Here is a 144179-nt window from a genome sequence, read left to right as displayed (position 1 = left end):
GTCTGTCTGAATCTCCTCCTCTTTCATAAGGTCTATTATTTTGAGGCCCAGTGGTGATTTGATTGTCTTGCTAACTCTGTTGTCTTTCTACCACCCTCGGGTTCCTCTTTTGAGTGTTGTAAAAGCATGTATTAGTGGTCTGGTTATTCTTATTGCAATGGGGCTCTAGTAGGTCAAGAAGGTAGTCTCAAAAGGCAAACATATGAGAATTTGGATCCTCCTCACTTTTACCCTTGAACTTTGGGTATTGCAAAGACATCCTTCCCAAGGCTACTTATTCTTCCCCTTCTTGGTTCACTCAAAGTTGCTTCTCCTTCCTTCTTCCACTCTCTTCCCGTCTGTCTCCCATAGATCATCTCAATATTCTCTTTTTCCCACCATCGTTGCCTCGCTGCGTTGTTGGAACAATTGCGCTTCTCCTTCCATCGCCCATATGCTTTCTATTTTTGTTTTTTTGCACCTGCTCTTATCTTCCCCAGTGCCACGCTATCTCTGCGACCTTGGACTCCCTACACACCATCGTTTATGTATTATATATTTCCACACTCCATTTTTGTTTTGAGCTTCGGGCACCTCTCACATATTGCCCCAACCCTGCAATAAAACACTTTCAAGTGTTTCACACTTTGCTCTTTGGTTTCACATAGCCCTAATATGATATGGCCTCATTCTTAGTAGGCCATTCACCCTAGCAGTATGCATTTGCCATTCCAAGTCCTGCAAATTGGTAAGATCCATTGGAAAAAACTTCATGTATAATAAATGGTCCTTCCCATTTGACTTTAAATTTAGTCTAAAATGTAGCATCTAAAGCATTATTATAATATCGAAGGACCAACATTCCCTTCTTCAAGTCTTTGCCTCCTAGCTTATCATTGAAAGCTTCAATCCTCTTCTGGCAGATCATTTTTCATACCAGTGAATAGCCTCCTCTCTGTCTGAACAGTAAAGAATATAAATTGGTTAACCTCTTCTCCTCTTGCTCTTCTTGGGTCATGTTATGTTGTTATATTTAGCTTCATTTTGCTGAGATCCTCCCACGTCATATTCTTCTTTACGGTTGTTGCTCCTTACTTCCTAACTTGGCATAATTTGGCTTCTGTCTCCCATATGGAAGGACCAACATTCCCTTCTTCAAGTCTTTGCCTCCTAGCTTATCATTGAAAGCTTCAATCCTCTTCTGGCAGATCATTTTTCATACCATTGACTACCCTCCTCTCTGTCTAAACAGTAAAGAATATTAATTGGTTAACCTCTTCTTCTCTTTCTCTTCTTGGGTCATGTTATGTTGTTATATTTAGCTTTATGTTGCTGAGATCCTCCCACAAGTCATATTCTTCTTTACGGTTGTTGCTCCTTACTTCCTAACTTGGCATAATTTGGCTTCTGTTCATCTTTTCTTCTTCCTTATTGGCTTCTTCTTTTCTTTCTTAACCTTCCTCTGTCAATTCTTTTGACCAGACTTGCTTCAGATTCTTTTTTGATTCCTTTTGTTGCAAGATGATTTTTGTGCTCTGGGTTGTTGTAAGATGATTTTGTGCTCTGGGTTGTTGTAGGCTCCAATTGGCACTCTCGCACCCTTTTTTGAGTCATCTTCACACTACATAGTGCCTTTTTGCCTAATATAATGTCTTATGTCTTACTAACAAGGCTTGTACTATATACATTAGTGTCAGCCTGATCATTTAGGAGCGACATTTCCTACATCATCCGTACCACTCCTTGTGCACTGTGCACAAGCTTAGTTATTTATTCTTGGACCCTCCTGTGCTACCCTACCCACTATTATGGCTTCTGCTTTTCTTCCAAATCAACATGCTTGCCTATCACTGTCTTGATAGGTCCTTGTGACCTTGTCACTACCATTACTATCGGTGACTTTTCTTTATGCTTCCCTATCCATTCATCCACTTTCACCATGTTCACTGCTTCATCAGCTCTTGTTGGGTTTCCTTCCCTTTGTGGTCTTACTTCTTGCAATTCTTGCTGATGACGTTGTCAAACAAAATAGATAGTTTGGCTATGCCTAGGGACGTTGGAGTAATAGCCTATCAACTCAAATCCTGTCTGTCTGAATCTCCTCCTCTTTCATAAGGTCTATTATTTTGAGGCCCAGTGGTGATTTGATTGTCTTGCTAACTCTGTTGTCTTTCTACCACCCTCGGGTTCCTCTTTTGAGTGTTGTAAAAGCATGTATTAGTGGTCTGGTTATTCTTATTGCAATGGGGCTCTAGTAGGTCAAGAAGGTAGTCTCAAAAGGCAAACATATGAGAATTTGGATCCTCCTCACTTTTACCCTTGAACTTTGGGTATTGCAAAGACATCCTTCCCAAGGCTACTTATTCTTCCCCTTCTTGGTTCACTCAAAGTTGCTTCTCCTTCCTTCTTCCACTCTCTTCCCGTCTGTCTCCCATAGATCATCTCAATATTCTCTTTTTCCCACCATCGTTGCCTCGCTGCTTTGTTGGAACAATTGCGCTTCTCCTTCCATCGCCCATATGCTTTCTATTTTTGTTTTTTTGCACCTGCTCTTATCTTCCCCAGTGCCACGCTATCTCTGCGACCTTGGACTCCCTACACACCATCGTTTATGTATTATATATTTCCACACTCCATTTTTGTTTTGAGCTTCGGGCACCTCTCACATATTGCCCCAACCCTGCAATAAAACACTTTCAAGTGTTTCACACTTTGCTCTTTGGTTTCACATAGCCCTAATATGATATGGCCTCATTCTTAGTAGGCCATTCACCCTAGCAGTATGCATTTGCCATTCCAAGTCCTGCAAATTGGTAAGATCCATTGGAAAAAACTTCATGTATAATAAATGGTCCTTCCCATTTGACTTTAAATTTAGTCTAAAATGTAGCATCTAAAGCATTATTATAATATCGAAGGACCAACATTCCCTTCTTCAAGTCTTTGCCTCCTAGCTTATCATTGAAAGCTTCAATCCTCTTCTGGCAGATCATTTTTCATACCAGTGAATAGCCTCCTCTCTGTCTGAACAGTAAAGAATATAAATTGGTTAACCTCTTCTCCTCTTGCTCTTCTTGGGTCATGTTATGTTGTTATATTTAGCTTCATTTTGCTGAGATCCTCCCACGTCATATTCTTCTTTACGGTTGTTGCTCCTTACTTCCTAACTTGGCATAATTTGGCTTCTGTCTCCCATATGGAAGGACCAACATTCCCCTCTTCAAGTCTTTGCCTCCTAGCTTATCATTGAAAGCTTCAATCCTCTTCTGGCAGATCATTTTTCATACCGTTGACTACCCTCCTCTCTGTCTAAACAGTAAAGAATATTAATTGGTTAACCTCTTCTTCTCTTTCTCTTCTTGGGTCATGTTATGTTGTTATATTTAGCTTTATGTTGCTGAGATCCTCCCACAAGTCATATTCTTCTTTACGGTTGTTGCTCCTTACTTCCTAACTTGGCATAATTTGGCTTCTGTTCATCTTTTCTTCTTCCTTATTGGCTTCTTCTTTTCTTTCTTAACCTTCCTCTGTCAATTCTTTTGACCAGACTTGCTTCAGATTCTTTTTTGATTCCTTTTGTTGCAAGATGATTTTTGTGCTCTGGGTTGTTGTAAGATGATTTTGTGCTCTGGGTTGTTGTAGGCTCCAATTGGCACTCTCGCACCCTTTTTTGAGTCATCTTCACACTACATAGTGCCTTTTTGCCTAATATAATGTCTTATGTCTTACTAACAAGGCTTGTACTATATACATTAGTGTCAGCCTGATCATTTAGGAGCGAGATTTCCTACATCATCCGTACCACTCCTTGTGCACTGTGCACAAGCTTAGTTATTTATTCTTGGACCCTCCTGTGCTACCCTACCCACTATTATGGCTTCTGCTTTTCTTCCAAATCAACATGCTTGCCTATCACTGTCTTGATAGGTCCTTGTGACCTTGTCACTACCATTACTATCGGTGACTTTTCTTTATGCTTCCCTATCCATTCATCCACTTTCACCATGTTCACTGCTTCATCAGCTCTTGTTGGGTTTCCTTCCCTTTGTGGTCTTACTTCTTGCAATTCTTGCTGATGACGTTGTCAAACAAAATAGATAGTTTGGCTATGCCTAGGGACGTTGGAGTAATAGCCTATCAACTCAAATCCTGTCTGTCTGAATCTCCTCCTCTTTCATAAGGTCTATTATTTTGAGGCCCAGTGGTGATTTGATTGTCTTGCTAACTCTGTTGTCTTTCTACCACCCTCGGGTTCCTCTTTTGAGTGTTGTAAAAGCATGTATTAGTGGTCTGGTTATTCTTATTGCAATGGGGCTCTAGTAGGTCAAGAAGGTAGTCTCAAAAGGCAAACATATGAGAATTTGGATCCTCCTCACTTTTACCCTTGAACTTTGGGTATTGCAAAGACATCCTTCCCAAGGCTACTTATTCTTCCCCTTCTTGGTTCACTCAAAGTTGCTTCTCCTTCCTTCTTCCACTCTCTTCCCGTCTGTCTCCCATAGATCATCTCAATATTCTCTTTTTCCCACCATCGTTGCCTCGCTGCTTTGTTGGAACAATTGCGCTTCTCCTTCCATCGCCCATATGCTTTCTATTTTTGTTTTTTTGCACCTGCTCTTATCTTCCCCAGTGCCACGCTATCTCTGCGACCTTGGACTCCCTACACACCATCGTTTATGTATTATATATTTCCACACTCCATTTTTGTTTTGAGCTTCGGGCACCTCTCACATATTGCCCCAACCCTGCAATAAAACACTTTCAAGTGTTTCACACTTTGCTCTTTGGTTTCACATAGCCCTAATATGATATGGCCTCATTCTTAGTAGGCCATTCACCCTAGCAGTATGCATTTGCCATTCCAAGTCCTGCAAATTGGTAAGATCCATTGGAAAAAACTTCATGTATAATAAATGGTCCTTCCCATTTGACTTTAAATTTAGTCTAAAATGTAGCATCTAAAGCATTATTATAATATCGAAGGACCAACATTCCCTTCTTCAAGTCTTTGCCTCCTAGCTTATCATTGAAAGCTTCAATCCTCTTCTGGCAGATCATTTTTCATACCAGTGAATAGCCTCCTCTCTGTCTGAACAGTAAAGAATATAAATTGGTTAACCTCTTCTCCTCTTGCTCTTCTTGGGTCATGTTATGTTGTTATATTTAGCTTCATTTTGCTGAGATCCTCCCACGTCATATTCTTCTTTACGGTTGTTGCTCCTTACTTCCTAACTTGGCATAATTTGGCTTCTGTCTCCCATATGGAAGGACCAACATTCCCCTCTTCAAGTCTTTGCCTCCTAGCTTATCATTGAAGGCTTCAATCCTCTTCTGGCAGATCATTTTTCATACCGTTGACTACCCTCCTCTCTGTCTAAACAGTAAAGAATATTAATTGGTTAACCTCTTCTTCTCTTTCTCTTCTTGGGTCATGTTATGTTGTTATATTTAGCTTTATGTTGCTGAGATCCTCCCACAAGTCATATTCTTCTTTACGGTTGTTGCTCCTTACTTCCTAACTTGGCATAATTTGGCTTCTGTTCATCTTTTCTTCTTCCTTATTGGCTTCTTCTTTTCTTTCTTAACCTTCCTCTGTCAATTCTTTTGACCAGACTTGCTTCAGATTCTTTTTTGATTCCTTTTGTTGCAAGATGATTTTTGTGCTCTGGGTTGTTGTAAGATGATTTTGTGCTCTGGGTTGTTGTAGGCTCCAATTGGCACTCTCGCACCCTTTTTTGAGTCATCTTCACACTACATAGTGCCTTTTTGCCTAATATAATGTCTTATGTCTTACTAACAAGGCTTGTACTATATACATTAGTGTCAGCCTGATCATTTAGGAGCGAGATTTCCTACATCATCCGTACCACTCCTTGTGCACTGTGCACAAGCTTAGTTATTTATTCTTGGACCCTCCTGTGCTACCCTACCCACTATTATGGCTTCTGCTTTTCTTCCAAATCAACATGCTTGCCTATCACTGTCTTGATAGGTCCTTGTGACCTTGTCACTACCATTACTATCGGTGACTTTTCTTTATGCTTCCCTATCCATTCATCCACTTTCACCATGTTCACTGCTTCATCAGCTCTTGTTGGGTTTCCTTCCCTTTGTGGTCTTACTTCTTGCAATTCTTGCTGATGACGTTGTCAAACAAAATAGATAGTTTGGCTATGCCTAGGGACGTTGGAGTAATAGCCTATCAACTCAAATCCTGTCTGTCTGAATCTCCTCCTCTTTCATAAGGTCTATTATTTTGAGGCCCAGTGGTGATTTGATTGTCTTGCTAACTCTGTTGTCTTTCTACCACCCTCGGGTTCCTCTTTTGAGTGTTGTAAAAGCATGTATTAGTGGTCTGGTTATTCTTATTGCAATGGGGCTCTAGTAGGTCAAGAAGGTAGTCTCAAAAGGCAAACATATGAGAATTTGGATCCTCCTCACTTTTACCCTTGAACTTTGGGTATTGCAAAGACATCCTTCCCAAGGCTACTTATTCTTCCCCTTCTTGGTTCACTCAAAGTTGCTTCTCCTTCCTTCTTCCACTCTCTTCCCGTCTGTCTCCCATAGATCATCTCAATATTCTCTTTTTCCCACCATCGTTGCCTCGCTGCTTTGTTGGAACAATTGCGCTTCTCCTTCCATCGCCCATATGCTTTCTATTTTTGTTTTTTTGCACCTGCTCTTATCTTCCCCAGTGCCACGCTATCTCTGCGACCTTGGACTCCCTACACACCATCGTTTATGTATTATATATTTCCACACTCCATTTTTGTTTTGAGCTTCGGGCACCTCTCACATATTGCCCCAACCCTGCAATAAAACACTTTCAAGTGTTTCACACTTTGCTCTTTGGTTTCACATAGCCCTAATATGATATGGCCTCATTCTTAGTAGGCCATTCACCCTAGCAGTATGCATTTGCCATTCCAAGTCCTGCAAATTGGTAAGATCCATTGGAAAAAACTTCATGTATAATAAATGGTCCTTCCCATTTGACTTTAAATTTAGTCTAAAATGTAGCATCTAAAGCATTATTATAATATCGAAGGACCAACATTCCCTTCTTCAAGTCTTTGCCTCCTAGCTTATCATTGAAAGCTTCAATCCTCTTCTGGCAGATCATTTTTCATACCAGTGAATAGCCTCCTCTCTGTCTGAACAGTAAAGAATATAAATTGGTTAACCTCTTCTCCTCTTGCTCTTCTTGGGTCATGTTATGTTGTTATATTTAGCTTCATTTTGCTGAGATCCTCCCACGTCATATTCTTCTTTACGGTTGTTGCTCCTTACTTCCTAACTTGGCATAATTTGGCTTCTGTCTCCCATATGGAAGGACCAACATTCCCCTCTTCAAGTCTTTGCCTCCTAGCTTATCATTGAAAGCTTCAATCCTCTTCTGGCAGATCATTTTTCATACCGTTGACTACCCTCCTCTCTGTCTAAACAGTAAAGAATATTAATTGGTTAACCTCTTCTTCTCTTTCTCTTCTTGGGTCATGTTATGTTGTTATATTTAGCTTTATGTTGCTGAGATCCTCCCACAAGTCATATTCTTCTTTACGGTTGTTGCTCCTTACTTCCTAACTTGGCATAATTTGGCTTCTGTTCATCTTTTCTTCTTCCTTATTGGCTTCTTCTTTTCTTTCTTAACCTTCCTCTGTCAATTCTTTTGACCAGACTTGCTTCAGATTCTTTTTTGATTCCTTTTGTTGCAAGATGATTTTTGTGCTCTGGGTTGTTGTAAGATGATTTTGTGCTCTGGGTTGTTGTAGGCTCCAATTGGCACTCTCGCACCCTTTTTTGAGTCATCTTCACACTACATAGTGCCTTTTTGCCTAATATAATGTCTTATGTCTTACTAACAAGGCTTGTACTATATACATTAGTGTCAGCCTGATCATTTAGGAGCGAGATTTCCTACATCATCCGTACCACTCCTTGTGCACTGTGCACAAGCTTAGTTATTTATTCTTGGACCCTCCTGTGCTACCCTACCCACTATTATGGCTTCTGCTTTTCTTCCAAATCAACATGCTTGCCTATCACTGTCTTGATAGGTCCTTGTGACCTTGTCACTACCATTACTATCGGTGACTTTTCTTTATGCTTCCCTATCCATTCATCCACTTTCACCATGTTCACTGCTTCATCAGCTCTTGTTGGGTTTCCTTCCCTTTGTGGTCTTACTTCTTGCAATTCTTGCTGATGACGTTGTCAAACAAAATAGATAGTTTGGCTATGCCTAGGGACGTTGGAGTAATAGCCTATCAACTCAAATCCTGTCTGTCTGAATCTCCTCCTCTTTCATAAGGTCTATTATTTTGAGGCCCAGTGGTGATTTGATTGTCTTGCTAACTCTGTTGTCTTTCTACCACCCTCGGGTTCCTCTTTTGAGTGTTGTAAAAGCATGTATTAGTGGTCTGGTTATTCTTATTGCAATGGGGCTCTAGTAGGTCAAGAAGGTAGTCTCAAAAGGCAAACATATGAGAATTTGGATCCTCCTCACTTTTACCCTTGAACTTTGGGTATTGCAAAGACATCCTTCCCAAGGCTACTTATTCTTCCCCTTCTTGGTTCACTCAAAGTTGCTTCTCCTTCCTTCTTCCACTCTCTTCCCGTCTGTCTCCCATAGATCATCTCAATATTCTCTTTTTCCCACCATCGTTGCCTCGCTGCTTTGTTGGAACAATTGCGCTTCTCCTTCCATCGCCCATATGCTTTCTATTTTTGTTTTTTTGCACCTGCTCTTATCTTCCCCAGTGCCACGCTATCTCTGCGACCTTGGACTCCCTACACACCATCGTTTATGTATTATATATTTCCACACTCCATTTTTGTTTTGAGCTTCGGGCACCTCTCACATATTGCCCCAACCCTGCAATAAAACACTTTCAAGTGTTTCACACTTTGCTCTTTGGTTTCACATAGCCCTAATATGATATGGCCTCATTCTTAGTAGGCCATTCACCCTAGCAGTATGCATTTGCCATTCCAAGTCCTGCAAATTGGTAAGATCCATTGGAAAAAACTTCATGTATAATAAATGGTCCTTCCCATTTGACTTTAAATTTAGTCTAAAATGTAGCATCTAAAGCATTATTATAATATCGAAGGACCAACATTCCCTTCTTCAAGTCTTTGCCTCCTAGCTTATCATTGAAAGCTTCAATCCTCTTCTGGCAGATCATTTTTCATACCAGTGAATAGCCTCCTCTCTGTCTGAACAGTAAAGAATATAAATTGGTTAACCTCTTCTCCTCTTGCTCTTCTTGGGTCATGTTATGTTGTTATATTTAGCTTCATTTTGCTGAGATCCTCCCACGTCATATTCTTCTTTACGGTTGTTGCTCCTTACTTCCTAACTTGGCATAATTTGGCTTCTGTCTCCCATATGGAAGGACCAACATTCCCCTCTTCAAGTCTTTGCCTCCTAGCTTATCATTGAAAGCTTCAATCCTCTTCTGGCAGATCATTTTTCATACCGTTGACTACCCTCCTCTCTGTCTAAACAGTAAAGAATATTAATTGGTTAACCTCTTCTTCTCTTTCTCTTCTTGGGTCATGTTATGTTGTTATATTTAGCTTTATGTTGCTGAGATCCTCCCACAAGTCATATTCTTCTTTACGGTTGTTGCTCCTTACTTCCTAACTTGGCATAATTTGGCTTCTGTTCATCTTTTCTTCTTCCTTATTGGCTTCTTCTTTTCTTTCTTAACCTTCCTCTGTCAATTCTTTTGACCAGACTTGCTTCAGATTCTTTTTTGATTCCTTTTGTTGCAAGATGATTTTTGTGCTCTGGGTTGTTGTAAGATGATTTTGTGCTCTGGGTTGTTGTAGGCTCCAATTGGCACTCTCGCACCCTTTTTTGAGTCATCTTCACACTACATAGTGCCTTTTTGCCTAATATAATGTCTTATGTCTTACTAACAAGGCTTGTACTATATACATTAGTGTCAGCCTGATCATTTAGGAGCGAGATTTCCTACATCATCCGTACCACTCCTTGTGCACTGTGCACAAGCTTAGTTATTTATTCTTGGACCCTCCTGTGCTACCCTACCCACTATTATGGCTTCTGCTTTTCTTCCAAATCAACATGCTTGCCTATCACTGTCTTGATAGGTCCTTGTGACCTTGTCACTACCATTACTATCGGTGACTTTTCTTTATGCTTCCCTATCCATTCATCCACTTTCACCATGTTCACTGCTTCATCAGCTCTTGTTGGGTTTCCTTCCCTTTGTGGTCTTACTTCTTGCAATTCTTGCTGATGACGTTGTCAAACAAAATAGATAGTTTGGCTATGCCTAGGGACGTTGGAGTAATAGCCTATCAACTCAAATCCTGTCTGTCTGAATCTCCTCCTCTTTCATAAGGTCTATTATTTTGAGGCCCAGTGGTGATTTGATTGTCTTGCTAACTCTGTTGTCTTTCTACCACCCTCGGGTTCCTCTTTTGAGTGTTGTAAAAGCATGTATTAGTGGTCTGGTTATTCTTATTGCAATGGGGCTCTAGTAGGTCAAGAAGGTAGTCTCAAAAGGCAAACATATGAGAATTTGGATCCTCCTCACTTTTACCCTTGAACTTTGGGTATTGCAAAGACATCCTTCCCAAGGCTACTTATTCTTCCCCTTCTTGGTTCACTCAAAGTTGCTTCTCCTTCCTTCTTCCACTCTCTTCCCGTCTGTCTCCCATAGATCATCTCAATATTCTCTTTTTCCCACCATCGTTGCCTCGCTGCTTTGTTGGAACAATTGCGCTTCTCCTTCCATCGCCCATATGCTTTCTATTTTTGTTTTTTTGCACCTGCTCTTATCTTCCCCAGTGCCACGCTATCTCTGCGACCTTGGACTCCCTACACACCATCGTTTATGTATTATATATTTCCACACTCCATTTTTGTTTTGAGCTTCGGGCACCTCTCACATATTGCCCCAACCCTGCAATAAAACACTTTCAAGTGTTTCACACTTTGCTCTTTGGTTTCACATAGCCCTAATATGATATGGCCTCATTCTTAGTAGGCCATTCACCCTAGCAGTATGCATTTGCCATTCCAAGTCCTGCAAATTGGTAAGATCCATTGGAAAAAACTTCATGTATAATAAATGGTCCTTCCCATTTGACTTTAAATTTAGTCTAAAATGTAGCATCTAAAGCATTATTATAATATCGAAGGACCAACATTCCCTTCTTCAAGTCTTTGCCTCCTAGCTTATCATTGAAAGCTTCAATCCTCTTCTGGCAGATCATTTTTCATACCAGTGAATAGCCTCCTCTCTGTCTGAACAGTAAAGAATATAAATTGGTTAACCTCTTCTCCTCTTGCTCTTCTTGGGTCATGTTATGTTGTTATATTTAGCTTCATTTTGCTGAGATCCTCCCACGTCATATTCTTCTTTACGGTTGTTGCTCCTTACTTCCTAACTTGGCATAATTTGGCTTCTGTCTCCCATATGGAAGGACCAACATTCCCCTCTTCAAGTCTTTGCCTCCTAGCTTATCATTGAAAGCTTCAATCCTCTTCTGGCAGATCATTTTTCATACCGTTGACTACCCTCCTCTCTGTCTAAACAGTAAAGAATATTAATTGGTTAACCTCTTCTTCTCTTTCTCTTCTTGGGTCATGTTATGTTGTTATATTTAGCTTTATGTTGCTGAGATCCTCCCACAAGTCATATTCTTCTTTACGGTTGTTGCTCCTTACTTCCTAACTTGGCATAATTTGGCTTCTGTTCATCTTTTCTTCTTCCTTATTGGCTTCTTCTTTTCTTTCTTAACCTTCCTCTGTCAATTCTTTTGACCAGACTTGCTTCAGATTCTTTTTTGATTCCTTTTGTTGCAAGATGATTTTTGTGCTCTGGGTTGTTGTAAGATGATTTTGTGCTCTGGGTTGTTGTAGGCTCCAATTGGCACTCTCGCACCCTTTTTTGAGTCATCTTCACACTACATAGTGCCTTTTTGCCTAATATAATGTCTTATGTCTTACTAACAAGGCTTGTACTATATACATTAGTGTCAGCCTGATCATTTAGGAGCGAGATTTCCTACATCATCCGTACCACTCCTTGTGCACTGTGCACAAGCTTAGTTATTTATTCTTGGACCCTCCTGTGCTACCCTACCCACTATTATGGCTTCTGCTTTTCTTCCAAATCAACATGCTTGCCTATCACTGTCTTGATAGGTCCTTGTGACCTTGTCACTACCATTACTATCGGTGACTTTTCTTTATGCTTCCCTATCCATTCATCCACTTTCACCATGTTCACTGCTTCATCAGCTCTTGTTGGGTTTCCTTCCCTTTGTGGTCTTACTTCTTGCAATTCTTGCTGATGACGTTGTCAAACAAAATAGATAGTTTGGCTATGCCTAGGGACGTTGGAGTAATAGCCTATCAACTCAAATCCTGTCTGTCTGAATCTCCTCCTCTTTCATAAGGTCTATTATTTTGAGGCCCAGTGGTGATTTGATTGTCTTGCTAACTCTGTTGTCTTTCTACCACCCTCGGGTTCCTCTTTTGAGTGTTGTAAAAGCATGTATTAGTGGTCTGGTTATTCTTATTGCAATGGGGCTCTAGTAGGTCAAGAAGGTAGTCTCAAAAGGCAAACATATGAGAATTTGGATCCTCCTCACTTTTACCCTTGAACTTTGGGTATTGCAAAGACATCCTTCCCAAGGCTACTTATTCTTCCCCTTCTTGGTTCACTCAAAGTTGCTTCTCCTTCCTTCTTCCACTCTCTTCCCGTCTGTCTCCCATAGATCATCTCAATATTCTCTTTTTCCCACCATCGTTGCCTCGCTGCTTTGTTGGAACAATTGCGCTTCTCCTTCCATCGCCCATATGCTTTCTATTTTTGTTTTTTTGCACCTGCTCTTATCTTCCCCAGTGCCACGCTATCTCTGCGACCTTGGACTCCCTACACACCATCGTTTATGTATTATATATTTCCACACTCCATTTTTGTTTTGAGCTTCGGGCACCTCTCACATATTGCCCCAACCCTGCAATAAAACACTTTCAAGTGTTTCACACTTTGCTCTTTGGTTTCACATAGCCCTAATATGATATGGCCTCATTCTTAGTAGGCCATTCACCCTAGCAGTATGCATTTGCCATTCCAAGTCCTGCAAATTGGTAAGATCCATTGGAAAAAACTTCATGTATAATAAATGGTCCTTCCCATTTGACTTTAAATTTAGTCTAAAATGTAGCATCTAAAGCATTATTATAATATCGAAGGACCAACATTCCCTTCTTCAAGTCTTTGCCTCCTAGCTTATCATTGAAAGCTTCAATCCTCTTCTGGCAGATCATTTTTCATACCAGTGAATAGCCTCCTCTCTGTCTGAACAGTAAAGAATATAAATTGGTTAACCTCTTCTCCTCTTGCTCTTCTTGGGTCATGTTATGTTGTTATATTTAGCTTCATTTTGCTGAGATCCTCCCACGTCATATTCTTCTTTACGGTTGTTGCTCCTTACTTCCTAACTTGGCATAATTTGGCTTCTGTCTCCCATATGGAAGGACCAACATTCCCCTCTTCAAGTCTTTGCCTCCTAGCTTATCATTGAAAGCTTCAATCCTCTTCTGGCAGATCATTTTTCATACCGTTGACTACCCTCCTCTCTGTCTAAACAGTAAAGAATATTAATTGGTTAACCTCTTCTTCTCTTTCTCTTCTTGGGTCATGTTATGTTGTTATATTTAGCTTTATGTTGCTGAGATCCTCCCACAAGTCATATTCTTCTTTACGGTTGTTGCTCCTTACTTCCTAACTTGGCATAATTTGGCTTCTGTTCATCTTTTCTTCTTCCTTATTGGCTTCTTCTTTTCTTTCTTAACCTTCCTCTGTCAATTCTTTTGACCAGACTTGCTTCAGATTCTTTTTTGATTCCTTTTGTTGCAAGCTGATTTTTGTGCTCTGGGTTGTTGTAAGATGATTTTGTGCTCTGGGTTGTTGTAGGCTCCAATTGGCACTCTCGCACCCTTTTTTGAGTCATCTTCACACTACATAGTGCCTTTTTGCCTAATATAATGTCTTATGTCTTACTAACAAGGCTTGTACTATATACATTAGTGTCAGCCTGATCATTTAGGAGCGAGATTTCCTACATCATCCGTACCACTCCTTGTGCACTGTGCACAAGCTTAGTTATTTATTCTTGGACCCTCCTGTGCTACCCTACCCACTATTATGGCTTCTGCTTTTCTTCCAAATCAACATGCTTGCCTATCACTGTCTTGATAGGTCCTTGTGACCTTGTCACTACCATTACTATCGGTGACTTTTCTTTATGCTTCCCTATCCATTCATCCACTTTCACCATGTTCACTGCTTCATCAGCTCTTGTTGGGTTTCCTTCCCTTTGTGGTCTTACTTCTTGCAATTCTTGCTGATGACGTTGTCAAACAAAATAGATAGTTTGGCTATGCCTAGGGACGTTGGAGTAATAGCCTATCAACTCAAATCCTGTCTGTCTGAATCTCCTCCTCTTTCATAAGGTCTATTATTTTGAGGCCCAGTGGTGATTTGATTGTCTTGCTAACTCTGTTGTCTTTCTACCACCCTCGGGTTCCTCTTTTGAGTGTTGTAAAAGCATGTATTAGTGGTCTGGTTATTCTTATTGCAATGGGGCTCTAGTAGGTCAAGAAGGTAGTCTCAAAAGGCAAACATATGAGAATTTGGATCCTCCTCACTTTTACCCTTGAACTTTGGGTATTGCAAAGACATCCTTCCCAAGGCTACTTATTCTTCCCCTTCTTGGTTCACTCAAAGTTGCTTCTCCTTCCTTCTTCCACTCTCTTCCCGTCTGTCTCCCATAGATCATCTCAATATTCTCTTTTTCCCACCATCGTTGCCTCGCTGCTTTGTTGGAACAATTGCGCTTCTCCTTCCATCGCCCATATGCTTTCTATTTTTGTTTTTTTGCACCTGCTCTTATCTTCCCCAGTGCCACGCTATCTCTGCGACCTTGGACTCCCTACACACCATCGTTTATGTATTATATATTTCCACACTCCATTTTTGTTTTGAGCTTCGGGCACCTCTCACATATTGCCCCAACCCTGCAATAAAACACTTTCAAGTGTTTCACACTTTGCTCTTTGGTTTCACATAGCCCTAATATGATATGGCCTCATTCTTAGTAGGCCATTCACCCTAGCAGTATGCATTTGCCATTCCAAGTCCTGCAAATTGGTAAGATCCATTGGAAAAAACTTCATGTATAATAAATGGTCCTTCCCATTTGACTTTAAATTTAGTCTAAAATGTAGCATCTAAAGCATTATTATAATATCGAAGGACCAACATTCCCTTCTTCAAGTCTTTGCCTCCTAGCTTATCATTGAAAGCTTCAATCCTCTTCTGGCAGATCATTTTTCATACCAGTGAATAGCCTCCTCTCTGTCTGAACAGTAAAGAATATAAATTGGTTAACCTCTTCTCCTCTTGCTCTTCTTGGGTCATGTTATGTTGTTATATTTAGCTTCATTTTGCTGAGATCCTCCCACGTCATATTCTTCTTTACGGTTGTTGCTCCTTACTTCCTAACTTGGCATAATTTGGCTTCTGTCTCCCATATGGAAGGACCAACATTCCCCTCTTCAAGTCTTTGCCTCCTAGCTTATCATTGAAAGCTTCAATCCTCTTCTGGCAGATCATTTTTCATACCGTTGACTACCCTCCTCTCTGTCTAAACAGTAAAGAATATTAATTGGTTAACCTCTTCTTCTCTTTCTCTTCTTGGGTCATGTTATGTTGTTATATTTAGCTTTATGTTGCTGAGATCCTCCCACAAGTCATATTCTTCTTTACGGTTGTTGCTCCTTACTTCCTAACTTGGCATAATTTGGCTTCTGTTCATCTTTTCTTCTTCCTTATTGGCTTCTTCTTTTCTTTCTTAACCTTCCTCTGTCAATTCTTTTGACCAGACTTGCTTCAGATTCTTTTTTGATTCCTTTTGTTGCAAGCTGATTTTTGTGCTCTGGGTTGTTGTAAGATGATTTTGTGCTCTGGGTTGTTGTAGGCTCCAATTGGCACTCTCGCACCCTTTTTTGAGTCATCTTCACACTACATAGTGCCTTTTTGCCTAATATAATGTCTTATGTCTTACTAACAAGGCTTGTACTATATACATTAGTGTCAGCCTGATCATTTAGGAGCGAGATTTCCTACATCATCCGTACCACTCCTTGTGCACTGTGCACAAGCTTAGTTATTTATTCTTGGACCCTCCTGTGCTACCCTACCCACTATTATGGCTTCTGCTTTTCTTCCAAATCAACATGCTTGCCTATCACTGTCTTGATAGGTCCTTGTGACCTTGTCACTACCATTACTATCGGTGACTTTTCTTTATGCTTCCCTATCCATTCATCCACTTTCACCATGTTCACTGCTTCATCAGCTCTTGTTGGGTTTCCTTCCCTTTGTGGTCTTACTTCTTGCAATTCTTGCTGATGACGTTGTCAAACAAAATAGATAGTTTGGCTATGCCTAGGGACGTTGGAGTAATAGCCTATCAACTCAAATCCTGTCTGTCTGAATCTCCTCCTCTTTCATAAGGTCTATTATTTTGAGGCCCAGTGGTGATTTGATTGTCTTGCTAACTCTGTTGTCTTTCTACCACCCTCGGGTTCCTCTTTTGAGTGTTGTAAAAGCATGTATTAGTGGTCTGGTTATTCTTATTGCAATGGGGCTCTAGTAGGTCAAGAAGGTAGTCTCAAAAGGCAAACATATGAGAATTTGGATCCTCCTCACTTTTACCCTTGAACTTTGGGTATTGCAAAGACATCCTTCCCAAGGCTACTTATTCTTCCCCTTCTTGGTTCACTCAAAGTTGCTTCTCCTTCCTTCTTCCACTCTCTTCCCGTCTGTCTCCCATAGATCATCTCAATATTCTCTTTTTCCCACCATCGTTGCCTCGCTGCTTTGTTGGAACAATTGCGCTTCTCCTTCCATCGCCCATATGCTTTCTATTTTTGTTTTTTTGCACCTGCTCTTATCTTCCCCAGTGCCACGCTATCTCTGCGACCTTGGACTCCCTACACACCATCGTTTATGTATTATATATTTCCACACTCCATTTTTGTTTTGAGCTTCGGGCACCTCTCACATATTGCCCCAACCCTGCAATAAAACACTTTCAAGTGTTTCACACTTTGCTCTTTGGTTTCACATAGCCCTAATATGATATGGCCTCATTCTTAGTAGGCCATTCACCCTAGCAGTATGCATTTGCCATTCCAAGTCCTGCAAATTGGTAAGATCCATTGGAAAAAACTTCATGTATAATAAATGGTCCTTCCCATTTGACTTTAAATTTAGTCTAAAATGTAGCATCTAAAGCATTATTATAATATCGAAGGACCAACATTCCCTTCTTCAAGTCTTTGCCTCCTAGCTTATCATTGAAAGCTTCAATCCTCTTCTGGCAGATCATTTTTCATACCAGTGAATAGCCTCCTCTCTGTCTGAACAGTAAAGAATATAAATTGGTTAACCTCTTCTCCTCTTGCTCTTCTTGGGTCATGTTATGTTGTTATATTTAGCTTCATTTTGCTGAGATCCTCCCACGTCATATTCTTCTTTACGGTTGTTGCTCCTTACTTCCTAACTTGGCATAATTTGGCTTCTGTCTCCCATATGGAAGGACCAACATTCCCCTCTTCAAGTCTTTGCCTCCTAGCTTATCATTGAAAGCTTCAATCCTCTTCTGGCAGATCATTTTTCATACCGTTGACTACCCTCCTCTCTGTCTAAACAGTAAAGAATATTAATTGGTTAACCTCTTCTTCTCTTTCTCTTCTTGGGTCATGTTATGTTGTTATATTTAGCTTTATGTTGCTGAGATCCTCCCACAAGTCATATTCTTCTTTACGGTTGTTGCTCCTTACTTCCTAACTTGGCATAATTTGGCTTCTGTTCATCTTTTCTTCTTCCTTATTGGCTTCTTCTTTTCTTTCTTAACCTTCCTCTGTCAATTCTTTTGACCAGACTTGCTTCAGATTCTTTTTTGATTCCTTTTGTTGCAAGATGATTTTTGTGCTCTGGGTTGTTGTAAGATGATTTTGTGCTCTGGGTTGTTGTAGGCTCCAATTGGCACTCTCGCACCCTTTTTTGAGTCATCTTCACACTACATAGTGCCTTTTTGCCTAATATAATGTCTTATGTCTTACTAACAAGGCTTGTACTATATACATTAGTGTCAGCCTGATCATTTAGGAGCGAGATTTCCTACATCATCCGTACCACTCCTTGTGCACTGTGCACAAGCTTAGTTATTTATTCTTGGACCCTCCTGTGCTACCCTACCCACTATTATGGCTTCTGCTTTTCTTCCAAATCAACATGCTTGCCTATCACTGTCTTGATAGGTCCTTGTGACCTTGTCACTACCATTACTATCGGTGACTTTTCTTTATGCTTCCCTATCCATTCATCCACTTTCACCATGTTCACTGCTTCATCAGCTCTTGTTGGGTTTCCTTCCCTTTGTGGTCTTACTTCTTGCAATTCTTGCTGATGACGTTGTCAAACAAAATAGATAGTTTGGCTATGCCTAGGGACGTTGGAGTAATAGCCTATCAACTCAAATCCTGTCTGTCTGAATCTCCTCCTCTTTCATAAGGTCTATTATTTTGAGGCCCAGTGGTGATTTGATTGTCTTGCTAACTCTGTTGTCTTTCTACCACCCTCGGGTTCCTCTTTTGAGTGTTGTAAAAGCATGTATTAGTGGTCTGGTTATTCTTATTGCAATGGGGCTCTAGTAGGTCAAGAAGGTAGTCTCAAAAGGCAAACATATGAGAATTTGGATCCTCCTCACTTTTACCCTTGAACTTTGGGTATTGCAAAGACATCCTTCCCAAGGCTACTTATTCTTCCCCTTCTTGGTTCACTCAAAGTTGCTTCTCCTTCCTTCTTCCACTCTCTTCCCGTCTGTCTCCCATAGATCATCTCAATATTCTCTTTTTCCCACCATCGTTGCCTCGCTGCTTTGTTGGAACAATTGCGCTTCTCCTTCCATCGCCCATATGCTTTCTATTTTTGTTTTTTTGCACCTGCTCTTATCTTCCCCAGTGCCACGCTATCTCTGCGACCTTGGACTCCCTACACACCATCGTTTATGTATTATATATTTCCACACTCCATTTTTGTTTTGAGCTTCGGGCACCTCTCACATATTGCCCCAACCCTGCAATAAAACACTTTCAAGTGTTTCACACTTTGCTCTTTGGTTTCACATAGCCCTAATATGATATGGCCTCATTCTTAGTAGGCCATTCACCCTAGCAGTATGCATTTGCCATTCCAAGTCCTGCAAATTGGTAAGATCCATTGGAAAAAACTTCATGTATAATAAATGGTCCTTCCCATTTGACTTTAAATTTAGTCTAAAATGTAGCATCTAAAGCATTATTATAATATCGAAGGACCAACATTCCCTTCTTCAAGTCTTTGCCTCCTAGCTTATCATTGAAAGCTTCAATCCTCTTCTGGCAGATCATTTTTCATACCAGTGAATAGCCTCCTCTCTGTCTGAACAGTAAAGAATATAAATTGGTTAACCTCTTCTCCTCTTGCTCTTCTTGGGTCATGTTATGTTGTTATATTTAGCTTCATTTTGCTGAGATCCTCCCACGTCATATTCTTCTTTACGGTTGTTGCTCCTTACTTCCTAACTTGGCATAATTTGGCTTCTGTCTCCCATATGGAAGGACCAACATTCCCCTCTTCAAGTCTTTGCCTCCTAGCTTATCATTGAAAGCTTCAATCCTCTTCTGGCAGATCATTTTTCATACCGTTGACTACCCTCCTCTCTGTCTAAACAGTAAAGAATATTAATTGGTTAACCTCTTCTTCTCTTTCTCTTCTTGGGTCATGTTATGTTGTTATATTTAGCTTTATGTTGCTGAGATCCTCCCACAAGTCATATTCTTCTTTACGGTTGTTGCTCCTTACTTCCTAACTTGGCATAATTTGGCTTCTGTTCATCTTTTCTTCTTCCTTATTGGCTTCTTCTTTTCTTTCTTAACCTTCCTCTGTCAATTCTTTTGACCAGACTTGCTTCAGATTCTTTTTTGATTCCTTTTGTTGCAAGATGATTTTTGTGCTCTGGGTTGTTGTAAGATGATTTTGTGCTCTGGGTTGTTGTAGGCTCCAATTGGCACTCTCGCACCCTTTTTTGAGTCATCTTCACACTACATAGTGCCTTTTTGCCTAATATAATGTCTTATGTCTTACTAACAAGGCTTGTACTATATACATTAGTGTCAGCCTGATCATTTAGGAGCGAGATTTCCTACATCATCCGTACCACTCCTTGTGCACTGTGCACAAGCTTAGTTATTTATTCTTGGACCCTCCTGTGCTACCCTACCCACTATTATGGCTTCTGCTTTTCTTCCAAATCAACATGCTTGCCTATCACTGTCTTGATAGGTCCTTGTGACCTTGTCACTACCATTACTATCGGTGACTTTTCTTTATGCTTCCCTATCCATTCATCCACTTTCACCATGTTCACTGCTTCATCAGCTCTTGTTGGGTTTCCTTCCCTTTGTGGTCTTACTTCTTGCAATTCTTGCTGATGACGTTGTCAAACAAAATAGATAGTTTGGCTATGCCTAGGGACGTTGGAGTAATAGCCTATCAACTCAAATCCTGTCTGTCTGAATCTCCTCCTCTTTCATAAGGTCTATTATTTTGAGGCCCAGTGGTGATTTGATTGTCTTGCTAACTCTGTTGTCTTTCTACCACCCTCGGGTTCCTCTTTTGAGTGTTGTAAAAGCATGTATTAGTGGTCTGGTTATTCTTATTGCAATGGGGCTCTAGTAGGTCAAGAAGGTAGTCTCAAAAGGCAAACATATGAGAATTTGGATCCTCCTCACTTTTACCCTTGAACTTTGGGTATTGCAAAGACATCCTTCCCAAGGCTACTTATTCTTCCCCTTCTTGGTTCACTCAAAGTTGCTTCTCCTTCCTTCTTCCACTCTCTTCCCGTCTGTCTCCCATAGATCATCTCAATATTCTCTTTTTCCCACCATCGTTGCCTCGCTGCTTTGTTGGAACAATTGCGCTTCTCCTTCCATCGCCCATATGCTTTCTATTTTTGTTTTTTTGCACCTGCTCTTATCTTCCCCAGTGCCACGCTATCTCTGCGACCTTGGACTCCCTACACACCATCGTTTATGTATTATATATTTCCACACTCCATTTTTGTTTTGAGCTTCGGGCACCTCTCACATATTGCCCCAACCCTGCAATAAAACACTTTCAAGTGTTTCACACTTTGCTCTTTGGTTTCACATAGCCCTAATATGATATGGCCTCATTCTTAGTAGGCCATTCACCCTAGCAGTATGCATTTGCCATTCCAAGTCCTGCAAATTGGTAAGATCCATTGGAAAAAACTTCATGTATAATAAATGGTCCTTCCCATTTGACTTTAAATTTAGTCTAAAATGTAGCATCTAAAGCATTATTATAATATCGAAGGACCAACATTCCCTTCTTCAAGTCTTTGCCTCCTAGCTTATCATTGAAAGCTTCAATCCTCTTCTGGCAGATCATTTTTCATACCAGTGAATAGCCTCCTCTCTGTCTGAACAGTAAAGAATATAAATTGGTTAACCTCTTCTCCTCTTGCTCTTCTTGGGTCATGTTATGTTGTTATATTTAGCTTCATTTTGCTGAGATCCTCCCACGTCATATTCTTCTTTACGGTTGTTGCTCCTTACTTCCTAACTTGGCATAATTTGGCTTCTGTCTCCCATATGGAAGGACCAACATTCCCCTCTTCAAGTCTTTGCCTCCTAGCTTATCATTGAAAGCTTCAATCCTCTTCTGGCAGATCATTTTTCATACCGTTGACTACCCTCCTCTCTGTCTAAACAGTAAAGAATATTAATTGGTTAACCTCTTCTTCTCTTTCTCTTCTTGGGTCATGTTATGTTGTTATATTTAGCTTTATGTTGCTGAGATCCTCCCACAAGTCATATTCTTCTTTACGGTTGTTGCTCCTTACTTCCTAACTTGGCATAATTTGGCTTCTGTTCATCTTTTCTTCTTCCTTATTGGCTTCTTCTTTTCTTTCTTAACCTTCCTCTGTCAATTCTTTTGACCAGACTTGCTTCAGATACTTTTTTGATTCCTTTTGTTGCAAGATGATTTTTGTGCTCTGGGTTGTTGTAAGATGATTTTGTGCTCTGGGTTGTTGTAGGCTCCAATTGGCACTCTCGCACCCTTTTTTGAGTCATCTTCACACTACATAGTGCCTTTTTGCCTAATATAATGTCTTATGTCTTACTAACAAGGCTTGTACTATATACATTAGTGTCAGCCTGATCATTTAGGAGCGAGATTTCCTACATCATCCGTACCACTCCTTGTGCACTGTGCACAAGCTTAGTTATTTATTCTTGGACCCTCCTGTGCTACCCTACCCACTATTATGGCTTCTGCTTTTCTTCCAAATCAACATGCTTGCCTATCACTGTCTTGATAGGTCCTTGTGACCTTGTCACTACCATTACTATCGGTGACTTTTCTTTATGCTTCCCTATCCATTCATCCACTTTCACCATGTTCACTGCTTCATCAGCTCTTGTTGGGTTTCCTTCCCTTTGTGGTCTTACTTCTTGCAATTCTTGCTGATGACGTTGTCAAACAAAATAGATAGTTTGGCTATGCCTAGGGACGTTGGAGTAATAGCCTATCAACTCAAATCCTGTCTGTCTGAATCTCCTCCTCTTTCATAAGGTCTATTATTTTGAGGCCCAGTGGTGATTTGATTGTCTTGCTAACTCTGTTGTCTTTCTACCACCCTCGGGTTCCTCTTTTGAGTGTTGTAAAAGCATGTATTAGTGGTCTGGTTATTCTTATTGCAATGGGGCTCTAGTAGGTCAAGAAGGTAGTCTCAAAAGGCAAACATATGAGAATTTGGATCCTCCTCACTTTTACCCTTGAACTTTGGGTATTGCAAAGACATCCTTCCCAAGGCTACTTATTCTTCCCCTTCTTGGTTCACTCAAAGTTGCTTCTCCTTCCTTCTTCCACTCTCTTCCCGTCTGTCTCCCATAGATCATCTCAATATTCTCTTTTTCCCACCATCGTTGCCTCGCTGCTTTGTTGGAACAATTGCGCTTCTCCTTCCATCGCCCATATGCTTTCTATTTTTGTTTTTTTGCACCTGCTCTTATCTTCCCCAGTGCCACGCTATCTCTGCGACCTTGGACTCCCTACACACCATCGTTTATGTATTATATATTTCCACACTCCATTTTTGTTTTGAGCTTCGGGCACCTCTCACATATTGCCCCAACCCTGCAATAAAACACTTTCAAGTGTTTCACACTTTGCTCTTTGGTTTCACATAGCCCTAATATGATATGGCCTCATTCTTAGTAGGCCATTCACCCTAGCAGTATGCATTTGCCATTCCAAGTCCTGCAAATTGGTAAGATCCATTGGAAAAAACTTCATGTATAATAAATGGTCCTTCCCATTTGACTTTAAATTTAGTCTAAAATGTAGCATCTAAAGCATTATTATAATATCGAAGGACCAACATTCCCTTCTTCAAGTCTTTGCCTCCTAGCTTATCATTGAAAGCTTCAATCCTCTTCTGGCAGATCATTTTTCATACCAGTGAATAGCCTCCTCTCTGTCTGAACAGTAAAGAATATAAATTGGTTAACCTCTTCTCCTCTTGCTCTTCTTGGGTCATGTTATGTTGTTATATTTAGCTTCATTTTGCTGAGATCCTCCCACGTCATATTCTTCTTTACGGTTGTTGCTCCTTACTTCCTAACTTGGCATAATTTGGCTTCTGTCTCCCATATGGAAGGACCAACATTCCCCTCTTCAAGTCTTTGCCTCCTAGCTTATCATTGAAAGCTTCAATCCTCTTCTGGCAGATCATTTTTCATACCGTTGACTACCCTCCTCTCTGTCTAAACAGTAAAGAATATTAATTGGTTAACCTCTTCTTCTCTTTCTCTTCTTGGGTCATGTTATGTTGTTATATTTAGCTTTATGTTGCTGAGATCCTCCCACAAGTCATATTCTTCTTTACGGTTGTTGCTCCTTACTTCCTAACTTGGCATAATTTGGCTTCTGTTCATCTTTTCTTCTTCCTTATTGGCTTCTTCTTTTCTTTCTTAACCTTCCTCTGTCAATTCTTTTGACCAGACTTGCTTCAGATACTTTTTTGATTCCTTTTGTTGCAAGATGATTTTTGTGCTCTGGGTTGTTGTAAGATGATTTTGTGCTCTGGGTTGTTGTAGGCTCCAATTGGCACTCTCGCACCCTTTTTTGAGTCATCTTCACACTACATAGTGCCTTTTTGCCTAATATAATGTCTTATGTCTTACTAACAAGGCTTGTACTATATACATTAGTGTCAGCCTGATCATTTAGGAGCGAGATTTCCTACATCATCCGTACCACTCCTTGTGCACTGTGCACAAGCTTAGTTATTTATTCTTGGACCCTCCTGTGCTACCCTACCCACTATTATGGCTTCTGCTTTTCTTCCAAATCAACATGCTTGCCTATCACTGTCTTGATAGGTCCTTGTGACCTTGTCACTACCATTACTATCGGTGACTTTTCTTTATGCTTCCCTATCCATTCATCCACTTTCACCATGTTCACTGCTTCATCAGCTCTTGTTGGGTTTCCTTCCCTTTGTGGTCTTACTTCTTGCAATTCTTGCTGATGACGTTGTCAAACAAAATAGATAGTTTGGCTATGCCTAGGGACGTTGGAGTAATAGCCTATCAACTCAAATCCTGTCTGTCTGAATCTCCTCCTCTTTCATAAGGTCTATTATTTTGAGGCCCAGTGGTGATTTGATTGTCTTGCTAACTCTGTTGTCTTTCTACCACCCTCGGGTTCCTCTTTTGAGTGTTGTAAAAGCATGTATTAGTGGTCTGGTTATTCTTATTGCAATGGGGCTCTAGTAGGTCAAGAAGGTAGTCTCAAAAGGCAAACATATGAGAATTTGGATCCTCCTCACTTTTACCCTTGAACTTTGGGTATTGCAAAGACATCCTTCCCAAGGCTACTTATTCTTCCCCTTCTTGGTTCACTCAAAGTTGCTTCTCCTTCCTTCTTCCACTCTCTTCCCGTCTGTCTCCCATAGATCATCTCAATATTCTCTTTTTCCCACCATCGTTGCCTCGCTGCTTTGTTGGAACAATTGCGCTTCTCCTTCCATCGCCCATATGCTTTCTATTTTTGTTTTTTTGCACCTGCTCTTATCTTCCCCAGTGCCACGCTATCTCTGCGACCTTGGACTCCCTACACACCATCGTTTATGTATTATATATTTCCACACTCCATTTTTGTTTTGAGCTTCGGGCACCTCTCACATATTGCCCCAACCCTGCAATAAAACACTTTCAAGTGTTTCACACTTTGCTCTTTGGTTTCACATAGCCCTAATATGATATGGCCTCATTCTTAGTAGGCCATTCACCCTAGCAGTATGCATTTGCCATTCCAAGTCCTGCAAATTGGTAAGATCCATTGGAAAAAACTTCATGTATAATAAATGGTCCTTCCCATTTGACTTTAAATTTAGTCTAAAATGTAGCATCTAAAGCATTATTATAATATCGAAGGACCAACATTCCCTTCTTCAAGTCTTTGCCTCCTAGCTTATCATTGAAAGCTTCAATCCTCTTCTGGCAGATCATTTTTCATACCAGTGAATAGCCTCCTCTCTGTCTGAACAGTAAAGAATATAAATTGGTTAACCTCTTCTCCTCTTGCTCTTCTTGGGTCATGTTATGTTGTTATATTTAGCTTCATTTTGCTGAGATCCTCCCACGTCATATTCTTCTTTACGGTTGTTGCTCCTTACTTCCTAACTTGGCATAATTTGGCTTCTGTCTCCCATATGGAAGGACCAACATTCCCCTCTTCAAGTCTTTGCCTCCTAGCTTATCATTGAAAGCTTCAATCCTCTTCTGGCAGATCATTTTTCATACCGTTGACTACCCTCCTCTCTGTCTAAACAGTAAAGAATATTAATTGGTTAACCTCTTCTTCTCTTTCTCTTCTTGGGTCATGTTATGTTGTTATATTTAGCTTTATGTTGCTGAGATCCTCCCACAAGTCATATTCTTCTTTACGGTTGTTGCTCCTTACTTCCTAACTTGGCATAATTTGGCTTCTGTTCATCTTTTCTTCTTCCTTATTGGCTTCTTCTTTTCTTTCTTAACCTTCCTCTGTCAATTCTTTTGACCAGACTTGCTTCAGATTCTTTTTTGATTCCTTTTGTTGCAAGATGATTTTTGTGCTCTGGGTTGTTGTAAGATGATTTTGTGCTCTGGGTTGTTGTAGGCTCCAATTGGCACTCTCGCACCCTTTTTTGAGTCATCTTCACACTACATAGTGCCTTTTTGCCTAATATAATGTCTTATGTCTTACTAACAAGGCTTGTACTATATACATTAGTGTCAGCCTGATCATTTAGGAGCGAGATTTCCTACATCATCCGTACCACTCCTTGTGCACTGTGCACAAGCTTAGTTATTTATTCTTGGACCCTCCTGTGCTACCCTACCCACTATTATGGCTTCTGCTTTTCTTCCAAATCAACATGCTTGCCTATCACTGTCTTGATAGGTCCTTGTGACCTTGTCACTACCATTACTATCGGTGACTTTTCTTTATGCTTCCCTATCCATTCATCCACTTTCACCATGTTCACTGCTTCATCAGCTCTTGTTGGGTTTCCTTCCCTTTGTGGTCTTACTTCTTGCAATTCTTGCTGATGACGTTGTCAAACAAAATAGATAGTTTGGCTATGCCTAGGGACGTTGGAGTAATAGCCTATCAACTCAAATCCTGTCTGTCTGAATCTCCTCCTCTTTCATAAGGTCTATTATTTTGAGGCCCAGTGGTGATTTGATTGTCTTGCTAACTCTGTTGTCTTTCTACCACCCTCGGGTTCCTCTTTTGAGTGTTGTAAAAGCATGTATTAGTGGTCTGGTTATTCTTATTGCAATGGGGCTCTAGTAGGTCAAGAAGGTAGTCTCAAAAGGCAAACATATGAGAATTTGGATCCTCCTCACTTTTACCCTTGAACTTTGGGTATTGCAAAGACATCCTTCCCAAGGCTACTTATTCTTCCCCTTCTTGGTTCACTCAAAGTTGCTTCTCCTTCCTTCTTCCACTCTCTTCCCGTCTGTCTCCCATAGATCATCTCAATATTCTCTTTTTCCCACCATCGTTGCCTCGCTGCTTTGTTGGAACAATTGCGCTTCTCCTTCCATCGCCCATATGCTTTCTATTTTTGTTTTTTTGCACCTGCTCTTATCTTCCCCAGTGCCACGCTATCTCTGCGACCTTGGACTCCCTACACACCATCGTTTATGTATTATATATTTCCACACTCCATTTTTGTTTTGAGCTTCGGGCACCTCTCACATATTGCCCCAACCCTGCAATAAAACACTTTCAAGTGTTTCACACTTTGCTCTTTGGTTTCACATAGCCCTAATATGATATGGCCTCATTCTTAGTAGGCCATTCACCCTAGCAGTATGCATTTGCCATTCCAAGTCCTGCAAATTGGTAAGATCCATTGGAAAAAACTTCATGTATAATAAATGGTCCTTCCCATTTGACTTTAAATTTAGTCTAAAATGTAGCATCTAAAGCATTATTATAATATCGAAGGACCAACATTCCCTTCTTCAAGTCTTTGCCTCCTAGCTTATCATTGAAAGCTTCAATCCTCTTCTGGCAGATCATTTTTCATACCAGTGAATAGCCTCCTCTCTGTCTGAACAGTAAAGAATATAAATTGGTTAACCTCTTCTCCTCTTGCTCTTCTTGGGTCATGTTATGTTGTTATATTTAGCTTCATTTTGCTGAGATCCTCCCACGTCATATTCTTCTTTACGGTTGTTGCTCCTTACTTCCTAACTTGGCATAATTTGGCTTCTGTCTCCCATATGGAAGGACCAACATTCCCCTCTTCAAGTCTTTGCCTCCTAGCTTATCATTGAAAGCTTCAATCCTCTTCTGGCAGATCATTTTTCATACCATTGACTACCCTCCTCTCTGTCTAAACAGTAAAGAATATTAATTGGTTAACCTCTTCTTCTCTTTCTCTTCTTGGGTCATGTTATGTTGTTATATTTAGCTTTATGTTGCTGAGATCCTCCCACAAGTCATATTCTTCTTTACGGTTGTTGCTCCTTACTTCCTAACTTGGCATAATTTGGCTTCTGTTCATCTTTTCTTCTTCCTTATTGGCTTCTTCTTTTCTTTCTTAACCTTCCTCTGTCAATTCTTTTGACCAGACTTGCTTCAGATTCTTTTTTGATTCCTTTTGTTGCAAGATGATTTTTGTGCTCTGGGTTGTTGTAAGATGATTTTGTGCTCTGGGTTGTTGTAGGCTCCAATTGGCACTCTCGCACCCTTTTTTGAGTCATCTTCACACTACATAGTGCCTTTTTGCCTAATATAATGTCTTATGTCTTACTAACAAGGCTTGTACTATATACATTAGTGTCAGCCTGATCATTTAGGAGCGAGATTTCCTACATCATCCGTACCACTCCTTGTGCACTGTGCACAAGCTTAGTTATTTATTCTTGGACCCTCCTGTGCTACCCTACCCACTATTATGGCTTCTGCTTTTCTTCCAAATCAACATGCTTGCCTATCACTGTCTTGATAGGTCCTTGTGACCTTGTCACTACCATTACTATCGGTGACTTTTCTTTATGCTTCCCTATCCATTCATCCACTTTCACCATGTTCACTGCTTCATCAGCTCTTGTTGGGTTTCCTTCCCTTTGTGGTCTTACTTCTTGCAATTCTTGCTGATGACGTTGTCAAACAAAATAGATAGTTTGGCTATGCCTAGGGACGTTGGAGTAATAGCCTATCAACTCAAATCCTGTCTGTCTGAATCTCCTCCTCTTTCATAAGGTCTATTATTTTGAGGCCCAGTGGTGATTTGATTGTCTTGCTAACTCTGTTGTCTTTCTACCACCCTCGGGTTCCTCTTTTGAGTGTTGTAAAAGCATGTATTAGTGGTCTGGTTATTCTTATTGCAATGGGGCTCTAGTAGGTCAAGAAGGTAGTCTCAAAAGGCAAACATATGAGAATTTGGATCCTCCTCACTTTTACCCTTGAACTTTGGGTATTGCAAAGACATCCTTCCCAAGGCTACTTATTCTTCCCCTTCTTGGTTCACTCAAAGTTGCTTCTCCTTCCTTCTTCCACTCTCTTCCCGTCTGTCTCCCATAGATCATCTCAATATTCTCTTTTTCCCACCATCGTTGCCTCGCTGCTTTGTTGGAACAATTGCGCTTCTCCTTCCATCGCCCATATGCTTTCTATTTTTGTTTTTTTGCACCTGCTCTTATCTTCCCCAGTGCCACGCTATCTCTGCGACCTTGGACTCCCTACACACCATCGTTTATGTATTATATATTTCCACACTCCATTTTTGTTTTGAGCTTCGGGCACCTCTCACATATTGCCCCAACCCTGCAATAAAACACTTTCAAGTGTTTCACACTTTGCTCTTTGGTTTCACATAGCCCTAATATGATATGGCCTCATTCTTAGTAGGCCATTCACCCTAGCAGTATGCATTTGCCATTCCAAGTCCTGCAAATTGGTAAGATCCATTGGAAAAAACTTCATGTATAATAAATGGTCCTTCCCATTTGACTTTAAATTTAGTCTAAAATGTAGCATCTAAAGCATTATTATAATATCGAAGGACCAACATTCCCTTCTTCAAGTCTTTGCCTCCTAGCTTATCATTGAAAGCTTCAATCCTCTTCTGGCAGATCATTTTTCATACCAGTGAATAGCCTCCTCTCTGTCTGAACAGTAAAGAATATAAATTGGTTAACCTCTTCTCCTCTTGCTCTTCTTGGGTCATGTTATGTTGTTATATTTAGCTTCATTTTGCTGAGATCCTCCCACGTCATATTCTTCTTTACGGTTGTTGCTCCTTACTTCCTAACTTGGCATAATTTGGCTTCTGTCTCCCATATGGAAGGACCAACATTCCCCTCTTCAAGTCTTTGCCTCCTAGCTTATCATTGAAAGCTTCAATCCTCTTCTGGCAGATCATTTTTCATACCGTTGACTACCCTCCTCTCTGTCTAAACAGTAAAGAATATTAATTGGTTAACCTCTTCTTCTCTTTCTCTTCTTGGGTCATGTTATGTTGTTATATTTAGCTTTATGTTGCTGAGATCCTCCCACAAGTCATATTCTTCTTTACGGTTGTTGCTCCTTACTTCCTAACTTGGCATAATTTGGCTTCTGTTCATCTTTTCTTCTTCCTTATTGGCTTCTTCTTTTCTTTCTTAACCTTCCTCTGTCAATTCTTTTGACCAGACTTGCTTCAGATTCTTTTTTGATTCCTTTTGTTGCAAGATGATTTTTGTGCTCTGGGTTGTTGTAAGATGATTTTGTGCTCTGGGTTGTTGTAGGCTCCAATTGGCACTCTCGCACCCTTTTTTGAGTCATCTTCACACTACATAGTGCCTTTTTGCCTAATATAATGTCTTATGTCTTACTAACAAGGCTTGTACTATATACATTAGTGTCAGCCTGATCATTTAGGAGCGAGATTTCCTACATCATCCGTACCACTCCTTGTGCACTGTGCACAAGCTTAGTTATTTATTCTTGGACCCTCCTGTGCTACCCTACCCACTATTATGGCTTCTGCTTTTCTTCCAAATCAACATGCTTGCCTATCACTGTCTTGATAGGTCCTTGTGACCTTGTCACTACCATTACTATCGGTGACTTTTCTTTATGCTTCCCTATCCATTCATCCACTTTCACCATGTTCACTGCTTCATCAGCTCTTGTTGGGTTTCCTTCCCTTTGTGGTCTTACTTCTTGCAATTCTTGCTGATGACGTTGTCAAACAAAATAGATAGTTTGGCTATGCCTAGGGACGTTGGAGTAATAGCCTATCAACTCAAATCCTGTCTGTCTGAATCTCCTCCTCTTTCATAAGGTCTATTATTTTGAGGCCCAGTGGTGATTTGATTGTCTTGCTAACTCTGTTGTCTTTCTACCACCCTCGGGTTCCTCTTTTGAGTGTTGTAAAAGCATGTATTAGTGGTCTGGTTATTCTTATTGCAATGGGGCTCTAGTAGGTCAAGAAGGTAGTCTCAAAAGGCAAACATATGAGAATTTGGATCCTCCTCACTTTTACCCTTGAACTTTGGGTATTGCAAAGACATCCTTCCCAAGGCTACTTATTCTTCCCCTTCTTGGTTCACTCAAAGTTGCTTCTCCTTCCTTCTTCCACTCTCTTCCCGTCTGTCTCCCATAGATCATCTCAATATTCTCTTTTTCCCACCATCGTTGCCTCGCTGCTTTGTTGGAACAATTGCGCTTCTCCTTCCATCGCCCATATGCTTTCTATTTTTGTTTTTTTGCACCTGCTCTTATCTTCCCCAGTGCCACGCTATCTCTGCGACCTTGGACTCCCTACACACCATCGTTTATGTATTATATATTTCCACACTCCATTTTTGTTTTGAGCTTCGGGCACCTCTCACATATTGCCCCAACCCTGCAATAAAACACTTTCAAGTGTTTCACACTTTGCTCTTTGGTTTCACATAGCCCTAATATGATATGGCCTCATTCTTAGTAGGCCATTCACCCTAGCAGTATGCATTTGCCATTCCAAGTCCTGCAAATTGGTAAGATCCATTGGAAAAAACTTCATGTATAATAAATGGTCCTTCCCATTTGACTTTAAATTTAGTCTAAAATGTAGCATCTAAAGCATTATTATAATATCGAAGGACCAACATTCCCTTCTTCAAGTCTTTGCCTCCTAGCTTATCATTGAAAGCTTCAATCCTCTTCTGGCAGATCATTTTTCATACCAGTGAATAGCCTCCTCTCTGTCTGAACAGTAAAGAATATAAATTGGTTAACCTCTTCTCCTCTTGCTCTTCTTGGGTCATGTTATGTTGTTATATTTAGCTTCATTTTGCTGAGATCCTCCCACGTCATATTCTTCTTTACGGTTGTTGCTCCTTACTTCCTAACTTGGCATAATTTGGCTTCTGTCTCCCATATGGAAGGACCAACATTCCCCTCTTCAAGTCTTTGCCTCCTAGCTTATCATTGAAAGCTTCAATCCTCTTCTGGCAGATCATTTTTCATACCATTGACTACCCTCCTCTCTGTCTAAACAGTAAAGAATATTAATTGGTTAACCTCTTCTTCTCTTTCTCTTCTTGGGTCATGTTATGTTGTTATATTTAGCTTTATGTTGCTGAGATCCTCCCACAAGTCATATTCTTCTTTACGGTTGTTGCTCCTTACTTCCTAACTTGGCATAATTTGGCTTCTGTTCATCTTTTCTTCTTCCTTATTGGCTTCTTCTTTTCTTTCTTAACCTTCCTCTGTCAATTCTTTTGACCAGACTTGCTTCAGATTCTTTTTTGATTCCTTTTGTTGCAAGATGATTTTTGTGCTCTGGGTTGTTGTAAGATGATTTTGTGCTCTGGGTTGTTGTAGGCTCCAATTGGCACTCTCGCACCCTTTTTTGAGTCATCTTCACACTACATAGTGCCTTTTTGCCTAATATAATGTCTTATGTCTTACTAACAAGGCTTGTACTATATACATTAGTGTCAGCCTGATCATTTAGGAGCGAGATTTCCTACATCATCCGTACCACTCCTTGTGCACTGTGCACAAGCTTAGTTATTTATTCTTGGACCCTCCTGTGCTACCCTACCCACTATTATGGCTTCTGCTTTTCTTCCAAATCAACATGCTTGCCTATCACTGTCTTGATAGGTCCTTGTGACCTTGTCACTACCATTACTATCGGTGACTTTTCTTTATGCTTCCCTATCCATTCATCCACTTTCACCATGTTCACTGCTTCATCAGCTCTTGTTGGGTTTCCTTCCCTTTGTGGTCTTACTTCTTGCAATTCTTGCTGATGACGTTGTCAAACAAAATAGATAGTTTGGCTATGCCTAGGGACGTTGGAGTAATAGCCTATCAACTCAAATCCTGTCTGTCTGAATCTCCTCCTCTTTCATAAGGTCTATTATTTTGAGGCCCAGTGGTGATTTGATTGTCTTGCTAACTCTGTTGTCTTTCTACCACCCTCGGGTTCCTCTTTTGAGTGTTGTAAAAGCATGTATTAGTGGTCTGGTTATTCTTATTGCAATGGGGCTCTAGTAGGTCAAGAAGGTAGTCTCAAAAGGCAAACATATGAGAATTTGGATCCTCCTCACTTTTACCCTTGAACTTTGGGTATTGCAAAGACATCCTTCCCAAGGCTACTTATTCTTCCCCTTCTTGGTTCACTCAAAGTTGCTTCTCCTTCCTTCTTCCACTCTCTTCCCGTCTGTCTCCCATAGATCATCTCAATATTCTCTTTTTCCCACCATCGTTGCCTCGCTGCTTTGTTGGAACAATTGCGCTTCTCCTTCCATCGCCCATATGCTTTCTATTTTTGTTTTTTTGCACCTGCTCTTATCTTCCCCAGTGCCACGCTATCTCTGCGACCTTGGACTCCCTACACACCATCGTTTATGTATTATATATTTCCACACTCCATTTTTGTTTTGAGCTTCGGGCACCTCTCACATATTGCCCCAACCCTGCAATAAAACACTTTCAAGTGTTTCACACTTTGCTCTTTGGTTTCACATAGCCCTAATATGATATGGCCTCATTCTTAGTAGGCCATTCACCCTAGCAGTATGCATTTGCCATTCCAAGTCCTGCAAATTGGTAAGATCCATTGGAAAAAACTTCATGTATAATAAATGGTCCTTCCCATTTGACTTTAAATTTAGTCTAAAATGTAGCATCTAAAGCATTATTATAATATCGAAGGACCAACATTCCCTTCTTCAAGTCTTTGCCTCCTAGCTTATCATTGAAAGCTTCAATCCTCTTCTGGCAGATCATTTTTCATACCAGTGAATAGCCTCCTCTCTGTCTGAACAGTAAAGAATATAAATTGGTTAACCTCTTCTCCTCTTGCTCTTCTTGGGTCATGTTATGTTGTTATATTTAGCTTCATTTTGCTGAGATCCTCCCACGTCATATTCTTCTTTACGGTTGTTGCTCCTTACTTCCTAACTTGGCATAATTTGGCTTCTGTCTCCCATATGGAAGGACCAACATTCCCCTCTTCAAGTCTTTGCCTCCTAGCTTATCATTGAAAGCTTCAATCCTCTTCTGGCAGATCATTTTTCATACCATTGACTACCCTCCTCTCTGTCTAAACAGTAAAGAATATTAATTGGTTAACCTCTTCTTCTCTTTCTCTTCTTGGGTCATGTTATGTTGTTATATTTAGCTTTATGTTGCTGAGATCCTCCCACAAGTCATATTCTTCTTTACGGTTGTTGCTCCTTACTTCCTAACTTGGCATAATTTGGCTTCTGTTCATCTTTTCTTCTTCCTTATTGGCTTCTTCTTTTCTTTCTTAACCTTCCTCTGTCAATTCTTTTGACCAGACTTGCTTCAGATTCTTTTTTGATTCCTTTTGTTGCAAGATGATTTTTGTGCTCTGGGTTGTTGTAAGATGATTTTGTGCTCTGGGTTGTTGTAGGCTCCAATTGGCACTCTCGCACCCTTTTTTGAGTCATCTTCACACTACATAGTGCCTTTTTGCCTAATATAATGTCTTATGTCTTACTAACAAGGCTTGTACTATATACATTAGTGTCAGCCTGATCATTTAGGAGCGAGATTTCCTACATCATCCGTACCACTCCTTGTGCACTGTGCACAAGCTTAGTTATTTATTCTTGGACCCTCCTGTGCTACCCTACCCACTATTATGGCTTCTGCTTTTCTTCCAAATCAACATGCTTGCCTATCACTGTCTTGATAGGTCCTTGTGACCTTGTCACTACCATTACTATCGGTGACTTTTCTTTATGCTTCCCTATCCATTCATCCACTTTCACCATGTTCACTGCTTCATCAGCTCTTGTTGGGTTTCCTTCCCTTTGTGGTCTTACTTCTTGCAATTCTTGCTGATGACGTTGTCAAACAAAATAGATAGTTTGGCTATGCCTAGGGACGTTGGAGTAATAGCCTATCAACTCAAATCCTGTCTGTCTGAATCTCCTCCTCTTTCATAAGGTCTATTATTTTGAGGCCCAGTGGTGATTTGATTGTCTTGCTAACTCTGTTGTCTTTCTACCACCCTCGGGTTCCTCTTTTGAGTGTTGTAAAAGCATGTATTAGTGGTCTGGTTATTCTTATTGCAATGGGGCTCTAGTAGGTCAAGAAGGTAGTCTCAAAAGGCAAACATATGAGAATTTGGATCCTCCTCACTTTTACCCTTGAACTTTGGGTATTGCAAAGACATCCTTCCCAAGGCTACTTATTCTTCCCCTTCTTGGTTCACTCAAAGTTGCTTCTCCTTCCTTCTTCCACTCTCTTCCCGTCTGTCTCCCATAGATCATCTCAATATTCTCTTTTTCCCACCATCGTTGCCTCGCTGCTTTGTTGGAACAATTGCGCTTCTCCTTCCATCGCCCATATGCTTTCTATTTTTGTTTTTTTGCACCTGCTCTTATCTTCCCCAGTGCCACGCTATCTCTGCGACCTTGGACTCCCTACACACCATCGTTTATGTATTATATATTTCCACACTCCATTTTTGTTTTGAGCTTCGGGCACCTCTCACATATTGCCCCAACCCTGCAATAAAACACTTTCAAGTGTTTCACACTTTGCTCTTTGGTTTCACATAGCCCTAATATGATATGGCCTCATTCTTAGTAGGCCATTCACCCTAGCAGTATGCATTTGCCATTCCAAGTCCTGCAAATTGGTAAGATCCATTGGAAAAAACTTCATGTATAATAAATGGTCCTTCCCATTTGACTTTAAATTTAGTCTAAAATGTAGCATCTAAAGCATTATTATAATATCGAAGGACCAACATTCCCTTCTTCAAGTCTTTGCCTCCTAGCTTATCATTGAAAGCTTCAATCCTCTTCTGGCAGATCATTTTTCATACCAGTGAATAGCCTCCTCTCTGTCTGAACAGTAAAGAATATAAATTGGTTAACCTCTTCTCCTCTTGCTCTTCTTGGGTCATGTTATGTTGTTATATTTAGCTTCATTTTGCTGAGATCCTCCCACGTCATATTCTTCTTTACGGTTGTTGCTCCTTACTTCCTAACTTGGCATAATTTGGCTTCTGTCTCCCATATGGAAGGACCAACATTCCCCTCTTCAAGTCTTTGCCTCCTAGCTTATCATTGAAAGCTTCAATCCTCTTCTGGCAGATCATTTTTCATACCATTGACTACCCTCCTCTCTGTCTAAACAGTAAAGAATATTAATTGGTTAACCTCTTCTTCTCTTTCTCTTCTTGGGTCATGTTATGTTGTTATATTTAGCTTTATGTTGCTGAGATCCTCCCACAAGTCATATTCTTCTTTACGGTTGTTGCTCCTTACTTCCTAACTTGGCATAATTTGGCTTCTGTTCATCTTTTCTTCTTCCTTATTGGCTTCTTCTTTTCTTTCTTAACCTTCCTCTGTCAATTCTTTTGACCAGACTTGCTTCAGATTCTTTTTTGATTCCTTTTGTTGCAAGATGATTTTTGTGCTCTGGGTTGTTGTAAGATGATTTTGTGCTCTGGGTTGTTGTAGGCTCCAATTGGCACTCTCGCACCCTTTTTTGAGTCATCTTCACACTACATAGTGCCTTTTTGCCTAATATAATGTCTTATGTCTTACTAACAAGGCTTGTACTATATACATTAGTGTCAGCCTGATCATTTAGGAGCGAGATTTCCTACATCATCCGTACCACTCCTTGTGCACTGTGCACAAGCTTAGTTATTTATTCTTGGACCCTCCTGTGCTACCCTACCCACTATTATGGCTTCTGCTTTTCTTCCAAATCAACATGCTTGCCTATCACTGTCTTGATAGGTCCTTGTGACCTTGTCACTACCATTACTATCGGTGACTTTTCTTTATGCTTCCCTATCCATTCATCCACTTTCACCATGTTCACTGCTTCATCAGCTCTTGTTGGGTTTCCTTCCCTTTGTGGTCTTACTTCTTGCAATTCTTGCTGATGACGTTGTCAAACAAAATAGATAGTTTGGCTATGCCTAGGGACGTTGGAGTAATAGCCTATCAACTCAAATCCTGTCTGTCTGAATCTCCTCCTCTTTCATAAGGTCTATTATTTTGAGGCCCAGTGGTGATTTGATTGTCTTGCTAACTCTGTTGTCTTTCTACCACCCTCGGGTTCCTCTTTTGAGTGTTGTAAAAGCATGTATTAGTGGTCTGGTTATTCTTATTGCAATGGGGCTCTAGTAGGTCAAGAAGGTAGTCTCAAAAGGCAAACATATGAGAATTTGGATCCTCCTCACTTTTACCCTTGAACTTTGGGTATTGCAAAGACATCCTTCCCAAGGCTACTTATTCTTCCCCTTCTTGGTTCACTCAAAGTTGCTTCTCCTTCCTTCTTCCACTCTCTTCCCGTCTGTCTCCCATAGATCATCTCAATATTCTCTTTTTCCCACCATCGTTGCCTCGCTGCTTTGTTGGAACAATTGCGCTTCTCCTTCCATCGCCCATATGCTTTCTATTTTTGTTTTTTTGCACCTGCTCTTATCTTCCCCAGTGCCACGCTATCTCTGCGACCTTGGACTCCCTACACACCATCGTTTATGTATTATATATTTCCACACTCCATTTTTGTTTTGAGCTTCGGGCACCTCTCACATATTGCCCCAACCCTGCAATAAAACACTTTCAAGTGTTTCACACTTTGCTCTTTGGTTTCACATAGCCCTAATATGATATGGCCTCATTCTTAGTAGGCCATTCACCCTAGCAGTATGCATTTGCCATTCCAAGTCCTGCAAATTGGTAAGATCCATTGGAAAAAACTTCATGTATAATAAATGGTCCTTCCCATTTGACTTTAAATTTAGTCTAAAATGTAGCATCTAAAGCATTATTATAATATCGAAGGACCAACATTCCCTTCTTCAAGTCTTTGCCTCCTAGCTTATCATCATTGAAAGCTTCAATCCTCTTCTGGCAGATCATTTTTCATACCAGTGAATAGCCTCCTCTCTGTCTGAACAGTAAAGAATATAAATTGGTTAACCTCTTCTCCTCTTGCTCTTCTTGGGTCATGTTATGTTGTTATATTTAGCTTCATTTTGCTGAGATCCTCCCACGTCATATTCTTCTTTACGGTTGTTGCTCCTTACTTCCTAACTTGGCATAATTTGGCTTCTGTCTCCCATATGGAAGGACCAACATTCCCCTCTTCAAGTCTTTGCCTCCTAGCTTATCATTGAAAGCTTCAATCCTCTTCTGGCAGATCATTTTTCATACCATTGACTACCCTCCTCTCTGTCTAAACAGTAAAGAATATTAATTGGTTAACCTCTTCTTCTCTTTCTCTTCTTGGGTCATGTTATGTTGTTATATTTAGCTTTATGTTGCTGAGATCCTCCCACAAGTCATATTCTTCTTTACGGTTGTTGCTCCTTACTTCCTAACTTGGCATAATTTGGCTTCTGTTCATCTTTTCTTCTTCCTTATTGGCTTCTTCTTTTCTTTCTTAACCTTCCTCTGTCAATTCTTTTGACCAGACTTGCTTCAGATTCTTTTTTGATTCCTTTTGTTGCAAGATGATTTTTGTGCTCTGGGTTGTTGTAAGATGATTTTGTGCTCTGGGTTGTTGTAGGCTCCAATTGGCACTCTCGCACCCTTTTTTGAGTCATCTTCACACTACATAGTGCCTTTTTGCCTAATATAATGTCTTATGTCTTACTAACAAGGCTTGTACTATATACATTAGTGTCAGCCTGATCATTTAGGAGCGAGATTTCCTACATCATCCGTACCACTCCTTGTGCACTGTGCACAAGCTTAGTTATTTATTCTTGGACCCTCCTGTGCTACCCTACCCACTATTATGGCTTCTGCTTTTCTTCCAAATCAACATGCTTGCCTATCACTGTCTTGATAGGTCCTTGTGACCTTGTCACTACCATTACTATCGGTGACTTTTCTTTATGCTTCCCTATCCATTCATCCACTTTCACCATGTTCACTGCTTCATCAGCTCTTGTTGGGTTTCCTTCCCTTTGTGGTCTTACTTCTTGCAATTCTTGCTGATGACGTTGTCAAACAAAATAGATAGTTTGGCTATGCCTAGGGACGTTGGAGTAATAGCCTATCAACTCAAATCCTGTCTGTCTGAATCTCCTCCTCTTTCATAAGGTCTATTATTTTGAGGCCCAGTGGTGATTTGATTGTCTTGCTAACTCTGTTGTCTTTCTACCACCCTCGGGTTCCTCTTTTGAGTGTTGTAAAAGCATGTATTAGTGGTCTGGTTATTCTTATTGCAATGGGGCTCTAGTAGGTCAAGAAGGTAGTCTCAAAAGGCAAACATATGAGAATTTGGATCCTCCTCACTTTTACCCTTGAACTTTGGGTATTGCAAAGACATCCTTCCCAAGGCTACTTATTCTTCCCCTTCTTGGTTCACTCAAAGTTGCTTCTCCTTCCTTCTTCCACTCTCTTCCCGTCTGTCTCCCATAGATCATCTCAATATTCTCTTTTTCCCACCATCGTTGCCTCGCTGCTTTGTTGGAACAATTGCGCTTCTCCTTCCATCGCCCATATGCTTTCTATTTTTGTTTTTTTGCACCTGCTCTTATCTTCCCCAGTGCCACGCTATCTCTGCGACCTTGGACTCCCTACACACCATCGTTTATGTATTATATATTTCCACACTCCATTTTTGTTTTGAGCTTCGGGCACCTCTCACATATTGCCCCAACCCTGCAATAAAACACTTTCAAGTGTTTCACACTTTGCTCTTTGGTTTCACATAGCCCTAATATGATATGGCCTCATTCTTAGTAGGCCATTCACCCTAGCAGTATGCATTTGCCATTCCAAGTCCTGCAAATTGGTAAGATCCATTGGAAAAAACTTCATGTATAATAAATGGTCCTTCCCATTTGACTTTAAATTTAGTCTAAAATGTAGCATCTAAAGCATTATTATAATATCGAAGGACCAACATTCCCTTCTTCAAGTCTTTGCCTCCTAGCTTATCATTGAAAGCTTCAATCCTCTTCTGGCAGATCATTTTTCATACCAGTGAATAGCCTCCTCTCTGTCTGAACAGTAAAGAATATAAATTGGTTAACCTCTTCTCCTCTTGCTCTTCTTGGGTCATGTTATGTTGTTATATTTAGCTTCATTTTGCTGAGATCCTCCCACGTCATATTCTTCTTTACGGTTGTTGCTCCTTACTTCCTAACTTGGCATAATTTGGCTTCTGTCTCCCATATGGAAGGACCAACATTCCCCTCTTCAAGTCTTTGCCTCCTAGCTTATCATTGAAAGCTTCAATCCTCTTCTGGCAGATCATTTTTCATACCATTGACTACCCTCCTCTCTGTCTAAACAGTAAAGAATATTAATTGGTTAACCTCTTCTTCTCTTTCTCTTCTTGGGTCATGTTATGTTGTTATATTTAGCTTTATGTTGCTGAGATCCTCCCACAAGTCATATTCTTCTTTACGGTTGTTGCTCCTTACTTCCTAACTTGGCATAATTTGGCTTCTGTTCATCTTTTCTTCTTCCTTATTGGCTTCTTCTTTTCTTTCTTAACCTTCCTCTGTCAATTCTTTTGACCAGACTTGCTTCAGATTCTTTTTTGATTCCTTTTGTTGCAAGATGATTTTTGTGCTCTGGGTTGTTGTAAGATGATTTTGTGCTCTGGGTTGTTGTAGGCTCCAATTGGCACTCTCGCACCCTTTTTTGAGTCATCTTCACACTACATAGTGCCTTTTTGCCTAATATAATGTCTTATGTCTTACTAACAAGGCTTGTACTATATACATTAGTGTCAGCTTGATCATTTAGGAGCGAGATTTCCTACATCATCCGTACCACTCCTTGTGCACTGTGCACAAGCTTAGTTATTTATTCTTGGACCCTCCTGTGCTACCCTACCCACTATTATGGCTTCTGCTTTTCTTCCAAATCAACATGCTTGCCTATCACTGTCTTGATAGGTCCTTGTGACCTTGTCACTACCATTACTATCGGTGACTTTTCTTTATGCTTCCCTATCCATTCATCCACTTTCACCATGTTCACTGCTTCATCAGCTCTTGTTGGGTTTCCTTCCCTTTGTGGTCTTACTTCTTGCAATTCTTGCTGATGACGTTGTCAAACAAAATAGATAGTTTGGCTATGCCTAGGGACGTTGGAGTAATAGCCTATCAACTCAAATCCTGTCTGTCTGAATCTCCTCCTCTTTCATAAGGTCTATTATTTTGAGGCCCAGTGGTGATTTGATTGTCTTGCTAACTCTGTTGTCTTTCTACCACCCTCGGGTTCCTCTTTTGAGTGTTGTAAAAGCATGTATTAGTGGTCTGGTTATTCTTATTGCAATGGGGCTCTAGTAGGTCAAGAAGGTAGTCTCAAAAGGCAAACATATGAGAATTTGGATCCTCCTCACTTTTACCCTTGAACTTTGGGTATTGCAAAGACATCCTTCCCAAGGCTACTTATTCTTCCCCTTCTTGGTTCACTCAAAGTTGCTTCTCCTTCCTTCTTCCACTCTCTTCCCGTCTGTCTCCCATAGATCATCTCAATATTCTCTTTTTCCCACCATCGTTGCCTCGCTGCTTTGTTGGAACAATTGCGCTTCTCCTTCCATCGCCCATATGCTTTCTATTTTTGTTTTTTTGCACCTGCTCTTATCTTCCCCAGTGCCACGCTATCTCTGCGACCTTGGACTCCCTACACACCATCGTTTATGTATTATATATTTCCACACTCCATTTTTGTTTTGAGCTTCGGGCACCTCTCACATATTGCCCCAACCCTGCAATAAAACACTTTCAAGTGTTTCACACTTTGCTCTTTGGTTTCACATAGCCCTAATATGATATGGCCTCATTCTTAGTAGGCCATTCACCCTAGCAGTATGCATTTGCCATTCCAAGTCCTGCAAATTGGTAAGATCCATTGGAAAAAACTTCATGTATAATAAATGGTCCTTCCCATTTGACTTTAAATTTAGTCTAAAATGTAGCATCTAAAGCATTATTATAATATCGAAGGACCAACATTCCCTTCTTCAAGTCTTTGCCTCCTAGCTTATCATCATTGAAAGCTTCAATCCTCTTCTGGCAGATCATTTTTCATACCAGTGAATAGCCTCCTCTCTGTCTGAACAGTAAAGAATATAAATTGGTTAACCTCTTCTCCTCTTGCTCTTCTTGGGTCATGTTATGTTGTTATATTTAGCTTCATTTTGCTGAGATCCTCCCACGTCATATTCTTCTTTACGGTTGTTGCTCCTTACTTCCTAACTTGGCATAATTTGGCTTCTGTCTCCCATATGGAAGGACCAACATTCCCCTCTTCAAGTCTTTGCCTCCTAGCTTATCATTGAAAGCTTCAATCCTCTTCTGGCAGATCATTTTTCATACCATTGACTACCCTCCTCTCTGTCTAAACAGTAAAGAATATTAATTGGTTAACCTCTTCTTCTCTTTCTCTTCTTGGGTCATGTTATGTTGTTATATTTAGCTTTATGTTGCTGAGATCCTCCCACAAGTCATATTCTTCTTTACGGTTGTTGCTCCTTACTTCCTAACTTGGCATAATTTGGCTTCTGTTCATCTTTTCTTCTTCCTTATTGGCTTCTTCTTTTCTTTCTTAACCTTCCTCTGTCAATTCTTTTGACCAGACTTGCTTCAGATTCTTTTTTGATTCCTTTTGTTGCAAGATGATTTTTGTGCTCTGGGTTGTTGTAAGATGATTTTGTGCTCTGGGTTGTTGTAGGCTCCAATTGGCACTCTCGCACCCTTTTTTGAGTCATCTTCACACTACATAGTGCCTTTTTGCCTAATATAATGTCTTATGTCTTACTAACAAGGCTTGTACTATATACATTAGTGTCAGCCTGATCATTTAGGAGCGAGATTTCCTACATCATCCGTACCACTCCTTGTGCACTGTGCACAAGCTTAGTTATTTATTCTTGGACCCTCCTGTGCTACCCTACCCACTATTATGGCTTCTGCTTTTCTTCCAAATCAACATGCTTGCCTATCACTGTCTTGATAGGTCCTTGTGACCTTGTCACTACCATTACTATCGGTGACTTTTCTTTATGCTTCCCTATCCATTCATCCACTTTCACCATGTTCACTGCTTCATCAGCTCTTGTTGGGTTTCCTTCCCTTTGTGGTCTTACTTCTTGCAATTCTTGCTGATGACGTTGTCAAACAAAATAGATAGTTTGGCTATGCCTAGGGACGTTGGAGTAATAGCCTATCAACTCAAATCCTGTCTGTCTGAATCTCCTCCTCTTTCATAAGGTCTATTATTTTGAGGCCCAGTGGTGATTTGATTGTCTTGCTAACTCTGTTGTCTTTCTACCACCCTCGGGTTCCTCTTTTGAGTGTTGTAAAAGCATGTATTAGTGGTCTGGTTATTCTTATTGCAATGGGGCTCTAGTAGGTCAAGAAGGTAGTCTCAAAAGGCAAACATATGAGAATTTGGATCCTCCTCACTTTTACCCTTGAACTTTGGGTATTGCAAAGACATCCTTCCCAAGGCTACTTATTCTTCCCCTTCTTGGTTCACTCAAAGTTGCTTCTCCTTCCTTCTTCCACTCTCTTCCCGTCTGTCTCCCATAGATCATCTCAATATTCTCTTTTTCCCACCATCGTTGCCTCGCTGCTTTGTTGGAACAATTGCGCTTCTCCTTCCATCGCCCATATGCTTTCTATTTTTGTTTTTTTGCACCTGCTCTTATCTTCCCCAGTGCCACGCTATCTCTGCGACCTTGGACTCCCTACACACCATCGTTTATGTATTATATATTTCCACACTCCATTTTTGTTTTGAGCTTCGGGCACCTCTCACATATTGCCCCAACCCTGCAATAAAACACTTTCAAGTGTTTCACACTTTGCTCTTTGGTTTCACATAGCCCTAATATGATATGGCCTCATTCTTAGTAGGCCATTCACCCTAGCAGTATGCATTTGCCATTCCAAGTCCTGCAAATTGGTAAGATCCATTGGAAAAAACTTCATGTATAATAAATGGTCCTTCCCATTTGACTTTAAATTTAGTCTAAAATGTAGCATCTAAAGCATTATTATAATATCGAAGGACCAACATTCCCTTCTTCAAGTCTTTGCCTCCTAGCTTATCATTGAAAGCTTCAATCCTCTTCTGGCAGATCATTTTTCATACCAGTGAATAGCCTCCTCTCTGTCTGAACAGTAAAGAATATAAATTGGTTAACCTCTTCTCCTCTTGCTCTTCTTGGGTCATGTTATGTTGTTATATTTAGCTTCATTTTGCTGAGATCCTCCCACGTCATATTCTTCTTTACGGTTGTTGCTCCTTACTTCCTAACTTGGCATAATTTGGCTTCTGTCTCCCATATGGAAGGACCAACATTCCCCTCTTCAAGTCTTTGCCTCCTAGCTTATCATTGAAAGCTTCAATCCTCTTCTGGCAGATCATTTTTCATACCATTGACTACCCTCCTCTCTGTCTAAACAGTAAAGAATATTAATTGGTTAACCTCTTCTTCTCTTTCTCTTCTTGGGTCATGTTATGTTGTTATATTTAGCTTTATGTTGCTGAGATCCTCCCACAAGTCATATTCTTCTTTACGGTTGTTGCTCCTTACTTCCTAACTTGGCATAATTTGGCTTCTGTTCATCTTTTCTTCTTCCTTATTGGCTTCTTCTTTTCTTTCTTAACCTTCCTCTGTCAATTCTTTTGACCAGACTTGCTTCAGATTCTTTTTTGATTCCTTTTGTTGCAAGATGATTTTTGTGCTCTGGGTTGTTGTAAGATGATTTTGTGCTCTGGGTTGTTGTAGGCTCCAATTGGCACTCTCGCACCCTTTTTTGAGTCATCTTCACACTACATAGTGCCTTTTTGCCTAATATAATGTCTTATGTCTTACTAACAAGGCTTGTACTATATACATTAGTGTCAGCCTGATCATTTAGGAGCGAGATTTCCTACATCATCCGTACCACTCCTTGTGCACTGTGCACAAGCTTAGTTATTTATTCTTGGACCCTCCTGTGCTACCCTACCCACTATTATGGCTTCTGCTTTTCTTCCAAATCAACATGCTTGCCTATCACTGTCTTGATAGGTCCTTGTGACCTTGTCACTACCATTACTATCGGTGACTTTTCTTTATGCTTCCCTATCCATTCATCCACTTTCACCATGTTCACTGCTTCATCAGCTCTTGTTGGGTTTCCTTCCCTTTGTGGTCTTACTTCTTGCAATTCTTGCTGATGACGTTGTCAAACAAAATAGATAGTTTGGCTATGCCTAGGGACGTTGGAGTAATAGCCTATCAACTCAAATCCTGTCTGTCTGAATCTCCTCCTCTTTCATAAGGTCTATTATTTTGAGGCCCAGTGGTGATTTGATTGTCTTGCTAACTCTGTTGTCTTTCTACCACCCTCGGGTTCCTCTTTTGAGTGTTGTAAAAGCATGTATTAGTGGTCTGGTTATTCTTATTGCAATGGGGCTCTAGTAGGTCAAGAAGGTAGTCTCAAAAGGCAAACATATGAGAATTTGGATCCTCCTCACTTTTACCCTTGAACTTTGGGTATTGCAAAGACATCCTTCCCAAGGCTACTTATTCTTCCCCTTCTTGGTTCACTCAAAGTTGCTTCTCCTTCCTTCTTCCACTCTCTTCCCGTCTGTCTCCCATAGATCATCTCAATATTCTCTTTTTCCCACCATCGTTGCCTCGCTGCTTTGTTGGAACAATTGCGCTTCTCCTTCCATCGCCCATATGCTTTCTATTTTTGTTTTTTTGCACCTGCTCTTATCTTCCCCAGTGCCACGCTATCTCTGCGACCTTGGACTCCCTACACACCATCGTTTATGTATTATATATTTCCACACTCCATTTTTGTTTTGAGCTTCGGGCACCTCTCACATATTGCCCCAACCCTGCAATAAAACACTTTCAAGTGTTTCACACTTTGCTCTTTGGTTTCACATAGCCCTAATATGATATGGCCTCATTCTTAGTAGGCCATTCACCCTAGCAGTATGCATTTGCCATTCCAAGTCCTGCAAATTGGTAAGATCCATTGGAAAAAACTTCATGTATAATAAATGGTCCTTCCCATTTGACTTTAAATTTAGTCTAAAATGTAGCATCTAAAGCATTATTATAATATCGAAGGACCAACATTCCCTTCTTCAAGTCTTTGCCTCCTAGCTTATCATTGAAAGCTTCAATCCTCTTCTGGCAGATCATTTTTCATACCAGTGAATAGCCTCCTCTCTGTCTGAACAGTAAAGAATATAAATTGGTTAACCTCTTCTCCTCTTGCTCTTCTTGGGTCATGTTATGTTGTTATATTTAGCTTCATTTTGCTGAGATCCTCCCACGTCATATTCTTCTTTACGGTTGTTGCTCCTTACTTCCTAACTTGGCATAATTTGGCTTCTGTCTCCCATATGGAAGGACCAACATTCCCCTCTTCAAGTCTTTGCCTCCTAGCTTATCATTGAAAGCTTCAATCCTCTTCTGGCAGATCATTTTTCATACCATTGACTACCCTCCTCTCTGTCTAAACAGTAAAGAATATTAATTGGTTAACCTCTTCTTCTCTTTCTCTTCTTGGGTCATGTTATGTTGTTATATTTAGCTTTATGTTGCTGAGATCCTCCCACAAGTCATATTCTTCTTTACGGTTGTTGCTCCTTACTTCCTAACTTGGCATAATTTGGCTTCTGTTCATCTTTTCTTCTTCCTTATTGGCTTCTTCTTTTCTTTCTTAACCTTCCTCTGTCAATTCTTTTGACCAGACTTGCTTCAGATTCTTTTTTGATTCCTTTTGTTGCAAGATGATTTTTGTGCTCTGGGTTGTTGTAAGATGATTTTGTGCTCTGGGTTGTTGTAGGCTCCAATTGGCACTCTCGCACCCTTTTTTGAGTCATCTTCACACTACATAGTGCCTTTTTGCCTAATATAATGTCTTATGTCTTACTAACAAGGCTTGTACTATATACATTAGTGTCAGCCTGATCATTTAGGAGCGAGATTTCCTACATCATCCGTACCACTCCTTGTGCACTGTGCACAAGCTTAGTTATTTATTCTTGGACCCTCCTGTGCTACCCTACCCACTATTATGGCTTCTGCTTTTCTTCCAAATCAACATGCTTGCCTATCACTGTCTTGATAGGTCCTTGTGACCTTGTCACTACCATTACTATCGGTGACTTTTCTTTATGCTTCCCTATCCATTCATCCACTTTCACCATGTTCACTGCTTCATCAGCTCTTGTTGGGTTTCCTTCCCTTTGTGGTCTTACTTCTTGCAATTCTTGCTGATGACGTTGTCAAACAAAATAGATAGTTTGGCTATGCCTAGGGACGTTGGAGTAATAGCCTATCAACTCAAATCCTGTCTGTCTGAATCTCCTCCTCTTTCATAAGGTCTATTATTTTGAGGCCCAGTGGTGATTTGATTGTCTTGCTAACTCTGTTGTCTTTCTACCACCCTCGGGTTCCTCTTTTGAGTGTTGTAAAAGCATGTATTAGTGGTCTGGTTATTCTTATTGCAATGGGGCTCTAGTAGGTCAAGAAGGTAGTCTCAAAAGGCAAACATATGAGAATTTGGATCCTCCTCACTTTTACCCTTGAACTTTGGGTATTGCAAAGACATCCTTCCCAAGGCTACTTATTCTTCCCCTTCTTGGTTCACTCAAAGTTGCTTCTCCTTCCTTCTTCCACTCTCTTCCCGTCTGTCTCCCATAGATCATCTCAATATTCTCTTTTTCCCACCATCGTTGCCTCGCTGCTTTGTTGGAACAATTGCGCTTCTCCTTCCATCGCCCATATGCTTTCTATTTTTGTTTTTTTGCACCTGCTCTTATCTTCCCCAGTGCCACGCTATCTCTGCGACCTTGGACTCCCTACACACCATCGTTTATGTATTATATATTTCCACACTCCATTTTTGTTTTGAGCTTCGGGCACCTCTCACATATTGCCCCAACCCTGCAATAAAACACTTTCAAGTGTTTCACACTTTGCTCTTTGGTTTCACATAGCCCTAATATGATATGGCCTCATTCTTAGTAGGCCATTCACCCTAGCAGTATGCATTTGCCATTCCAAGTCCTGCAAATTGGTAAGATCCATTGGAAAAAACTTCATGTATAATAAATGGTCCTTCCCATTTGACTTTAAATTTAGTCTAAAATGTAGCATCTAAAGCATTATTATAATATCGAAGGACCAACATTCCCTTCTTCAAGTCTTTGCCTCCTAGCTTATCATCATTGAAAGCTTCAATCCTCTTCTGGCAGATCATTTTTCATACCAGTGAATAGCCTCCTCTCTGTCTGAACAGTAAAGAATATAAATTGGTTAACCTCTTCTCCTCTTGCTCTTCTTGGGTCATGTTATGTTGTTATATTTAGCTTCATTTTGCTGAGATCCTCCCACGTCATATTCTTCTTTACGGTTGTTGCTCCTTACTTCCTAACTTGGCATAATTTGGCTTCTGTCTCCCATATGGAAGGACCAACATTCCCCTCTTCAAGTCTTTGCCTCCTAGCTTATCATTGAAAGCTTCAATCCTCTTCTGGCAGATCATTTTTCATACCATTGACTACCCTCCTCTCTGTCTAAACAGTAAAGAATATTAATTGGTTAACCTCTTCTTCTCTTTCTCTTCTTGGGTCATGTTATGTTGTTATATTTAGCTTTATGTTGCTGAGATCCTCCCACAAGTCATATTCTTCTTTACGGTTGTTGCTCCTTACTTCCTAACTTGGCATAATTTGGCTTCTGTTCATCTTTTCTTCTTCCTTATTGGCTTCTTCTTTTCTTTCTTAACCTTCCTCTGTCAATTCTTTTGACCAGACTTGCTTCAGATTCTTTTTTGATTCCTTTTGTTGCAAGATGATTTTTGTGCTCTGGGTTGTTGTAAGATGATTTTGTGCTCTGGGTTGTTGTAGGCTCCAATTGGCACTCTCGCACCCTTTTTTGAGTCATCTTCACACTACATAGTGCCTTTTTGCCTAATATAATGTCTTATGTCTTACTAACAAGGCTTGTACTATATACATTAGTGTCAGCCTGATCATTTAGGAGCGAGATTTCCTACATCATCCGTACCACTCCTTGTGCACTGTGCACAAGCTTAGTTATTTATTCTTGGACCCTCCTGTGCTACCCTACCCACTATTATGGCTTCTGCTTTTCTTCCAAATCAACATGCTTGCCTATCACTGTCTTGATAGGTCCTTGTGACCTTGTCACTACCATTACTATCGGTGACTTTTCTTTATGCTTCCCTATCCATTCATCCACTTTCACCATGTTCACTGCTTCATCAGCTCTTGTTGGGTTTCCTTCCCTTTGTGGTCTTACTTCTTGCAATTCTTGCTGATGACGTTGTCAAACAAAATAGATAGTTTGGCTATGCCTAGGGACGTTGGAGTAATAGCCTATCAACTCAAATCCTGTCTGTCTGAATCTCCTCCTCTTTCATAAGGTCTATTATTTTGAGGCCCAGTGGTGATTTGATTGTCTTGCTAACTCTGTTGTCTTTCTACCACCCTCGGGTTCCTCTTTTGAGTGTTGTAAAAGCATGTATTAGTGGTCTGGTTATTCTTATTGCAATGGGGCTCTAGTAGGTCAAGAAGGTAGTCTCAAAAGGCAAACATATGAGAATTTGGATCCTCCTCACTTTTACCCTTGAACTTTGGGTATTGCAAAGACATCCTTCCCAAGGCTACTTATTCTTCCCCTTCTTGGTTCACTCAAAGTTGCTTCTCCTTCCTTCTTCCACTCTCTTCCCGTCTGTCTCCCATAGATCATCTCAATATTCTCTTTTTCCCACCATCGTTGCCTCGCTGCTTTGTTGGAACAATTGCGCTTCTCCTTCCATCGCCCATATGCTTTCTATTTTTGTTTTTTTGCACCTGCTCTTATCTTCCCCAGTGCCACGCTATCTCTGCGACCTTGGACTCCCTACACACCATCGTTTATGTATTATATATTTCCACACTCCATTTTTGTTTTGAGCTTCGGGCACCTCTCACATATTGCCCCAACCCTGCAATAAAACACTTTCAAGTGTTTCACACTTTGCTCTTTGGTTTCACATAGCCCTAATATGATATGGCCTCATTCTTAGTAGGCCATTCACCCTAGCAGTATGCATTTGCCATTCCAAGTCCTGCAAATTGGTAAGATCCATTGGAAAAAACTTCATGTATAATAAATGGTCCTTCCCATTTGACTTTAAATTTAGTCTAAAATGTAGCATCTAAAGCATTATTATAATATCGAAGGACCAACATTCCCTTCTTCAAGTCTTTGCCTCCTAGCTTATCATCATTGAAAGCTTCAATCCTCTTCTGGCAGATCATTTTTCATACCAGTGAATAGCCTCCTCTCTGTCTGAACAGTAAAGAATATAAATTGGTTAACCTCTTCTCCTCTTGCTCTTCTTGGGTCATGTTATGTTGTTATATTTAGCTTCATTTTGCTGAGATCCTCCCACGTCATATTCTTCTTTACGGTTGTTGCTCCTTACTTCCTAACTTGGCATAATTTGGCTTCTGTCTCCCATATGGAAGGACCAACATTCCCCTCTTCAAGTCTTTGCCTCCTAGCTTATCATTGAAAGCTTCAATCCTCTTCTGGCAGATCATTTTTCATACCATTGACTACCCTCCTCTCTGTCTAAACAGTAAAGAATATTAATTGGTTAACCTCTTCTTCTCTTTCTCTTCTTGGGTCATGTTATGTTGTTATATTTAGCTTTATGTTGCTGAGATCCTCCCACAAGTCATATTCTTCTTTACGGTTGTTGCTCCTTACTTCCTAACTTGGCATAATTTGGCTTCTGTTCATCTTTTCTTCTTCCTTATTGGCTTCTTCTTTTCTTTCTTAACCTTCCTCTGTCAATTCTTTTGACCAGACTTGCTTCAGATTCTTTTTTGATTCCTTTTGTTGCAAGATGATTTTTGTGCTCTGGGTTGTTGTAAGATGATTTTGTGCTCTGGGTTGTTGTAGGCTCCAATTGGCACTCTCGCACCCTTTTTTGAGTCATCTTCACACTACATAGTGCCTTTTTGCCTAATATAATGTCTTATGTCTTACTAACAAGGCTTGTACTATATACATTAGTGTCAGCCTGATCATTTAGGAGCGAGATTTCCTACATCATCCGTACCACTCCTTGTGCACTGTGCACAAGCTTAGTTATTTATTCTTGGACCCTCCTGTGCTACCCTACCCACTATTATGGCTTCTGCTTTTCTTCCAAATCAACATGCTTGCCTATCACTGTCTTGATAGGTCCTTGTGACCTTGTCACTACCATTACTATCGGTGACTTTTCTTTATGCTTCCCTATCCATTCATCCACTTTCACCATGTTCACTGCTTCATCAGCTCTTGTTGGGTTTCCTTCCCTTTGTGGTCTTACTTCTTGCAATTCTTGCTGATGACGTTGTCAAACAAAATAGATAGTTTGGCTATGCCTAGGGACGTTGGAGTAATAGCCTATCAACTCAAATCCTGTCTGTCTGAATCTCCTCCTCTTTCATAAGGTCTATTATTTTGAGGCCCAGTGGTGATTTGATTGTCTTGCTAACTCTGTTGTCTTTCTACCACCCTCGGGTTCCTCTTTTGAGTGTTGTAAAAGCATGTATTAGTGGTCTGGTTATTCTTATTGCAATGGGGCTCTAGTAGGTCAAGAAGGTAGTCTCAAAAGGCAAACATATGAGAATTTGGATCCTCCTCACTTTTACCCTTGAACTTTGGGTATTGCAAAGACATCCTTCCCAAGGCTACTTATTCTTCCCCTTCTTGGTTCACTCAAAGTTGCTTCTCCTTCCTTCTTCCACTCTCTTCCCGTCTGTCTCCCATAGATCATCTCAATATTCTCTTTTTCCCACCATCGTTGCCTCGCTGCTTTGTTGGAACAATTGCGCTTCTCCTTCCATCGCCCATATGCTTTCTATTTTTGTTTTTTTGCACCTGCTCTTATCTTCCCCAGTGCCACGCTATCTCTGCGACCTTGGACTCCCTACACACCATCGTTTATGTATTATATATTTCCACACTCCATTTTTGTTTTGAGCTTCGGGCACCTCTCACATATTGCCCCAACCCTGCAATAAAACACTTTCAAGTGTTTCACACTTTGCTCTTTGGTTTCACATAGCCCTAATATGATATGGCCTCATTCTTAGTAGGCCATTCACCCTAGCAGTATGCATTTGCCATTCCAAGTCCTGCAAATTGGTAAGATCCATTGGAAAAAACTTCATGTATAATAAATGGTCCTTCCCATTTGACTTTAAATTTAGTCTAAAATGTAGCATCTAAAGCATTATTATAATATCGAAGGACCAACATTCCCTTCTTCAAGTCTTTGCCTCCTAGCTTATCATTGAAAGCTTCAATCCTCTTCTGGCAGATCATTTTTCATACCAGTGAATAGCCTCCTCTCTGTCTGAACAGTAAAGAATATAAATTGGTTAACCTCTTCTCCTCTTGCTCTTCTTGGGTCATGTTATGTTGTTATATTTAGCTTCATTTTGCTGAGATCCTCCCACGTCATATTCTTCTTTACGGTTGTTGCTCCTTACTTCCTAACTTGGCATAATTTGGCTTCTGTCTCCCATATGGAAGGACCAACATTCCCCTCTTCAAGTCTTTGCCTCCTAGCTTATCATTGAAAGCTTCAATCCTCTTCTGGCAGATCATTTTTCATACCATTGACTACCCTCCTCTCTGTCTAAACAGTAAAGAATATTAATTGGTTAACCTCTTCTTCTCTTTCTCTTCTTGGGTCATGTTATGTTGTTATATTTAGCTTTATGTTGCTGAGATCCTCCCACAAGTCATATTCTTCTTTACGGTTGTTGCTCCTTACTTCCTAACTTGGCATAATTTGGCTTCTGTTCATCTTTTCTTCTTCCTTATTGGCTTCTTCTTTTCTTTCTTAACCTTCCTCTGTCAATTCTTTTGACCAGACTTGCTTCAGATTCTTTTTTGATTCCTTTTGTTGCAAGATGATTTTTGTGCTCTGGGTTGTTGTAAGATGATTTTGTGCTCTGGGTTGTTGTAGGCTCCAATTGGCACTCTCGCACCCTTTTTTGAGTCATCTTCACACTACATAGTGCCTTTTTGCCTAATATAATGTCTTATGTCTTACTAACAAGGCTTGTACTATATACATTAGTGTCAGCCTGATCATTTAGGAGCGAGATTTCCTACATCATCCGTACCACTCCTTGTGCACTGTGCACAAGCTTAGTTATTTATTCTTGGACCCTCCTGTGCTACCCTACCCACTATTATGGCTTCTGCTTTTCTTCCAAATCAACATGCTTGCCTATCACTGTCTTGATAGGTCCTTGTGACCTTGTCACTACCATTACTATCGGTGACTTTTCTTTATGCTTCCCTATCCATTCATCCACTTTCACCATGTTCACTGCTTCATCAGCTCTTGTTGGGTTTCCTTCCCTTTGTGGTCTTACTTCTTGCAATTCTTGCTGATGACGTTGTCAAACAAAATAGATAGTTTGGCTATGCCTAGGGACGTTGGAGTAATAGCCTATCAACTCAAATCCTGTCTGTCTGAATCTCCTCCTCTTTCATAAGGTCTATTATTTTGAGGCCCAGTGGTGATTTGATTGTCTTGCTAACTCTGTTGTCTTTCTACCACCCTCGGGTTCCTCTTTTGAGTGTTGTAAAAGCATGTATTAGTGGTCTGGTTATTCTTATTGCAATGGGGCTCTAGTAGGTCAAGAAGGTAGTCTCAAAAGGCAAACATATGAGAATTTGGATCCTCCTCACTTTTACCCTTGAACTTTGGGTATTGCAAAGACATCCTTCCCAAGGCTACTTATTCTTCCCCTTCTTGGTTCACTCAAAGTTGCTTCTCCTTCCTTCTTCCACTCTCTTCCCGTCTGTCTCCCATAGATCATCTCAATATTCTCTTTTTCCCACCATCGTTGCCTCGCTGCTTTGTTGGAACAATTGCGCTTCTCCTTCCATCGCCCATATGCTTTCTATTTTTGTTTTTTTGCACCTGCTCTTATCTTCCCCAGTGCCACGCTATCTCTGCGACCTTGGACTCCCTACACACCATCGTTTATGTATTATATATTTCCACACTCCATTTTTGTTTTGAGCTTCGGGCACCTCTCACATATTGCCCCAACCCTGCAATAAAACACTTTCAAGTGTTTCACACTTTGCTCTTTGGTTTCACATAGCCCTAATATGATATGGCCTCATTCTTAGTAGGCCATTCACCCTAGCAGTATGCATTTGCCATTCCAAGTCCTGCAAATTGGTAAGATCCATTGGAAAAAACTTCATGTATAATAAATGGTCCTTCCCATTTGACTTTAAATTTAGTCTAAAATGTAGCATCTAAAGCATTATTATAATATCGAAGGACCAACATTCCCTTCTTCAAGTCTTTGCCTCCTAGCTTATCATCATTGAAAGCTTCAATCCTCTTCTGGCAGATCATTTTTCATACCAGTGAATAGCCTCCTCTCTGTCTGAACAGTAAAGAATATAAATTGGTTAACCTCTTCTCCTCTTGCTCTTCTTGGGTCATGTTATGTTGTTATATTTAGCTTCATTTTGCTGAGATCCTCCCACGTCATATTCTTCTTTACGGTTGTTGCTCCTTACTTCCTAACTTGGCATAATTTGGCTTCTGTCTCCCATATGGAAGGACCAACATTCCCCTCTTCAAGTCTTTGCCTCCTAGCTTATCATTGAAAGCTTCAATCCTCTTCTGGCAGATCATTTTTCATACCATTGACTACCCTCCTCTCTGTCTAAACAGTAAAGAATATTAATTGGTTAACCTCTTCTTCTCTTTCTCTTCTTGGGTCATGTTATGTTGTTATATTTAGCTTTATGTTGCTGAGATCCTCCCACAAGTCATATTCTTCTTTACGGTTGTTGCTCCTTACTTCCTAACTTGGCATAATTTGGCTTCTGTTCATCTTTTCTTCTTCCTTATTGGCTTCTTCTTTTCTTTCTTAACCTTCCTCTGTCAATTCTTTTGACCAGACTTGCTTCAGATTCTTTTTTGATTCCTTTTGTTGCAAGATGATTTTTGTGCTCTGGGTTGTTGTAAGATGATTTTGTGCTCTGGGTTGTTGTAGGCTCCAATTGGCACTCTCGCACCCTTTTTTGAGTCATCTTCACACTACATAGTGCCTTTTTGCCTAATATAATGTCTTATGTCTTACTAACAAGGCTTGTACTATATACATTAGTGTCAGCCTGATCATTTAGGAGCGAGATTTCCTACATCATCCGTACCACTCCTTGTGCACTGTGCACAAGCTTAGTTATTTATTCTTGGACCCTCCTGTGCTACCCTACCCACTATTATGGCTTCTGCTTTTCTTCCAAATCAACATGCTTGCCTATCACTGTCTTGATAGGTCCTTGTGACCTTGTCACTACCATTACTATCGGTGACTTTTCTTTATGCTTCCCTATCCATTCATCCACTTTCACCATGTTCACTGCTTCATCAGCTCTTGTTGGGTTTCCTTCCCTTTGTGGTCTTACTTCTTGCAATTCTTGCTGATGACGTTGTCAAACAAAATAGATAGTTTGGCTATGCCTAGGGACGTTGGAGTAATAGCCTATCAACTCAAATCCTGTCTGTCTGAATCTCCTCCTCTTTCATAAGGTCTATTATTTTGAGGCCCAGTGGTGATTTGATTGTCTTGCTAACTCTGTTGTCTTTCTACCACCCTCGGGTTCCTCTTTTGAGTGTTGTAAAAGCATGTATTAGTGGTCTGGTTATTCTTATTGCAATGGGGCTCTAGTAGGTCAAGAAGGTAGTCTCAAAAGGCAAACATATGAGAATTTGGATCCTCCTCACTTTTACCCTTGAACTTTGGGTATTGCAAAGACATCCTTCCCAAGGCTACTTATTCTTCCCCTTCTTGGTTCACTCAAAGTTGCTTCTCCTTCCTTCTTCCACTCTCTTCCCGTCTGTCTCCCATAGATCATCTCAATATTCTCTTTTTCCCACCATCGTTGCCTCGCTGCTTTGTTGGAACAATTGCGCTTCTCCTTCCATCGCCCATATGCTTTCTATTTTTGTTTTTTTGCACCTGCTCTTATCTTCCCCAGTGCCACGCTATCTCTGCGACCTTGGACTCCCTACACACCATCGTTTATGTATTATATATTTCCACACTCCATTTTTGTTTTGAGCTTCGGGCACCTCTCACATATTGCCCCAACCCTGCAATAAAACACTTTCAAGTGTTTCACACTTTGCTCTTTGGTTTCACATAGCCCTAATATGATATGGCCTCATTCTTAGTAGGCCATTCACCCTAGCAGTATGCATTTGCCATTCCAAGTCCTGCAAATTGGTAAGATCCATTGGAAAAAACTTCATGTATAATAAATGGTCCTTCCCATTTGACTTTAAATTTAGTCTAAAATGTAGCATCTAAAGCATTATTATAATATCGAAGGACCAACATTCCCTTCTTCAAGTCTTTGCCTCCTAGCTTATCATCATTGAAAGCTTCAATCCTCTTCTGGCAGATCATTTTTCATACCAGTGAATAGCCTCCTCTCTGTCTGAACAGTAAAGAATATAAATTGGTTAACCTCTTCTCCTCTTGCTCTTCTTGGGTCATGTTATGTTGTTATATTTAGCTTCATTTTGCTGAGATCCTCCCACGTCATATTCTTCTTTACGGTTGTTGCTCCTTACTTCCTAACTTGGCATAATTTGGCTTCTGTCTCCCATATGGAAGGACCAACATTCCCCTCTTCAAGTCTTTGCCTCCTAGCTTATCATTGAAAGCTTCAATCCTCTTCTGGCAGATCATTTTTCATACCATTGACTACCCTCCTCTCTGTCTAAACAGTAAAGAATATTAATTGGTTAACCTCTTCTTCTCTTTCTCTTCTTGGGTCATGTTATGTTGTTATATTTAGCTTTATGTTGCTGAGATCCTCCCACAAGTCATATTCTTCTTTACGGTTGTTGCTCCTTACTTCCTAACTTGGCATAATTTGGCTTCTGTTCATCTTTTCTTCTTCCTTATTGGCTTCTTCTTTTCTTTCTTAACCTTCCTCTGTCAATTCTTTTGACCAGACTTGCTTCAGATTCTTTTTTGATTCCTTTTGTTGCAAGATGATTTTTGTGCTCTGGGTTGTTGTAAGATGATTTTGTGCTCTGGGTTGTTGTAGGCTCCAATTGGCACTCTCGCACCCTTTTTTGAGTCATCTTCACACTACATAGTGCCTTTTTGCCTAATATAATGTCTTATGTCTTACTAACAAGGCTTGTACTATATACATTAGTGTCAGCCTGATCATTTAGGAGCGAGATTTCCTACATCATCCGTACCACTCCTTGTGCACTGTGCACAAGCTTAGTTATTTATTCTTGGACCCTCCTGTGCTACCCTACCCACTATTATGGCTTCTGCTTTTCTTCCAAATCAACATGCTTGCCTATCACTGTCTTGATAGGTCCTTGTGACCTTGTCACTACCATTACTATCGGTGACTTTTCTTTATGCTTCCCTATCCATTCATCCACTTTCACCATGTTCACTGCTTCATCAGCTCTTGTTGGGTTTCCTTCCCTTTGTGGTCTTACTTCTTGCAATTCTTGCTGATGACGTTGTCAAACAAAATAGATAGTTTGGCTATGCCTAGGGACGTTGGAGTAATAGCCTATCAACTCAAATCCTGTCTGTCTGAATCTCCTCCTCTTTCATAAGGTCTATTATTTTGAGGCCCAGTGGTGATTTGATTGTCTTGCTAACTCTGTTGTCTTTCTACCACCCTCGGGTTCCTCTTTTGAGTGTTGTAAAAGCATGTATTAGTGGTCTGGTTATTCTTATTGCAATGGGGCTCTAGTAGGTCAAGAAGGTAGTCTCAAAAGGCAAACATATGAGAATTTGGATCCTCCTCACTTTTACCCTTGAACTTTGGGTATTGCAAAGACATCCTTCCCAAGGCTACTTATTCTTCCCCTTCTTGGTTCACTCAAAGTTGCTTCTCCTTCCTTCTTCCACTCTCTTCCCGTCTGTCTCCCATAGATCATCTCAATATTCTCTTTTTCCCACCATCGTTGCCTCGCTGCTTTGTTGGAACAATTGCGCTTCTCCTTCCATCGCCCATATGCTTTCTATTTTTGTTTTTTTGCACCTGCTCTTATCTTCCCCAGTGCCACGCTATCTCTGCGACCTTGGACTCCCTACACACCATCGTTTATGTATTATATATTTCCACACTCCATTTTTGTTTTGAGCTTCGGGCACCTCTCACATATTGCCCCAACCCTGCAATAAAACACTTTCAAGTGTTTCACACTTTGCTCTTTGGTTTCACATAGCCCTAATATGATATGGCCTCATTCTTAGTAGGCCATTCACCCTAGCAGTATGCATTTGCCATTCCAAGTCCTGCAAATTGGTAAGATCCATTGGAAAAAACTTCATGTATAATAAATGGTCCTTCCCATTTGACTTTAAATTTAGTCTAAAATGTAGCATCTAAAGCATTATTATAATATCGAAGGACCAACATTCCCTTCTTCAAGTCTTTGCCTCCTAGCTTATCATCATTGAAAGCTTCAATCCTCTTCTGGCAGATCATTTTTCATACCAGTGAATAGCCTCCTCTCTGTCTGAACAGTAAAGAATATAAATTGGTTAACCTCTTCTCCTCTTGCTCTTCTTGGGTCATGTTATGTTGTTATATTTAGCTTCATTTTGCTGAGATCCTCCCACGTCATATTCTTCTTTACGGTTGTTGCTCCTTACTTCCTAACTTGGCATAATTTGGCTTCTGTCTCCCATATGGAAGGACCAACATTCCCCTCTTCAAGTCTTTGCCTCCTAGCTTATCATTGAAAGCTTCAATCCTCTTCTGGCAGATCATTTTTCATACCATTGACTACCCTCCTCTCTGTCTAAACAGTAAAGAATATTAATTGGTTAACCTCTTCTTCTCTTTCTCTTCTTGGGTCATGTTATGTTGTTATATTTAGCTTTATGTTGCTGAGATCCTCCCACAAGTCATATTCTTCTTTACGGTTGTTGCTCCTTACTTCCTAACTTGGCATAATTTGGCTTCTGTTCATCTTTTCTTCTTCCTTATTGGCTTCTTCTTTTCTTTCTTAACCTTCCTCTGTCAATTCTTTTGACCAGACTTGCTTCAGATTCTTTTTTGATTCCTTTTGTTGCAAGATGATTTTTGTGCTCTGGGTTGTTGTAAGATGATTTTGTGCTCTGGGTTGTTGTAGGCTCCAATTGGCACTCTCGCACCCTTTTTTGAGTCATCTTCACACTACATAGTGCCTTTTTGCCTAATATAATGTCTTATGTCTTACTAACAAGGCTTGTACTATATACATTAGTGTCAGCCTGATCATTTAGGAGCGAGATTTCCTACATCATCCGTACCACTCCTTGTGCACTGTGCACAAGCTTAGTTATTTATTCTTGGACCCTCCTGTGCTACCCTACCCACTATTATGGCTTCTGCTTTTCTTCCAAATCAACATGCTTGCCTATCACTGTCTTGATAGGTCCTTGTGACCTTGTCACTACCATTACTATCGGTGACTTTTCTTTATGCTTCCCTATCCATTCATCCACTTTCACCATGTTCACTGCTTCATCAGCTCTTGTTGGGTTTCCTTCCCTTTGTGGTCTTACTTCTTGCAATTCTTGCTGATGACGTTGTCAAACAAAATAGATAGTTTGGCTATGCCTAGGGACGTTGGAGTAATAGCCTATCAACTCAAATCCTGTCTGTCTGAATCTCCTCCTCTTTCATAAGGTCTATTATTTTGAGGCCCAGTGGTGATTTGATTGTCTTGCTAACTCTGTTGTCTTTCTACCACCCTCGGGTTCCTCTTTTGAGTGTTGTAAAAGCATGTATTAGTGGTCTGGTTATTCTTATTGCAATGGGGCTCTAGTAGGTCAAGAAGGTAGTCTCAAAAGGCAAACATATGAGAATTTGGATCCTCCTCACTTTTACCCTTGAACTTTGGGTATTGCAAAGACATCCTTCCCAAGGCTACTTATTCTTCCCCTTCTTGGTTCACTCAAAGTTGCTTCTCCTTCCTTCTTCCACTCTCTTCCCGTCTGTCTCCCATAGATCATCTCAATATTCTCTTTTTCCCACCATCGTTGCCTCGCTGCTTTGTTGGAACAATTGCGCTTCTCCTTCCATCGCCCATATGCTTTCTATTTTTGTTTTTTTGCACCTGCTCTTATCTTCCCCAGTGCCACGCTATCTCTGCGACCTTGGACTCCCTACACACCATCGTTTATGTATTATATATTTCCACACTCCATTTTTGTTTTGAGCTTCGGGCACCTCTCACATATTGCCCCAACCCTGCAATAAAACACTTTCAAGTGTTTCACACTTTGCTCTTTGGTTTCACATAGCCCTAATATGATATGGCCTCATTCTTAGTAGGCCATTCACCCTAGCAGTATGCATTTGCCATTCCAAGTCCTGCAAATTGGTAAGATCCATTGGAAAAAACTTCATGTATAATAAATGGTCCTTCCCATTTGACTTTAAATTTAGTCTAAAATGTAGCATCTAAAGCATTATTATAATATCGAAGGACCAACATTCCCTTCTTCAAGTCTTTGCCTCCTAGCTTATCATTGAAAGCTTCAATCCTCTTCTGGCAGATCATTTTTCATACCAGTGAATAGCCTCCTCTCTGTCTGAACAGTAAAGAATATAAATTGGTTAACCTCTTCTCCTCTTGCTCTTCTTGGGTCATGTTATGTTGTTATATTTAGCTTCATTTTGCTGAGATCCTCCCACGTCATATTCTTCTTTACGGTTGTTGCTCCTTACTTCCTAACTTGGCATAATTTGGCTTCTGTCTCCCATATGGAAGGACCAACATTCCCCTCTTCAAGTCTTTGCCTCCTAGCTTATCATTGAAAGCTTCAATCCTCTTCTGGCAGATCATTTTTCATACCATTGACTACCCTCCTCTCTGTCTAAACAGTAAAGAATATTAATTGGTTAACCTCTTCTTCTCTTTCTCTTCTTGGGTCATGTTATGTTGTTATATTTAGCTTTATGTTGCTGAGATCCTCCCACAAGTCATATTCTTCTTTACGGTTGTTGCTCCTTACTTCCTAACTTGGCATAATTTGGCTTCTGTTCATCTTTTCTTCTTCCTTATTGGCTTCTTCTTTTCTTTCTTAACCTTCCTCTGTCAATTCTTTTGACCAGACTTGCTTCAGATTCTTTTTTGATTCCTTTTGTTGCAAGATGATTTTTGTGCTCTGGGTTGTTGTAAGATGATTTTGTGCTCTGGGTTGTTGTAGGCTCCAATTGGCACTCTCGCACCCTTTTTTGAGTCATCTTCACACTACATAGTGCCTTTTTGCCTAATATAATGTCTTATGTCTTACTAACAAGGCTTGTACTATATACATTAGTGTCAGCCTGATCATTTAGGAGCGAGATTTCCTACATCATCCGTACCACTCCTTGTGCACTGTGCACAAGCTTAGTTATTTATTCTTGGACCCTCCTGTGCTACCCTACCCACTATTATGGCTTCTGCTTTTCTTCCAAATCAACATGCTTGCCTATCACTGTCTTGATAGGTCCTTGTGACCTTGTCACTACCATTACTATCGGTGACTTTTCTTTATGCTTCCCTATCCATTCATCCACTTTCACCATGTTCACTGCTTCATCAGCTCTTGTTGGGTTTCCTTCCCTTTGTGGTCTTACTTCTTGCAATTCTTGCTGATGACGTTGTCAAACAAAATAGATAGTTTGGCTATGCCTAGGGACGTTGGAGTAATAGCCTATCAACTCAAATCCTGTCTGTCTGAATCTCCTCCTCTTTCATAAGGTCTATTATTTTGAGGCCCAGTGGTGATTTGATTGTCTTGCTAACTCTGTTGTCTTTCTACCACCCTCGGGTTCCTCTTTTGAGTGTTGTAAAAGCATGTATTAGTGGTCTGGTTATTCTTATTGCAATGGGGCTCTAGTAGGTCAAGAAGGTAGTCTCAAAAGGCAAACATATGAGAATTTGGATCCTCCTCACTTTTACCCTTGAACTTTGGGTATTGCAAAGACATCCTTCCCAAGGCTACTTATTCTTCCCCTTCTTGGTTCACTCAAAGTTGCTTCTCCTTCCTTCTTCCACTCTCTTCCCGTCTGTCTCCCATAGATCATCTCAATATTCTCTTTTTCCCACCATCGTTGCCTCGCTGCTTTGTTGGAACAATTGCGCTTCTCCTTCCATCGCCCATATGCTTTCTATTTTTGTTTTTTTGCACCTGCTCTTATCTTCCCCAGTGCCACGCTATCTCTGCGACCTTGGACTCCCTACACACCATCGTTTATGTATTATATATTTCCACACTCCATTTTTGTTTTGAGCTTCGGGCACCTCTCACATATTGCCCCAACCCTGCAATAAAACACTTTCAAGTGTTTCACACTTTGCTCTTTGGTTTCACATAGCCCTAATATGATATGGCCTCATTCTTAGTAGGCCATTCACCCTAGCAGTATGCATTTGCCATTCCAAGTCCTGCAAATTGGTAAGATCCATTGGAAAAAACTTCATGTATAATAAATGGTCCTTCCCATTTGACTTTAAATTTAGTCTAAAATGTAGCATCTAAAGCATTATTATAATATCGAAGGACCAACATTCCCTTCTTCAAGTCTTTGCCTCCTAGCTTATCATCATTGAAAGCTTCAATCCTCTTCTGGCAGATCATTTTTCATACCAGTGAATAGCCTCCTCTCTGTCTGAACAGTAAAGAATATAAATTGGTTAACCTCTTCTCCTCTTGCTCTTCTTGGGTCATGTTATGTTGTTATATTTAGCTTCATTTTGCTGAGATCCTCCCACGTCATATTCTTCTTTACGGTTGTTGCTCCTTACTTCCTAACTTGGCATAATTTGGCTTCTGTCTCCCATATGGAAGGACCAACATTCCCCTCTTCAAGTCTTTGCCTCCTAGCTTATCATTGAAAGCTTCAATCCTCTTCTGGCAGATCATTTTTCATACCATTGACTACCCTCCTCTCTGTCTAAACAGTAAAGAATATTAATTGGTTAACCTCTTCTTCTCTTTCTCTTCTTGGGTCATGTTATGTTGTTATATTTAGCTTTATGTTGCTGAGATCCTCCCACAAGTCATATTCTTCTTTACGGTTGTTGCTCCTTACTTCCTAACTTGGCATAATTTGGCTTCTGTTCATCTTTTCTTCTTCCTTATTGGCTTCTTCTTTTCTTTCTTAACCTTCCTCTGTCAATTCTTTTGACCAGACTTGCTTCAGATTCTTTTTTGATTCCTTTTGTTGCAAGATGATTTTTGTGCTCTGGGTTGTTGTAAGATGATTTTGTGCTCTGGGTTGTTGTAGGCTCCAATTGGCACTCTCGCACCCTTTTTTGAGTCATCTTCACACTACATAGTGCCTTTTTGCCTAATATAATGTCTTATGTCTTACTAACAAGGCTTGTACTATATACATTAGTGTCAGCCTGATCATTTAGGAGCGAGATTTCCTACATCATCCGTACCACTCCTTGTGCACTGTGCACAAGCTTAGTTATTTATTCTTGGACCCTCCTGTGCTACCCTACCCACTATTATGGCTTCTGCTTTTCTTCCAAATCAACATGCTTGCCTATCACTGTCTTGATAGGTCCTTGTGACCTTGTCACTACCATTACTATCGGTGACTTTTCTTTATGCTTCCCTATCCATTCATCCACTTTCACCATGTTCACTGCTTCATCAGCTCTTGTTGGGTTTCCTTCCCTTTGTGGTCTTACTTCTTGCAATTCTTGCTGATGACGTTGTCAAACAAAATAGATAGTTTGGCTATGCCTAGGGACGTTGGAGTAATAGCCTATCAACTCAAATCCTGTCTGTCTGAATCTCCTCCTCTTTCATAAGGTCTATTATTTTGAGGCCCAGTGGTGATTTGATTGTCTTGCTAACTCTGTTGTCTTTCTACCACCCTCGGGTTCCTCTTTTGAGTGTTGTAAAAGCATGTATTAGTGGTCTGGTTATTCTTATTGCAATGGGGCTCTAGTAGGTCAAGAAGGTAGTCTCAAAAGGCAAACATATGAGAATTTGGATCCTCCTCACTTTTACCCTTGAACTTTGGGTATTGCAAAGACATCCTTCCCAAGGCTACTTATTCTTCCCCTTCTTGGTTCACTCAAAGTTGCTTCTCCTTCCTTCTTCCACTCTCTTCCCGTCTGTCTCCCATAGATCATCTCAATATTCTCTTTTTCCCACCATCGTTGCCTCGCTGCTTTGTTGGAACAATTGCGCTTCTCCTTCCATCGCCCATATGCTTTCTATTTTTGTTTTTTTGCACCTGCTCTTATCTTCCCCAGTGCCACGCTATCTCTGCGACCTTGGACTCCCTACACACCATCGTTTATGTATTATATATTTCCACACTCCATTTTTGTTTTGAGCTTCGGGCACCTCTCACATATTGCCCCAACCCTGCAATAAAACACTTTCAAGTGTTTCACACTTTGCTCTTTGGTTTCACATAGCCCTAATATGATATGGCCTCATTCTTAGTAGGCCATTCACCCTAGCAGTATGCATTTGCCATTCCAAGTCCTGCAAATTGGTAAGATCCATTGGAAAAAACTTCATGTATAATAAATGGTCCTTCCCATTTGACTTTAAATTTAGTCTAAAATGTAGCATCTAAAGCATTATTATAATATCGAAGGACCAACATTCCCTTCTTCAAGTCTTTGCCTCCTAGCTTATCATCATTGAAAGCTTCAATCCTCTTCTGGCAGATCATTTTTCATACCAGTGAATAGCCTCCTCTCTGTCTGAACAGTAAAGAATATAAATTGGTTAACCTCTTCTCCTCTTGCTCTTCTTGGGTCATGTTATGTTGTTATATTTAGCTTCATTTTGCTGAGATCCTCCCACGTCATATTCTTCTTTACGGTTGTTGCTCCTTACTTCCTAACTTGGCATAATTTGGCTTCTGTCTCCCATATGGAAGGACCAACATTCCCCTCTTCAAGTCTTTGCCTCCTAGCTTATCATTGAAAGCTTCAATCCTCTTCTGGCAGATCATTTTTCATACCATTGACTACCCTCCTCTCTGTCTAAACAGTAAAGAATATTAATTGGTTAACCTCTTCTTCTCTTTCTCTTCTTGGGTCATGTTATGTTGTTATATTTAGCTTTATGTTGCTGAGATCCTCCCACAAGTCATATTCTTCTTTACGGTTGTTGCTCCTTACTTCCTAACTTGGCATAATTTGGCTTCTGTTCATCTTTTCTTCTTCCTTATTGGCTTCTTCTTTTCTTTCTTAACCTTCCTCTGTCAATTCTTTTGACCAGACTTGCTTCAGATTCTTTTTTGATTCCTTTTGTTGCAAGATGATTTTTGTGCTCTGGGTTGTTGTAAGATGATTTTGTGCTCTGGGTTGTTGTAGGCTCCAATTGGCACTCTCGCACCCTTTTTTGAGTCATCTTCACACTACATAGTGCCTTTTTGCCTAATATAATGTCTTATGTCTTACTAACAAGGCTTGTACTATATACATTAGTGTCAGCCTGATCATTTAGGAGCGAGATTTCCTACATCATCCGTACCACTCCTTGTGCACTGTGCACAAGCTTAGTTATTTATTCTTGGACCCTCCTGTGCTACCCTACCCACTATTATGGCTTCTGCTTTTCTTCCAAATCAACATGCTTGCCTATCACTGTCTTGATAGGTCCTTGTGACCTTGTCACTACCATTACTATCGGTGACTTTTCTTTATGCTTCCCTATCCATTCATCCACTTTCACCATGTTCACTGCTTCATCAGCTCTTGTTGGGTTTCCTTCCCTTTGTGGTCTTACTTCTTGCAATTCTTGCTGATGACGTTGTCAAACAAAATAGATAGTTTGGCTATGCCTAGGGACGTTGGAGTAATAGCCTATCAACTCAAATCCTGTCTGTCTGAATCTCCTCCTCTTTCATAAGGTCTATTATTTTGAGGCCCAGTGGTGATTTGATTGTCTTGCTAACTCTGTTGTCTTTCTACCACCCTCGGGTTCCTCTTTTGAGTGTTGTAAAAGCATGTATTAGTGGTCTGGTTATTCTTATTGCAATGGGGCTCTAGTAGGTCAAGAAGGTAGTCTCAAAAGGCAAACATATGAGAATTTGGATCCTCCTCACTTTTACCCTTGAACTTTGGGTATTGCAAAGACATCCTTCCCAAGGCTACTTATTCTTCCCCTTCTTGGTTCACTCAAAGTTGCTTCTCCTTCCTTCTTCCACTCTCTTCCCGTCTGTCTCCCATAGATCATCTCAATATTCTCTTTTTCCCACCATCGTTGCCTCGCTGCTTTGTTGGAACAATTGCGCTTCTCCTTCCATCGCCCATATGCTTTCTATTTTTGTTTTTTTGCACCTGCTCTTATCTTCCCCAGTGCCACGCTATCTCTGCGACCTTGGACTCCCTACACACCATCGTTTATGTATTATATATTTCCACACTCCATTTTTGTTTTGAGCTTCGGGCACCTCTCACATATTGCCCCAACCCTGCAATAAAACACTTTCAAGTGTTTCACACTTTGCTCTTTGGTTTCACATAGCCCTAATATGATATGGCCTCATTCTTAGTAGGCCATTCACCCTAGCAGTATGCATTTGCCATTCCAAGTCCTGCAAATTGGTAAGATCCATTGGAAAAAACTTCATGTATAATAAATGGTCCTTCCCATTTGACTTTAAATTTAGTCTAAAATGTAGCATCTAAAGCATTATTATAATATCGAAGGACCAACATTCCCTTCTTCAAGTCTTTGCCTCCTAGCTTATCATCATTGAAAGCTTCAATCCTCTTCTGGCAGATCATTTTTCATACCAGTGAATAGCCTCCTCTCTGTCTGAACAGTAAAGAATATAAATTGGTTAACCTCTTCTCCTCTTGCTCTTCTTGGGTCATGTTATGTTGTTATATTTAGCTTCATTTTGCTGAGATCCTCCCACGTCATATTCTTCTTTACGGTTGTTGCTCCTTACTTCCTAACTTGGCATAATTTGGCTTCTGTCTCCCATATGGAAGGACCAACATTCCCCTCTTCAAGTCTTTGCCTCCTAGCTTATCATTGAAAGCTTCAATCCTCTTCTGGCAGATCATTTTTCATACCATTGACTACCCTCCTCTCTGTCTAAACAGTAAAGAATATTAATTGGTTAACCTCTTCTTCTCTTTCTCTTCTTGGGTCATGTTATGTTGTTATATTTAGCTTTATGTTGCTGAGATCCTCCCACAAGTCATATTCTTCTTTACGGTTGTTGCTCCTTACTTCCTAACTTGGCATAATTTGGCTTCTGTTCATCTTTTCTTCTTCCTTATTGGCTTCTTCTTTTCTTTCTTAACCTTCCTCTGTCAATTCTTTTGACCAGACTTGCTTCAGATTCTTTTTTGATTCCTTTTGTTGCAAGATGATTTTTGTGCTCTGGGTTGTTGTAAGATGATTTTGTGCTCTGGGTTGTTGTAGGCTCCAATTGGCACTCTCGCACCCTTTTTTGAGTCATCTTCACACTACATAGTGCCTTTTTGCCTAATATAATGTCTTATGTCTTACTAACAAGGCTTGTACTATATACATTAGTGTCAGCCTGATCATTTAGGAGCGAGATTTCCTACATCATCCGTACCACTCCTTGTGCACTGTGCACAAGCTTAGTTATTTATTCTTGGACCCTCCTGTGCTACCCTACCCACTATTATGGCTTCTGCTTTTCTTCCAAATCAACATGCTTGCCTATCACTGTCTTGATAGGTCCTTGTGACCTTGTCACTACCATTACTATCGGTGACTTTTCTTTATGCTTCCCTATCCATTCATCCACTTTCACCATGTTCACTGCTTCATCAGCTCTTGTTGGGTTTCCTTCCCTTTGTGGTCTTACTTCTTGCAATTCTTGCTGATGACGTTGTCAAACAAAATAGATAGTTTGGCTATGCCTAGGGACGTTGGAGTAATAGCCTATCAACTCAAATCCTGTCTGTCTGAATCTCCTCCTCTTTCATAAGGTCTATTATTTTGAGGCCCAGTGGTGATTTGATTGTCTTGCTAACTCTGTTGTCTTTCTACCACCCTCGGGTTCCTCTTTTGAGTGTTGTAAAAGCATGTATTAGTGGTCTGGTTATTCTTATTGCAATGGGGCTCTAGTAGGTCAAGAAGGTAGTCTCAAAAGGCAAACATATGAGAATTTGGATCCTCCTCACTTTTACCCTTGAACTTTGGGTATTGCAAAGACATCCTTCCCAAGGCTACTTATTCTTCCCCTTCTTGGTTCACTCAAAGTTGCTTCTCCTTCCTTCTTCCACTCTCTTCCCGTCTGTCTCCCATAGATCATCTCAATATTCTCTTTTTCCCACCATCGTTGCCTCGCTGCTTTGTTGGAACAATTGCGCTTCTCCTTCCATCGCCCATATGCTTTCTATTTTTGTTTTTTTGCACCTGCTCTTATCTTCCCCAGTGCCACGCTATCTCTGCGACCTTGGACTCCCTACACACCATCGTTTATGTATTATATATTTCCACACTCCATTTTTGTTTTGAGCTTCGGGCACCTCTCACATATTGCCCCAACCCTGCAATAAAACACTTTCAAGTGTTTCACACTTTGCTCTTTGGTTTCACATAGCCCTAATATGATATGGCCTCATTCTTAGTAGGCCATTCACCCTAGCAGTATGCATTTGCCATTCCAAGTCCTGCAAATTGGTAAGATCCATTGGAAAAAACTTCATGTATAATAAATGGTCCTTCCCATTTGACTTTAAATTTAGTCTAAAATGTAGCATCTAAAGCATTATTATAATATCGAAGGACCAACATTCCCTTCTTCAAGTCTTTGCCTCCTAGCTTATCATCATTGAAAGCTTCAATCCTCTTCTGGCAGATCATTTTTCATACCAGTGAATAGCCTCCTCTCTGTCTGAACAGTAAAGAATATAAATTGGTTAACCTCTTCTCCTCTTGCTCTTCTTGGGTCATGTTATGTTGTTATATTTAGCTTCATTTTGCTGAGATCCTCCCACGTCATATTCTTCTTTACGGTTGTTGCTCCTTACTTCCTAACTTGGCATAATTTGGCTTCTGTCTCCCATATGGAAGGACCAACATTCCCCTCTTCAAGTCTTTGCCTCCTAGCTTATCATTGAAAGCTTCAATCCTCTTCTGGCAGATCATTTTTCATACCATTGACTACCCTCCTCTCTGTCTAAACAGTAAAGAATATTAATTGGTTAACCTCTTCTTCTCTTTCTCTTCTTGGGTCATGTTATGTTGTTATATTTAGCTTTATGTTGCTGAGATCCTCCCACAAGTCATATTCTTCTTTACGGTTGTTGCTCCTTACTTCCTAACTTGGCATAATTTGGCTTCTGTTCATCTTTTCTTCTTCCTTATTGGCTTCTTCTTTTCTTTCTTAACCTTCCTCTGTCAATTCTTTTGACCAGACTTGCTTCAGATTCTTTTTTGATTCCTTTTGTTGCAAGATGATTTTTGTGCTCTGGGTTGTTGTAAGATGATTTTGTGCTCTGGGTTGTTGTAGGCTCCAATTGGCACTCTCGCACCCTTTTTTGAGTCATCTTCACACTACATAGTGCCTTTTTGCCTAATATAATGTCTTATGTCTTACTAACAAGGCTTGTACTATATACATTAGTGTCAGCCTGATCATTTAGGAGCGAGATTTCCTACATCATCCGTACCACTCCTTGTGCACTGTGCACAAGCTTAGTTATTTATTCTTGGACCCTCCTGTGCTACCCTACCCACTATTATGGCTTCTGCTTTTCTTCCAAATCAACATGCTTGCCTATCACTGTCTTGATAGGTCCTTGTGACCTTGTCACTACCATTACTATCGGTGACTTTTCTTTATGCTTCCCTATCCATTCATCCACTTTCACCATGTTCACTGCTTCATCAGCTCTTGTTGGGTTTCCTTCCCTTTGTGGTCTTACTTCTTGCAATTCTTGCTGATGACGTTGTCAAACAAAATAGATAGTTTGGCTATGCCTAGGGACGTTGGAGTAATAGCCTATCAACTCAAATCCTGTCTGTCTGAATCTCCTCCTCTTTCATAAGGTCTATTATTTTGAGGCCCAGTGGTGATTTGATTGTCTTGCTAACTCTGTTGTCTTTCTACCACCCTCGGGTTCCTCTTTTGAGTGTTGTAAAAGCATGTATTAGTGGTCTGGTTATTCTTATTGCAATGGGGCTCTAGTAGGTCAAGAAGGTAGTCTCAAAAGGCAAACATATGAGAATTTGGATCCTCCTCACTTTTACCCTTGAACTTTGGGTATTGCAAAGACATCCTTCCCAAGGCTACTTATTCTTCCCCTTCTTGGTTCACTCAAAGTTGCTTCTCCTTCCTTCTTCCACTCTCTTCCCGTCTGTCTCCCATAGATCATCTCAATATTCTCTTTTTCCCACCATCGTTGCCTCGCTGCTTTGTTGGAACAATTGCGCTTCTCCTTCCATCGCCCATATGCTTTCTATTTTTGTTTTTTTGCACCTGCTCTTATCTTCCCCAGTGCCACGCTATCTCTGCGACCTTGGACTCCCTACACACCATCGTTTATGTATTATATATTTCCACACTCCATTTTTGTTTTGAGCTTCGGGCACCTCTCACATATTGCCCCAACCCTGCAATAAAACACTTTCAAGTGTTTCACACTTTGCTCTTTGGTTTCACATAGCCCTAATATGATATGGCCTCATTCTTAGTAGGCCATTCACCCTAGCAGTATGCATTTGCCATTCCAAGTCCTGCAAATTGGTAAGATCCATTGGAAAAAACTTCATGTATAATAAATGGTCCTTCCCATTTGACTTTAAATTTAGTCTAAAATGTAGCATCTAAAGCATTATTATAATATCGAAGGACCAACATTCCCTTCTTCAAGTCTTTGCCTCCTAGCTTATCATCATTGAAAGCTTCAATCCTCTTCTGGCAGATCATTTTTCATACCAGTGAATAGCCTCCTCTCTGTCTGAACAGTAAAGAATATAAATTGGTTAACCTCTTCTCCTCTTGCTCTTCTTGGGTCATGTTATGTTGTTATATTTAGCTTCATTTTGCTGAGATCCTCCCACGTCATATTCTTCTTTACGGTTGTTGCTCCTTACTTCCTAACTTGGCATAATTTGGCTTCTGTCTCCCATATGGAAGGACCAACATTCCCCTCTTCAAGTCTTTGCCTCCTAGCTTATCATTGAAAGCTTCAATCCTCTTCTGGCAGATCATTTTTCATACCATTGACTACCCTCCTCTCTGTCTAAACAGTAAAGAATATTAATTGGTTAACCTCTTCTTCTCTTTCTCTTCTTGGGTCATGTTATGTTGTTATATTTAGCTTTATGTTGCTGAGATCCTCCCACAAGTCATATTCTTCTTTACGGTTGTTGCTCCTTACTTCCTAACTTGGCATAATTTGGCTTCTGTTCATCTTTTCTTCTTCCTTATTGGCTTCTTCTTTTCTTTCTTAACCTTCCTCTGTCAATTCTTTTGACCAGACTTGCTTCAGATTCTTTTTTGATTCCTTTTGTTGCAAGATGATTTTTGTGCTCTGGGTTGTTGTAAGATGATTTTGTGCTCTGGGTTGTTGTAGGCTCCAATTGGCACTCTCGCACCCTTTTTTGAGTCATCTTCACACTACATAGTGCCTTTTTGCCTAATATAATGTCTTATGTCTTACTAACAAGGCTTGTACTATATACATTAGTGTCAGCCTGATCATTTAGGAGCGAGATTTCCTACATCATCCGTACCACTCCTTGTGCACTGTGCACAAGCTTAGTTATTTATTCTTGGACCCTCCTGTGCTACCCTACCCACTATTATGGCTTCTGCTTTTCTTCCAAATCAACATGCTTGCCTATCACTGTCTTGATAGGTCCTTGTGACCTTGTCACTACCATTACTATCGGTGACTTTTCTTTATGCTTCCCTATCCATTCATCCACTTTCACCATGTTCACTGCTTCATCAGCTCTTGTTGGGTTTCCTTCCCTTTGTGGTCTTACTTCTTGCAATTCTTGCTGATGACGTTGTCAAACAAAATAGATAGTTTGGCTATGCCTAGGGACGTTGGAGTAATAGCCTATCAACTCAAATCCTGTCTGTCTGAATCTCCTCCTCTTTCATAAGGTCTATTATTTTGAGGCCCAGTGGTGATTTGATTGTCTTGCTAACTCTGTTGTCTTTCTACCACCCTCGGGTTCCTCTTTTGAGTGTTGTAAAAGCATGTATTAGTGGTCTGGTTATTCTTATTGCAATGGGGCTCTAGTAGGTCAAGAAGGTAGTCTCAAAAGGCAAACATATGAGAATTTGGATCCTCCTCACTTTTACCCTTGAACTTTGGGTATTGCAAAGACATCCTTCCCAAGGCTACTTATTCTTCCCCTTCTTGGTTCACTCAAAGTTGCTTCTCCTTCCTTCTTCCACTCTCTTCCCGTCTGTCTCCCATAGATCATCTCAATATTCTCTTTTTCCCACCATCGTTGCCTCGCTGCTTTGTTGGAACAATTGCGCTTCTCCTTCCATCGCCCATATGCTTTCTATTTTTGTTTTTTTGCACCTGCTCTTATCTTCCCCAGTGCCACGCTATCTCTGCGACCTTGGACTCCCTACACACCATCGTTTATGTATTATATATTTCCACACTCCATTTTTGTTTTGAGCTTCGGGCACCTCTCACATATTGCCCCAACCCTGCAATAAAACACTTTCAAGTGTTTCACACTTTGCTCTTTGGTTTCACATAGCCCTAATATGATATGGCCTCATTCTTAGTAGGCCATTCACCCTAGCAGTATGCATTTGCCATTCCAAGTCCTGCAAATTGGTAAGATCCATTGGAAAAAACTTCATGTATAATAAATGGTCCTTCCCATTTGACTTTAAATTTAGTCTAAAATGTAGCATCTAAAGCATTATTATAATATCGAAGGACCAACATTCCCTTCTTCAAGTCTTTGCCTCCTAGCTTATCATCATTGAAAGCTTCAATCCTCTTCTGGCAGATCATTTTTCATACCAGTGAATAGCCTCCTCTCTGTCTGAACAGTAAAGAATATAAATTGGTTAACCTCTTCTCCTCTTGCTCTTCTTGGGTCATGTTATGTTGTTATATTTAGCTTCATTTTGCTGAGATCCTCCCACGTCATATTCTTCTTTACGGTTGTTGCTCCTTACTTCCTAACTTGGCATAATTTGGCTTCTGTCTCCCATATGGAAGGACCAACATTCCCCTCTTCAAGTCTTTGCCTCCTAGCTTATCATTGAAAGCTTCAATCCTCTTCTGGCAGATCATTTTTCATACCATTGACTACCCTCCTCTCTGTCTAAACAGTAAAGAATATTAATTGGTTAACCTCTTCTTCTCTTTCTCTTCTTGGGTCATGTTATGTTGTTATATTTAGCTTTATGTTGCTGAGATCCTCCCACAAGTCATATTCTTCTTTACGGTTGTTGCTCCTTACTTCCTAACTTGGCATAATTTGGCTTCTGTTCATCTTTTCTTCTTCCTTATTGGCTTCTTCTTTTCTTTCTTAACCTTCCTCTGTCAATTCTTTTGACCAGACTTGCTTCAGATTCTTTTTTGATTCCTTTTGTTGCAAGATGATTTTTGTGCTCTGGGTTGTTGTAAGATGATTTTGTGCTCTGGGTTGTTGTAGGCTCCAATTGGCACTCTCGCACCCTTTTTTGAGTCATCTTCACACTACATAGTGCCTTTTTGCCTAATATAATGTCTTATGTCTTACTAACAAGGCTTGTACTATATACATTAGTGTCAGCCTGATCATTTAGGAGCGACATTTCCTACATCATCCGTACCACTCCTTGTGCACTGTGCACAAGCTTAGTTATTTATTCTTGGACCCTCCTGTGCTACCCTACCCACTATTATGGCTTCTGCTTTTCTTCCAAATCAACATGCTTGCCTATCACTGTCTTGATAGGTCCTTGTGACCTTGTCACTACCATTACTATCGGTGACTTTTCTTTATGCTTCCCTATCCATTCATCCACTTTCACCATGTTCACTGCTTCATCAGCTCTTGTTGGGTTTCCTTCCCTTTGTGGTCTTACTTCTTGCAATTCTTGCTGATGACGTTGTCAAACAAAATAGATAGTTTGGCTATGCCTAGGGACGTTGGAGTAATAGCCTATCAACTCAAATCCTGTCTGTCTGAATCTCCTCCTCTTTCATAAGGTCTATTATTTTGAGGCCCAGTGGTGATTTGATTGTCTTGCTAACTCTGTTGTCTTTCTACCACCCTCGGGTTCCTCTTTTGAGTGTTGTAAAAGCATGTATTAGTGGTCTGGTTATTCTTATTGCAATGGGGCTCTAGTAGGTCAAGAAGGTAGTCTCAAAAGGCAAACATATGAGAATTTGGATCCTCCTCACTTTTACCCTTGAACTTTGGGTATTGCAAAGACATCCTTCCCAAGGCTACTTATTCTTCCCCTTCTTGGTTCACTCAAAGTTGCTTCTCCTTCCTTCTTCCACTCTCTTCCCGTCTGTCTCCCATAGATCATCTCAATATTCTCTTTTTCCCACCATCGTTGCCTCGCTGCTTTGTTGGAACAATTGCGCTTCTCCTTCCATCGCCCATATGCTTTCTATTTTTGTTTTTTTGCACCTGCTCTTATCTTCCCCAGTGCCACGCTATCTCTGCGACCTTGGACTCCCTACACACCATCGTTTATGTATTATATATTTCCACACTCCATTTTTGTTTTGAGCTTCGGGCACCTCTCACATATTGCCCCAACCCTGCAATAAAACACTTTCAAGTGTTTCACACTTTGCTCTTTGGTTTCACATAGCCCTAATATGATATGGCCTCATTCTTAGTAGGCCATTCACCCTAGCAGTATGCATTTGCCATTCCAAGTCCTGCAAATTGGTAAGATCCATTGGAAAAAACTTCATGTATAATAAATGGTCCTTCCCATTTGACTTTAAATTTAGTCTAAAATGTAGCATCTAAAGCATTATTATAATATCGAAGGACCAACATTCCCTTCTTCAAGTCTTTGCCTCCTAGCTTATCATCATTGAAAGCTTCAATCCTCTTCTGGCAGATCATTTTTCATACCAGTGAATAGCCTCCTCTCTGTCTGAACAGTAAAGAATATAAATTGGTTAACCTCTTCTCCTCTTGCTCTTCTTGGGTCATGTTATGTTGTTATATTTAGCTTCATTTTGCTGAGATCCTCCCACGTCATATTCTTCTTTACGGTTGTTGCTCCTTACTTCCTAACTTGGCATAATTTGGCTTCTGTCTCCCATATGGAAGGACCAACATTCCCCTCTTCAAGTCTTTGCCTCCTAGCTTATCATTGAAAGCTTCAATCCTCTTCTGGCAGATCATTTTTCATACCATTGACTACCCTCCTCTCTGTCTAAACAGTAAAGAATATTAATTGGTTAACCTCTTCTTCTCTTTCTCTTCTTGGGTCATGTTATGTTGTTATATTTAGCTTTATGTTGCTGAGATCCTCCCACAAGTCATATTCTTCTTTACGGTTGTTGCTCCTTACTTCCTAACTTGGCATAATTTGGCTTCTGTTCATCTTTTCTTCTTCCTTATTGGCTTCTTCTTTTCTTTCTTAACCTTCCTCTGTCAATTCTTTTGACCAGACTTGCTTCAGATTCTTTTTTGATTCCTTTTGTTGCAAGATGATTTTTGTGCTCTGGGTTGTTGTAAGATGATTTTGTGCTCTGGGTTGTTGTAGGCTCCAATTGGCACTCTCGCACCCTTTTTTGAGTCATCTTCACACTACATAGTGCCTTTTTGCCTAATATAATGTCTTATGTCTTACTAACAAGGCTTGTACTATATACATTAGTGTCAGCCTGATCATTTAGGAGCGAGATTTCCTACATCATCCGTACCACTCCTTGTGCACTGTGCACAAGCTTAGTTATTTATTCTTGGACCCTCCTGTGCTACCCTACCCACTATTATGGCTTCTGCTTTTCTTCCAAATCAACATGCTTGCCTATCACTGTCTTGATAGGTCCTTGTGACCTTGTCACTACCATTACTATCGGTGACTTTTCTTTATGCTTCCCTATCCATTCATCCACTTTCACCATGTTCACTGCTTCATCAGCTCTTGTTGGGTTTCCTTCCCTTTGTGGTCTTACTTCTTGCAATTCTTGCTGATGACGTTGTCAAACAAAATAGATAGTTTGGCTATGCCTAGGGACGTTGGAGTAATAGCCTATCAACTCAAATCCTGTCTGTCTGAATCTCCTCCTCTTTCATAAGGTCTATTATTTTGAGGCCCAGTGGTGATTTGATTGTCTTGCTAACTCTGTTGTCTTTCTACCACCCTCGGGTTCCTCTTTTGAGTGTTGTAAAAGCATGTATTAGTGGTCTGGTTATTCTTATTGCAATGGGGCTCTAGTAGGTCAAGAAGGTAGTCTCAAAAGGCAAACATATGAGAATTTGGATCCTCCTCACTTTTACCCTTGAACTTTGGGTATTGCAAAGACATCCTTCCCAAGGCTACTTATTCTTCCCCTTCTTGGTTCACTCAAAGTTGCTTCTCCTTCCTTCTTCCACTCTCTTCCCGTCTGTCTCCCATAGATCATCTCAATATTCTCTTTTTCCCACCATCGTTGCCTCGCTGCTTTGTTGGAACAATTGCGCTTCTCCTTCCATCGCCCATATGCTTTCTATTTTTGTTTTTTTGCACCTGCTCTTATCTTCCCCAGTGCCACGCTATCTCTGCGACCTTGGACTCCCTACACACCATCGTTTATGTATTATATATTTCCACACTCCATTTTTGTTTTGAGCTTCGGGCACCTCTCACATATTGCCCCAACCCTGCAATAAAACACTTTCAAGTGTTTCACACTTTGCTCTTTGGTTTCACATAGCCCTAATATGATATGGCCTCATTCTTAGTAGGCCATTCACCCTAGCAGTATGCATTTGCCATTCCAAGTCCTGCAAATTGGTAAGATCCATTGGAAAAAACTTCATGTATAATAAATGGTCCTTCCCATTTGACTTTAAATTTAGTCTAAAATGTAGCATCTAAAGCATTATTATAATATCGAAGGACCAACATTCCCTTCTTCAAGTCTTTGCCTCCTAGCTTATCATCATTGAAAGCTTCAATCCTCTTCTGGCAGATCATTTTTCATACCAGTGAATAGCCTCCTCTCTGTCTGAACAGTAAAGAATATAAATTGGTTAACCTCTTCTCCTCTTGCTCTTCTTGGGTCATGTTATGTTGTTATATTTAGCTTCATTTTGCTGAGATCCTCCCACGTCATATTCTTCTTTACGGTTGTTGCTCCTTACTTCCTAACTTGGCATAATTTGGCTTCTGTCTCCCATATGGAAGGACCAACATTCCCCTCTTCAAGTCTTTGCCTCCTAGCTTATCATTGAAAGCTTCAATCCTCTTCTGGCAGATCATTTTTCATACCATTGACTACCCTCCTCTCTGTCTAAACAGTAAAGAATATTAATTGGTTAACCTCTTCTTCTCTTTCTCTTCTTGGGTCATGTTATGTTGTTATATTTAGCTTTATGTTGCTGAGATCCTCCCACAAGTCATATTCTTCTTTACGGTTGTTGCTCCTTACTTCCTAACTTGGCATAATTTGGCTTCTGTTCATCTTTTCTTCTTCCTTATTGGCTTCTTCTTTTCTTTCTTAACCTTCCTCTGTCAATTCTTTTGACCAGACTTGCTTCAGATTCTTTTTTGATTCCTTTTGTTGCAAGATGATTTTTGTGCTCTGGGTTGTTGTAAGATGATTTTGTGCTCTGGGTTGTTGTAGGCTCCAATTGGCACTCTCGCACCCTTTTTTGAGTCATCTTCACACTACATAGTGCCTTTTTGCCTAATATAATGTCTTATGTCTTACTAACAAGGCTTGTACTATATACATTAGTGTCAGCCTGATCATTTAGGAGCGAGATTTCCTACATCATCCGTACCACTCCTTGTGCACTGTGCACAAGCTTAGTTATTTATTCTTGGACCCTCCTGTGCTACCCTACCCACTATTATGGCTTCTGCTTTTCTTCCAAATCAACATGCTTGCCTATCACTGTCTTGATAGGTCCTTGTGACCTTGTCACTACCATTACTATCGGTGACTTTTCTTTATGCTTCCCTATCCATTCATCCACTTTCACCATGTTCACTGCTTCATCAGCTCTTGTTGGGTTTCCTTCCCTTTGTGGTCTTACTTCTTGCAATTCTTGCTGATGACGTTGTCAAACAAAATAGATAGTTTGGCTATGCCTAGGGACGTTGGAGTAATAGCCTATCAACTCAAATCCTGTCTGTCTGAATCTCCTCCTCTTTCATAAGGTCTATTATTTTGAGGCCCAGTGGTGATTTGATTGTCTTGCTAACTCTGTTGTCTTTCTACCACCCTCGGGTTCCTCTTTTGAGTGTTGTAAAAGCATGTATTAGTGGTCTGGTTATTCTTATTGCAATGGGGCTCTAGTAGGTCAAGAAGGTAGTCTCAAAAGGCAAACATATGAGAATTTGGATCCTCCTCACTTTTACCCTTGAACTTTGGGTATTGCAAAGACATCCTTCCCAAGGCTACTTATTCTTCCCCTTCTTGGTTCACTCAAAGTTGCTTCTCCTTCCTTCTTCCACTCTCTTCCCGTCTGTCTCCCATAGATCATCTCAATATTCTCTTTTTCCCACCATCGTTGCCTCGCTGCTTTGTTGGAACAATTGCGCTTCTCCTTCCATCGCCCATATGCTTTCTATTTTTGTTTTTTTGCACCTGCTCTTATCTTCCCCAGTGCCACGCTATCTCTGCGACCTTGGACTCCCTACACACCATCGTTTATGTATTATATATTTCCACACTCCATTTTTGTTTTGAGCTTCGGGCACCTCTCACATATTGCCCCAACCCTGCAATAAAACACTTTCAAGTGTTTCACACTTTGCTCTTTGGTTTCACATAGCCCTAATATGATATGGCCTCATTCTTAGTAGGCCATTCACCCTAGCAGTATGCATTTGCCATTCCAAGTCCTGCAAATTGGTAAGATCCATTGGAAAAAACTTCATGTATAATAAATGGTCCTTCCCATTTGACTTTAAATTTAGTCTAAAATGTAGCATCTAAAGCATTATTATAATATCGAAGGACCAACATTCCCTTCTTCAAGTCTTTGCCTCCTAGCTTATCATCATTGAAAGCTTCAATCCTCTTCTGGCAGATCATTTTTCATACCAGTGAATAGCCTCCTCTCTGTCTGAACAGTAAAGAATATAAATTGGTTAACCTCTTCTCCTCTTGCTCTTCTTGGGTCATGTTATGTTGTTATATTTAGCTTCATTTTGCTGAGATCCTCCCACGTCATATTCTTCTTTACGGTTGTTGCTCCTTACTTCCTAACTTGGCATAATTTGGCTTCTGTCTCCCATATGGAAGGACCAACATTCCCCTCTTCAAGTCTTTGCCTCCTAGCTTATCATTGAAAGCTTCAATCCTCTTCTGGCAGATCATTTTTCATACCATTGACTACCCTCCTCTCTGTCTAAACAGTAAAGAATATTAATTGGTTAACCTCTTCTTCTCTTTCTCTTCTTGGGTCATGTTATGTTGTTATATTTAGCTTTATGTTGCTGAGATCCTCCCACAAGTCATATTCTTCTTTACGGTTGTTGCTCCTTACTTCCTAACTTGGCATAATTTGGCTTCTGTTCATCTTTTCTTCTTCCTTATTGGCTTCTTCTTTTCTTTCTTAACCTTCCTCTGTCAATTCTTTTGACCAGACTTGCTTCAGATTCTTTTTTGATTCCTTTTGTTGCAAGATGATTTTTGTGCTCTGGGTTGTTGTAAGATGATTTTGTGCTCTGGGTTGTTGTAGGCTCCAATTGGCACTCTCGCACCCTTTTTTGAGTCATCTTCACACTACATAGTGCCTTTTTGCCTAATATAATGTCTTATGTCTTACTAACAAGGCTTGTACTATATACATTAGTGTCAGCCTGATCATTTAGGAGCGAGATTTCCTACATCATCCGTACCACTCCTTGTGCACTGTGCACAAGCTTAGTTATTTATTCTTGGACCCTCCTGTGCTACCCTACCCACTATTATGGCTTCTGCTTTTCTTCCAAATCAACATGCTTGCCTATCACTGTCTTGATAGGTCCTTGTGACCTTGTCACTACCATTACTATCGGTGACTTTTCTTTATGCTTCCCTATCCATTCATCCACTTTCACCATGTTCACTGCTTCATCAGCTCTTGTTGGGTTTCCTTCCCTTTGTGGTCTTACTTCTTGCAATTCTTGCTGATGACGTTGTCAAACAAAATAGATAGTTTGGCTATGCCTAGGGACGTTGGAGTAATAGCCTATCAACTCAAATCCTGTCTGTCTGAATCTCCTCCTCTTTCATAAGGTCTATTATTTTGAGGCCCAGTGGTGATTTGATTGTCTTGCTAACTCTGTTGTCTTTCTACCACCCTCGGGTTCCTCTTTTGAGTGTTGTAAAAGCATGTATTAGTGGTCTGGTTATTCTTATTGCAATGGGGCTCTAGTAGGTCAAGAAGGTAGTCTCAAAAGGCAAACATATGAGAATTTGGATCCTCCTCACTTTTACCCTTGAACTTTGGGTATTGCAAAGACATCCTTCCCAAGGCTACTTATTCTTCCCCTTCTTGGTTCACTCAAAGTTGCTTCTCCTTCCTTCTTCCACTCTCTTCCCGTCTGTCTCCCATAGATCATCTCAATATTCTCTTTTTCCCACCATCGTTGCCTCGCTGCTTTGTTGGAACAATTGCGCTTCTCCTTCCATCGCCCATATGCTTTCTATTTTTGTTTTTTTGCACCTGCTCTTATCTTCCCCAGTGCCACGCTATCTCTGCGACCTTGGACTCCCTACACACCATCGTTTATGTATTATATATTTCCACACTCCATTTTTGTTTTGAGCTTCGGGCACCTCTCACATATTGCCCCAACCCTGCAATAAAACACTTTCAAGTGTTTCACACTTTGCTCTTTGGTTTCACATAGCCCTAATATGATATGGCCTCATTCTTAGTAACCCATTCACCCTAGCAGTATGCATTTGCCATTCCAAGTCCTGCAAATTGGTAAGATCCATTGGAAAAAACTTCATGTATAATAAATGGTCCTTCCCATTTGACTTTAAATTTAGTCTAAAATGTAGCATCTAAAGCATTATTATAATATCGAAGGACCAACATTCCCTTCTTCAAGTCTTTGCCTCCTAGCTTATCATCATTGAAAGCTTCAATCCTCTTCTGGCAGATCATTTTTCATACCAGTGAATAGCCTCCTCTCTGTCTGAACAGTAAAGAATATAAATTGGTTAACCTCTTCTCCTCTTGCTCTTCTTGGGTCATGTTATGTTGTTATATTTAGCTTCATTTTGCTGAGATCCTCCCACGTCATATTCTTCTTTACGGTTGTTGCTCCTTACTTCCTAACTTGGCATAATTTGGCTTCTGTCTCCCATATGGAAGGACCAACATTCCCCTCTTCAAGTCTTTGCCTCCTAGCTTATCATTGAAAGCTTCAATCCTCTTCTGGCAGATCATTTTTCATACCATTGACTACCCTCCTCTCTGTCTAAACAGTAAAGAATATTAATTGGTTAACCTCTTCTTCTCTTTCTCTTCTTGGGTCATGTTATGTTGTTATATTTAGCTTTATGTTGCTGAGATCCTCCCACAAGTCATATTCTTCTTTACGGTTGTTGCTCCTTACTTCCTAACTTGGCATAATTTGGCTTCTGTTCATCTTTTCTTCTTCCTTATTGGCTTCTTCTTTTCTTTCTTAACCTTCCTCTGTCAATTCTTTTGACCAGACTTGCTTCAGATTCTTTTTTGATTCCTTTTGTTGCAAGATGATTTTTGTGCTCTGGGTTGTTGTAAGATGATTTTGTGCTCTGGGTTGTTGTAGGCTCCAATTGGCACTCTCGCACCCTTTTTTGAGTCATCTTCACACTACATAGTGCCTTTTTGCCTAATATAATGTCTTATGTCTTACTAACAAGGCTTGTACTATATACATTAGTGTCAGCCTGATCATTTAGGAGCGAGATTTCCTACATCATCCGTACCACTCCTTGTGCACTGTGCACAAGCTTAGTTATTTATTCTTGGACCCTCCTGTGCTACCCTACCCACTATTATGGCTTCTGCTTTTCTTCCAAATCAACATGCTTGCCTATCACTGTCTTGATAGGTCCTTGTGACCTTGTCACTACCATTACTATCGGTGACTTTTCTTTATGCTTCCCTATCCATTCATCCACTTTCACCATGTTCACTGCTTCATCAGCTCTTGTTGGGTTTCCTTCCCTTTGTGGTCTTACTTCTTGCAATTCTTGCTGATGACGTTGTCAAACAAAATAGATAGTTTGGCTATGCCTAGGGACGTTGGAGTAATAGCCTATCAACTCAAATCCTGTCTGTCTGAATCTCCTCCTCTTTCATAAGGTCTATTATTTTGAGGCCCAGTGGTGATTTGATTGTCTTGCTAACTCTGTTGTCTTTCTACCACCCTCGGGTTCCTCTTTTGAGTGTTGTAAAAGCATGTATTAGTGGTCTGGTTATTCTTATTGCAATGGGGCTCTAGTAGGTCAAGAAGGTAGTCTCAAAAGGCAAACATATGAGAATTTGGATCCTCCTCACTTTTACCCTTGAACTTTGGGTATTGCAAAGACATCCTTCCCAAGGCTACTTATTCTTCCCCTTCTTGGTTCACTCAAAGTTGCTTCTCCTTCCTTCTTCCACTCTCTTCCCGTCTGTCTCCCATAGATCATCTCAATATTCTCTTTTTCCCACCATCGTTGCCTCGCTGCTTTGTTGGAACAATTGCGCTTCTCCTTCCATCGCCCATATGCTTTCTATTTTTGTTTTTTTGCACCTGCTCTTATCTTCCCCAGTGCCACGCTATCTCTGCGACCTTGGACTCCCTACACACCATCGTTTATGTATTATATATTTCCACACTCCATTTTTGTTTTGAGCTTCGGGCACCTCTCACATATTGCCCCAACCCTGCAATAAAACACTTTCAAGTGTTTCACACTTTGCTCTTTGGTTTCACATAGCCCTAATATGATATGGCCTCATTCTTAGTAGGCCATTCACCCTAGCAGTATGCATTTGCCATTCCAAGTCCTGCAAATTGGTAAGATCCATTGGAAAAAACTTCATGTATAATAAATGGTCCTTCCCATTTGACTTTAAATTTAGTCTAAAATGTAGCATCTAAAGCATTATTATAATATCGAAGGACCAACATTCCCTTCTTCAAGTCTTTGCCTCCTAGCTTATCATCATTGAAAGCTTCAATCCTCTTCTGGCAGATCATTTTTCATACCAGTGAATAGCCTCCTCTCTGTCTGAACAGTAAAGAATATAAATTGGTTAACCTCTTCTCCTCTTGCTCTTCTTGGGTCATGTTATGTTGTTATATTTAGCTTCATTTTGCTGAGATCCTCCCACGTCATATTCTTCTTTACGGTTGTTGCTCCTTACTTCCTAACTTGGCATAATTTGGCTTCTGTCTCCCATATGGAAGGACCAACATTCCCCTCTTCAAGTCTTTGCCTCCTAGCTTATCATTGAAAGCTTCAATCCTCTTCTGGCAGATCATTTTTCATACCATTGACTACCCTCCTCTCTGTCTAAACAGTAAAGAATATTAATTGGTTAACCTCTTCTTCTCTTTCTCTTCTTGGGTCATGTTATGTTGTTATATTTAGCTTTATGTTGCTGAGATCCTCCCACAAGTCATATTCTTCTTTACGGTTGTTGCTCCTTACTTCCTAACTTGGCATAATTTGGCTTCTGTTCATCTTTTCTTCTTCCTTATTGGCTTCTTCTTTTCTTTCTTAACCTTCCTCTGTCAATTCTTTTGACCAGACTTGCTTCAGATTCTTTTTTGATTCCTTTTGTTGCAAGATGATTTTTGTGCTCTGGGTTGTTGTAAGATGATTTTGTGCTCTGGGTTGTTGTAGGCTCCAATTGGCACTCTCGCACCCTTTTTTGAGTCATCTTCACACTACATAGTGCCTTTTTGCCTAATATAATGTCTTATGTCTTACTAACAAGGCTTGTACTATATACATTAGTGTCAGCCTGATCATTTAGGAGCGAGATTTCCTACATCATCCGTACCACTCCTTGTGCACTGTGCACAAGCTTAGTTATTTATTCTTGGACCCTCCTGTGCTACCCTACCCACTATTATGGCTTCTGCTTTTCTTCCAAATCAACATGCTTGCCTATCACTGTCTTGATAGGTCCTTGTGACCTTGTCACTACCATTACTATCGGTGACTTTTCTTTATGCTTCCCTATCCATTCATCCACTTTCACCATGTTCACTGCTTCATCAGCTCTTGTTGGGTTTCCTTCCCTTTGTGGTCTTACTTCTTGCAATTCTTGCTGATGACGTTGTCAAACAAAATAGATAGTTTGGCTATGCCTAGGGACGTTGGAGTAATAGCCTATCAACTCAAATCCTGTCTGTCTGAATCTCCTCCTCTTTCATAAGGTCTATTATTTTGAGGCCCAGTGGTGATTTGATTGTCTTGCTAACTCTGTTGTCTTTCTACCACCCTCGGGTTCCTCTTTTGAGTGTTGTAAAAGCATGTATTAGTGGTCTGGTTATTCTTATTGCAATGGGGCTCTAGTAGGTCAAGAAGGTAGTCTCAAAAGGCAAACATATGAGAATTTGGATCCTCCTCACTTTTACCCTTGAACTTTGGGTATTGCAAAGACATCCTTCCCAAGGCTACTTATTCTTCCCCTTCTTGGTTCACTCAAAGTTGCTTCTCCTTCCTTCTTCCACTCTCTTCCCGTCTGTCTCCCATAGATCATCTCAATATTCTCTTTTTCCCACCATCGTTGCCTCGCTGCTTTGTTGGAACAATTGCGCTTCTCCTTCCATCGCCCATATGCTTTCTATTTTTGTTTTTTTGCACCTGCTCTTATCTTCCCCAGTGCCACGCTATCTCTGCGACCTTGGACTCCCTACACACCATCGTTTATGTATTATATATTTCCACACTCCATTTTTGTTTTGAGCTTCGGGCACCTCTCACATATTGCCCCAACCCTGCAATAAAACACTTTCAAGTGTTTCACACTTTGCTCTTTGGTTTCACATAGCCCTAATATGATATGGCCTCATTCTTAGTAGGCCATTCACCCTAGCAGTATGCATTTGCCATTCCAAGTCCTGCAAATTGGTAAGATCCATTGGAAAAAACTTCATGTATAATAAATGGTCCTTCCCATTTGACTTTAAATTTAGTCTAAAATGTAGCATCTAAAGCATTATTATAATATCGAAGGACCAACATTCCCTTCTTCAAGTCTTTGCCTCCTAGCTTATCATCATTGAAAGCTTCAATCCTCTTCTGGCAGATCATTTTTCATACCAGTGAATAGCCTCCTCTCTGTCTGAACAGTAAAGAATATAAATTGGTTAACCTCTTCTCCTCTTGCTCTTCTTGGGTCATGTTATGTTGTTATATTTAGCTTCATTTTGCTGAGATCCTCCCACGTCATATTCTTCTTTACGGTTGTTGCTCCTTACTTCCTAACTTGGCATAATTTGGCTTCTGTCTCCCATATGGAAGGACCAACATTCCCCTCTTCAAGTCTTTGCCTCCTAGCTTATCATTGAAAGCTTCAATCCTCTTCTGGCAGATCATTTTTCATACCATTGACTACCCTCCTCTCTGTCTAAACAGTAAAGAATATTAATTGGTTAACCTCTTCTTCTCTTTCTCTTCTTGGGTCATGTTATGTTGTTATATTTAGCTTTATGTTGCTGAGATCCTCCCACAAGTCATATTCTTCTTTACGGTTGTTGCTCCTTACTTCCTAACTTGGCATAATTTGGCTTCTGTTCATCTTTTCTTCTTCCTTATTGGCTTCTTCTTTTCTTTCTTAACCTTCCTCTGTCAATTCTTTTGACCAGACTTGCTTCAGATTCTTTTTTGATTCCTTTTGTTGCAAGATGATTTTTGTGCTCTGGGTTGTTGTAAGATGATTTTGTGCTCTGGGTTGTTGTAGGCTCCAATTGGCACTCTCGCACCCTTTTTTGAGTCATCTTCACACTACATAGTGCCTTTTTGCCTAATATAATGTCTTATGTCTTACTAACAAGGCTTGTACTATATACATTAGTGTCAGCCTGATCATTTAGGAGCGAGATTTCCTACATCATCCGTACCACTCCTTGTGCACTGTGCACAAGCTTAGTTATTTATTCTTGGACCCTCCTGTGCTACCCTACCCACTATTATGGCTTCTGCTTTTCTTCCAAATCAACATGCTTGCCTATCACTGTCTTGATAGGTCCTTGTGACCTTGTCACTACCATTACTATCGGTGACTTTTCTTTATGCTTCCCTATCCATTCATCCACTTTCACCATGTTCACTGCTTCATCAGCTCTTGTTGGGTTTCCTTCCCTTTGTGGTCTTACTTCTTGCAATTCTTGCTGATGACGTTGTCAAACAAAATAGATAGTTTGGCTATGCCTAGGGACGTTGGAGTAATAGCCTATCAACTCAAATCCTGTCTGTCTGAATCTCCTCCTCTTTCATAAGGTCTATTATTTTGAGGCCCAGTGGTGATTTGATTGTCTTGCTAACTCTGTTGTCTTTCTACCACCCTCGGGTTCCTCTTTTGAGTGTTGTAAAAGCATGTATTAGTGGTCTGGTTATTCTTATTGCAATGGGGCTCTAGTAGGTCAAGAAGGTAGTCTCAAAAGGCAAACATATGAGAATTTGGATCCTCCTCACTTTTACCCTTGAACTTTGGGTATTGCAAAGACATCCTTCCCAAGGCTACTTATTCTTCCCCTTCTTGGTTCACTCAAAGTTGCTTCTCCTTCCTTCTTCCACTCTCTTCCCGTCTGTCTCCCATAGATCATCTCAATATTCTCTTTTTTCCCACCATCGTTGCCTCGCTGCTTTGTTGGAACAATTGCGCTTCTCCTTCCATCGCCCATATGCTTTCTATTTTTGTTTTTTTGCACCTGCTCTTATCTTCCCCAGTGCCACGCTATCTCTGCGACCTTGGACTCCCTACACACCATCGTTTATGTATTATATATTTCCACACTCCATTTTTGTTTTGAGCTTCGGGCACCTCTCACATATTGCCCCAACCCTGCAATAAAACACTTTCAAGTGTTTCACACTTTGCTCTTTGGTTTCACATAGCCCTAATATGATATGGCCTCATTCTTAGTAGGCCATTCACCCTAGCAGTATGCATTTGCCATTCCAAGTCCTGCAAATTGGTAAGATCCATTGGAAAAAACTTCATGTATAATAAATGGTCCTTCCCATTTGACTTTAAATTTAGTCTAAAATGTAGCATCTAAAGCATTATTATAATATCGAAGGACCAACATTCCCTTCTTCAAGTCTTTGCCTCCTAGCTTATCATTGAAAGCTTCAATCCTCTTCTGGCAGATCATTTTTCATACCAGTGAATAGCCTCCTCTCTGTCTGAACAGTAAAGAATATAAATTGGTTAACCTCTTCTCCTCTTGCTCTTCTTGGGTCATGTTATGTTGTTATATTTAGCTTCATTTTGCTGAGATCCTCCCACGTCATATTCTTCTTTACGGTTGTTGCTCCCTACTTCCTAACTTGGCATAATTTGGCTTCTGTCTCCCATATGGAAGGACCAACATTCCCCTCTTCAAGTCTTTGCCTCCTAGCTTATCATTGAAAGCTTCAATCCTCTTCTGGCAGATCATTTTTCATACCATTGACTACCCTCCTCTCTGTCTAAACAGTAAAGAATATTAATTGGTTAACCTCTTCTTCTCTTTCTCTTCTTGGGTCATGTTATGTTGTTATATTTAGCTTTATGTTGCTGAGATCCTCCCACAAGTCATATTCTTCTTTACGGTTGTTGCTCCTTACTTCCTAACTTGGCATAATTTGGCTTCTGTTCATCTTTTCTTCTTCCTTATTGGCTTCTTCTTTTCTTTCTTAACCTTCCTCTGTCAATTCTTTTGACCAGACTTGCTTCAGATTCTTTTTTGATTCCTTTTGTTGCAAGATGATTTTTGTGCTCTGGGTTGTTGTAAGATGATTTTGTGCTCTGGGTTGTTGTAGGCTCCAATTGGCACTCTCGCACCCTTTTTTGAGTCATCTTCACACTACATAGTGCCTTTTTGCCTAATATAATGTCTTATGTCTTACTAACAAGGCTTGTACTATATACATTAGTGTCAGCCTGATCATTTAGGAGCGACATTTCCTACATCATCCGTACCACTCCTTGTGCACTGTGCACAAGCTTAGTTATTTATTCTTGGACCCTCCTGTGCTACCCTACCCACTATTATGGCTTCTGCTTTTCTTCCAAATCAACATGCTTGCCTATCACTGTCTTGATAGGTCCTTGTGACCTTGTCACTACCATTACTATCGGTGACTTTTCTTTATGCTTCCCTATCCATTCATCCACTTTCACCATGTTCACTGCTTCATCAGCTCTTGTTGGGTTTCCTTCCCTTTGTGGTCTTACTTCTTGCAATTCTTGCTGATGACGTTGTCAAACAAAATAGATAGTTTGGCTATGCCTAGGGACGTTGGAGTAATAGCCTATCAACTCAAATCCTGTCTGTCTGAATCTCCTCCTCTTTCATAAGGTCTATTATTTTGAGGCCCAGTGGTGATTTGATTGTCTTGCTAACTCTGTTGTCTTTCTACCACCCTCGGGTTCCTCTTTTGAGTGTTGTAAAAGCATGTATTAGTGGTCTGGTTATTCTTATTGCAATGGGGCTCTAGTAGGTCAAGAAGGTAGTCTCAAAAGGCAAACATATGAGAATTTGGATCCTCCTCACTTTTACCCTTGAACTTTGGGTATTGCAAAGACATCCTTCCCAAGGCTACTTATTCTTCCCCTTCTTGGTTCACTCAAAGTTGCTTCTCCTTCCTTCTTCCACTCTCTTCCCGTCTGTCTCCCATAGATCATCTCAATATTCTCTTTTTTCCCACCATCGTTGCCTCGCTGCTTTGTTGGAACAATTGCGCTTCTCCTTCCATCGCCCATATGCTTTCTATTTTTGTTTTTTTGCACCTGCTCTTATCTTCCCCAGTGCCACGCTATCTCTGCGACCTTGGACTCCCTACACACCATCGTTTATGTATTATATATTTCCACACTCCATTTTTGTTTTGAGCTTCGGGCACCTCTCACATATTGCCCCAACCCTGCAATAAAACACTTTCAAGTGTTTCACACTTTGCTCTTTGGTTTCACATAGCCCTAATATGATATGGCCTCATTCTTAGTAGGCCATTCACCCTAGCAGTATGCATTTGCCATTCCAAGTCCTGCAAATTGGTAAGATCCATTGGAAAAAACTTCATGTATAATAAATGGTCCTTCCCATTTGACTTTAAATTTAGTCTAAAATGTAGCATCTAAAGCATTATTATAATATCGAAGGACCAACATTCCCTTCTTCAAGTCTTTGCCTCCTAGCTTATCATTGAAAGCTTCAATCCTCTTCTGGCAGATCATTTTTCATACCAGTGAATAGCCTCCTCTCTGTCTGAACAGTAAAGAATATAAATTGGTTAACCTCTTCTCCTCTTGCTCTTCTTGGGTCATGTTATGTTGTTATATTTAGCTTCATTTTGCTGAGATCCTCCCACGTCATATTCTTCTTTACGGTTGTTGCTCCCTACTTCCTAACTTGGCATAATTTGGCTTCTGTCTCCCATATGGAAGGACCAACATTCCCCTCTTCAAGTCTTTGCCTCCTAGCTTATCATTGAAAGCTTCAATCCTCTTCTGGCAGATCATTTTTCATACCATTGACTACCCTCCTCTCTGTCTAAACAGTAAAGAATATTAATTGGTTAACCTCTTCTTCTCTTTCTCTTCTTGGGTCATGTTATGTTGTTATATTTAGCTTTATGTTGCTGAGATCCTCCCACAAGTCATATTCTTCTTTACGGTTGTTGCTCCTTACTTCCTAACTTGGCATAATTTGGCTTCTGTTCATCTTTTCTTCTTCCTTATTGGCTTCTTCTTTTCTTTCTTAACCTTCCTCTGTCAATTCTTTTGACCAGACTTGCTTCAGATTCTTTTTTGATTCCTTTTGTTGCAAGATGATTTTTGTGCTCTGGGTTGTTGTAAGATGATTTTGTGCTCTGGGTTGTTGTAGGCTCCAATTGGCACTCTCGCACCCTTTTTTGAGTCATCTTCACACTACATAGTGCCTTTTTGCCTAATATAATGTCTTATGTCTTACTAACAAGGCTTGTACTATATACATTAGTGTCAGCCTGATCATTTAGGAGCGACATTTCCTACATCATCCGTACCACTCCTTGTGCACTGTGCACAAGCTTAGTTATTTATTCTTGGACCCTCCTGTGCTACCCTACCCACTATTATGGCTTCTGCTTTTCTTCCAAATCAACATGCTTGCCTATCACTGTCTTGATAGGTCCTTGTGACCTTGTCACTACCATTACTATCGGTGACTTTTCTTTATGCTTCCCTATCCATTCATCCACTTTCACCATGTTCACTGCTTCATCAGCTCTTGTTGGGTTTCCTTCCCTTTGTGGTCTTACTTCTTGCAATTCTTGCTGATGACGTTGTCAAACAAAATAGATAGTTTGGCTATGCCTAGGGACGTTGGAGTAATAGCCTATCAACTCAAATCCTGTCTGTCTGAATCTCCTCCTCTTTCATAAGGTCTATTATTTTGAGGCCCAGTGGTGATTTGATTGTCTTGCTAACTCTGTTGTCTTTCTACCACCCTCGGGTTCCTCTTTTGAGTGTTGTAAAAGCATGTATTAGTGGTCTGGTTATTCTTATTGCAATGGGGCTCTAGTAGGTCAAGAAGGTAGTCTCAAAAGGCAAACATATGAGAATTTGGATCCTCCTCACTTTTACCCTTGAACTTTGGGTATTGCAAAGACATCCTTCCCAAGGCTACTTATTCTTCCCCTTCTTGGTTCACTCAAAGTTGCTTCTCCTTCCTTCTTCCACTCTCTTCCCGTCTGTCTCCCATAGATCATCTCAATATTCTCTTTTTTCCCACCATCGTTGCCTCGCTGCTTTGTTGGAACAATTGCGCTTCTCCTTCCATCGCCCATATGCTTTCTATTTTTGTTTTTTTGCACCTGCTCTTATCTTCCCCAGTGCCACGCTATCTCTGCGACCTTGGACTCCCTACACACCATCGTTTATGTATTATATATTTCCACACTCCATTTTTGTTTTGAGCTTCGGGCACCTCTCACATATTGCCCCAACCCTGCAATAAAACACTTTCAAGTGTTTCACACTTTGCTCTTTGGTTTCACATAGCCCTAATATGATATGGCCTCATTCTTAGTAGGCCATTCACCCTAGCAGTATGCATTTGCCATTCCAAGTCCTGCAAATTGGTAAGATCCATTGGAAAAAACTTCATGTATAATAAATGGTCCTTCCCATTTGACTTTAAATTTAGTCTAAAATGTAGCATCTAAAGCATTATTATAATATCGAAGGACCAACATTCCCTTCTTCAAGTCTTTGCCTCCTAGCTTATCATTGAAAGCTTCAATCCTCTTCTGGCAGATCATTTTTCATACCAGTGAATAGCCTCCTCTCTGTCTGAACAGTAAAGAATATAAATTGGTTAACCTCTTCTCCTCTTGCTCTTCTTGGGTCATGTTATGTTGTTATATTTAGCTTCATTTTGCTGAGATCCTCCCACGTCATATTCTTCTTTACGGTTGTTGCTCCCTACTTCCTAACTTGGCATAATTTGGCTTCTGTCTCCCATATGGAAGGACCAACATTCCCCTCTTCAAGTCTTTGCCTCCTAGCTTATCATTGAAAGCTTCAATCCTCTTCTGGCAGATCATTTTTCATACCATTGACTACCCTCCTCTCTGTCTAAACAGTAAAGAATATTAATTGGTTAACCTCTTCTTCTCTTTCTCTTCTTGGGTCATGTTATGTTGTTATATTTAGCTTTATGTTGCTGAGATCCTCCCACAAGTCATATTCTTCTTTACGGTTGTTGCTCCTTACTTCCTAACTTGGCATAATTTGGCTTCTGTTCATCTTTTCTTCTTCCTTATTGGCTTCTTCTTTTCTTTCTTAACCTTCCTCTGTCAATTCTTTTGACCAGACTTGCTTCAGATTCTTTTTTGATTCCTTTTGTTGCAAGATGATTTTTGTGCTCTGGGTTGTTGTAAGATGATTTTGTGCTCTGGGTTGTTGTAGGCTCCAATTGGCACTCTCGCACCCTTTTTTGAGTCATCTTCACACTACATAGTGCCTTTTTGCCTAATATAATGTCTTATGTCTTACTAACAAGGCTTGTACTATATACATTAGTGTCAGCCTGATCATTTAGGAGCGACATTTCCTACATCATCCGTACCACTCCTTGTGCACTGTGCACAAGCTTAGTTATTTATTCTTGGACCCTCCTGTGCTACCCTACCCACTATTATGGCTTCTGCTTTTCTTCCAAATCAACATGCTTGCCTATCACTGTCTTGATAGGTCCTTGTGACCTTGTCACTACCATTACTATCGGTGACTTTTCTTTATGCTTCCCTATCCATTCATCCACTTTCACCATGTTCACTGCTTCATCAGCTCTTGTTGGGTTTCCTTCCCTTTGTGGTCTTACTTCTTGCAATTCTTGCTGATGACGTTGTCAAACAAAATAGATAGTTTGGCTATGCCTAGGGACGTTGGAGTAATAGCCTATCAACTCAAATCCTGTCTGTCTGAATCTCCTCCTCTTTCATAAGGTCTATTATTTTGAGGCCCAGTGGTGATTTGATTGTCTTGCTAACTCTGTTGTCTTTCTACCACCCTCGGGTTCCTCTTTTGAGTGTTGTAAAAGCATGTATTAGTGGTCTGGTTATTCTTATTGCAATGGGGCTCTAGTAGGTCAAGAAGGTAGTCTCAAAAGGCAAACATATGAGAATTTGGATCCTCCTCACTTTTACCCTTGAACTTTGGGTATTGCAAAGACATCCTTCCCAAGGCTACTTATTCTTCCCCTTCTTGGTTCACTCAAAGTTGCTTCTCCTTCCTTCTTCCACTCTCTTCCCGTCTGTCTCCCATAGATCATCTCAATATTCTCTTTTTTCCCACCATCGTTGCCTCGCTGCTTTGTTGGAACAATTGCGCTTCTCCTTCCATCGCCCATATGCTTTCTATTTTTGTTTTTTTGCACCTGCTCTTATCTTCCCCAGTGCCACGCTATCTCTGCGACCTTGGACTCCCTACACACCATCGTTTATGTATTATATATTTCCACACTCCATTTTTGTTTTGAGCTTCGGGCACCTCTCACATATTGCCCCAACCCTGCAATAAAACACTTTCAAGTGTTTCACACTTTGCTCTTTGGTTTCACATAGCCCTAATATGATATGGCCTCATTCTTAGTAGGCCATTCACCCTAGCAGTATGCATTTGCCATTCCAAGTCCTGCAAATTGGTAAGATCCATTGGAAAAAACTTCATGTATAATAAATGGTCCTTCCCATTTGACTTTAAATTTAGTCTAAAATGTAGCATCTAAAGCATTATTATAATATCGAAGGACCAACATTCCCTTCTTCAAGTCTTTGCCTCCTAGCTTATCATTGAAAGCTTCAATCCTCTTCTGGCAGATCATTTTTCATACCAGTGAATAGCCTCCTCTCTGTCTGAACAGTAAAGAATATAAATTGGTTAACCTCTTCTCCTCTTGCTCTTCTTGGGTCATGTTATGTTGTTATATTTAGCTTCATTTTGCTGAGATCCTCCCACGTCATATTCTTCTTTACGGTTGTTGCTCCCTACTTCCTAACTTGGCATAATTTGGCTTCTGTCTCCCATATGGAAGGACCAACATTCCCCTCTTCAAGTCTTTGCCTCCTAGCTTATCATTGAAAGCTTCAATCCTCTTCTGGCAGATCATTTTTCATACCATTGACTACCCTCCTCTCTGTCTAAACAGTAAAGAATATTAATTGGTTAACCTCTTCTTCTCTTTCTCTTCTTGGGTCATGTTATGTTGTTATATTTAGCTTTATGTTGCTGAGATCCTCCCACAAGTCATATTCTTCTTTACGGTTGTTGCTCCTTACTTCCTAACTTGGCATAATTTGGCTTCTGTTCATCTTTTCTTCTTCCTTATTGGCTTCTTCTTTTCTTTCTTAACCTTCCTCTGTCAATTCTTTTGACCAGACTTGCTTCAGATTCTTTTTTGATTCCTTTTGTTGCAAGATGATTTTTGTGCTCTGGGTTGTTGTAAGATGATTTTGTGCTCTGGGTTGTTGTAGGCTCCAATTGGCACTCTCGCACCCTTTTTTGAGTCATCTTCACACTACATAGTGCCTTTTTGCCTAATATAATGTCTTATGTCTTACTAACAAGGCTTGTACTATATACATTAGTGTCAGCCTGATCATTTAGGAGCGACATTTCCTACATCATCCGTACCACTCCTTGTGCACTGTGCACAAGCTTAGTTATTTATTCTTGGACCCTCCTGTGCTACCCTACCCACTATTATGGCTTCTGCTTTTCTTCCAAATCAACATGCTTGCCTATCACTGTCTTGATAGGTCCTTGTGACCTTGTCACTACCATTACTATCGGTGACTTTTCTTTATGCTTCCCTATCCATTCATCCACTTTCACCATGTTCACTGCTTCATCAGCTCTTGTTGGGTTTCCTTCCCTTTGTGGTCTTACTTCTTGCAATTCTTGCTGATGACGTTGTCAAACAAAATAGATAGTTTGGCTATGCCTAGGGACGTTGGAGTAATAGCCTATCAACTCAAATCCTGTCTGTCTGAATCTCCTCCTCTTTCATAAGGTCTATTATTTTGAGGCCCAGTGGTGATTTGATTGTCTTGCTAACTCTGTTGTCTTTCTACCACCCTCGGGTTCCTCTTTTGAGTGTTGTAAAAGCATGTATTAGTGGTCTGGTTATTCTTATTGCAATGGGGCTCTAGTAGGTCAAGAAGGTAGTCTCAAAAGGCAAACATATGAGAATTTGGATCCTCCTCACTTTTACCCTTGAACTTTGGGTATTGCAAAGACATCCTTCCCAAGGCTACTTATTCTTCCCCTTCTTGGTTCACTCAAAGTTGCTTCTCCTTCCTTCTTCCACTCTCTTCCCGTCTGTCTCCCATAGATCATCTCAATATTCTCTTTTTCCCACCATCGTTGCCTCGCTGCTTTGTTGGAACAATTGCGCTTCTCCTTCCATCGCCCATATGCTTTCTATTTTTGTTTTTTTGCACCTGCTCTTATCTTCCCCAGTGCCACGCTATCTCTGCGACCTTGGACTCCCTACACACCATCGTTTATGTATTATATATTTCCACACTCCATTTTTGTTTTGAGCTTCGGGCACCTCTCACATATTGCCCCAACCCTGCAATAAAACACTTTCAAGTGTTTCACACTTTGCTCTTTGGTTTCACATAGCCCTAATATGATATGGCCTCATTCTTAGTAGGCCATTCACCCTAGCAGTATGCATTTGCCATTCCAAGTCCTGCAAATTGGTAAGATCCATTGGAAAAAACTTCATGTATAATAAATGGTCCTTCCCATTTGACTTTAAATTTAGTCTAAAATGTAGCATCTAAAGCATTATTATAATATCGAAGGACCAACATTCCCTTCTTCAAGTCTTTGCCTCCTAGCTTATCATTGAAAGCTTCAATCCTCTTCTGGCAGATCATTTTTCATACCAGTGAATAGCCTCCTCTCTGTCTGAACAGTAAAGAATATAAATTGGTTAACCTCTTCTCCTCTTGCTCTTCTTGGGTCATGTTATGTTGTTATATTTAGCTTCATTTTGCTGAGATCCTCCCACGTCATATTCTTCTTTACGGTTGTTGCTCCCTACTTCCTAACTTGGCATAATTTGGCTTCTGTCTCCCATATGGAAGGACCAACATTCCCCTCTTCAAGTCTTTGCCTCCTAGCTTATCATTGAAAGCTTCAATCCTCTTCTGGCAGATCATTTTTCATACCATTGACTACCCTCCTCTCTGTCTAAACAGTAAAGAATATTAATTGGTTAACCTCTTCTTCTCTTTCTCTTCTTGGGTCATGTTATGTTGTTATATTTAGCTTTATGTTGCTGAGATCCTCCCACAAGTCATATTCTTCTTTACGGTTGTTGCTCCTTACTTCCTAACTTGGCATAATTTGGCTTCTGTTCATCTTTTCTTCTTCCTTATTGGCTTCTTCTTTTCTTTCTTAACCTTCCTCTGTCAATTCTTTTGACCAGACTTGCTTCAGATTCTTTTTTGATTCCTTTTGTTGCAAGATGATTTTTGTGCTCTGGGTTGTTGTAAGATGATTTTGTGCTCTGGGTTGTTGTAGGCTCCAATTGGCACTCTCGCACCCTTTTTTGAGTCATCTTCACACTACATAGTGCCTTTTTGCCTAATATAATGTCTTATGTCTTACTAACAAGGCTTGTACTATATACATTAGTGTCAGCCTGATCATTTAGGAGCGAGATTTCCTACATCATCCGTACCACTCCTTGTGCACTGTGCACAAGCTTAGTTATTTATTCTTGGACCCTCCTGTGCTACCCTACCCACTATTATGGCTTCTGCTTTTCTTCCAAATCAACATGCTTGCCTATCACTGTCTTGATAGGTCCTTGTGACCTTGTCACTACCATTACTATCGGTGACTTTTCTTTATGCTTCCCTATCCATTCATCCACTTTCACCATGTTCACTGCTTCATCAGCTCTTGTTGGGTTTCCTTCCCTTTGTGGTCTTACTTCTTGCAATTCTTGCTGATGACGTTGTCAAACAAAATAGATAGTTTGGCTATGCCTAGGGACGTTGGAGTAATAGCCTATCAACTCAAATCCTGTCTGTCTGAATCTCCTCCTCTTTCATAAGGTCTATTATTTTGAGGCCCAGTGGTGATTTGATTGTCTTGCTAACTCTGTTGTCTTTCTACCACCCTCGGGTTCCTCTTTTGAGTGTTGTAAAAGCATGTATTAGTGGTCTGGTTATTCTTATTGCAATGGGGCTCTAGTAGGTCAAGAAGGTAGTCTCAAAAGGCAAACATATGAGAATTTGGATCCTCCTCACTTTTACCCTTGAACTTTGGGTATTGCAAAGACATCCTTCCCAAGGCTACTTATTCTTCCCCTTCTTGGTTCACTCAAAGTTGCTTCTCCTTCCTTCTTCCACTCTCTTCCCGTCTGTCTCCCATAGATCATCTCAATATTCTCTTTTTCCCACCATCGTTGCCTCGCTGCTTTGTTGGAACAATTGCGCTTCTCCTTCCATCGCCCATATGCTTTCTATTTTTGTTTTTTTGCACCTGCTCTTATCTTCCCCAGTGCCACGCTATCTCTGCGACCTTGGACTCCCTACACACCATCGTTTATGTATTATATATTTCCACACTCCATTTTTGTTTTGAGCTTCGGGCACCTCTCACATATTGCCCCAACCCTGCAATAAAACACTTTCAAGTGTTTCACACTTTGCTCTTTGGTTTCACATAGCCCTAATATGATATGGCCTCATTCTTAGTAGGCCATTCACCCTAGCAGTATGCATTTGCCATTCCAAGTCCTGCAAATTGGTAAGATCCATTGGAAAAAACTTCATGTATAATAAATGGTCCTTCCCATTTGACTTTAAATTTAGTCTAAAATGTAGCATCTAAAGCATTATTATAATATCGAAGGACCAACATTCCCTTCTTCAAGTCTTTGCCTCCTAGCTTATCATTGAAAGCTTCAATCCTCTTCTGGCAGATCATTTTTCATACCAGTGAATAGCCTCCTCTCTGTCTGAACAGTAAAGAATATAAATTGGTTAACCTCTTCTCCTCTTGCTCTTCTTGGGTCATGTTATGTTGTTATATTTAGCTTCATTTTGCTGAGATCCTCCCACGTCATATTCTTCTTTACGGTTGTTGCTCCCTACTTCCTAACTTGGCATAATTTGGCTTCTGTCTCCCATATGGAAGGACCAACATTCCCCTCTTCAAGTCTTTGCCTCCTAGCTTATCATTGAAAGCTTCAATCCTCTTCTGGCAGATCATTTTTCATACCATTGACTACCCTCCTCTCTGTCTAAACAGTAAAGAATATTAATTGGTTAACCTCTTCTTCTCTTTCTCTTCTTGGGTCATGTTATGTTGTTATATTTAGCTTTATGTTGCTGAGATCCTCCCACAAGTCATATTCTTCTTTACGGTTGTTGCTCCTTACTTCCTAACTTGGCATAATTTGGCTTCTGTTCATCTTTTCTTCTTCCTTATTGGCTTCTTCTTTTCTTTCTTAACCTTCCTCTGTCAATTCTTTTGACCAGACTTGCTTCAGATTCTTTTTTGATTCCTTTTGTTGCAAGATGATTTTTGTGCTCTGGGTTGTTGTAAGATGATTTTGTGCTCTGGGTTGTTGTAGGCTCCAATTGGCACTCTCGCACCCTTTTTTGAGTCATCTTCACACTACATAGTGCCTTTTTGCCTAATATAATGTCTTATGTCTTACTAACAAGGCTTGTACTATATACATTAGTGTCAGCCTGATCATTTAGGAGCGAGATTTCCTACATCATCCGTACCACTCCTTGTGCACTGTGCACAAGCTTAGTTATTTATTCTTGGACCCTCCTGTGCTACCCTACCCACTATTATGGCTTCTGCTTTTCTTCCAAATCAACATGCTTGCCTATCACTGTCTTGATAGGTCCTTGTGACCTTGTCACTACCATTACTATCGGTGACTTTTCTTTATGCTTCCCTATCCATTCATCCACTTTCACCATGTTCACTGCTTCATCAGCTCTTGTTGGGTTTCCTTCCCTTTGTGGTCTTACTTCTTGCAATTCTTGCTGATGACGTTGTCAAACAAAATAGATAGTTTGGCTATGCCTAGGGACGTTGGAGTAATAGCCTATCAACTCAAATCCTGTCTGTCTGAATCTCCTCCTCTTTCATAAGGTCTATTATTTTGAGGCCCAGTGGTGATTTGATTGTCTTGCTAACTCTGTTGTCTTTCTACCACCCTCGGGTTCCTCTTTTGAGTGTTGTAAAAGCATGTATTAGTGGTCTGGTTATTCTTATTGCAATGGGGCTCTAGTAGGTCAAGAAGGTAGTCTCAAAAGGCAAACATATGAGAATTTGGATCCTCCTCACTTTTACCCTTGAACTTTGGGTATTGCAAAGACATCCTTCCCAAGGCTACTTATTCTTCCCCTTCTTGGTTCACTCAAAGTTGCTTCTCCTTCCTTCTTCCACTCTCTTCCCGTCTGTCTCCCATAGATCATCTCAATATTCTCTTTTTCCCACCATCGTTGCCTCGCTGCTTTGTTGGAACAATTGCGCTTCTCCTTCCATCGCCCATATGCTTTCTATTTTTGTTTTTTTGCACCTGCTCTTATCTTCCCCAGTGCCACGCTATCTCTGCGACCTTGGACTCCCTACACACCATCGTTTATGTATTATATATTTCCACACTCCATTTTTGTTTTGAGCTTCGGGCACCTCTCACATATTGCCCCAACCCTGCAATAAAACACTTTCAAGTGTTTCACACTTTGCTCTTTGGTTTCACATAGCCCTAATATGATATGGCCTCATTCTTAGTAGGCCATTCACCCTAGCAGTATGCATTTGCCATTCCAAGTCCTGCAAATTGGTAAGATCCATTGGAAAAAACTTCATGTATAATAAATGGTCCTTCCCATTTGACTTTAAATTTAGTCTAAAATGTAGCATCTAAAGCATTATTATAATATCGAAGGACCAACATTCCCTTCTTCAAGTCTTTGCCTCCTAGCTTATCATTGAAAGCTTCAATCCTCTTCTGGCAGATCATTTTTCATACCAGTGAATAGCCTCCTCTCTGTCTGAACAGTAAAGAATATAAATTGGTTAACCTCTTCTCCTCTTGCTCTTCTTGGGTCATGTTATGTTGTTATATTTAGCTTCATTTTGCTGAGATCCTCCCACGTCATATTCTTCTTTACGGTTGTTGCTCCCTACTTCCTAACTTGGCATAATTTGGCTTCTGTCTCCCATATGGAAGGACCAACATTCCCCTCTTCAAGTCTTTGCCTCCTAGCTTATCATTGAAAGCTTCAATCCTCTTCTGGCAGATCATTTTTCATACCATTGACTACCCTCCTCTCTGTCTAAACAGTAAAGAATATTAATTGGTTAACCTCTTCTTCTCTTTCTCTTCTTGGGTCATGTTATGTTGTTATATTTAGCTTTATGTTGCTGAGATCCTCCCACAAGTCATATTCTTCTTTACGGTTGTTGCTCCTTACTTCCTAACTTGGCATAATTTGGCTTCTGTTCATCTTTTCTTCTTCCTTATTGGCTTCTTCTTTTCTTTCTTAACCTTCCTCTGTCAATTCTTTTGACCAGACTTGCTTCAGATTCTTTTTTGATTCCTTTTGTTGCAAGATGATTTTTGTGCTCTGGGTTGTTGTAAGATGATTTTGTGCTCTGGGTTGTTGTAGGCTCCAATTGGCACTCTCGCACCCTTTTTTGAGTCATCTTCACACTACATAGTGCCTTTTTGCCTAATATAATGTCTTATGTCTTACTAACAAGGCTTGTACTATATACATTAGTGTCAGCCTGATCATTTAGGAGCGAGATTTCCTACATCATCCGTACCACTCCTTGTGCACTGTGCACAAGCTTAGTTATTTATTCTTGGACCCTCCTGTGCTACCCTACCCACTATTATGGCTTCTGCTTTTCTTCCAAATCAACATGCTTGCCTATCACTGTCTTGATAGGTCCTTGTGACCTTGTCACTACCATTACTATCGGTGACTTTTCTTTATGCTTCCCTATCCATTCATCCACTTTCACCATGTTCACTGCTTCATCAGCTCTTGTTGGGTTTCCTTCCCTTTGTGGTCTTACTTCTTGCAATTCTTGCTGATGACGTTGTCAAACAAAATAGATAGTTTGGCTATGCCTAGGGACGTTGGAGTAATAGCCTATCAACTCAAATCCTGTCTGTCTGAATCTCCTCCTCTTTCATAAGGTCTATTATTTTGAGGCCCAGTGGTGATTTGATTGTCTTGCTAACTCTGTTGTCTTTCTACCACCCTCGGGTTCCTCTTTTGAGTGTTGTAAAAGCATGTATTAGTGGTCTGGTTATTCTTATTGCAATGGGGCTCTAGTAGGTCAAGAAGGTAGTCTCAAAAGGCAAACATATGAGAATTTGGATCCTCCTCACTTTTACCCTTGAACTTTGGGTATTGCAAAGACATCCTTCCCAAGGCTACTTATTCTTCCCCTTCTTGGTTCACTCAAAGTTGCTTCTCCTTCCTTCTTCCACTCTCTTCCCGTCTGTCTCCCATAGATCATCTCAATATTCTCTTTTTCCCACCATCGTTGCCTCGCTGCTTTGTTGGAACAATTGCGCTTCTCCTTCCATCGCCCATATGCTTTCTATTTTTGTTTTTTTGCACCTGCTCTTATCTTCCCCAGTGCCACGCTATCTCTGCGACCTTGGACTCCCTACACACCATCGTTTATGTATTATATATTTCCACACTCCATTTTTGTTTTGAGCTTCGGGCACCTCTCACATATTGCCCCAACCCTGCAATAAAACACTTTCAAGTGTTTCACACTTTGCTCTTTGGTTTCACATAGCCCTAATATGATATGGCCTCATTCTTAGTAGGCCATTCACCCTAGCAGTATGCATTTGCCATTCCAAGTCCTGCAAATTGGTAAGATCCATTGGAAAAAACTTCATGTATAATAAATGGTCCTTCCCATTTGACTTTAAATTTAGTCTAAAATGTAGCATCTAAAGCATTATTATAATATCGAAGGACCAACATTCCCTTCTTCAAGTCTTTGCCTCCTAGCTTATCATTGAAAGCTTCAATCCTCTTCTGGCAGATCATTTTTCATACCAGTGAATAGCCTCCTCTCTGTCTGAACAGTAAAGAATATAAATTGGTTAACCTCTTCTCCTCTTGCTCTTCTTGGGTCATGTTATGTTGTTATATTTAGCTTCATTTTGCTGAGATCCTCCCACGTCATATTCTTCTTTACGGTTGTTGCTCCCTACTTCCTAACTTGGCATAATTTGGCTTCTGTCTCCCATATGGAAGGACCAACATTCCCCTCTTCAAGTCTTTGCCTCCTAGCTTATCATTGAAAGCTTCAATCCTCTTCTGGCAGATCATTTTTCATACCATTGACTACCCTCCTCTCTGTCTAAACAGTAAAGAATATTAATTGGTTAACCTCTTCTTCTCTTTCTCTTCTTGGGTCATGTTATGTTGTTATATTTAGCTTTATGTTGCTGAGATCCTCCCACAAGTCATATTCTTCTTTACGGTTGTTGCTCCTTACTTCCTAACTTGGCATAATTTGGCTTCTGTTCATCTTTTCTTCTTCCTTATTGGCTTCTTCTTTTCTTTCTTAACCTTCCTCTGTCAATTCTTTTGACCAGACTTGCTTCAGATTCTTTTTTGATTCCTTTTGTTGCAAGATGATTTTTGTGCTCTGGGTTGTTGTAAGATGATTTTGTGCTCTGGGTTGTTGTAGGCTCCAATTGGCACTCTCGCACCCTTTTTTGAGTCATCTTCACACTACATAGTGCCTTTTTGCCTAATATAATGTCTTATGTCTTACTAACAAGGCTTGTACTATATACATTAGTGTCAGCCTGATCATTTAGGAGCGAGATTTCCTACATCATCCGTACCACTCCTTGTGCACTGTGCACAAGCTTAGTTATTTATTCTTGGACCCTCCTGTGCTACCCTACCCACTATTATGGCTTCTGCTTTTCTTCCAAATCAACATGCTTGCCTATCACTGTCTTGATAGGTCCTTGTGACCTTGTCACTACCATTACTATCGGTGACTTTTCTTTATGCTTCCCTATCCATTCATCCACTTTCACCATGTTCACTGCTTCATCAGCTCTTGTTGGGTTTCCTTCCCTTTGTGGTCTTACTTCTTGCAATTCTTGCTGATGACGTTGTCAAACAAAATAGATAGTTTGGCTATGCCTAGGGACGTTGGAGTAATAGCCTATCAACTCAAATCCTGTCTGTCTGAATCTCCTCCTCTTTCATAAGGTCTATTATTTTGAGGCCCAGTGGTGATTTGATTGTCTTGCTAACTCTGTTGTCTTTCTACCACCCTCGGGTTCCTCTTTTGAGTGTTGTAAAAGCATGTATTAGTGGTCTGGTTATTCTTATTGCAATGGGGCTCTAGTAGGTCAAGAAGGTAGTCTCAAAAGGCAAACATATGAGAATTTGGATCCTCCTCACTTTTACCCTTGAACTTTGGGTATTGCAAAGACATCCTTCCCAAGGCTACTTATTCTTCCCCTTCTTGGTTCACTCAAAGTTGCTTCTCCTTCCTTCTTCCACTCTCTTCCCGTCTGTCTCCCATAGATCATCTCAATATTCTCTTTTTCCCACCATCGTTGCCTCGCTGCTTTGTTGGAACAATTGCGCTTCTCCTTCCATCGCCCATATGCTTTCTATTTTTGTTTTTTTGCACCTGCTCTTATCTTCCCCAGTGCCACGCTATCTCTGCGACCTTGGACTCCCTACACACCATCGTTTATGTATTATATATTTCCACACTCCATTTTTGTTTTGAGCTTCGGGCACCTCTCACATATTGCCCCAACCCTGCAATAAAACACTTTCAAGTGTTTCACACTTTGCTCTTTGGTTTCACATAGCCCTAATATGATATGGCCTCATTCTTAGTAGGCCATTCACCCTAGCAGTATGCATTTGCCATTCCAAGTCCTGCAAATTGGTAAGATCCATTGGAAAAAACTTCATGTATAATAAATGGTCCTTCCCATTTGACTTTAAATTTAGTCTAAAATGTAGCATCTAAAGCATTATTATAATATCGAAGGACCAACATTCCCTTCTTCAAGTCTTTGCCTCCTAGCTTATCATTGAAAGCTTCAATCCTCTTCTGGCAGATCATTTTTCATACCAGTGAATAGCCTCCTCTCTGTCTGAACAGTAAAGAATATAAATTGGTTAACCTCTTCTCCTCTTGCTCTTCTTGGGTCATGTTATGTTGTTATATTTAGCTTCATTTTGCTGAGATCCTCCCACGTCATATTCTTCTTTACGGTTGTTGCTCCCTACTTCCTAACTTGGCATAATTTGGCTTCTGTCTCCCATATGGAAGGACCAACATTCCCCTCTTCAAGTCTTTGCCTCCTAGCTTATCATTGAAAGCTTCAATCCTCTTCTGGCAGATCATTTTTCATACCATTGACTACCCTCCTCTCTGTCTAAACAGTAAAGAATATTAATTGGTTAACCTCTTCTTCTCTTTCTCTTCTTGGGTCATGTTATGTTGTTATATTTAGCTTTATGTTGCTGAGATCCTCCCACAAGTCATTCTTCTTTACGGTTGTTGCTCCTTACTTCCTAACTTGGCATAATTTGGCTTCTGTTCATCTTTTCTTCTTCCTTATTGGCTTCTTCTTTTCTTTCTTAACCTTCCTCTGTCAATTCTTTTGACCAGACTTGCTTCAGATTCTTTTTTGATTCCTTTTGTTGCAAGATGATTTTTGTGCTCTGGGTTGTTGTAAGATGATTTTGTGCTCTGGGTTGTTGTAGGCTCCAATTGGCACTCTCGCACCCTTTTTTGAGTCATCTTCACACTACATAGTGCCTTTTTGCCTAATATAATGTCTTATGTCTTACTAACAAGGCTTGTACTATATACATTAGTGTCAGCCTGATCATTTAGGAGCGAGATTTCCTACATCATCCGTACCACTCCTTGTGCACTGTGCACAAGCTTAGTTATTTATTCTTGGACCCTCCTGTGCTACCCTACCCACTATTATGGCTTCTGCTTTTCTTCCAAATCAACATGCTTGCCTATCACTGTCTTGATAGGTCCTTGTGACCTTGTCACTACCATTACTATCGGTGACTTTTCTTTATGCTTCCCTATCCATTCATCCACTTTCACCATGTTCACTGCTTCATCAGCTCTTGTTGGGTTTCCTTCCCTTTGTGGTCTTACTTCTTGCAATTCTTGCTGATGACGTTGTCAAACAAAATAGATAGTTTGGCTATGCCTAGGGACGTTGGAGTAATAGCCTATCAACTCAAATCCTGTCTGTCTGAATCTCCTCCTCTTTCATAAGGTCTATTATTTTGAGGCCCAGTGGTGATTTGATTGTCTTGCTAACTCTGTTGTCTTTCTACCACCCTCGGGTTCCTCTTTTGAGTGTTGTAAAAGCATGTATTAGTGGTCTGGTTATTCTTATTGCAATGGGGCTCTAGTAGGTCAAGAAGGTAGTCTCAAAAGGCAAACATATGAGAATTTGGATCCTCCTCACTTTTACCCTTGAACTTTGGGTATTGCAAAGACATCCTTCCCAAGGCTACTTATTCTTCCCCTTCTTGGTTCACTCAAAGTTGCTTCTCCTTCCTTCTTCCACTCTCTTCCCGTCTGTCTCCCATAGATCATCTCAATATTCTCTTTTTCCCACCATCGTTGCCTCGCTGCTTTGTTGGAACAATTGCGCTTCTCCTTCCATCGCCCATATGCTTTCTATTTTTGTTTTTTTGCACCTGCTCTTATCTTCCCCAGTGCCACGCTATCTCTGCGACCTTGGACTCCCTACACACCATCGTTTATGTATTATATATTTCCACACTCCATTTTTGTTTTGAGCTTCGGGCACCTCTCACATATTGCCCCAACCCTGCAATAAAACACTTTCAAGTGTTTCACACTTTGCTCTTTGGTTTCACATAGCCCTAATATGATATGGCCTCATTCTTAGTAGGCCATTCACCCTAGCAGTATGCATTTGCCATTCCAAGTCCTGCAAATTGGTAAGATCCATTGGAAAAAACTTCATGTATAATAAATGGTCCTTCCCATTTGACTTTAAATTTAGTCTAAAATGTAGCATCTAAAGCATTATTATAATATCGAAGGACCAACATTCCCTTCTTCAAGTCTTTGCCTCCTAGCTTATCATTGAAAGCTTCAATCCTCTTCTGGCAGATCATTTTTCATACCAGTGAATAGCCTCCTCTCTGTCTGAACAGTAAAGAATATAAATTGGTTAACCTCTTCTCCTCTTGCTCTTCTTGGGTCATGTTATGTTGTTATATTTAGCTTCATTTTGCTGAGATCCTCCCACGTCATATTCTTCTTTACGGTTGTTGCTCCCTACTTCCTAACTTGGCATAATTTGGCTTCTGTCTCCCATATGGAAGGACCAACATTCCCCTCTTCAAGTCTTTGCCTCCTAGCTTATCATTGAAAGCTTCAATCCTCTTCTGGCAGATCATTTTTCATACCATTGACTACCCTCCTCTCTGTCTAAACAGTAAAGAATATTAATTGGTTAACCTCTTCTTCTCTTTCTCTTCTTGGGTCATGTTATGTTGTTATATTTAGCTTTATGTTGCTGAGATCCTCCCACAAGTCATATTCTTCTTTACGGTTGTTGCTCCTTACTTCCTAACTTGGCATAATTTGGCTTCTGTTCATCTTTTCTTCTTCCTTATTGGCTTCTTCTTTTCTTTCTTAACCTTCCTCTGTCAATTCTTTTGACCAGACTTGCTTCAGATTCTTTTTTGATTCCTTTTGTTGCAAGATGATTTTTGTGCTCTGGGTTGTTGTAAGATGATTTTGTGCTCTGGGTTGTTGTAGGCTCCAATTGGCACTCTCGCACCCTTTTTTGAGTCATCTTCACACTACATAGTGCCTTTTTGCCTAATATAATGTCTTATGTCTTACTAACAAGGCTTGTACTATATACATTAGTGTCAGCCTGATCATTTAGGAGCGAGATTTCCTACATCATCCGTACCACTCCTTGTGCACTGTGCACAAGCTTAGTTATTTATTCTTGGACCCTCCTGTGCTACCCTACCCACTATTATGGCTTCTGCTTTTCTTCCAAATCAACATGCTTGCCTATCACTGTCTTGATAGGTCCTTGTGACCTTGTCACTACCATTACTATCGGTGACTTTTCTTTATGCTTCCCTATCCATTCATCCACTTTCACCATGTTCACTGCTTCATCAGCTCTTGTTGGGTTTCCTTCCCTTTGTGGTCTTACTTCTTGCAATTCTTGCTGATGACGTTGTCAAACAAAATAGATAGTTTGGCTATGCCTAGGGACGTTGGAGTAATAGCCTATCAACTCAAATCCTGTCTGTCTGAATCTCCTCCTCTTTCATAAGGTCTATTATTTTGAGGCCCAGTGGTGATTTGATTGTCTTGCTAACTCTGTTGTCTTTCTACCACCCTCGGGTTCCTCTTTTGAGTGTTGTAAAAGCATGTATTAGTGGTCTGGTTATTCTTATTGCAATGGGGCTCTAGTAGGTCAAGAAGGTAGTCTCAAAAGGCAAACATATGAGAATTTGGATCCTCCTCACTTTTACCCTTGAACTTTGGGTATTGCAAAGACATCCTTCCCAAGGCTACTTATTCTTCCCCTTCTTGGTTCACTCAAAGTTGCTTCTCCTTCCTTCTTCCACTCTCTTCCCGTCTGTCTCCCATAGATCATCTCAATATTCTCTTTTTCCCACCATCGTTGCCTCGCTGCTTTGTTGGAACAATTGCGCTTCTCCTTCCATCGCCCATATGCTTTCTATTTTTGTTTTTTTGCACCTGCTCTTATCTTCCCCAGTGCCACGCTATCTCTGCGACCTTGGACTCCCTACACACCATCGTTTATGTATTATATATTTCCACACTCCATTTTTGTTTTGAGCTTCGGGCACCTCTCACATATTGCCCCAACCCTGCAATAAAACACTTTCAAGTGTTTCACACTTTGCTCTTTGGTTTCACATAGCCCTAATATGATATGGCCTCATTCTTAGTAGGCCATTCACCCTAGCAGTATGCATTTGCCATTCCAAGTCCTGCAAATTGGTAAGATCCATTGGAAAAAACTTCATGTATAATAAATGGTCCTTCCCATTTGACTTTAAATTTAGTCTAAAATGTAGCATCTAAAGCATTATTATAATATCGAAGGACCAACATTCCCTTCTTCAAGTCTTTGCCTCCTAGCTTATCATTGAAAGCTTCAATCCTCTTCTGGCAGATCATTTTTCATACCAGTGAATAGCCTCCTCTCTGTCTGAACAGTAAAGAATATAAATTGGTTAACCTCTTCTCCTCTTGCTCTTCTTGGGTCATGTTATGTTGTTATATTTAGCTTCATTTTGCTGAGATCCTCCCACGTCATATTCTTCTTTACGGTTGTTGCTCCCTACTTCCTAACTTGGCATAATTTGGCTTCTGTCTCCCATATGGAAGGACCAACATTCCCCTCTTCAAGTCTTTGCCTCCTAGCTTATCATTGAAAGCTTCAATCCTCTTCTGGCAGATCATTTTTCATACCATTGACTACCCTCCTCTCTGTCTAAACAGTAAAGAATATTAATTGGTTAACCTCTTCTTCTCTTTCTCTTCTTGGGTCATGTTATGTTGTTATATTTAGCTTTATGTTGCTGAGATCCTCCCACAAGTCATATTCTTCTTTACGGTTGTTGCTCCTTACTTCCTAACTTGGCATAATTTGGCTTCTGTTCATCTTTTCTTCTTCCTTATTGGCTTCTTCTTTTCTTTCTTAACCTTCCTCTGTCAATTCTTTTGACCAGACTTGCTTCAGATTCTTTTTTGATTCCTTTTGTTGCAAGATGATTTTTGTGCTCTGGGTTGTTGTAAGATGATTTTGTGCTCTGGGTTGTTGTAGGCTCCAATTGGCACTCTCGCACCCTTTTTTGAGTCATCTTCACACTACATAGTGCCTTTTTGCCTAATATAATGTCTTATGTCTTACTAACAAGGCTTGTACTATATACATTAGTGTCAGCCTGATCATTTAGGAGCGAGATTTCCTACATCATCCGTACCACTCCTTGTGCACTGTGCACAAGCTTAGTTATTTATTCTTGGACCCTCCTGTGCTACCCTACCCACTATTATGGCTTCTGCTTTTCTTCCAAATCAACATGCTTGCCTATCACTGTCTTGATAGGTCCTTGTGACCTTGTCACTACCATTACTATCGGTGACTTTTCTTTATGCTTCCCTATCCATTCATCCACTTTCACCATGTTCACTGCTTCATCAGCTCTTGTTGGGTTTCCTTCCCTTTGTGGTCTTACTTCTTGCAATTCTTGCTGATGACGTTGTCAAACAAAATAGATAGTTTGGCTATGCCTAGGGACGTTGGAGTAATAGCCTATCAACTCAAATCCTGTCTGTCTGAATCTCCTCCTCTTTCATAAGGTCTATTATTTTGAGGCCCAGTGGTGATTTGATTGTCTTGCTAACTCTGTTGTCTTTCTACCACCCTCGGGTTCCTCTTTTGAGTGTTGTAAAAGCATGTATTAGTGGTCTGGTTATTCTTATTGCAATGGGGCTCTAGTAGGTCAAGAAGGTAGTCTCAAAAGGCAAACATATGAGAATTTGGATCCTCCTCACTTTTACCCTTGAACTTTGGGTATTGCAAAGACATCCTTCCCAAGGCTACTTATTCTTCCCCTTCTTGGTTCACTCAAAGTTGCTTCTCCTTCCTTCTTCCACTCTCTTCCCGTCTGTCTCCCATAGATCATCTCAATATTCTCTTTTTCCCACCATCGTTGCCTCGCTGCTTTGTTGGAACAATTGCGCTTCTCCTTCCATCGCCCATATGCTTTCTATTTTTGTTTTTTTGCACCTGCTCTTATCTTCCCCAGTGCCACGCTATCTCTGCGACCTTGGACTCCCTACACACCATCGTTTATGTATTATATATTTCCACACTCCATTTTTGTTTTGAGCTTCGGGCACCTCTCACATATTGCCCCAACCCTGCAATAAAACACTTTCAAGTGTTTCACACTTTGCTCTTTGGTTTCACATAGCCCTAATATGATATGGCCTCATTCTTAGTAGGCCATTCACCCTAGCAGTATGCATTTGCCATTCCAAGTCCTGCAAATTGGTAAGATCCATTGGAAAAAACTTCATGTATAATAAATGGTCCTTCCCATTTGACTTTAAATTTAGTCTAAAATGTAGCATCTAAAGCATTATTATAATATCGAAGGACCAACATTCCCTTCTTCAAGTCTTTGCCTCCTAGCTTATCATTGAAAGCTTCAATCCTCTTCTGGCAGATCATTTTTCATACCAGTGAATAGCCTCCTCTCTGTCTGAACAGTAAAGAATATAAATTGGTTAACCTCTTCTCCTCTTGCTCTTCTTGGGTCATGTTATGTTGTTATATTTAGCTTCATTTTGCTGAGATCCTCCCACGTCATATTCTTCTTTACGGTTGTTGCTCCCTACTTCCTAACTTGGCATAATTTGGCTTCTGTCTCCCATATGGAAGGACCAACATTCCCCTCTTCAAGTCTTTGCCTCCTAGCTTATCATTGAAAGCTTCAATCCTCTTCTGGCAGATCATTTTTCATACCATTGACTACCCTCCTCTCTGTCTAAACAGTAAAGAATATTAATTGGTTAACCTCTTCTTCTCTTTCTCTTCTTGGGTCATGTTATGTTGTTATATTTAGCTTTATGTTGCTGAGATCCTCCCACAAGTCATATTCTTCTTTACGGTTGTTGCTCCTTACTTCCTAACTTGGCATAATTTGGCTTCTGTTCATCTTTTCTTCTTCCTTATTGGCTTCTTCTTTTCTTTCTTAACCTTCCTCTGTCAATTCTTTTGACCAGACTTGCTTCAGATTCTTTTTTGATTCCTTTTGTTGCAAGATGATTTTTGTGCTCTGGGTTGTTGTAAGATGATTTTGTGCTCTGGGTTGTTGTAGGCTCCAATTGGCACTCTCGCACCCTTTTTTGAGTCATCTTCACACTACATAGTGCCTTTTTGCCTAATATAATGTCTTATGTCTTACTAACAAGGCTTGTACTATATACATTAGTGTCAGCCTGATCATTTAGGAGCGAGATTTCCTACATCATCCGTACCACTCCTTGTGCACTGTGCACAAGCTTAGTTATTTATTCTTGGACCCTCCTGTGCTACCCTACCCACTATTATGGCTTCTGCTTTTCTTCCAAATCAACATGCTTGCCTATCACTGTCTTGATAGGTCCTTGTGACCTTGTCACTACCATTACTATCGGTGACTTTTCTTTATGCTTCCCTATCCATTCATCCACTTTCACCATGTTCACTGCTTCATCAGCTCTTGTTGGGTTTCCTTCCCTTTGTGGTCTTACTTCTTGCAATTCTTGCTGATGACGTTGTCAAACAAAATAGATAGTTTGGCTATGCCTAGGGACGTTGGAGTAATAGCCTATCAACTCAAATCCTGTCTGTCTGAATCTCCTCCTCTTTCATAAGGTCTATTATTTTGAGGCCCAGTGGTGATTTGATTGTCTTGCTAACTCTGTTGTCTTTCTACCACCCTCGGGTTCCTCTTTTGAGTGTTGTAAAAGCATGTATTAGTGGTCTGGTTATTCTTATTGCAATGGGGCTCTAGTAGGTCAAGAAGGTAGTCTCAAAAGGCAAACATATGAGAATTTGGATCCTCCTCACTTTTACCCTTGAACTTTGGGTATTGCAAAGACATCCTTCCCAAGGCTACTTATTCTTCCCCTTCTTGGTTCACTCAAAGTTGCTTCTCCTTCCTTCTTCCACTCTCTTCCCGTCTGTCTCCCATAGATCATCTCAATATTCTCTTTTTCCCACCATCGTTGCCTCGCTGCTTTGTTGGAACAATTGCGCTTCTCCTTCCATCGCCCATATGCTTTCTATTTTTGTTTTTTTGCACCTGCTCTTATCTTCCCCAGTGCCACGCTATCTCTGCGACCTTGGACTCCCTACACACCATCGTTTATGTATTATATATTTCCACACTCCATTTTTGTTTTGAGCTTCGGGCACCTCTCACATATTGCCCCAACCCTGCAATAAAACACTTTCAAGTGTTTCACACTTTGCTCTTTGGTTTCACATAGCCCTAATATGATATGGCCTCATTCTTAGTAGGCCATTCACCCTAGCAGTATGCATTTGCCATTCCAAGTCCTGCAAATTGGTAAGATCCATTGGAAAAAACTTCATGTATAATAAATGGTCCTTCCCATTTGACTTTAAATTTAGTCTAAAATGTAGCATCTAAAGCATTATTATAATATCGAAGGACCAACATTCCCTTCTTCAAGTCTTTGCCTCCTAGCTTATCATTGAAAGCTTCAATCCTCTTCTGGCAGATCATTTTTCATACCAGTGAATAGCCTCCTCTCTGTCTGAACAGTAAAGAATATAAATTGGTTAACCTCTTCTCCTCTTGCTCTTCTTGGGTCATGTTATGTTGTTATATTTAGCTTCATTTTGCTGAGATCCTCCCACGTCATATTCTTCTTTACGGTTGTTGCTCCCTACTTCCTAACTTGGCATAATTTGGCTTCTGTCTCCCATATGGAAGGACCAACATTCCCCTCTTCAAGTCTTTGCCTCCTAGCTTATCATTGAAAGCTTCAATCCTCTTCTGGCAGATCATTTTTCATACCATTGACTACCCTCCTCTCTGTCTAAACAGTAAAGAATATTAATTGGTTAACCTCTTCTTCTCTTTCTCTTCTTGGGTCATGTTATGTTGTTATATTTAGCTTTATGTTGCTGAGATCCTCCCACAAGTCATATTCTTCTTTACGGTTGTTGCTCCTTACTTCCTAACTTGGCATAATTTGGCTTCTGTTCATCTTTTCTTCTTCCTTATTGGCTTCTTCTTTTCTTTCTTAACCTTCCTCTGTCAATTCTTTTGACCAGACTTGCTTCAGATTCTTTTTTGATTCCTTTTGTTGCAAGATGATTTTTGTGCTCTGGGTTGTTGTAAGATGATTTTGTGCTCTGGGTTGTTGTAGGCTCCAATTGGCACTCTCGCACCCTTTTTTGAGTCATCTTCACACTACATAGTGCCTTTTTGCCTAATATAATGTCTTATGTCTTACTAACAAGGCTTGTACTATATACATTAGTGTCAGCCTGATCATTTAGGAGCGAGATTTCCTACATCATCCGTACCACTCCTTGTGCACTGTGCACAAGCTTAGTTATTTATTCTTGGACCCTCCTGTGCTACCCTACCCACTATTATGGCTTCTGCTTTTCTTCCAAATCAACATGCTTGCCTATCACTGTCTTGATAGGTCCTTGTGACCTTGTCACTACCATTACTATCGGTGACTTTTCTTTATGCTTCCCTATCCATTCATCCACTTTCACCATGTTCACTGCTTCATCAGCTCTTGTTGGGTTTCCTTCCCTTTGTGGTCTTACTTCTTGCAATTCTTGCTGATGACGTTGTCAAACAAAATAGATAGTTTGGCTATGCCTAGGGACGTTGGAGTAATAGCCTATCAACTCAAATCCTGTCTGTCTGAATCTCCTCCTCTTTCATAAGGTCTATTATTTTGAGGCCCAGTGGTGATTTGATTGTCTTGCTAACTCTGTTGTCTTTCTACCACCCTCGGGTTCCTCTTTTGAGTGTTGTAAAAGCATGTATTAGTGGTCTGGTTATTCTTATTGCAATGGGGCTCTAGTAGGTCAAGAAGGTAGTCTCAAAAGGCAAACATATGAGAATTTGGATCCTCCTCACTTTTACCCTTGAACTTTGGGTATTGCAAAGACATCCTTCCCAAGGCTACTTATTCTTCCCCTTCTTGGTTCACTCAAAGTTGCTTCTCCTTCCTTCTTCCACTCTCTTCCCGTCTGTCTCCCATAGATCATCTCAATATTCTCTTTTTCCCACCATCGTTGCCTCGCTGCTTTGTTGGAACAATTGCGCTTCTCCTTCCATCGCCCATATGCTTTCTATTTTTGTTTTTTTGCACCTGCTCTTATCTTCCCCAGTGCCACGCTATCTCTGCGACCTTGGACTCCCTACACACCATCGTTTATGTATTATATATTTCCACACTCCATTTTTGTTTTGAGCTTCGGGCACCTCTCACATATTGCCCCAACCCTGCAATAAAACACTTTCAAGTGTTTCACACTTTGCTCTTTGGTTTCACATAGCCCTAATATGATATGGCCTCATTCTTAGTAGGCCATTCACCCTAGCAGTATGCATTTGCCATTCCAAGTCCTGCAAATTGGTAAGATCCATTGGAAAAAACTTCATGTATAATAAATGGTCCTTCCCATTTGACTTTAAATTTAGTCTAAAATGTAGCATCTAAAGCATTATTATAATATCGAAGGACCAACATTCCCTTCTTCAAGTCTTTGCCTCCTAGCTTATCATTGAAAGCTTCAATCCTCTTCTGGCAGATCATTTTTCATACCAGTGAATAGCCTCCTCTCTGTCTGAACAGTAAAGAATATAAATTGGTTAACCTCTTCTCCTCTTGCTCTTCTTGGGTCATGTTATGTTGTTATATTTAGCTTCATTTTGCTGAGATCCTCCCACGTCATATTCTTCTTTACGGTTGTTGCTCCCTACTTCCTAACTTGGCATAATTTGGCTTCTGTCTCCCATATGGAAGGACCAACATTCCCCTCTTCAAGTCTTTGCCTCCTAGCTTATCATTGAAAGCTTCAATCCTCTTCTGGCAGATCATTTTTCATACCATTGACTACCCTCCTCTCTGTCTAAACAGTAAAGAATATTAATTGGTTAACCTCTTCTTCTCTTTCTCTTCTTGGGTCATGTTATGTTGTTATATTTAGCTTTATGTTGCTGAGATCCTCCCACAAGTCATATTCTTCTTTACGGTTGTTGCTCCTTACTTCCTAACTTGGCATAATTTGGCTTCTGTTCATCTTTTCTTCTTCCTTATTGGCTTCTTCTTTTCTTTCTTAACCTTCCTCTGTCAATTCTTTTGACCAGACTTGCTTCAGATTCTTTTTTGATTCCTTTTGTTGCAAGATGATTTTTGTGCTCTGGGTTGTTGTAAGATGATTTTGTGCTCTGGGTTGTTGTAGGCTCCAATTGGCACTCTCGCACCCTTTTTTGAGTCATCTTCACACTACATAGTGCCTTTTTGCCTAATATAATGTCTTATGTCTTACTAACAAGGCTTGTACTATATACATTAGTGTCAGCCTGATCATTTAGGAGCGAGATTTCCTACATCATCCGTACCACTCCTTGTGCACTGTGCACAAGCTTAGTTATTTATTCTTGGACCCTCCTGTGCTACCCTACCCACTATTATGGCTTCTGCTTTTCTTCCAAATCAACATGCTTGCCTATCACTGTCTTGATAGGTCCTTGTGACCTTGTCACTACCATTACTATCGGTGACTTTTCTTTATGCTTCCCTATCCATTCATCCACTTTCACCATGTTCACTGCTTCATCAGCTCTTGTTGGGTTTCCTTCCCTTTGTGGTCTTACTTCTTGCAATTCTTGCTGATGACGTTGTCAAACAAAATAGATAGTTTGGCTATGCCTAGGGACGTTGGAGTAATAGCCTATCAACTCAAATCCTGTCTGTCTGAATCTCCTCCTCTTTCATAAGATCTATTATTTTGAGGCCCAGTGGTGATTTGATTGTCTTGCTAACTCTGTTGTCTTTCTACCACCCTCGGGTTCCTCTTTTGAGTGTTGTAAAAGCATGTATTAGTGGTCTGGTTATTCTTATTGCAATGGGGCTCTAGTAGGTCAAGAAGGTAGTCTCAAAAGGCAAACATATGAGAATTTGGATCCTCCTCACTTTTACCCTTGAACTTTGGGTATTGCAAAGACATCCTTCCCAAGGCTACTTATTCTTCCCCTTCTTGGTTCACTCAAAGTTGCTTCTCCTTCCTTCTTCCACTCTCTTCCCGTCTGTCTCCCATAGATCATCTCAATATTCTCTTTTTCCCACCATCGTTGCCTCGCTGCTTTGTTGGAACAATTGCGCTTCTCCTTCCATCGCCCATATGCTTTCTATTTTTGTTTTTTTGCACCTGCTCTTATCTTCCCCAGTGCCACGCTATCTCTGCGACCTTGGACTCCCTACACACCATCGTTTATGTATTATATATTTCCACACTCCATTTTTGTTTTGAGCTTCGGGCACCTCTCACATATTGCCCCAACCCTGCAATAAAACACTTTCAAGTGTTTCACACTTTGCTCTTTGGTTTCACATAGCCCTAATATGATATGGCCTCATTCTTAGTAGGCCATTCACCCTAGCAGTATGCATTTGCCATTCCAAGTCCTGCAAATTGGTAAGATCCATTGGAAAAAACTTCATGTATAATAAATGGTCCTTCCCATTTGACTTTAAATTTAGTCTAAAATGTAGCATCTAAAGCATTATTATAATATCGAAGGACCAACATTCCCTTCTTCAAGTCTTTGCCTCCTAGCTTATCATTGAAAGCTTCAATCCTCTTCTGGCAGATCATTTTTCATACCAGTGAATAGCCTCCTCTCTGTCTGAACAGTAAAGAATATAAATTGGTTAACCTCTTCTCCTCTTGCTCTTCTTGGGTCATGTTATGTTGTTATATTTAGCTTCATTTTGCTGAGATCCTCCCACGTCATATTCTTCTTTACGGTTGTTGCTCCCTACTTCCTAACTTGGCATAATTTGGCTTCTGTCTCCCATATGGAAGGACCAACATTCCCCTCTTCAAGTCTTTGCCTCCTAGCTTATCATTGAAAGCTTCAATCCTCTTCTGGCAGATCATTTTTCATACCATTGACTACCCTCCTCTCTGTCTAAACAGTAAAGAATATTAATTGGTTAACCTCTTCTTCTCTTTCTCTTCTTGGGTCATGTTATGTTGTTATATTTAGCTTTATGTTGCTGAGATCCTCCCACAAGTCATATTCTTCTTTACGGTTGTTGCTCCTTACTTCCTAACTTGGCATAATTTGGCTTCTGTTCATCTTTTCTTCTTCCTTATTGGCTTCTTCTTTTCTTTCTTAACCTTCCTCTGTCAATTCTTTTGACCAGACTTGCTTCAGATTCTTTTTTGATTCCTTTTGTTGCAAGATGATTTTTGTGCTCTGGGTTGTTGTAAGATGATTTTGTGCTCTGGGTTGTTGTAGGCTCCAATTGGCACTCTCGCACCCTTTTTTGAGTCATCTTCACACTACATAGTGCCTTTTTGCCTAATATAATGTCTTATGTCTTACTAACAAGGCTTGTACTATATACATTAGTGTCAGCCTGATCATTTAGGAGCGAGATTTCCTACATCATCCGTACCACTCCTTGTGCACTGTGCACAAGCTTAGTTATTTATTCTTGGACCCTCCTGTGCTACCCTACCCACTATTATGGCTTCTGCTTTTCTTCCAAATCAACATGCTTGCCTATCACTGTCTTGATAGGTCCTTGTGACCTTGTCACTACCATTACTATCGGTGACTTTTCTTTATGCTTCCCTATCCATTCATCCACTTTCACCATGTTCACTGCTTCATCAGCTCTTGTTGGGTTTCCTTCCCTTTGTGGTCTTACTTCTTGCAATTCTTGCTGATGACGTTGTCAAACAAAATAGATAGTTTGGCTATGCCTAGGGACGTTGGAGTAATAGCCTATCAACTCAAATCCTGTCTGTCTGAATCTCCTCCTCTTTCATAAGGTCTATTATTTTGAGGCCCAGTGGTGATTTGATTGTCTTGCTAACTCTGTTGTCTTTCTACCACCCTCGGGTTCCTCTTTTGAGTGTTGTAAAAGCATGTATTAGTGGTCTGGTTATTCTTATTGCAATGGGGCTCTAGTAGGTCAAGAAGGTAGTCTCAAAAGGCAAACATATGAGAATTTGGATCCTCCTCACTTTTACCCTTGAACTTTGGGTATTGCAAAGACATCCTTCCCAAGGCTACTTATTCTTCCCCTTCTTGGTTCACTCAAAGTTGCTTCTCCTTCCTTCCTTCCACTCTCTTCCCGTCTGTCTCCCATAGATCATCTCAATATTCTCTTTTTTCCACCATCGTTGCCTCGCTGCTTTGTTGGAACAATTGCGCTTCTCCTTCCATCGCCCATATGCTTTCTATTTTTGTTTTTTTGCACCTGCTCTTATCTTCCCCAGTGCCACGCTATCTCTGCGACCTTGGACTCCCTACACACCATCGTTTATGTATTATATATTTCCACACTCCATTTTTGTTTTGAGCTTCGGGCACCTCTCACATATTGCCCCAACCCTGCAATAAAACACTTTCAAGTGTTTCACACTTTGCTCTTTGGTTTCACATAGCCCTAATATGATATGGCCTCATTCTTAGTAGGCCATTCACCCTAGCAGTATGCATTTGCCATTCCAAGTCCTGCAAATTGGTAAGATCCATTGGAAAAAACTTCATGTATAATAAATGGTCCTTCCCATTTGACTTTAAATTTAGTCTAAAATGTAGCATCTAAAGCATTATTATAATATCGAAGGACCAACATTCCCTTCTTCAAGTCTTTGCCTCCTAGCTTATCATTGAAAGCTTCAATCCTCTTCTGGCAGATCATTTTTCATACCAGTGAATAGCCTCCTCTCTGTCTGAACAGTAAAGAATATAAATTGGTTAACCTCTTCTCCTCTTGCTCTTCTTGGGTCATGTTATGTTGTTATATTTAGCTTCATTTTGCTGAGATCCTCCCACGTCATATTCTTCTTTACGGTTGTTGCTCCCTACTTCCTAACTTGGCATAATTTGGCTTCTGTCTCCCATATGGAAGGACCAACATTCCCCTCTTCAAGTCTTTGCCTCCTAGCTTATCATTGAAAGCTTCAATCCTCTTCTGGCAGATCATTTTTCATACCATTGACTACCCTCCTCTCTGTCTAAACAGTAAAGAATATTAATTGGTTAACCTCTTCTTCTCTTTCTCTTCTTGGGTCATGTTATGTTGTTATATTTAGCTTTATGTTGCTGAGATCCTCCCACAAGTCATATTCTTCTTTACGGTTGTTGCTCCTTACTTCCTAACTTGGCATAATTTGGCTTCTGTTCATCTTTTCTTCTTCCTTATTGGCTTCTTCTTTTCTTTCTTAACCTTCCTCTGTCGATTCTTTTGACCAGACTTGCTTCAGATTCTTTTTTGATTCCTTTTGTTGCAAGATGATTTTTGTGCTCTGGGTTGTTGTAAGATGATTTTGTGCTCTGGGTTGTTGTAGGCTCCAATTGGCACTCTCGCACCCTTTTTTGAGTCATCTTCACACTACATAGTGCCTTTTTGCCTAATATAATGTCTTATGTCTTACTAACAAGGCTTGTACTATATACATTAGTGTCAGCCTGATCATTTAGGAGCGAGATTTCCTACATCATCCGTACCACTCCTTGTGCACTGTGCACAAGCTTAGTTATTTATTCTTGGACCCTCCTGTGCTACCCTACCCACTATTATGGCTTCTGCTTTTCTTCCAAATCAACATGCTTGCCTATCACTGTCTTGATAGGTCCTTGTGACCTTGTCACTACCATTACTATCGGTGACTTTTCTTTATGCTTCCCTATCCATTCATCCACTTTCACCATGTTCACTGCTTCATCAGCTCTTGTTGGGTTTCCTTCCCTTTGTGGTCTTACTTCTTGCAATTCTTGCTGATGACGTTGTCAAACAAAATAGATAGTTTGGCTATGCCTAGGGACGTTGGAGTAATAGCCTATCAACTCAAATCCTGTCTGTCTGAATCTCCTCCTCTTTCATAAGGTCTATTATTTTGAGGCCCAGTGGTGATTTGATTGTCTTGCTAACTCTGTTGTCTTTCTACCACCCTCGGGTTCCTCTTTTGAGTGTTGTAAAAGCATGTATTAGTGGTCTGGTTATTCTTATTGCAATGGGGCTCTAGTAGGTCAAGAAGGTAGTCTCAAAAGGCAAACATATGAGAATTTGGATCCTCCTCACTTTTACCCTTGAACTTTGGGTATTGCAAAGACATCCTTCCCAAGGCTACTTATTCTTCCCCTTCTTGGTTCACTCAAAGTTGCTTCTCCTTCCTTCCTTCCACTCTCTTCCCGTCTGTCTCCCATAGATCATCTCAATATTCTCTTTTTTCCACCATCGTTGCCTCGCTGCTTTGTTGGAACAATTGCGCTTCTCCTTCCATCGCCCATATGCTTTCTATTTTTGTTTTTTTGCACCTGCTCTTATCTTCCCCAGTGCCACGCTATCTCTGCGACCTTGGACTCCCTACACACCATCGTTTATGTATTATATATTTCCACACTCCATTTTTGTTTTGAGCTTCGGGCACCTCTCACATATTGCCCCAACCCTGCAATAAAACACTTTCAAGTGTTTCACACTTTGCTCTTTGGTTTCACATAGCCCTAATATGATATGGCCTCATTCTTAGTAGGCCATTCACCCTAGCAGTATGCATTTGCCATTCCAAGTCCTGCAAATTGGTAAGATCCATTGGAAAAAACTTCATGTATAATAAATGGTCCTTCCCATTTGACTTTAAATTTAGTCTAAAATGTAGCATCTAAAGCATTATTATAATATCGAAGGACCAACATTCCCTTCTTCAAGTCTTTGCCTCCTAGCTTATCATTGAAAGCTTCAATCCTCTTCTGGCAGATCATTTTTCATACCAGTGAATAGCCTCCTCTCTGTCTGAACAGTAAAGAATATAAATTGGTTAACCTCTTCTCCTCTTGCTCTTCTTGGGTCATGTTATGTTGTTATATTTAGCTTCATTTTGCTGAGATCCTCCCACGTCATATTCTTCTTTACGGTTGTTGCTCCCTACTTCCTAACTTGGCATAATTTGGCTTCTGTCTCCCATATGGAAGGACCAACATTCCCCTCTTCAAGTCTTTGCCTCCTAGCTTATCATTGAAAGCTTCAATCCTCTTCTGGCAGATCATTTTTCATACCATTGACTACCCTCCTCTCTGTCTAAACAGTAAAGAATATTAATTGGTTAACCTCTTCTTCTCTTTCTCTTCTTGGGTCATGTTATGTTGTTATATTTAGCTTTATGTTGCTGAGATCCTCCCACAAGTCATATTCTTCTTTACGGTTGTTGCTCCTTACTTCCTAACTTGGCATAATTTGGCTTCTGTTCATCTTTTCTTCTTCCTTATTGGCTTCTTCTTTTCTTTCTTAACCTTCCTCTGTCGATTCTTTTGACCAGACTTGCTTCAGATTCTTTTTTGATTCCTTTTGTTGCAAGATGATTTTTGTGCTCTGGGTTGTTGTAAGATGATTTTGTGCTCTGGGTTGTTGTAGGCTCCAATTGGCACTCTCGCACCCTTTTTTGAGTCATCTTCACACTACATAGTGCCTTTTTGCCTAATATAATGTCTTATGTCTTACTAACAAGGCTTGTACTATATACATTAGTGTCAGCCTGATCATTTAGGAGCGAGATTTCCTACATCATCCGTACCACTCCTTGTGCACTGTGCACAAGCTTAGTTATTTATTCTTGGACCCTCCTGTGCTACCCTACCCACTATTATGGCTTCTGCTTTTCTTCCAAATCAACATGCTTGCCTATCACTGTCTTGATAGGTCCTTGTGACCTTGTCACTACCATTACTATCGGTGACTTTTCTTTATGCTTCCCTATCCATTCATCCACTTTCACCATGTTCACTGCTTCATCAGCTCTTGTTGGGTTTCCTTCCCTTTGTGGTCTTACTTCTTGCAATTCTTGCTGATGACGTTGTCAAACAAAATAGATAGTTTGGCTATGCCTAGGGACGTTGGAGTAATAGCCTATCAACTCAAATCCTGTCTGTCTGAATCTCCTCCTCTTTCATAAGGTCTATTATTTTGAGGCCCAGTGGTGATTTGATTGTCTTGCTAACTCTGTTGTCTTTCTACCACCCTCGGGTTCCTCTTTTGAGTGTTGTAAAAGCATGTATTAGTGGTCTGGTTATTCTTATTGCAATGGGGCTCTAGTAGGTCAAGAAGGTAGTCTCAAAAGGCAAACATATGAGAATTTGGATCCTCCTCACTTTTACCCTTGAACTTTGGGTATTGCAAAGACATCCTTCCCAAGGCTACTTATTCTTCCCCTTCTTGGTTCACTCAAAGTTGCTTCTCCTTCCTTCCTTCCACTCTCTTCCCGTCTGTCTCCCATAGATCATCTCAATATTCTCTTTTTTCCACCATCGTTGCCTCGCTGCTTTGTTGGAACAATTGCGCTTCTCCTTCCATCGCCCATATGCTTTCTATTTTTGTTTTTTTGCACCTGCTCTTATCTTCCCCAGTGCCACGCTATCTCTGCGACCTTGGACTCCCTACACACCATCGTTTATGTATTATATATTTCCACACTCCATTTTTGTTTTGAGCTTCGGGCACCTCTCACATATTGCCCCAACCCTGCAATAAAACACTTTCAAGTGTTTCACACTTTGCTCTTTGGTTTCACATAGCCCTAATATGATATGGCCTCATTCTTAGTAGGCCATTCACCCTAGCAGTATGCATTTGCCATTCCAAGTCCTGCAAATTGGTAAGATCCATTGGAAAAAACTTCATGTATAATAAATGGTCCTTCCCATTTGACTTTAAATTTAGTCTAAAATGTAGCATCTAAAGCATTATTATAATATCGAAGGACCAACATTCCCTTCTTCAAGTCTTTGCCTCCTAGCTTATCATTGAAAGCTTCAATCCTCTTCTGGCAGATCATTTTTCATACCAGTGAATAGCCTCCTCTCTGTCTGAACAGTAAAGAATATAAATTGGTTAACCTCTTCTCCTCTTGCTCTTCTTGGGTCATGTTATGTTGTTATATTTAGCTTCATTTTGCTGAGATCCTCCCACGTCATATTCTTCTTTACGGTTGTTGCTCCCTACTTCCTAACTTGGCATAATTTGGCTTCTGTCTCCCATATGGAAGGACCAACATTCCCCTCTTCAAGTCTTTGCCTCCTAGCTTATCATTGAAAGCTTCAATCCTCTTCTGGCAGATCATTTTTCATACCATTGACTACCCTCCTCTCTGTCTAAACAGTAAAGAATATTAATTGGTTAACCTCTTCTTCTCTTTCTCTTCTTGGGTCATGTTATGTTGTTATATTTAGCTTTATGTTGCTGAGATCCTCCCACAAGTCATATTCTTCTTTACGGTTGTTGCTCCTTACTTCCTAACTTGGCATAATTTGGCTTCTGTTCATCTTTTCTTCTTCCTTATTGGCTTCTTCTTTTCTTTCTTAACCTTCCTCTGTCGATTCTTTTGACCAGACTTGCTTCAGATTCTTTTTTGATTCCTTTTGTTGCAAGATGATTTTTGTGCTCTGGGTTGTTGTAAGATGATTTTGTGCTCTGGGTTGTTGTAGGCTCCAATTGGCACTCTCGCACCCTTTTTTGAGTCATCTTCACACTACATAGTGCCTTTTTGCCTAATATAATGTCTTATGTCTTACTAACAAGGCTTGTACTATATACATTAGTGTCAGCCTGATCATTTAGGAGCGAGATTTCCTACATCATCCGTACCACTCCTTGTGCACTGTGCACAAGCTTAGTTATTTATTCTTGGACCCTCCTGTGCTACCCTACCCACTATTATGGCTTCTGCTTTTCTTCCAAATCAACATGCTTGCCTATCACTGTCTTGATAGGTCCTTGTGACCTTGTCACTACCATTACTATCGGTGACTTTTCTTTATGCTTCCCTATCCATTCATCCACTTTCACCATGTTCACTGCTTCATCAGCTCTTGTTGGGTTTCCTTCCCTTTGTGGTCTTACTTCTTGCAATTCTTGCTGATGACGTTGTCAAACAAAATAGATAGTTTGGCTATGCCTAGGGACGTTGGAGTAATAGCCTATCAACTCAAATCCTGTCTGTCTGAATCTCCTCCTCTTTCATAAGGTCTATTATTTTGAGGCCCAGTGGTGATTTGATTGTCTTGCTAACTCTGTTGTCTTTCTACCACCCTCGGGTTCCTCTTTTGAGTGTTGTAAAAGCATGTATTAGTGGTCTGGTTATTCTTATTGCAATGGGGCTCTAGTAGGTCAAGAAGGTAGTCTCAAAAGGCAAACATATGAGAATTTGGATCCTCCTCACTTTTACCCTTGAACTTTGGGTATTGCAAAGACATCCTTCCCAAGGCTACTTATTCTTCCCCTTCTTGGTTCACTCAAAGTTGCTTCTCCTTCCTTCTTCCACTCTCTTCCCGTCTGTCTCCCATAGATCATCTCAATATTCTCTTTTTCCCACCATCGTTGCCTCGCTGCTTTGTTGGAACAATTGCGCTTCTCCTTCCATCGCCCATATGCTTTCTATTTTTGTTTTTTTTGCACCTGCTCTTATCTTCCCCAGTGCCACGCTATCTCTGCGACCTTGGACTCCCTACACACCATCGTTTATGTATTATATATTTCCACACTCCATTTTTGTTTTGAGCTTCGGGCACCTCTCACATATTGCCCCAACCCTGCAATAAAACACTTTCAAGTGTTTCACACTTTGCTCTTTGGTTTCACATAGCCCTAATATGATATGGCCTCATTCTTAGTAGGCCATTCACCCTAGCAGTATGCATTTGCCATTCCAAGTCCTGCAAATTGGTAAGATCCATTGGAAAAAACTTCATGTATAATAAATGGTCCTTCCCATTTGACTTTAAATTTAGTCTAAAATGTAGCATCTAAAGCATTATTATAATATCGAAGGACCAACATTCCCTTCTTCAAGTCTTTGCCTCCTAGCTTATCATTGAAAGCTTCAATCCTCTTCTGGCAGATCATTTTTCATACCAGTGAATAGCCTCCTCTCTGTCTGAACAGTAAAGAATATAAATTGGTTAACCTCTTCTCCTCTTGCTCTTCTTGGGTCATGTTATGTTGTTATATTTAGCTTCATTTTGCTGAGATCCTCCCACGTCATATTCTTCTTTACGGTTGTTGCTCCCTACTTCCTAACTTGGCATAATTTGGCTTCTGTCTCCCATATGGAAGGACCAACATTCCCTTCTTCAAGTCTTTGCCTCCTAGCTTATCATTGAAAGCTTCAATCCTCTTCTGGCAGATCATTTTTCATACCATTGACTACCCTCCTCTCTGTCTAAACAGTAAAGAATATTAATTGGTTAACCTCTTCTTCTCTTTCTCTCCTTGGGTCATGTTATGTTGTTATATTTAGCTTTATGTTGCTGAGATCCTCCCACAAGTCATATTCTTCTTTACGGTTGTTGCTCCTTACTTCCTAACTTGGCATAATTTGGCTTCTGTTCATCTTTTCTTCTTCCTTATTGGCTTCTTCTTTTCTTTCTTAACCTTCCTCTGTCGATTCTTTTGACCAGACTTGCTTCAGATTCTTTTTTGATTCCTTTTGTTGCAAGATGATTTTTGTGCTCTGGGTTGTTGTAAGATGATTTTGTGCTCTGGGTTGTTGTAGGCTCCAATTGGCACTCTCGCACCCTTTTTTGAGTCATCTTCACACTACATAGTGCCTTTTTGCCTAATATAATGTCTTATGTCTTACTAACAAGGCTTGTACTATATACATTAGTGTCAGCCTGATCATTTAGGAGCGAGATTTCCTACATCATCCGTACCACTCCTTGTGCACTGTGCACAAGCTTAGTTATTTATTCTTGGACCCTCCTGTGCTACCCTACCCACTATTATGGCTTCTGCTTTTCTTCCAAATCAACATGCTTGCCTATCACTGTCTTGATAGGTCCTTGTGACCTTGTCACTACCATTACTATCGGTGACTTTTCTTTATGCTTCCCTATCCATTCATCCACTTTCACCATGTTCACTGCTTCATCAGCTCTTGTTGGGTTTCCTTCCCTTTGTGGTCTTACTTCTTGCAATTCTTGCTGATGACGTTGTCAAACAAAATAGATAGTTTGGCTATGCCTAGGGACGTTGGAGTAATAGCCTATCAACTCAAATCCTGTCTGTCTGAATCTCCTCCTCTTTCATAAGGTCTATTATTTTGAGGCCCAGTGGTGATTTGATTGTCTTGCTAACTCTGTTGTCTTTCTACCACCCTCGGGTTCCTCTTTTGAGTGTTGTAAAAGCATGTATTAGTGGTCTGGTTATTCTTATTGCAATGGGGCTCTAGTAGGTCAAGAAGGTAGTCTCAAAAGGCAAACATATGAGAATTTGGATCCTCCTCACTTTTACCCTTGAACTTTGGGTATTGCAAAGACATCCTTCCCAAGGCTACTTATTCTTCCCCTTCTTGGTTCACTCAAAGTTGCTTCTCCTTCCTTCTTCCACTCTCTTCCCGTCTGTCTCCCATAGATCATCTCAATATTCTCTTTTTCCCACCATCGTTGCCTCGCTGCTTTGTTGGAACAATTGCGCTTCTCCTTCCATCGCCCATATGCTTTCTATTTTTGTTTTTTTTGCACCTGCTCTTATCTTCCCCAGTGCCACGCTATCTCTGCGACCTTGGACTCCCTACACACCATCGTTTATGTATTATATATTTCCACACTCCATTTTTGTTTTGAGCTTCGGGCACCTCTCACATATTGCCCCAACCCTGCAATAAAACACTTTCAAGTGTTTCACACTTTGCTCTTTGGTTTCACATAGCCCTAATATGATATGGCCTCATTCTTAGTAGGCCATTCACCCTAGCAGTATGCATTTGCCATTCCAAGTCCTGCAAATTGGTAAGATCCATTGGAAAAAACTTCATGTATAATAAATGGTCCTTCCCATTTGACTTTACATTTAGTCTAAAATGTAGCATCTAAAGCATTATTATAATATCGAAGGACCAACATTCCCTTCTTCAAGTCTTTGCCTCCTAGCTTATCATTGAAAGCTTCAATCCTCTTCTGGCAGATCATTTTTCATACCAGTGAATAGCCTCCTCTCTGTCTGAACAGTAAAGAATATAAATTGGTTAACCTCTTCTCCTCTTGCTCTTCTTGGGTCATGTTATGTTGTTATATTTAGCTTCATTTTGCTGAGATCCTCCCACGTCATATTCTTCTTTACGGTTGTTGCTCCCTACTTCCTAACTTGGCATAATTTGGCTTCTGTCTCCCATATGGAAGGACCAACATTCCCTTCTTCAAGTCTTTGCCTCCTAGCTTATCATTGAAAGCTTCAATCCTCTTCTGGCAGATCATTTTTCATACCATTGACTACCCTCCTCTCTGTCTAAACAGTAAAGAATATTAATTGGTTAACCTCTTCTTCTCTTTCTCTCCTTGGGTCATGTTATGTTGTTATATTTAGCTTTATGTTGCTGAGATCCTCCCACAAGTCATATTCTTCTTTACGGTTGTTGCTCCTTACTTCCTAACTTGGCATAATTTGGCTTCTGTTCATCTTTTCTTCTTCCTTATTGGCTTCTTCTTTTCTTTCTTAACCTTCCTCTGTCGATTCTTTTGACCAGACTTGCTTCAGATTCTTTTTTGATTCCTTTTGTTGCAAGATGATTTTTGTGCTCTGGGTTGTTGTAAGATGATTTTGTGCTCTGGGTTGTTGTAGGCTCCAATTGGCACTCTCGCACCCTTTTTTGAGTCATCTTCACACTACATAGTGCCTTTTTGCCTAATATAATGTCTTATGTCTTACTAACAAGGCTTGTACTATATACATTAGTGTCAGCCTGATCATTTAGGAGCGAGATTTCCTACATCATCCGTACCACTCCTTGTGCACTGTGCACAAGCTTAGTTATTTATTCTTGGACCCTCCTGTGCTACCCTACCCACTATTATGGCTTCTGCTTTTCTTCCAAATCAACATGCTTGCCTATCACTGTCTTGATAGGTCCTTGTGACCTTGTCACTACCATTACTATCGGTGACTTTTCTTTATGCTTCCCTATCCATTCATCCACTTTCACCATGTTCACTGCTTCATCAGCTCTTGTTGGGTTTCCTTCCCTTTGTGGTCTTACTTCTTGCAATTCTTGCTGATGACGTTGTCAAACAAAATAGATAGTTTGGCTATGCCTAGGGACGTTGGAGTAATAGCCTATCAACTCAAATCCTGTCTGTCTGAATCTCCTCCTCTTTCATAAGGTCTATTATTTTGAGGCCCAGTGGTGATTTGATTGTCTTGCTAACTCTGTTGTCTTTCTACCACCCTCGGGTTCCTCTTTTGAGTGTTGTAAAAGCATGTATTAGTGGTCTGGTTATTCTTATTGCAATGGGGCTCTAGTAGGTCAAGAAGGTAGTCTCAAAAGGCAAACATATGAGAATTTGGATCCTCCTCACTTTTACCCTTGAACTTTGGGTATTGCAAAGACATCCTTCCCAAGGCTACTTATTCTTCCCCTTCTTGGTTCACTCAAAGTTGCTTCTCCTTCCTTCTTCCACTCTCTTCCCGTCTGTCTCCCATAGATCATCTCAATATTCTCTTTTTCCCACCATCGTTGCCTCGCTGCTTTGTTGGAACAATTGCGCTTCTCCTTCCATCGCCCATATGCTTTCTATTTTTGTTTTTTTTGCACCTGCTCTTATCTTCCCCAGTGCCACGCTATCTCTGCGACCTTGGACTCCCTACACACCATCGTTTATGTATTATATATTTCCACACTCCATTTTTGTTTTGAGCTTCGGGCACCTCTCACATATTGCCCCAACCCTGCAATAAAACACTTTCAAGTGTTTCACACTTTGCTCTTTGGTTTCACATAGCCCTAATATGATATGGCCTCATTCTTAGTAGGCCATTCACCCTAGCAGTATGCATTTGCCATTCCAAGTCCTGCAAATTGGTAAGATCCATTGGAAAAAACTTCATGTATAATAAATGGTCCTTCCCATTTGACTTTACATTTAGTCTAAAATGTAGCATCTAAAGCATTATTATAATATCGAAGGACCAACATTCCCTTCTTCAAGTCTTTGCCTCCTAGCTTATCATTGAAAGCTTCAATCCTCTTCTGGCAGATCATTTTTCATACCAGTGAATAGCCTCCTCTCTGTCTGAACAGTAAAGAATATAAATTGGTTAACCTCTTCTCCTCTTGCTCTTCTTGGGTCATGTTATGTTGTTATATTTAGCTTCATTTTGCTGAGATCCTCCCACGTCATATTCTTCTTTACGGTTGTTGCTCCCTACTTCCTAACTTGGCATAATTTGGCTTCTGTCTCCCATATGGAAGGACCAACATTCCCTTCTTCAAGTCTTTGCCTCCTAGCTTATCATTGAAAGCTTCAATCCTCTTCTGGCAGATCATTTTTCATACCATTGACTACCCTCCTCTCTGTCTAAACAGTAAAGAATATTAATTGGTTAACCTCTTCTTCTCTTTCTCTCCTTGGGTCATGTTATGTTGTTATATTTAGCTTTATGTTGCTGAGATCCTCCCACAAGTCATATTCTTCTTTACGGTTGTTGCTCCTTACTTCCTAACTTGGCATAATTTGGCTTCTGTTCATCTTTTCTTCTTCCTTATTGGCTTCTTCTTTTCTTTCTTAACCTTCCTCTGTCGATTCTTTTGACCAGACTTGCTTCAGATTCTTTTTTGATTCCTTTTGTTGCAAGATGATTTTTGTGCTCTGGGTTGTTGTAAGATGATTTTGTGCTCTGGGTTGTTGTAGGCTCCAATTGGCACTCTCGCACCCTTTTTTGAGTCATCTTCACACTACATAGTGCCTTTTTGCCTAATATAATGTCTTATGTCTTACTAACAAGGCTTGTACTATATACATTAGTGTCAGCCTGATCATTTAGGAGCGAGATTTCCTACATCATCCGTACCACTCCTTGTGCACTGTGCACAAGCTTAGTTATTTATTCTTGGACCCTCCTGTGCTACCCTACCCACTATTATGGCTTCTGCTTTTCTTCCAAATCAACATGCTTGCCTATCACTGTCTTGATAGGTCCTTGTGACCTTGTCACTACCATTACTATCGGTGACTTTTCTTTATGCTTCCCTATCCATTCATCCACTTTCACCATGTTCACTGCTTCATCAGCTCTTGTTGGGTTTCCTTCCCTTTGTGGTCTTACTTCTTGCAATTCTTGCTGATGACGTTGTCAAACAAAATAGATAGTTTGGCTATGCCTAGGGACGTTGGAGTAATAGCCTATCAACTCAAATCCTGTCTGTCTGAATCTCCTCCTCTTTCATAAGGTCTATTATTTTGAGGCCCAGTGGTGATTTGATTGTCTTGCTAACTCTGTTGTCTTTCTACCACCCTCGGGTTCCTCTTTTGAGTGTTGTAAAAGCATGTATTAGTGGTCTGGTTATTCTTATTGCAATGGGGCTCTAGTAGGTCAAGAAGGTAGTCTCAAAAGGCAAACATATGAGAATTTGGATCCTCCTCACTTTTACCCTTGAACTTTGGGTATTGCAAAGACATCCTTCCCAAGGCTACTTATTCTTCCCCTTCTTGGTTCACTCAAAGTTGCTTCTCCTTCCTTCTTCCACTCTCTTCCCGTCTGTCTCCCATAGATCATCTCAATATTCTCTTTTTCCCACCATCGTTGCCTCGCTGCTTTGTTGGAACAATTGCGCTTCTCCTTCCATCGCCCATATGCTTTCTATTTTTGTTTTTTTTGCACCTGCTCTTATCTTCCCCAGTGCCACGCTATCTCTGCGACCTTGGACTCCCTACACACCATCGTTTATGTATTATATATTTCCACACTCCATTTTTGTTTTGAGCTTCGGGCACCTCTCACATATTGCCCCAACCCTGCAATAAAACACTTTCAAGTGTTTCACACTTTGCTCTTTGGTTTCACATAGCCCTAATATGATATGGCCTCATTCTTAGTAGGCCATTCACCCTAGCAGTATGCATTTGCCATTCCAAGTCCTGCAAATTGGTAAGATCCATTGGAAAAAACTTCATGTATAATAAATGGTCCTTCCCATTTGACTTTACATTTAGTCTAAAATGTAGCATCTAAAGCATTATTATAATATCGAAGGACCAACATTCCCTTCTTCAAGTCTTTGCCTCCTAGCTTATCATTGAAAGCTTCAATCCTCTTCTGGCAGATCATTTTTCATACCAGTGAATAGCCTCCTCTCTGTCTGAACAGTAAAGAATATAAATTGGTTAACCTCTTCTCCTCTTGCTCTTCTTGGGTCATGTTATGTTGTTATATTTAGCTTCATTTTGCTGAGATCCTCCCACGTCATATTCTTCTTTACGGTTGTTGCTCCCTACTTCCTAACTTGGCATAATTTGGCTTCTGTCTCCCATATGGAAGGACCAACATTCCCTTCTTCAAGTCTTTGCCTCCTAGCTTATCATTGAAAGCTTCAATCCTCTTCTGGCAGATCATTTTTCATACCATTGACTACCCTCCTCTCTGTCTAAACAGTAAAGAATATTAATTGGTTAACCTCTTCTTCTCTTTCTCTCCTTGGGTCATGTTATGTTGTTATATTTAGCTTTATGTTGCTGAGATCCTCCCACAAGTCATATTCTTCTTTACGGTTGTTGCTCCTTACTTCCTAACTTGGCATAATTTGGCTTCTGTTCATCTTTTCTTCTTCCTTATTGGCTTCTTCTTTTCTTTCTTAACCTTCCTCTGTCGATTCTTTTGACCAGACTTGCTTCAGATTCTTTTTTGATTCCTTTTGTTGCAAGATGATTTTTGTGCTCTGGGTTGTTGTAAGATGATTTTGTGCTCTGGGTTGTTGTAGGCTCCAATTGGCACTCTCGCACCCTTTTTTGAGTCATCTTCACACTACATAGTGCCTTTTTGCCTAATATAATGTCTTATGTCTTACTAACAAGGCTTGTACTATATACATTAGTGTCAGCCTGATCATTTAGGAGTGAGATTTCCTACATCATCCGTACCACTCCTTGTGCACTGTGCACAAGCTTAGTTATTTATTCTTGGACCCTCCTGTGCTACCCTACCCACTATTATGGCTTCTGCTTTTCTTCCAAATCAACATGCTTGCCTATCACTGTCTTGATAGGTCCTTGTGACCTTGTCACTACCATTACTATCGGTGACTTTTCTTTATGCTTCCCTATCCATTCATCCACTTTCACCATGTTCACTGCTTCATCAGCTCTTGTTGGGTTTCCTTCCCTTTGTGGTCTTACTTCTTGCAATTCTTGCTGATGACGTTGTCAAACAAAATAGATAGTTTGGCTATGCCTAGGGACGTTGGAGTAATAGCCTATCAACTCAAATCCTGTCTGTCTGAATCTCCTCCTCTTTCATAAGGTCTATTATTTTGAGGCCCAGTGGTGATTTGATTGTCTTGCTAACTCTGTTGTCTTTCTACCACCCTCGGGTTCCTCTTTTGAGTGTTGTAAAAGCATGTATTAGTGGTCTGGTTATTCTTATTGCAATGGGGCTCTAGTAGGTCAAGAAGGTAGTCTCAAAAGGCAAACATATGAGAATTTGGATCCTCCTCACTTTTACCCTTGAACTTTGGGTATTGCAAAGACATCCTTCCCAAGGCTACTTATTCTTCCCCTTCTTGGTTCACTCAAAGTTGCTTCTCCTTCCTTCTTCCACTCTCTTCCCGTCTGTCTCCCATAGATCATCTCAATATTCTCTTTTTCCCACCATCGTTGCCTCGCTGCTTTGTTGGAACAATTGCGCTTCTCCTTCCATCGCCCATATGCTTTCTATTTTTGTTTTTTTTGCACCTGCTCTTATCTTCCCCAGTGCCACGCTATCTCTGCGACCTTGGACTCCCTACACACCATCGTTTATGTATTATATATTTCCACACTCCATTTTTGTTTTGAGCTTCGGGCACCTCTCACATATTGCCCCAACCCTGCAATAAAACACTTTCAAGTGTTTCACACTTTGCTCTTTGGTTTCACATAGCCCTAATATGATATGGCCTCATTCTTAGTAGGCCATTCACCCTAGCAGTATGCATTTGCCATTCCAAGTCCTGCAAATTGGTAAGATCCATTGGAAAAAACTTCATGTATAATAAATGGTCCTTCCCATTTGACTTTACATTTAGTCTAAAATGTAGCATCTAAAGCATTATTATAATATCGAAGGACCAACATTCCCTTCTTCAAGTCTTTGCCTCCTAGCTTATCATTGAAAGCTTCAATCCTCTTCTGGCAGATCATTTTTCATACCAGTGAATAGCCTCCTCTCTGTCTGAACAGTAAAGAATATAAATTGGTTAACCTCTTCTCCTCTTGCTCTTCTTGGGTCATGTTATGTTGTTATATTTAGCTTCATTTTGCTGAGATCCTCCCACGTCATATTCTTCTTTACGGTTGTTGCTCCCTACTTCCTAACTTGGCATAATTTGGCTTCTGTCTCCCATATGGAAGGACCAACATTCCCTTCTTCAAGTCTTTGCCTCCTAGCTTATCATTGAAAGCTTCAATCCTCTTCTGGCAGATCATTTTTCATACCATTGACTACCCTCCTCTCTGTCTAAACAGTAAAGAATATTAATTGGTTAACCTCTTCTTCTCTTTCTCTCCTTGGGTCATGTTATGTTGTTATATTTAGCTTTATGTTGCTGAGATCCTCCCACAAGTCATATTCTTCTTTACGGTTGTTGCTCCTTACTTCCTAACTTGGCATAATTTGGCTTCTGTTCATCTTTTCTTCTTCCTTATTGGCTTCTTCTTTTCTTTCTTAACCTTCCTCTGTCGATTCTTTTGACCAGACTTGCTTCAGATTCTTTTTTGATTCCTTTTGTTGCAAGATGATTTTTGTGCTCTGGGTTGTTGTAAGATGATTTTGTGCTCTGGGTTGTTGTAGGCTCCAATTGGCACTCTCGCACCCTTTTTTGAGTCATCTTCACACTACATAGTGCCTTTTTGCCTAATATAATGTCTTATGTCTTACTAACAAGGCTTGTACTATATACATTAGTGTCAGCCTGATCATTTAGGAGCGAGATTTCCTACATCATCCGTACCACTCCTTGTGCACTGTGCACAAGCTTAGTTATTTATTCTTGGACCCTCCTGTGCTACCCTACCCACTATTATGGCTTCTGCTTTTCTTCCAAATCAACATGCTTGCCTATCACTGTCTTGATAGGTCCTTGTGACCTTGTCACTACCATTACTATCGGTGACTTTTCTTTATGCTTCCCTATCCATTCATCCACTTTCACCATGTTCACTGCTTCATCAGCTCTTGTTGGGTTTCCTTCCCTTTGTGGTCTTACTTCTTGCAATTCTTGCTGATGACGTTGTCAAACAAAATAGATAGTTTGGCTATGCCTAGGGACGTTGGAGTAATAGCCTATCAACTCAAATCCTGTCTGTCTGAATCTCCTCCTCTTTCATAAGGTCTATTATTTTGAGGCCCAGTGGTGATTTGATTGTCTTGCTAACTCTGTTGTCTTTCTACCACCCTCGGGTTCCTCTTTTGAGTGTTGTAAAAGCATGTATTAGTGGTCTGGTTATTCTTATTGCAATGGGGCTCTAGTAGGTCAAGAAGGTAGTCTCAAAAGGCAAACATATGAGAATTTGGATCCTCCTCACTTTTACCCTTGAACTTTGGGTATTGCAAAGACATCCTTCCCAAGGCTACTTATTCTTCCCCTTCTTGGTTCACTCAAAGTTGCTTCTCCTTCCTTCTTCCACTCTCTTCCCGTCTGTCTCCCATAGATCATCTCAATATTCTCTTTTTCCCACCATCGTTGCCTCGCTGCTTTGTTGGAACAATTGCGCTTCTCCTTCCATCGCCCATATGCTTTCTATTTTTGTTTTTTTTGCACCTGCTCTTATCTTCCCCAGTGCCACGCTATCTCTGCGACCTTGGACTCCCTACACACCATCGTTTATGTATTATATATTTCCACACTCCATTTTTGTTTTGAGCTTCGGGCACCTCTCACATATTGCCCCAACCCTGCAATAAAACACTTTCAAGTGTTTCACACTTTGCTCTTTGGTTTCACATAGCCCTAATATGATATGGCCTCATTCTTAGTAGGCCATTCACCCTAGCAGTATGCATTTGCCATTCCAAGTCCTGCAAATTGGTAAGATCCATTGGAAAAAACTTCATGTATAATAAATGGTCCTTCCCATTTGACTTTACATTTAGTCTAAAATGTAGCATCTAAAGCATTATTATAATATCGAAGGACCAACATTCCCTTCTTCAAGTCTTTGCCTCCTAGCTTATCATTGAAAGCTTCAATCCTCTTCTGGCAGATCATTTTTCATACCAGTGAATAGCCTCCTCTCTGTCTGAACAGTAAAGAATATAAATTGGTTAACCTCTTCTCCTCTTGCTCTTCTTGGGTCATGTTATGTTGTTATATTTAGCTTCATTTTGCTGAGATCCTCCCACGTCATATTCTTCTTTACGGTTGTTGCTCCCTACTTCCTAACTTGGCATAATTTGGCTTCTGTCTCCCATATGGAAGGACCAACATTCCCTTCTTCAAGTCTTTGCCTCCTAGCTTATCATTGAAAGCTTCAATCCTCTTCTGGCAGATCATTTTTCATACCATTGACTACCCTCCTCTCTGTCTAAACAGTAAAGAATATTAATTGGTTAACCTCTTCTTCTCTTTCTCTCCTTGGGTCATGTTATGTTGTTATATTTAGCTTTATGTTGCTGAGATCCTCCCACAAGTCATATTCTTCTTTACGGTTGTTGCTCCTTACTTCCTAACTTGGCATAATTTGGCTTCTGTTCATCTTTTCTTCTTCCTTATTGGCTTCTTCTTTTCTTTCTTAACCTTCCTCTGTCGATTCTTTTGACCAGACTTGCTTCAGATTCTTTTTTGATTCCTTTTGTTGCAAGATGATTTTTGTGCTCTGGGTTGTTGTAAGATGATTTTGTGCTCTGGGTTGTTGTAGGCTCCAATTGGCACTCTCGCACCCTTTTTTGAGTCATCTTCACACTACATAGTGCCTTTTTGCCTAATATAATGTCTTATGTCTTACTAACAAGGCTTGTACTATATACATTAGTGTCAGCCTGATCATTTAGGAGCGAGATTTCCTACATCATCCGTACCACTCCTTGTGCACTGTGCACAAGCTTAGTTATTTATTCTTGGACCCTCCTGTGCTACCCTACCCACTATTATGGCTTCTGCTTTTCTTCCAAATCAACATGCTTGCCTATCACTGTCTTGATAGGTCCTTGTGACCTTGTCACTACCATTACTATCGGTGACTTTTCTTTATGCTTCCCTATCCATTCATCCACTTTCACCATGTTCACTGCTTCATCAGCTCTTGTTGGGTTTCCTTCCCTTTGTGGTCTTACTTCTTGCAATTCTTGCTGATGACGTTGTCAAACAAAATAGATAGTTTGGCTATGCCTAGGGACGTTGGAGTAATAGCCTATCAACTCAAATCCTGTCTGTCTGAATCTCCTCCTCTTTCATAAGGTCTATTATTTTGAGGCCCAGTGGTGATTTGATTGTCTTGCTAACTCTGTTGTCTTTCTACCACCCTCGGGTTCCTCTTTTGAGTGTTGTAAAAGCATGTATTAGTGGTCTGGTTATTCTTATTGCAATGGGGCTCTAGTAGGTCAAGAAGGTAGTCTCAAAAGGCAAACATATGAGAATTTGGATCCTCCTCACTTTTACCCTTGAACTTTGGGTATTGCAAAGACATCCTTCCCAAGGCTACTTATTCTTCCCCTTCTTGGTTCACTCAAAGTTGCTTCTCCTTCCTTCTTCCACTCTCTTCCCGTCTGTCTCCCATAGATCATCTCAATATTCTCTTTTTCCCACCATCGTTGCCTCGCTGCTTTGTTGGAACAATTGCGCTTCTCCTTCCATCGCCCATATGCTTTCTATTTTTGTTTTTTTTGCACCTGCTCTTATCTTCCCCAGTGCCACGCTATCTCTGCGACCTTGGACTCCCTACACACCATCGTTTATGTATTATATATTTCCACACTCCATTTTTGTTTTGAGCTTCGGGCACCTCTCACATATTGCCCCAACCCTGCAATAAAACACTTTCAAGTGTTTCACACTTTGCTCTTTGGTTTCACATAGCCCTAATATGATATGGCCTCATTCTTAGTAGGCCATTCACCCTAGCAGTATGCATTTGCCATTCCAAGTCCTGCAAATTGGTAAGATCCATTGGAAAAAACTTCATGTATAATAAATGGTCCTTCCCATTTGACTTTACATTTAGTCTAAAATGTAGCATCTAAAGCATTATTATAATATCGAAGGACCAACATTCCCTTCTTCAAGTCTTTGCCTCCTAGCTTATCATTGAAAGCTTCAATCCTCTTCTGGCAGATCATTTTTCATACCAGTGAATAGCCTCCTCTCTGTCTGAACAGTAAAGAATATAAATTGGTTAACCTCTTCTCCTCTTGCTCTTCTTGGGTCATGTTATGTTGTTATATTTAGCTTCATTTTGCTGAGATCCTCCCACGTCATATTCTTCTTTACGGTTGTTGCTCCCTACTTCCTAACTTGGCATAATTTGGCTTCTGTCTCCCATATGGAAGGACCAACATTCCCTTCTTCAAGTCTTTGCCTCCTAGCTTATCATTGAAAGCTTCAATCCTCTTCTGGCAGATCATTTTTCATACCATTGACTACCCTCCTCTCTGTCTAAACAGTAAAGAATATTAATTGGTTAACCTCTTCTTCTCTTTCTCTCCTTGGGTCATGTTATGTTGTTATATTTAGCTTTATGTTGCTGAGATCCTCCCACAAGTCATATTCTTCTTTACGGTTGTTGCTCCTTACTTCCTAACTTGGCATAATTTGGCTTCTGTTCATCTTTTCTTCTTCCTTATTGGCTTCTTCTTTTCTTTCTTAACCTTCCTCTGTCGATTCTTTTGACCAGACTTGCTTCAGATTCTTTTTTGATTCCTTTTGTTGCAAGATGATTTTTGTGCTCTGGGTTGTTGTAAGATGATTTTGTGCTCTGGGTTGTTGTAGGCTCCAATTGGCACTCTCGCACCCTTTTTTGAGTCATCTTCACACTACATAGTGCCTTTTTGCCTAATATAATGTCTTATGTCTTACTAACAAGGCTTGTACTATATACATTAGTGTCAGCCTGATCATTTAGGAGCGAGATTTCCTACATCATCCGTACCACTCCTTGTGCACTGTGCACAAGCTTAGTTATTTATTCTTGGACCCTCCTGTGCTACCCTACCCACTATTATGGCTTCTGCTTTTCTTCCAAATCAACATGCTTGCCTATCACTGTCTTGATAGGTCCTTGTGACCTTGTCACTACCATTACTATCGGTGACTTTTCTTTATGCTTCCCTATCCATTCATCCACTTTCACCATGTTCACTGCTTCATCAGCTCTTGTTGGGTTTCCTTCCCTTTGTGGTCTTACTTCTTGCAATTCTTGCTGATGACGTTGTCAAACAAAATAGATAGTTTGGCTATGCCTAGGGACGTTGGAGTAATAGCCTATCAACTCAAATCCTGTCTGTCTGAATCTCCTCCTCTTTCATAAGGTCTATTATTTTGAGGCCCAGTGGTGATTTGATTGTCTTGCTAACTCTGTTGTCTTTCTACCACCCTCGGGTTCCTCTTTTGAGTGTTGTAAAAGCATGTATTAGTGGTCTGGTTATTCTTATTGCAATGGGGCTCTAGTAGGTCAAGAAGGTAGTCTCAAAAGGCAAACATATGAGAATTTGGATCCTCCTCACTTTTACCCTTGAACTTTGGGTATTGCAAAGACATCCTTCCCAAGGCTACTTATTCTTCCCCTTCTTGGTTCACTCAAAGTTGCTTCTCCTTCCTTCTTCCACTCTCTTCCCGTCTGTCTCCCATAGATCATCTCAATATTCTCTTTTTCCCACCATCGTTGCCTCGCTGCTTTGTTGGAACAATTGCGCTTCTCCTTCCATCGCCCATATGCTTTCTATTTTTGTTTTTTTTGCACCTGCTCTTATCTTCCCCAGTGCCACGCTATCTCTGCGACCTTGGACTCCCTACACACCATCGTTTATGTATTATATATTTCCACACTCCATTTTTGTTTTGAGCTTCGGGCACCTCTCACATATTGCCCCAACCCTGCAATAAAACACTTTCAAGTGTTTCACACTTTGCTCTTTGGTTTCACATAGCCCTAATATGATATGGCCTCATTCTTAGTAGGCCATTCACCCTAGCAGTATGCATTTGCCATTCCAAGTCCTGCAAATTGGTAAGATCCATTGGAAAAAACTTCATGTATAATAAATGGTCCTTCCCATTTGACTTTACATTTAGTCTAAAATGTAGCATCTAAAGCATTATTATAATATCGAAGGACCAACATTCCCTTCTTCAAGTCTTTGCCTCCTAGCTTATCATTGAAAGCTTCAATCCTCTTCTGGCAGATCATTTTTCATACCAGTGAATAGCCTCCTCTCTGTCTGAACAGTAAAGAATATAAATTGGTTAACCTCTTCTCCTCTTGCTCTTCTTGGGTCATGTTATGTTGTTATATTTAGCTTCATTTTGCTGAGATCCTCCCACGTCATATTCTTCTTTACGGTTGTTGCTCCCTACTTCCTAACTTGGCATAATTTGGCTTCTGTCTCCCATATGGAAGGACCAACATTCCCTTCTTCAAGTCTTTGCCTCCTAGCTTATCATTGAAAGCTTCAATCCTCTTCTGGCAGATCATTTTTCATACCATTGACTACCCTCCTCTCTGTCTAAACAGTAAAGAATATTAATTGGTTAACCTCTTCTTCTCTTTCTCTCCTTGGGTCATGTTATGTTGTTATATTTAGCTTTATGTTGCTGAGATCCTCCCACAAGTCATATTCTTCTTTACGGTTGTTGCTCCTTACTTCCTAACTTGGCATAATTTGGCTTCTGTTCATCTTTTCTTCTTCCTTATTGGCTTCTTCTTTTCTTTCTTAACCTTCCTCTGTCGATTCTTTTGACCAGACTTGCTTCAGATTCTTTTTTGATTCCTTTTGTTGCAAGATGATTTTTGTGCTCTGGGTTGTTGTAAGATGATTTTGTGCTCTGGGTTGTTGTAGGCTCCAATTGGCACTCTCGCACCCTTTTTTGAGTCATCTTCACACTACATAGTGCCTTTTTGCCTAATATAATGTCTTATGTCTTACTAACAAGGCTTGTACTATATACATTAGTGTCAGCCTGATCATTTAGGAGCGAGATTTCCTACATCATCCGTACCACTCCTTGTGCACTGTGCACAAGCTTAGTTATTTATTCTTGGACCCTCCTGTGCTACCCTACCCACTATTATGGCTTCTGCTTTTCTTCCAAATCAACATGCTTGCCTATCACTGTCTTGATAGGTCCTTGTGACCTTGTCACTACCATTACTATCGGTGACTTTTCTTTATGCTTCCCTATCCATTCATCCACTTTCACCATGTTCACTGCTTCATCAGCTCTTGTTGGGTTTCCTTCCCTTTGTGGTCTTACTTCTTGCAATTCTTGCTGATGACGTTGTCAAACAAAATAGATAGTTTGGCTATGCCTAGGGACGTTGGAGTAATAGCCTATCAACTCAAATCCTGTCTGTCTGAATCTCCTCCTCTTTCATAAGGTCTATTATTTTGAGGCCCAGTGGTGATTTGATTGTCTTGCTAACTCTGTTGTCTTTCTACCACCCTCGGGTTCCTCTTTTGAGTGTTGTAAAAGCATGTATTAGTGGTCTGGTTATTCTTATTGCAATGGGGCTCTAGTAGGTCAAGAAGGTAGTCTCAAAAGGCAAACATATGAGAATTTGGATCCTCCTCACTTTTACCCTTGAACTTTGGGTATTGCAAAGACATCCTTCCCAAGGCTACTTATTCTTCCCCTTCTTGGTTCACTCAAAGTTGCTTCTCCTTCCTTCTTCCACTCTCTTCCCGTCTGTCTCCCATAGATCATCTCAATATTCTCTTTTTCCCACCATCGTTGCCTCGCTGCTTTGTTGGAACAATTGCGCTTCTCCTTCCATCGCCCATATGCTTTCTATTTTTGTTTTTTTTGCACCTGCTCTTATCTTCCCCAGTGCCACGCTATCTCTGCGACCTTGGACTCCCTACACACCATCGTTTATGTATTATATATTTCCACACTCCATTTTTGTTTTGAGCTTCGGGCACCTCTCACATATTGCCCCAACCCTGCAATAAAACACTTTCAAGTGTTTCACACTTTGCTCTTTGGTTTCACATAGCCCTAATATGATATGGCCTCATTCTTAGTAGGCCATTCACCCTAGCAGTATGCATTTGCCATTCCAAGTCCTGCAAATTGGTAAGATCCATTGGAAAAAACTTCATGTATAATAAATGGTCCTTCCCATTTGACTTTACATTTAGTCTAAAATGTAGCATCTAAAGCATTATTATAATATCGAAGGACCAACATTCCCTTCTTCAAGTCTTTGCCTCCTAGCTTATCATTGAAAGCTTCAATCCTCTTCTGGCAGATCATTTTTCATACCAGTGAATAGCCTCCTCTCTGTCTGAACAGTAAAGAATATAAATTGGTTAACCTCTTCTCCTCTTGCTCTTCTTGGGTCATGTTATGTTGTTATATTTAGCTTCATTTTGCTGAGATCCTCCCACGTCATATTCTTCTTTACGGTTGTTGCTCCCTACTTCCTAACTTGGCATAATTTGGCTTCTGTCTCCCATATGGAAGGACCAACATTCCCTTCTTCAAGTCTTTGCCTCCTAGCTTATCATTGAAAGCTTCAATCCTCTTCTGGCAGATCATTTTTCATACCATTGACTACCCTCCTCTCTGTCTAAACAGTAAAGAATATTAATTGGTTAACCTCTTCTTCTCTTTCTCTCCTTGGGTCATGTTATGTTGTTATATTTAGCTTTATGTTGCTGAGATCCTCCCACAAGTCATATTCTTCTTTACGGTTGTTGCTCCTTACTTCCTAACTTGGCATAATTTGGCTTCTGTTCATCTTTTCTTCTTCCTTATTGGCTTCTTCTTTTCTTTCTTAACCTTCCTCTGTCGATTCTTTTGACCAGACTTGCTTCAGATTCTTTTTTGATTCCTTTTGTTGCAAGATGATTTTTGTGCTCTGGGTTGTTGTAAGATGATTTTGTGCTCTGGGTTGTTGTAGGCTCCAATTGGCACTCTCGCACCCTTTTTTGAGTCATCTTCACACTACATAGTGCCTTTTTGCCTAATATAATGTCTTATGTCTTACTAACAAGGCTTGTACTATATACATTAGTGTCAGCCTGATCATTTAGGAGCGAGATTTCCTACATCATCCGTACCACTCCTTGTGCACTGTGCACAAGCTTAGTTATTTATTCTTGGACCCTCCTGTGCTACCCTACCCACTATTATGGCTTCTGCTTTTCTTCCAAATCAACATGCTTGCCTATCACTGTCTTGATAGGTCCTTGTGACCTTGTCACTACCATTACTATCGGTGACTTTTCTTTATGCTTCCCTATCCATTCATCCACTTTCACCATGTTCACTGCTTCATCAGCTCTTGTTGGGTTTCCTTCCCTTTGTGGTCTTACTTCTTGCAATTCTTGCTGATGACGTTGTCAAACAAAATAGATAGTTTGGCTATGCCTAGGGACGTTGGAGTAATAGCCTATCAACTCAAATCCTGTCTGTCTGAATCTCCTCCTCTTTCATAAGGTCTATTATTTTGAGGCCCAGTGGTGATTTGATTGTCTTGCTAACTCTGTTGTCTTTCTACCACCCTCGGGTTCCTCTTTTGAGTGTTGTAAAAGCATGTATTAGTGGTCTGGTTATTCTTATTGCAATGGGGCTCTAGTAGGTCAAGAAGGTAGTCTCAAAAGGCAAACATATGAGAATTTGGATCCTCCTCACTTTTACCCTTGAACTTTGGGTATTGCAAAGACATCCTTCCCAAGGCTACTTATTCTTCCCCTTCTTGGTTCACTCAAAGTTGCTTCTCCTTCCTTCTTCCACTCTCTTCCCGTCTGTCTCCCATAGATCATCTCAATATTCTCTTTTTCCCACCATCGTTGCCTCGCTGCTTTGTTGGAACAATTGCGCTTCTCCTTCCATCGCCCATATGCTTTCTATTTTTGTTTTTTTTGCACCTGCTCTTATCTTCCCCAGTGCCACGCTATCTCTGCGACCTTGGACTCCCTACACACCATCGTTTATGTATTATATATTTCCACACTCCATTTTTGTTTTGAGCTTCGGGCACCTCTCACATATTGCCCCAACCCTGCAATAAAACACTTTCAAGTGTTTCACACTTTGCTCTTTGGTTTCACATAGCCCTAATATGATATGGCCTCATTCTTAGTAGGCCATTCACCCTAGCAGTATGCATTTGCCATTCCAAGTCCTGCAAATTGGTAAGATCCATTGGAAAAAACTTCATGTATAATAAATGGTCCTTCCCATTTGACTTTACATTTAGTCTAAAATGTAGCATCTAAAGCATTATTATAATATCGAAGGACCAACATTCCCTTCTTCAAGTCTTTGCCTCCTAGCTTATCATTGAAAGCTTCAATCCTCTTCTGGCAGATCATTTTTCATACCAGTGAATAGCCTCCTCTCTGTCTGAACAGTAAAGAATATAAATTGGTTAACCTCTTCTCCTCTTGCTCTTCTTGGGTCATGTTATGTTGTTATATTTAGCTTCATTTTGCTGAGATCCTCCCACGTCATATTCTTCTTTACGGTTGTTGCTCCCTACTTCCTAACTTGGCATAATTTGGCTTCTGTCTCCCATATGGAAGGACCAACATTCCCTTCTTCAAGTCTTTGCCTCCTAGCTTATCATTGAAAGCTTCAATCCTCTTCTGGCAGATCATTTTTCATACCATTGACTACCCTCCTCTCTGTCTAAACAGTAAAGAATATTAATTGGTTAACCTCTTCTTCTCTTTCTCTCCTTGGGTCATGTTATGTTGTTATATTTAGCTTTATGTTGCTGAGATCCTCCCACAAGTCATATTCTTCTTTACGGTTGTTGCTCCTTACTTCCTAACTTGGCATAATTTGGCTTCTGTTCATCTTTTCTTCTTCCTTATTGGCTTCTTCTTTTCTTTCTTAACCTTCCTCTGTCGATTCTTTTGACCAGACTTGCTTCAGATTCTTTTTTGATTCCTTTTGTTGCAAGATGATTTTTGTGCTCTGGGTTGTTGTAAGATGATTTTGTGCTCTGGGTTGTTGTAGGCTCCAATTGGCACTCTCGCACCCTTTTTTGAGTCATCTTCACACTACATAGTGCCTTTTTGCCTA

The sequence above is a fragment of the Cibotium barometz genome, chromosome 45, assembly GCF_041138505.1.
Source record: "Cibotium barometz isolate CiBa-2024 chromosome 45, ASM4113850v1, whole genome shotgun sequence".
Classification (NCBI taxonomy): domain Eukaryota; kingdom Viridiplantae; phylum Streptophyta; class Polypodiopsida; order Cyatheales; family Cibotiaceae; genus Cibotium; species Cibotium barometz.
Note: the sequence above shows the minus strand (reverse complement) of the source record.